This window comes from Ictalurus punctatus, chromosome 21 (genome assembly GCF_001660625.3).
Source record: "Ictalurus punctatus breed USDA103 chromosome 21, Coco_2.0, whole genome shotgun sequence".
NCBI classification, from domain to species: domain Eukaryota; kingdom Metazoa; phylum Chordata; class Actinopteri; order Siluriformes; family Ictaluridae; genus Ictalurus; species Ictalurus punctatus.
The window spans coordinates 276413-380971 of NC_030436.2; the positions used below are offsets into that span (position 1 = coordinate 276413).

Genomic DNA, 104559 nt, shown 5'->3' on the forward strand with positions numbered 1-104559 from the left:
GATGCATAATTCATAGTTAAATCAATGAATGCAAGCTGTCCAGTCCCTGAGGCAGCAAAGTAACCCCAAATCATAACATTTCCACCACTGTGCTTCACAGCTGGTATGAGGTGCTTCTCCTGAAAAACTGTCTTTGGTCAGCGCCAAACATGTCTGCTGTTTGATTCATCTGTCCAGAGAACATTCCAAAAGGCCTGGTCTTTGCCTATATGCTCATTGGCGAACTTTGACACAAACACTTGCAAGACTTACTAGCAGATCCTATGATGAAATTTTGGGGCTTTGGAGACTTCTTTTTGCATCAGACATTCAGCTCTTGGACTGAATTTGCTGAGACTGAAAGTCCTGGACAAATTGGCAGTTGTTTGAAATCTGTGCCATTTGTAGATTATTTTCCTTACAGTGGAATGATGTATTTCAAACAATTTGGAGAGCTTTTTAAATCTCTTGCCAGACTCATAGGCATCCAGAACCTTTTTTTCCTGAAGGTCTTGCACAACTCTTTAGTGTTTGTCATGACGACACCACACACCTCAATAACAAAGGGAACACCAGACACTAGATATGAGAGAGGTTTAAATAAGACCGGCTCCACCTGCACTCCCCTAAGCAGGTTCTAAATCACTGGCATCCAATCTTGTACACGTGATTCCAATTTTATGGATTTGAAGGTGTGATAAATGTAGGGGGTGTACTTACATTTTAAGTGAGTGACTGATTTGTTTTTTGTTCATTTAAATTGTGAAAAATTCTACAAAATGTCAATTTTATGTGTCATTTGATAGCATGTATCAACTATATTCATAGGCAAAAAGTTTCAAAGAGTATAAAATGTTTGCTTGTCCACTTATGTATTATTAAAAAAGGCAAACAATTTCTATGGGGTATACTTATTTTTCTCATGACTGTACCTATTATACACATACCATACAGTACAAAAGTCATAGGCACCCTACATTTTTTATACAAACTTTTGTTATAGATGTTTCTCTTATAACTTCTGCACTGCCGAAGAAGTTTAAAAAAAAAAAAAAATACATACACCTCCAATCATTGCTTTTCCATCAAAAAAATAAATGCTACAGAAAAATGTTTGTACATCAATAAAGACAGAAACATATTACCTAACAGAGCACTTTTCTGAGAAAAAACATAATGGAGTCTGTTGAGGTTTATCTGCAAACACAGGCGCAAGTGCGACAGAATCTCCAGAAGTACTGTGGCAGATTCTCCAAGATGCTCAGAAAAACACTGTACAATTTTATACAGAAATTGTCTGTATAAGAGACTGAGACTACTCGGTCGACTAAGTGAGACTACTAAGGGTACTAAGAGACTATTGGTGCCTTTTAAAAGGAAAAGTGTCACATCACACAAATATTCACTTTGTTTAGTTTATTACTGTTCACTGCTCTTTAAAGCAGATTATTTTGTGCAGAAAGTTTAATTTCATTGTTTTTGAAGGCATCTTTGCTTTAAAGCATTTCTTTACATGTGCCCAAGACTTTTGCACAGTACTGTATATTAATATTTTATTCTATCCACATTTTATTTTGAGTATCCTTTGAACATATACTGGTCAATTATCTTACCTGCTTTTCTGCAAATACAGCCATACCCGGGCAGAGCACTTTGGATCCACAACGCTGGCACACCACTGATTTCATATTTTTTCCATCTTCTGAGACAAGGTTGGATGGGTCACTACATCCCTCACTGCAAAAGCTCTCATTACTCCTCTCCATTATTACAAAAACAACTCCAACAACTAGGCTACAAGAAAAGAAACATTCAATTAATACAGAAATATCACAATGTAATACTCAGTTAAATTATCTCAATAAATCAGCAATATAATCTATCTTCACTAGTGGGCGGAGCTATCTAACCATAGATAACATTTAGCCTGATATACAGGCTTCTTTCATACCATGAAAAAGTTATAAGTATTTGCAAAACGAAAATACGTATTATGAATCCCCTCATACCTACCGTACACAAGACTGAAAAAGATTGATTGTGTTAAATTCCTAAAACCTGGATGAAAACTTCATAGTTTTTTGTTTTTTTGTTTGTTTTTTCCTGGTTGTTTTTCCCCCTCCCTTGCTAAAACACCTGCCCGCCGGTGACAGTCCGTCAGTAAATCATATCGGCTGGAAAACAAAACACAAACGCAAGGGTCCTACTGCTTCTTCTGTCACTTAACAGTGGCTGAAAATCCACCGAGATGGTGCAATACCGCCACCAACTGTGCTGGAGCAAGAAGAAAAACATTCCTAACTCCTCCCTATATTCCTACGGAGCCCCGGTTGCGATAACCCTGCTTAAAAAATAAATAAATAAAGCTTGGCCACAACTTGTTAACACACGCAGTCACGACTTAATAACGCGATGCAACGAGAAAATTAAGCGCGGTCACGTATTAATAGAGCGATCAACGTGTTGTACCCCATACTGATGTGCGCGTATATACTGGGTTTTACGGAAAACACCAGATGCTTGGTGAAAGCCGTGTATAATTCGTTCTTTTGATATTCAATTAAGAACCAAGTATCAGAAAATGGAAGAAAAAAAAAGCTTGCTATTTTATTCATTTACAAATCCAAAACAAAACATAGGCTATAACAAATCGTTTTCATGCTCAAGTTAAAAATAAGACATTAGAAAATGGGTTTCGGGTTTCGTTTTAACATTCTTTCTTCGGTTTGCTATGACCCGGAAGTAACTTTTGTCTTCACGTGATGTGCTAGATAACGGTTTTTTTTTTTTTTTTTTTTTGCTGAAGAGCATTGAGACATTCGGGCTATTTAATGGAACCAGACGTGTAACCCTCAAAGAGGACTTCAGAAAAATAACTGCAGTTAAGCCAGCCGCCCTTCCTGAAAGCACGGTTAATTTAACTGCCCGTACATTTTTAGAGGCGCGGCTTTTACAAACTTAGTGGTAATAGCGCCGAAAGAGGACCGCGAGGGTCCGCGAGCTCATACACAGCTGAAGAAACTTAAAGGGATAGTTCACCCAAAAATTTAAATTCTGTCATCAATTACTCATCCTCCCGTCGTTCCAAACCCATAAGAGTTTCATCTTCGGAACTCAAATTAAGATATTTTGATACAAATGCTTTGTGTGCAACCCCCCCCCCCCTAAAATTAAGTCTTTATTAACAAAAAATCTTCACTTCCGCATCGATCTCCGACGCGTGTTCACGAGAGAACCACGACGCATGCGTGTTGTGTTGATGCGAGCAAACAATTATTATTATTTTTTTTTTTTTTGCAAAAGCAGACAAAAAATTGCAAGTCCTCTATATTGAAACCTGCAGACATCTTTGTTACGAGGATTGTTCGAAGTTCTATTTTTACTTTTATGGCATTTGCAGATACCCTTATCCAGAGTGACTTACCTTTATCTTATTTATACAACTGAGCAGTTGAGGGTTAAAAGGATAGTTCACCCAAAATGGAAAATTCTGTCATCAATTACTCATCCTCATGTCGTTCCAAACCCATAAGACTGTCGTTCATGCTCGGAACATAAATGAAGACATTTTTAATGAAAATTGGGAAATTTCTGTTCCTCCAGTTATAGTCCAGTAACTAAAATTTTCAATCTCCAAAAAGTTCATAAAAGCATCATAAAAAAGTGCCAATGCTTTGTGTGCACAAAAAAAAACCCAACTAAAATAAAGTCTTTATTCATAAAATATCTAAACTTCCACATAGATCTCCGACTCACGGGGGAGAACGGGACCCTGAAGCGGAAGCTGCACTGTTTACAGTAGAGGAACAGGGATGCTGCACACAAACTAAGTCATATCGAACAATCTTTGTAACAAAGACGTCTGCATATTCTGATATAGAGGACTTGCAATTTTTTGTCCCCTCTTGCAAACATTTTTTTGTCTGCTCTCACATCAACAGAACACGCATGCGTCATGGTTCTCTCTTGAACACGCTTCGGAGATCTATGCGGAAGTTAAGTTTTTTTGTGGATAAAGACTTAATTTCAGGGTTGTTGTTGTTGTTGTTGTTGTTGTTGTTGTTGTTGTTGTTGTTTTTGCATACTAAGCATTTGTATCAATGTGTATCAAAATGTTTTCATTTGTGTTCCAAAGATGGATGAAAGTCGTATGGATTTGGGTGAGGGTGAGTAATTGATGACAGAATTTTCATTTTGAGGTGAACTATCCCTTTAACTTTTTACAAAATTTCTACAAAAGAGGCTATAAAGCATTAAACCAAATAAAAAATAAATGTACTAAAACATATTTTAAGAAACTTAAGAAGGTAATTGATTTTCAAACTCACAAGATCTGTCATTATAACTGAACCAGTAGGATATTTGGATGCATTATAAAAGGGACATTTCAAATTGGTAGACGATTAAACTCTCTTGTGTCAGTTCACAGTGAGCTACACTATACTCACAATAAAGATTAATTAATTTCACTGTAGAATTTTAAAGCAATTCCTCTTCAAAGTCACTATAACTGAACCAGTAGGAAATTTAAAATTGGTAAATGATCAACTCCGTGCAGTTTAGTTCACAGTGAGCCCAGAATAAAAATGAATAAAATGTACTTTAGAAATTTGTAGTAATTGCCATTCAAAATCACAAGATCTGTCCATTTCAATAGAGCCAGGAAGCTATCCATCCATCCATCTTCTATCGCTTACTCCTTCTTCAGGGTCGCAGGGGAACCTGGAGCCTATCCCAGGGAGCATCAGGCACAAGGCGGGGTACATCCTGGACAGGGAACTCACATACACATTCACACACTACAGACACTTTAGACACACCAGTCAGCCTACCATGCATGTCTTTGGACTGGTGGAGGAAACCGGAGTACATGCAGTACACGCAAATTCTGTATTTAATTTTTTTTTCTCTGCTGTTACACCAAACAGTAATGCACACACGGCCCGGCGGGAATCGAACCCTGGAGGCTATGCACAATCACATCTGTGTTTTGTCTCAGCCAGCTGAGTTACAACTAGTGCCGTGACAGAAGCCGTTTTCACTATTGGCGATAACTGTGGTGGTGCAGGAGAATATGACATATTACACTCGCTGTTTAGAGCTTCCCCAGATTACCATGATGGTAATTGTATTGTGGGGCAGTCAGCTGTTACACCCAACAGTAAGAAGAAGGACTTAAAATTATATATTTCAAGTTACATCGACAACTTTGAGAGTGAGTATTCTCATGTTATATTCGACTAGCAAATCTAACTATGTCTCCGTTTGACAGTTCATGCCTCTCTTTGCATTATTTGTATTTATTTATCAAATGAATTTTTTTTTACATATATCATTTTCCTACGCCTATATAATAAATAAAATATTAAATACAGTGAATATGATTTCAGTTGAAGTTTATTAGGTTAGTTGTAACGAGTATGGATGAGAGACACTGCTCTTTAGGATACATAATTTTTCTAGATGTGCAGTCAGTAATGCCGAATTTCCATGGACAGTGGACATTATTCATAAATATTTGACTGTTGAATCGTTCTCTTTATGGAGATATTCAATCCAATCCAGTGCATTATCAACTGCCACAGGTTCTGGAAATGAACAATAATTATGTTCCAGATGCTGGGTATCCAATGGCACAGGATCCTCATCCACTCGAATGGACACCTCCCTTCCTCTCCCATACCCCGTTGTGCCTTGTTCCTGCAACAGAGTAGCTGTTCCTTTGGAATAAGGTGGGTACATCCCCCTTAATAGTATCAGTATCGTCATCATACAGTAGCTTGGTTTGAGCAGTGTTAGTAAGGGGTTAACACTAAAGTTTTAGGTATAATAGACATTATAAGAAAAATAAGTTGTGAACCTGAGGAAACAACTTTTATCTTAGGATCACAAGAAAAACAAACTGGCTTTTCAGGACTTCCATAGAGAACAGAAATTGTTCTGTACATTGTAGATAGGTGTCACACAACACAATAGAATGGCTTGTAATGACAGAGACAAGATTAACTGAGCATTTATGTCGCAAAGGTCTAGTGAATGGACAGTCTCTTTAAAAGTGTGGTCTGATTGGGAACAGATGTGTATGATTAGTCTTCCGGGGAAGGTAAACGTGACTGTATGTCGTTTAGGAGTTGTAGTCATCGTCAGCCATGTTTGTAGTTTACAGTGCATTCTGGGAAATGGAGTCGCTAGTTTGCCATTACATGACAATAAGTCTACACTATGTACATTTAAAATTTCCATTCGCCATAGCATATGTTTGTAGAAACTGGTTTGATGTAATTGCTTAACAAAAAGACCTTGGGTGTGGACTGTTTTTATATCATCCCAAAAGTGCCACCAGCATTTTATAAGGTGAACCTTGTCCCAAAACAGTATGGTGTAAACCTGGCAAGTGCTGTTTTCCCATGACACACTCTTCAAGAGGGTGGGGTCAATTAGCATATAAATTAAACATTTAAGTTCTACTTTTATATTTAACACACATATTTACATTTTTCCTCATATATTTTAAACATTTACTATTAATATTTAACCCAAAACTTAAAACAATTATTTGACATGAGTAGCTAGCTAAATGTATCAGAATGACCTCAAATGTCAATATCAGCGAGAAAAGAATATTAAACTTTTGACATTTGGCATCCCATATTTTATGACTCATCTAGGTATCTGTGTACCTGTATACCTGGTTCTGCTCTACAAGATAGATTTTCTGGCACCTACGTAATTGCATCCATGCTCAGTATAACAGACTACAGTGGCAAGAAAAAGTGTGTGAACCTTTTGGAATTTCATGGTTTTCTGAATAAATTTGTCATAAAATGTGATATGATGTTCATCTAAGTCAAGGGTATTGACAAATATGTGTCTAAAATAACAAAACAAAATAAATTCTGATCCCTCATGTCTTTATTGAACAAACTCATTGAACATTCAAATGGCAGTGGAAAAAGTAAGTGAACCCTTAGAATTAATAACTGGTTGATCCCCCCGCCCCGCCCCCCGGGCTGTGACTAGGCCACTCCAAAAGGCGGATTTTGTTTTTCTGAAGCCTTATGTTGTGGACTTGCTCCGGTGTTTTGGTTCGTTGTCCTGTTGCATCACCAAACTGCTACACAATGTCAGCAGACATTCTCACATTATCCTGAAGAATTGTCTGATATACAGTGAGGGAAAAAAGTATTTGATCCCCTTCTGATTTTGTATGTTTGCCCACTGACAAAGAAATGATCAGTCTATAATTTATAATTTTAATGGTAGATTTATTTGAACAGTGAGAGACAGAATAACAACAAAAAAATCCAGAAAAACGCATGTCAAAAATTTTATAAATTAATTTGCATTTTAATGAGGGAAAAAAGTATTTGACCCCCTCTCAATCAGAAAGATTTCTGTCTCCCAGGTGTCTTTTATACAGGTAACGAGCTGAGATTAGGAGCACACTCTTAAAGGGAGTGCTCCTAATATCAGTTTGTTACCTGTATAAAAGACACCTGTCCACAGAAGCAATCAATCAATCAGATTCCAAACTCTCCACCATGGCCAAGACCAAAGAGCTCTCCAAGGATGTCAGGGACAAGACTGTAGACCTACACAAGTCTGGAATGGGCTACAAGACCATTGCCAAGCAGCTTGGTGAGAAGGGGACAACAGTTGGTGCGATTATTCGCAAATGGAAGAAACACAAAAGAACTGTCAATCTCCCTCGGCCTGGGGCTCCATGCAAGATCTCACCTCGTGGAGTTGCAATGATCATGAGAACAGTGAGGAATCAGCCCAGAACTACACGGGAGGATCTTGTCAATGATCTCAAGGCAGCTGGGACCATAGTCACCAAGAAAACAATTGGTAACACACTACGCCATGAAGGACTGAAATCCTGCAGCGCGCAAGGTCCCCCTGCTCAAGAAAGCACATATACATGCCCGTCTGAAGTTTGCCAATGAACATCTGAATGATTCAGAGGACAACTGGGTGAAAGTGTTGAGGTCAGATGAGACCAAAATGGAGTTCTTTGGCATCAACTCAACTCGCCGTGTTTGGAGGAGGAGGAATGCTGCCTATGACCCCTGGAACATCATCCCCACCGTCAAACATGGAGGTGGAAACATTATGCTTTGGGGGTGTTTTTCTGCTAAGGGGACAGGACAACTTCACCACATCAAAGGGACGATGGACAGGGCCATGTACCGTCAAATCTTGGGTGAGAACCTCCTTCCCTCAGACAGGGCATTGAAAATGGGTCGTGGATGGGTATTCCAGCATGACAATGACCCAAAACACACGGCCAAGGCAACAAAGGAGTGGCTCAAGAAGAAGCACATTAAGGTCCTGGAGTGACCTAGGCAGTCTCCAGACCTAAATCCCATAGAAAATCTGTGGAGAGAGCTGAAGGTTCGAGTTGCCAAACGTCAGCCTCGAAACCTTAATGACTTGGAGATGATCTGCAAAGAGGAGTGGGACAAAATCGCTCCTGAGATGTGTGCAAACCTGGTGGCCAACTACAAGAAACGTCTGACCTCTGTGATTGCCAACAAGGGTTTTTAAACCAAGTACTAAGTCATGTTTTGCAGAGGGGTCAAATACTTATTTCCCTCATTAAAATGCAAATCAATTTATAACATTTTTGACGTGCGTTTTTCTGGATTTTTTTGTTGTTATTCTGTCTCTCACTGTTCAAATAAATCTACCATTAAAATTATAGAATGATCATTTCTTTGTCAGTGGGCAAACGTACAAAATCAGCAGGGGATCAAATACTTTTTTCCCTCACTGTACTTGGGAATTCATCTTCCTCTCAATGACTGCATGCTGGCCAGACCCTGATGCAGCAAAGCAGGCCCAAATCATGATGGTCCCTCCACCATACTTTACGGTTGGGGTTTTCATGTTGATATGCCGTGCCCTTTCTACACCAGATGTAGTGCTGTATGGTTTTTCCAAATAGTTCAATCTTAGTTTCATCAGTCCACAAAACATTTTGCCAGTACTTCTGTGGAGTGTCAGCGTGCTCGTTTGCAAACTTCAGGCATGCAGCAATGCTCTTTTTAGTAAGCAGTGGCTTCCTTCGTGGTGTCCTGCCGTAGATATCCTGCTTGTTCAATGTTTACATGTTGTAGACTCATGAACAGAGATGTTTGCCAGTTCCAATGACGGCTTCAAATCTTCTGCTGTTATTCGGGGTTGTTTCTTTACCTCATTGATGAGTCTTCGTTGTGCTCTTGGTGTCATTTTGACTGGGCGTCCACTTCTTGGTAGAGTAGCAACAGTCCCATAGTGTATCCATTTGTTGAATGTTTGCCTAACTGTAGACTGGTGAATTTCTTGTCTTTGAAATCACTTTGTGACCATTGCCAGCTTTATATAAATCAACAAATCTTGATCGTAGATCCTCTGAAAGCTCTTTTTGGTGAGGCATGGCTCACAGAAGCATGTGCTTCTTGTGCAGAGCAAACTACAAAAGTTTGAGGGGCTTTCATCAGTCAAAGTAATTTATTCAGAAAACCATGAAATTCCAAAAGGTTCACATACGTTTTCTTGCCACTTTCTGTGGTTAAAACCCCTGACCATAAATTAAAAACTTGTCTGTGCCATGTTACAGTAGCATGTTGAAACCATATGTGGCACATGATCAAAATCTAAAACTACTCTGCCTAGTGTCCAGTCCCTGACTCCTATAGCGATAGCAATGTCCCCTTCTATGTATGGCCCAGGGGACAATGGGTTTATTATATGTGGTGCCCCTGTCCTAGTTCTAACTTTAATCTAACTCTGAACTTTAAATTTATATTTGTCATAATAAGCTGGTAATATGTGTGATGATATTAAAAGTTAATTGAGAATCACTTGTGTTTATTTTCAGATATTCCAACTCAAACTTCTGTTCTGCATCATGACATTGATTTTAGTAATCACCCGCCATTCAAGCAACATGCATATCTCATTAACCCAGCAAAAAGTGCCATGACACAGAAGTTAGTTAGAACATTGTCTTGACATTCCCAATACCAGCCTGTGGAGCTCACCCTGTGTATTAGTGCCAAAGCCTGATAATTAATATTAATTCAGATTGTTTTTGCACTGATTACAGGAGAATGAACACTATTACAAAGCCTGCATCATTTCCCCTCCCTTAGATGGAAGACGGTATTGATAGTCCACTAAATTTGTCACCAAGCTTGACTTGCTTAAAGGATACTGGCAAGTTCTGCTAACTAACGCATTTCAGAAATTTCTGCATTTAATGCCAAGTAAACATCCTATAGTACAAAATTCTTTCATTCAGCATGCATAACATCTTAGTTGAAGTAAAAATTGCAAGTTTTATTTGAATGATGTTTTTTTTTTTATCCTGATATGTGGACAGATAATTTAATATTCCATTTCTGAAATTTTTAATTGTTTATAGATTGCTTCTCTCAACTTAAACATACTCAAATGTGAATTCAGTAAAGCTGTGGTCACGCGCTTAGGCAAAGCGGTAGGTCATAAGCAGATGCATCCTCTACAGGCTAAAGTCTCTGCTCTTCCTGAAACCAGATGCATGCTGAAATTGTTTTTGGGCATGGTAGGTGGTTATCAAGCATTTTGCAAAAATTTCTCAAGTGTTTTGTGTCCTCTTACAGACTTATTAAGTGTCAGTTGTGACTTTTTGTATACAGAGTGCCAGGCTGCTTTTCAATCTGTCAAAATTCTGCTTGCCATTTAAATCAGCCACTGGAGGTGGATTGCTAGTATGGCGTTGTTGCAATAAGTTAGTGGTTAGTTAAGTGTTCAAGGAAGAGGTGGGTCTTTAGTCATTAGTTAGCCAGATTGTGAAGGATTCTGCTATCCAGACTGAGGTAATTCATTCTACCTCTGAGGGACAGCCATTGTAAAGGTTCTGGAAAGGGACCTCATGCCTCACCAAGTAGGCACTACAAGATGTCGGTGGTTAATTGATTGCAGGTTGCATGAGGGAACATAAATGTCAAGGAGAGTGTTGAGGTAGGGACGTGCTGGTCCAATGGATGATCTTGAGGTTGATCTTGTTAATTGTGAGGCTTCAGTGATGGAAAGCAGAGCAGTCTCCTTGGAGTGACTGCTTTTAAAACTAGACTGCTTGGTGTGCTTTTTTTTTTTTAAAATAAATTTGCAAAGATTTCAAACAAACTTCTTTCACGTTGTCATTATGGGGTATTGTTTGTAGACTATTGAGGAAAATAATGAATTGAATCCATTTTGGAATAAGGCTGTAACAACACAATGTGGAAAAAGTGAAGAGCTGTGAATACTTTCCGGATGCACTGTAATTATAGTAATGTTATTTCTAGCCAGAGGGCATGCCCACTAAACTCTACAGAGATAGACCAATAATATCTGTGTAAAATTAGTTTTATATAATCATGAAATAGTTTCCTATGTATACATTAACTGGAAGAATATTACAATAACCAGAGGTTTAGACTTTCACTCTATTTAGACTTGGTCGGTCACCTTTATGTCGTCCTAAATGGAAATTTCCTATCGAGCCTGTACACTCGTAAGTAAGTATATTTAACTTAATGTTAAGTTGTTAGCCTGGACTCTAAAATCTCATTTGGCGTGCCCCAATACTCCACCTAAACCTAGATTTTTAGCCTGTACTAACCTGGTCGCAGATTTGCGGTAACAAGGACTTAACGTAATCTACTAGAGACAATAATTTCAGAATAAATCAGAATATAATCAAGTCTAATAATTTATTTAACCAGGTATGAATACATCCAAATACAATACTATTATTAATAATAAGACAGAATTACATTCCAATCAAATTCAAAACATAATGATACAACATAAGAAAATCAAAACTTGCATACCTGGTAGAGAAAAACTACACACAGTGATCATGCGGGAGATCTGTTTACAGATTCCCCCGAACCTTTGGCCAGCTCTCCCCTAAATGGCCAGATGCTCTGTGGGTCCACCAAATGGTGTTGTTTGTGATGACCATTTGATGTCTGTGGAAGGATGTACCTTATTTACATACAGGAGGTAAGAGTGAGGGGCCCTGGGAGGATATGCCTTTAACGGCATGCAATATTTTTATTTGAACTTCTGTTGAGGGAATGAGGTCATATTTTCCAGTCGCACTGAGACCTTTTATATAATATAGCAAACATGTATAGTCAACATCTTATTCACATTAAAACGTGTTAATGCATATAGACCTTGGGTGTGTTTAAGGTGATCTTGACACAGAGAGAGAAGGTGTGAGGAGAGAGGAGGAAGGAAACAATGTAGTGAGGATCTCCTAGTCTCCAGTCAGCATGATGTGCTAATTCAGATGGAGATCCTAATTCTGCGAGAGAGAGCTCGAGTGTTTGTTCTTGTAGTAGTCCTTTGTCCTCAGAGAGTAGTTCTCTCCAGGTTCAGAAATCTCATCACCAACCTTACACAATGAAGCAGCAGATATGTCGCAGGCATGGTGTAAACAGTCATGAAATGATCTCACAATCTCGCACATAAGATTTTACTGTAGGTTCTTCAGAACTCAAATTCTCCTGGAACAACTTGAGTGGTCCTTGAACAGTGTGCCCAAACATCAATTCAGCAGGAATAAACCCAAGTGGTTTCTGAACCATTTCATGGATAGCAAACAAAAGGCAAGTAATACCTTCATCCAACTTATGACCAGTGTCAAGACAGTAGGTGTGCAACATTGATTTTAATGTCTGGTGAAACTGTTCCAAAGCACCTTGACCCTCTGGATGATACGCACTACACTCGTTGCTTTACGGCCAACTCATGCAACACCTGGGAAAAGACCTTAGTAGAAAGGCAGTGCCTTGATCAGATTGGTTAAGATTTAGAAAGCTGAAAGTTGAGCAAAACAATAGCTATGCTTTTACCATGGCTTATGCATCAATGGTGCACAAGAGCACCCTTTCAGGGTACAGAGTAGCAGCACACTTCAAGTTCAACAAATACTTGTGTCTGGATTTGGTTGAAAAAAATTGAGATCTCACTTTTAGGAATAATCTTAGTGAAACCGGCGATGAACAGGAGAATATGACTTTATGACATTGGAGCTCAATAAGTTTCTGGGGGCATACAGGTACTTCGACTAACCCAGAGACCAAATCAGATTTTAAATGTACATTCGTACAAATGATTTATGAATACATATATTCATAACCTAAACTTTGGTTTTAATGCAGCATATACATTCCCCTCTGAAACTATTGGAAGAGCAAGACCAATTCATTGTTTGTACGATACACCAAAGACATTTGGATTTGAGATCAAAAGATGGATATGAGATGAGAGTTCAGGATTTCAGCGTTTATTTCATGGTATCTACATCTACATTTGTTAAACATCATAAAACATAGAGCCTTTTGTATAAGACCACCCCATTTTTAGGTGAGCAAAAGTTTTAGGTGAACAGATAAGTCTAGAAGTAAATTAAAGTAACACTTAATATATGGTTGAATTTGGTTGGGGGCAGTGGTGGCTTGGCGGTTAATTCTCTGGGTTACTGATCGGAAGGTCGGGGGTTCAAGCCCCAGCACTGCAATCTGCCACTTTTGGGCTCTTGAGAAAGGCCCTTAACCCTCTCTGCTCCAGGGGTGCCGTATCATGGCTGACCCTGTGCTCTGACCCCAGCTTCCTGACATGCTGGGGTATGCGAAGAAAACAATTTCATTATGCTGTAATGTATTTGTGATTAATAAATACTCATTATCATTATATACCTTGCTTGCAATAACTGCATCAAGCCTGTAATACATTGATAACACCAAATTGCTGGTTTCTTCTATTGTGATGGTTTTCCAGGCTTTTACTGCAGCCGCTTTCAGTTGTTTTTTTCGGGGGTTTCTCCGTTCAGTCATCTCTTCAGGAGGTGAAATGCAAGCTCAATTAGGTTAGGGTCTGGTGATTGACTTGGCCATTCTAAAATCTTCCACTTTTCCCCCGATTAAGTCCTTTCTTGAGTTGGCAGTGCATTTTGGATCATTGGAGGATTAGGAACTTGGAGGACCCAATTAATTTGGATGCATTTCTCTGTAAAGCGGCAGACAAAATCTTTTTGTAAACTTCTAAATTCATTCTGCTGCTACCATAATGAGTTACATCATCCACAAAGGTCAGTGAGCTTGTTCCAGAAGCAGCCATGTAAACCCAAGCCATAACACTACCTCTACCATGTTTTATAGATGAGCTTGTATCATGAGCAGATCCTTTCTTTCTCCACACTTGGCCTTTCCATCACTTTGATAGAGGTTAATCTTGGTTCCAGAACTTTTGTGGCTCATCTCTGTATTTCTTTGCAAATCCCAATCTGGCTTTGATACTTACTGCTGATGAGTGGTTTGCATCTTGTGGTATGACCTCTATATTTCTGTTCTTGAAGTCTTCTTTGAATGGTGGATTGTAATATCACCCCTGCCCTGTGGAGGTTGTTGGTGAGGTCACTGACTGTTGTTTTGGGGTTTTTCTTCACAGCTCTCATAATGTTTCGGTCATCAGCTGCCGTTCTCTTTGCCTTACCTATTCGGTGTCTGTTGCTCAGCACACCAGTGGTTTCATCCCCCCCCCCCCCCCCAAGATATTGTTGCATTGGCTATGCCCAATATTTGTGCAATGCCTCTGATTGATTTTTCTCTTTTCTTTTCTCAGCTTCAAAATGGCATACTTTTCTCCCATAGACAGGTGAAACTGAAGGAAGAGTAGATGTTCAAAGCTATTTATTGTTTAAACAATCAATCTAACAGGACACACCTGGGTAACAAGTAACATTTGCCAGTCACATGTTCCAATATTTTTGCTCACCTACAAATTGGGTGGTCTGATACAAAATGTGCTATGTTCTATGTTGTTTAACACATCTACATATAAACACCAGGAAATAAAAGCTGGTATTCCAAACTCTCTTCTCATATTCATCTTTTGATCTCAAACCTAAAGATCTTCAGTCTATGGCAAAAAATGTATTGGCCATTTCCATTCCAGTAGTTTCTGAGGGGACTGTACCTCTTAAACTTTGTCCTCCATCTTGCACTGGAGCAATAAAGCACCTACATCTTTTGACCAATTCAAAGCAATAGCCATGCACTCAAATGCTGTAAAATGGGAATCAACTTATGCTTCCCTAATCTTCCCGAAATTGACCGACATTGGAGGAGACTTGACAAGCAACAGAAAAGGTAGGCATAACCCCCAGCTTAACTGCCTCAGGCTCCAAGGATTTCACTCTGAGCAACTGTGTCTACTGTATGTGTGTGTATACCCATGATTTTTCTCCAAATCCAACTATTTAAGACACAACTATAATCCATGCTGAGTGGTGCAGTGTGGATTTCAGGCTCCGATATCTCCAGAGGCACCAGTGCCATCTGCTGTAACCTCCTTGCCTTCATCTTCAACTCCAGACAGTACCTGCTTTCTGTGAAAGCAGAACAGATTTTATTTAGTCTTTTTCCCCACTGGCACTGCTATATTATATGCACTGAAAATTTGCAATAAATCACATTTATTTATTTATTTATTTATTTATTTATTTATTATACATGTAGATGATATAAGAAAGCTACTCACCTCCATGGCCCAGTTAAACCCACTTCCACCTCCACTCAAAAAGTGTTAACTGCCATAAACCAGCAAGGCTGCATTTATTTCCAGAGGAGTGTAGTCATGAGACACAATCGAACCCCCACTTTATGTTACAACCCATCTACCTAGGTCACAACATAAACAAGGCTGTCTCCCCCAACATACTAGTTTCAGGCCCAAAACAATGAAATCAAACAGTATTAACCAGTAGTTAATTTTAAAGAAGTAATTGCTTTAGGGACCATCATAGCCAAAACATTTATTAACAAAAGAGGAAATCTAACTTACCTATCAGAAAAGAAGAAAATAAGGTCCAAAAATATTTGGACATTGATGGAGTTATTGTTATTTAGCTGTCTACCACAGTATATTGGAGTGGAAATTAAATCATGTGGATGACCCAAAGCAATTTGGTGGGGTGGGGGTGGAGGATGGGGATGTATTTTTGCCTGTTTTTTCTTTATATGCTATGGGTAAGACCAAACTCAGCAGCATTTAGCCAGTCACAGTCATCATGAAGATGAAGTGAAAAGACATGGAGTAGACTTAAGTCAAAATGGAAAATATGAACCATCAGGAGGCAGCTAATAGCTAAACTCCTATTAAAACTAGCTATCTGAGTCAAACATATTTTTTTGTTTAAATGGTTTGATCAACCTGAAAGCACCTCATTTCCCCTGGAAATCTGCACCTTCAGGCTGGCTGTCTCTTCACACCAAGCCTTCAAAAGCAGCTAGCCAATGAATTTGATAGCCACTTATACAGCCTTGTAATCCAGGGAGCTTTTAGGTTGAGCGGTATTCATGAGTCCACCTTAGTGACACCAGCTGTTACTTACAAGGGCACCAAATACCAGAAATCTATGGCTGTCATTGTGGTGGAGTGACATGGGAGACACCTTTGGAAAAATTGCACTGATATTGACAAATTCATCAGATGTTCATTTTGTCATTGAAAAATACCAATCAGTGCCCTTAGTTGACCTTGTGTACACCGTCGACTTGACTCAGGTATTTCTTATGTTTGTGTCAGTGTTGAGGACTTGGTTGACTACTACCCACTCTCTTTGTACAAACAATTTGATGTTAACCTTGTGCCTTTGCATCATTCTGTCTGTCTAAGGTAAATTAAAAGATATGGACTCAATGAAGGAGGTAATCAAGAAGGTGCTACCATGATCATAACAATAACAATCTCATGGCACATTTGGCTTCTTCACAAACCTGTGAGATGTATAGCAAGGCATTCAAATATTCCTGTGTTCGGTATAGTAGCAGATTTTATGAAGATATGCAGTGGGATACTGAGAGATTGGGTTTCTAAAGATTACATGTTGTGGCTGTCTAAAAAGTACAATTCATGCAATTATACAATAAAGATGTTTCAATTCCTCACACAGGCTATGAAGCCCTTACATCTTGCCAGCCAGGCAACTCTCCAGCAAGCTCTACATCTTCAGGCCTACCAACCCATGTCCCTATGCAAATCTCTGACTGTGTCTCATCGTTTGAAGTCCCGTGGGAGAAAATGGCATCAAATTTCTGACAATGCATTGCAAAAGGCCAGAGACCCAGGAAGCAGGAAGATTTAGCTATGGTGAGAACTATTCGAATCAATGTGTAGTAGTCTCAATTCAAGAAATATGCGTGAACCCTACTAGAAGCGAATGTTCAGAAATCGCAAGAAGAATAACTGAAAAGTACCCAAAAAGCTTTGCGGATGTAATGATAGAAGCAGGCTAATTGGCTGTGGTCAATCATTGACATTTTCAAAGAACAGTGGCCATTTCCTACTATATATAGTAACTATATTATAAAAAAGTATTTTTGTTATCAAGGTGTCACAAGAAAGATCTCATGATAGATAAAAGCAAAGAACTCTCCCAAGACCTTCACAACCTTATTGCTGCGAAACAAATTGATGGAATCAGATACAGACATATTTCAAAGGAATACAAAATAGCAATACACAACATAAAATTTGTCTTTATGCAGACAACTTATTACTATGTTTGCAGGACCCATACAATTCACTACAGGAAACCTTCAAAATTATTAATATTTTCTCAAAAATTTCAGTTTACACAATAAACTGGAATAAATCGACCATACTACCGCTTTCTGAAGATTCCTGGGGGTCTACAGCTCATAACTCTACTCTCCCACTTCACACTGGCAACATTAGTTATTTAGGTATCAACATTTCCTCCAGAGAGTCAAGAGTTGTTTAACCTCAATTATACCCCTCTTTAAAAAAATATAGATGATGATTTCAAACTCTGGACTAACCTTCCACTCTCACTCATTGGTCGCATTGCTACAGTTAAAATGAAATCTTTACGACAAATGAACTATCTGCTCTCAATGCTTCCAACAACAGATAAATGGTTTAAATGACTGGTCTCATTAACCTCTCCTTTCTATTGGAAATACAAAACACCTAAAATATCTCTGGCAAAATTAGAAAAGACAAAATCACAAGGTGGCCTAGATGCACCAAACTTTCAACATTACTTTTTAGCAAACCAGCTCCAATATTTAGTGAAATGGATTCAGAAAAACAATAATAATAACTCATGGATAGAAGAAAATCAGTGCAAAAATTGCTCAGTCGCAGACCTTGCCTTCCTAAGAAACTCAATTAAGAAAATTAACTACATTAAAAATATCACAATCGCTTCAACTCTGACAGCCTGGTGGAAAGTAAACAGAATGAATAAATCACCACTAACTCCATGCAGATACACCCCAATCTGGCACAACCCCGATTTTCAACTGTACAATAATCCTGTCCACTTCCATTATGGCAGCAAAAAGGCATCACTCACCTCCATCATTTATTCAAAAAATAACCAGTTTCACCAATCATTTAATACACTAGTCCAGAAATACAGTCTAGGGAGGGGACAGTTTCTCCAGTATCAACAAATAAAGTCCATAATTAAATCAAAGATTAATATAACCAATAAACCATTATAACCTTCTCTTATGGAAGAGATCATGAAAGTAACTCATTAATACACACACACACACATATACATACATATATACATATATATACACATTATATATATATATATATATATATATATATATATATATATATATATAAAAAATACTGATGTAACTATAACACTAACAATAATCAAATGGGGAAATTATTTGTCTGTCTCCTCCAACCCCGAATTCTGGAAAGAAATCTGTAACAATACTTTCTCTATGACTAGCAATACAAAAATTTACAACTCATACAGTACAAGATTATTCATAGGACCCACATCACCCTTAAAAAAAAAAAAAAGAGTTTAAAATGGGTTTAAGTGACACAGTTCATGATGCACTTTGGGTAGCACTGACGATAACTTCCATGCCACATGGATTTGTCAGCCAGTTTACTCCTATTGGATAGCAGTGACCGATACACCTTCACTATCATGGAGCTGTAGAATCCCTCCATCGCCATCACTTTGTTTTCTTGGTAACGCCGAGAGTCGATAATCTTCCAACCGAATATAAAAATCCACTCCTCCTCCTTTTCAACTGGAAATCAAAAATATCTATACATATCAATCATTGGATCAACCTTCTTATAGAATACATCACATTAGAAAAAATAACATTCATCCACAAGAACAATATATTTACATTTAATGACATCTGGAACCCATTTTTAATTTATATTAATCTAAATCAAACACCTGGAACCGGACCCATGCACTCTCCCAATCATACCTCTATAAACTTATAAGAAAGAAGGGGAAAGGATAAAAATATTCGAAAATATTTACTCATTTGTGTTTTTATCCGTATATATGCAGATGCATGTTATTATATATTGTTCATATTATTAACTGCAGCACTAGTGTCATTATTGCCATCTCTGTTATTACCATTATGATTATTATTAATACTATTTCAATATCATCAATATTATCACTATAACCAGTATTGTCATCACTGTCATTATTATTGACACAATTATGGAAATACCTTTATATATAGTTTATTTAACACATGTTTTCTGATTGCTATGACTATATTATCATAATTATATTTATAACCTATTAATATATAATAATAGATCATTTTTATTTCCTATTACTACATTTATTATATCTGTGTATCATTTGTGTATCATCCCTTCAGATCTGAGTTGTCACCACCTCTCAAAAGCCATGCCGATATTTATTTTCATTTTAGCACGGCTCTGTCGCTTTCCCTTTTTGACTGCAGGCTCTCCGCAGTTCGAGATTTCTTGGTGTTGACAACAAGTGATTCCCCAGATGTCAAGACCCAACAGCTCAAATTAGAAATCCTTATTTTAAGCTTATTGTTGTAAATCGGTGTAAGGTGAAGAGACAGTTTTGAACACTGCTTTTTTATGTACTTGCTCAATAACTGATTTTTGTTAATTATTAACCAAAAACGTTAGATACTGCAGCTTTAAATAAAACAATAAAAAAATCAATTACACTGAGATCTCCAATACCTCATAGGAAACTCCTCTCAATTTTATTTGCTTCAATAGCAACACAGACTGACAGGGGAAAATATAACTCATAGAGTAGTTTTCCTTTTAGTAACAAATGACAGTTTATGTAGAAATAAAATCTATTTTATTAATAACATTGTAGGGTTGCACAGTATATTGGTATCGACTTCAAATTATCACCTATGCCACTGTAAACGGTAGAATCGTGAAATCTGGTAGTACCATAAGTAATACTGTATGTGCGGCAGTAAATACTATCTTCGCTAAAACGACACATCTCACTGCTTTTGCAGGTTAGTGACACATTTAACCTAAATTCTTTACCTTAATTTGAAAGATTTCCTGATCACTACCACATGAGCTAACGTTGCGCTAACCACTGTGTGTAAATGATTAAATTAGCTGAGCTAACATTATACTAACCACTGTGTCTAAATACTAAAATCAGGGTTTGTACAAGGTGCCATTTTATATCTAGTGGTGTTTAAATAGTGCTTGAATTATACTACCCCAATTCCAAAAATGGTGGGATGCTGTGTAAAATGTAAATAAAATGTAAATAAAAACAGAATGCAATGATTTGCACATCTCATACACCCACGTTATTCGCAATAGAACATATAAAACATGTCAAATATTTAAACTAAGGAAATGTAACATTTTAAGGAAAAAAATAACGTAATGTTTAAATTTGTTTGCAGCAACACGTCTCAAAAAAGTTTGGACAGGAGCAACAACTGACTGGAAAAGTAAGTGTTAGTAAAAAGAAACAGATGGAAGATTTTGAAACTAATTAGGTTAATTGGCAACAGGTCTAAATATGAAATCGATAAATAATTTATTGAGAGGAAAATCTGGTTTGTCTCTTTTCATTTATATCTACAGTATCTCACAAAAGTTAGTACACCCCTCACATTTTTGTAAATATTTGATTGTAACTTTTCATGTGACAGCACTGAAGAAATGACACTTTGCTACAATGTAAAGTAGTGAGTGTACAGCTTGTGTAACAGTGTAAATTTGTCGTCCCCTCAAAATAACTCAACACACAGCCATTAATGTCTAAACCACTGGCAACAAAAGTGAGTGCACCCCTAAGTGAAAATGTCCAAATTGGCCATAATTAGCCATTTTCCCTCCCTGGTGTGACTTGTTAGTGTTACAAGGTCTCAGGTGTGAATGGGGAGCAGGTGTGTTAAATTTGGTGTCATCGCTCTCATACTCCCTCATACTGGTCACTGGAAGTTCAACATGGCACCTCATGGCAAAGAACTCTCTGAGGATCTGAAAAAAAGAATTGTTGCTCTACATAAAGGTGGCCTAGGCTATAAGAAGATTGCCAAGACCCTGACACTGAGCTGCAGCACGGTGGCCAAGACATACAGCGGTTTAACAGGACAGGTTCCACTCAGAACAGGCCTCGCCATGGTCCACCAAAGAAGTTGAGTGCACGTGCTCAGCGTCATATCCAGAGGTTGTCTTTGGGAAATGGACGTATGAGTGCTGCCAGCATTGCTGCAGAGGTTGAAGGGGTGGAGGGTCAGCCTATCAGAGCTCAGACCATACACCGCACACTGCATCAAACTGGTCTGCATGGCTGTCGTCCCAGAAGGAAGCCTCTTCTAAAGATGATGCACAAGAAAGCCCACAAACAGTTTGCTGAAGACAAGCAGACTAAGGACATGGATTACTGGAACCATGTCCTGTGGTCTGATGAGACCAAGATAAACTTATTTGGTTCAGATGGTGTCAAGCGTGTGTGGCGGCAACCAGCTGAGGAGTACAAAAACAAGCGTGTCTTACCAACAGTCAAGTATGGTGGTAGGAGTGTCATGGTCTGGGGCTGCATGAGTGCTGCCGGCACTGGGGAGCTACAATTCATTGAGGGAACCATACATGCCAACATGTACTGTGGCGTACTGTAGCAGAGCATGATCCCCTCCCTTCGGAGACTGGCCCGCAAGGCAAGATGACCACTTACACAAGCTGTACACTCACTACTTTACATTGTTGCAAAGTGTCATTTCTTCAGTGTTGTCACATGAAAAGATATAATCAAATATTTACAAAAATATGAGGGGTGTACTCACTTTTGTGAGATACTGTGTGTATTTCTGCAAATTTGGTTCATTTTGTAGATTTGAATTATGAATTAACATAATATTGCATGGTATCGTGATACTACATGGTATCGTGATACTTCAGCTAGTATGGTATCGTGACAACCCTACAACATTGTTTCCCACAGAATTTCAAAAAGAAAAAGAAGTAAAAAATGACTATAGTGTCTTTTATATAAAAATGTTTTTGAAAATATAAAAGCTCAGACAAACTACAGATACAAGCACTGATATTTTCATCTAATTAGTCAATAAATTAAAACATAAATAGGACTTTTGTCAGTGAAGGTCCTTTTGCTACACCTGGCTTACAATCTCTTGGTCTTCTTCTTCATACCAGTTCACTGGTGTTCTGTCTGCAGTCCTTTGGGGGATCTGGAACAGAACAAACAAAAAGAAATTTGCAAACTGCTGAGAAAGTGAGAAAGTGAGAGAGAGAGAGAGAGAGAGAGAGAGAGAGAGAAAGAGAGAGAGAGGAGAGAGAGAGAGAGAGAGAGAGAGAGAGAGAGAGAGAGAGAGAGAGAGAGAGAGAGAGAGAGAGAGAGAGAGAACCATGATCCTGTATGGTGTTTCACCAATGAAACACTGAGGGAATGCCTTCACACAGAGTGACTATGTGGCCAATATTGTCTCAGATTCACTGAAATGTTATTCCCTTTTTGGTTTCTTATTTTATTGTTATGGTATTTACACTTATCGGCCACTTTAACAGGAACATCTGTTCCCCTGCTTATTCATGCAATTGTCCAATCAGTCGATCAAGTGGCAACAGTGGATAAAGTCATGCAGATACACGATTTTACATAGTTTATTGAGGAACTTCCTGATCTCGTGATGCTCACATACAACAGTCTCTACAGATTACCCAGAATCTATAGAAAGAAAAAAAAAACATCCAGGCAGTGGCAGTTCTGCCTTGTTGATGAGAGAGGTCAGAGGAGAATGGCCAGACTGGTTTGAACTGACAGGAAACTTCGGTAGCTCAAATAACCATTCTTTACAACCATGTTGAACACCATGGTGAAAAGCTTTTCAGAATGCAAAACACGTCAAACTTTGATATAAATGGGCTATAACAGCAGATTTCATCAGGTTCAGGCAAGAACAGGAATCTGAGGCTACAGAGCCCACACTGAACGTAGAGCAGCTGAAGAGTGAAAACACTTCCTGATTCTCACCTGTGTCTCATTACCAGTAGTCTACTTATTTGTCTCTTTGTGCTTACAGTGATTCCCGTAACCGGTGAGAGAGAGAAGACACACACAGCATGAACTTGACTGAGTGAAAGGACAGACCAGTTTCCGTTGTGTTTTGATTTTGGTGAGTTTGTTTAAAGCACACATTGGCCCGGAGTTAAAATTTAGCCTGTCGCCCAAGTCTTCCTCTACACTCTCCCACACCGGGGTTCTACAGTGGTTTAGAAGATTAATGTGTGTCAAAATATCACTTTGCTTCAGATCAATTCAGGAGAATCAATTATGGCTCGTTTACTACTTATTGAGCTAAACGGTCAAAAGGAACACTGTGGCAGGTTATAAATACTGAAAAGTAAGTTAAATGAGTAAAATCATCATTCTTTTTTATTTGGACATCTGTGCTGCACATTACCCCAATAGCTGTCTTTAGAACACTCAACCATCTAGATCATTAGTAATGGCTGAAATGTGATAGTGGAATACAGCATCTATGTGTGCCAAGCGGCATCAGAGTTCCCACATCTTGTCCCCTAAATAAACTCTGAAAACAGAGGGTTTGCATCAAAGGCTTTTCCTGAAGACTGAAGCACACAAACTTCGACTCAATGAAACCTTAAATCTGCAGTGCAGTGCAGAATCTGAAAACAACCAAATCATGTGTAATTTTAACTAAGAGGCAATTTTCTTAGGTTGGCTGCTACAAAATTATGAATCAGATGTCAACGTAGGTATTTAAAAAATTTTAAAAAGCCAAGCATTTCCTTTTAGAGCTGGAAGTAATCTTACTTGGGTATGTGCAACAAATCTTTGGTTTACAATTGTTTTCCTTGGTACTAAATAATCTTGCAGAAATCATACTGGATTTTTAACACGCGAGTTTTTCTTCAGACGTGGCTTCACAGACAGGCCCAGACAGTGCCAAAATCCCCTGATGTGCATTTTCAGTAAATTCCTTCCACCTCCAACAGATAGAAACATGATAAGCTGAGCTTGAGGAAGCTGAGCTTGAGGAATTCTGTTTCATGACCCTCTCAGCTATGAGAGAAAATGAGGGATGTTTGTATGTAGCACTTAATTAATGAATCCATTAATTAATTGACAAATCTATAAATGTCTTAAAGTCGAGCGGAGATGGAAGCATGATTGTTTAACTGTGTCCTTTCAGAATTTTAAAGATTGTCTGCTTAAGTTTCAGAACGCAACAAAGTCAGCTAGGTCTAGGTATTTCTCTGATTTAATCACTACATACTGTCATAGCCCTAAGATTTTACTCACCATGATAAATTCAATAATTAATCCGAGTTGCCAATTCCATGGGGAATCCTCGGCTAAACTGTGAGAGATTTTTTATGTTTTTTGCTGATAAAGTAATTACCAATTAGAGATTCTGAGAAATTAGAGAACCACTGAGATTCTGTACCACTGTGTGAAATGACTCACATCAGGTTCAATACCTCCTCATGGCAAAGTGGTTTAAAAATAAACAAGTAAAAAAAAAAAACAGTAAATTAGATAAAGAAATGTAAGTATTATGTTTAACATGTAATTATTTATGAAAATCAAATCTTCAGCTTTATTTTTATTACATGATTCATTTGCTATTGTTGTCAATTGATTTAATTTAAATTCACTCATTTTCATATTAGAATTTAACTATTTAACAACTGACAAACATTTTCATTATTAATTTATTTCTTTTATTATTTATATTTTTATTAATGTTGTATTAGGTTTTTGAATTGTTAGGTCTTTAGTATGTAAACCACATTGGTCAACATGTGTTGTTTTAAAATGTGCTATATAAATAGATGTGTTGTTGTTGTAATTGATTGGTCAAGAAATAATAATATAGCTGCTTCCTTCAAAAAGAGGCACAATTGTTGTTGTCCTTAGAGTGTCTAAGTTATTCTATCTACCCATCAACCATAAGTATCAGAATGAGATATTTTACCTGATCATAGAAGTCATGCTGATGAGAGAATGGCAACTCATGTAAGGGCCGGTTCCGAATGTGCACAGCACCCTGTCTGTCTAGAGACTGTGGCCGCAGATGGCAGCGCTGATGCCATGACTTCAGCTCGTCAGAAACCACCTGTCGTGGGAGAGCTCTGCTTGGGTGCTGGGGGTATTCTTTGAATGATGGGGCCCGCGATAGCTTCAGGTGGTGAGGGATCAGTCTGCCCCCTTGCTGGTATAGTGGCATCTCTTCGTGCCAGTATGAGTAGTGACCATTGGTGCAAGGAGAAGGCTGGCGCCTGATACGTGTTCTACTCAAGTCCATATCATGATCTCTTCCCTCATCTATATATCCTCTGTAGAGCCTGGGGGAAAGCTGGGCTGAGGAGATTTTGTGGTAGCTGTGAGTTACATAGGACAATGAGATGTGATTAGAGCAGTTGTGTCTGTGCTGTGCATGGCATAGCTGCTCTGGCTCAGCCAAAAGCACCTGGCATGGTGAGCTGGTGTAGGAAGGTGCCAACAACTGCTCAGAGTTCCTGTCCTCTAAACTGGAGTGGTGTAGTGGGTTTCCCTTAGCCAGCGTAATAGGGGAGTGCTCCGGCGTCATTGAAATAACATCAGTCAGTCGTCTTCTGGGACCGTGTGACCGGCCTCTGTCTCGCTCTGCATTATTTGGTGGTTCACTACTGGGAACTCTGTCAAAGTGCAGAGAGACGCATCCATTAATATGAAAATCATCAAAATCAGGAAGTCAAGGAAATAAAGAAATATGTGAGGTTGCTTTTACACATACAGCTAAATGCGTTTGATTCGAAACTTGGTGCATACAGCAATTGCACTGGAATATGAACCAATACTGTTACAAACTGATACATGACTGGCTGAAAAGCATTTTTTCACACAAGTAATTTTTGAAGCCATTTCTGACCTGAGGGACAGTACTCTCCGAAGATGCATCTCTGGAGTAGAGGGGGTACTGTGGGACTGTGAGTGTCTCAGGGTTGTATGTTTGGGTATCTGCACCTGTAGGTCTACCTCTTGTAAACATGTTTCCAATGGGGGCAATGTAGATGTAACAGCAGGACTGCAAGTTAAACAATTACAGTGATTATGTGATATAAAATATTTTCAACCACTTTTCCACTGTAGGGCCAAATAGTTAACCGCTACAATGGAATTTCCATCTGGACATAGTTTGGAGTGGAATGCTTACAAATGTCCATGCTCGGTTCAACAGAACCATTCTGGTATGATAACTTAATACATTAAGGTCACTGTTCTGATGACCCATCTATTGTTTTTTACTTCCTCATCAGTGCATGTTGAATTTGTGAGACAGTGTAGTTGTGCAGTATAGTAAATACTTGCACTAATTGTGCTAAACATTCCACAACACTTTCCTGTCTTATTTACATATTTACATTTCTTATTTACTGCACCAGTAAATGACAGCATAAAATGGCTATGATAGTCATTCAGTCCTACAGTGTAAAAGAGGATTCATTTCTTACCACCTCTATAATTTGTTTAAGAGGCTATTTAAGTGGAGGTGTAAAAAAAATTACTAGGTGTTTTATAATGATCAAAAAGCACATGAGAGTCTTATTCAATTGCTGAGGGCAGGGTCTGAAAATTCAGTTTATAAACAAAAGTTGCAGGCTCCCATTAACAAATCTCTTATGTTGACATACCTGGAGCTAGTGCTACTGGAGTGAGACGACTTCTGTTTCTGGTAAGGCTGATCAAGGCTGGACTCCTTCCAAGGGGAATTCTGGATGGGGGCAGGATCATACTCTAGCAAAGGGCTGTGACAACGGTGCAAATGCTTGAGAGGTGGCTGATGGGGGCTGGGGCTTGGCTCAGGGGGATGAAGCAGGGGATCAGATGAATTTAGAGAAAGATGTTTTAGAGAATGAAACTCTGTAATAGAGGGGGGCTCAGAGGAAGCCTGGGATGAATGGCTCATCAGCTCTTCTGAAACAAGGACAAGAAAGAAGATACTGTCAATAAAAATTAAATGTATCTTAGCCACCCACAGAAAATCGAATAATATATATTACCTGAATGAAATGTTCTATTTGTTTTATCATTATTATTTAATAAAAACTAAAAGTTTTTGGAATTCAGCTTGGTAGTGGACTTTTGCATCCTACTGTATATAGTATAAGGGCAGCATAAGCTTTACATATTTGTTCGTACACTTACCAGGGATGTAACCAAATACACATATATTACTCAGCTTGAGCAGAAAATGCGTCCTAAATGAATACGAATACAAACAATATTTTTCAGAACGATTGCCAGCTTTAGGGATTGGGATTCCACAAAACAAAAAAGTCAAGTTTCTTTCATGTAGAGTATTAAAGAACAGTTTGTCAACGCTCAGAGGAAGGATTCCCGAGTTTCAGCAAATTTCCCATCCCCACTACAACTCAAAAACCACACAAAAGGATTGAAACTAATGTTTGGGCATAGGAAAAGGCTGACACATTTTTTTCTTTTTCTCAGGGGGTAATACGTTGACAATAGTGCGCATTTCTGATTTGCAGTATATATCTTGCCTTTATATGTGCAACCTGACAACCCTGTTTGCAGAAATTAAAAAGAGCAAGTTCTTAACATCACACTAATGGGAGATCAATTTGTTTTTAGCCAAATCGAAACGTCGGGGTTACGCATGTAACCCTATTCCCTGAGAAGGGAAGGAGACGTTGCATTTAGCATAACAGTATGGGAACACCTTGTGCGTGTGACCGGTATCTGAAGCTTGTGTAAAATCATGCCTCTACTTATAGGCCTGCCATGGTCAGGTGACGTGGCAGTTAAGCACGTCGCATGAGACATACATAGACATATATATTATATATATATATATATATATATATATATATATATATATATATATATATATATATATATATGGCACCTGTGAACCACGCCGCCAGCCTCTATTATCTGAAGCGAAGACGCAATTCACAGGCCTGCCCTGGTATGACAGTGCTATGCAACGTCTTGTTCCCTTCTCAGGGAACAGGGTTACATTCGTAACCCCGCTGTTCCCTTTCAAAGGGAACTTCGACGTTGCATTTAGCATAACAGTATGGGAACGGGAATACCCACTCCGTCATACCGAGGGTACGGCCTGTTCAAAAACACCCAAGCCCGAGGGTCACTGCAAGACACTCGGGCCCGGGGTGGAATGGATATCCAGGCTGTAATAACGAATGACTGTGTGTGGCGTAGACCACCCTGCAGCCGCACACACATCCTGCAAGGATACCCCTTTGGACAAAGCCTTCGAGGAGGCAACCACCCTAGTGGAATGAGCTCTTATGCCCAGAGGCGTGGCGAGACCTCGTGTCGTAAGCCCTAGAGATTGCTTCCACTATCCAGGTAGAGATGCGCTGCTTTGACACAGCATCATTTTTCCTGTCGCTGCCAAGGCAGGAAAGGGCAACAGAGAGAGCTTGTAGACCTCCCACTCACTAGAGAGATTTCATTCCAGTAAAAGAGCTAACTTTAGAGTCAGAAGCTTCTCAGAGGCTGACCCTAAGGGCTCAAATGGGGCCCCTGACAGACCTTCCAAGACCACAGCAAGGTCCCAGGAAGGTATGCATGGCCTGCAGATGGGCCTCAGCCGTCTGACACCACGCATGAACCTCGAAGTTAGAGGATGTTGCCCCGCAGAGGCTCCATCAACAGGGGCATGGCTGGCCAAAACGACGGCCACGTAACCCTGATTGTAGAAGGAGCCACCCTGCTGAGAAACGTTCTTGCAAGAACTCCAGGACTGTAGCTATTGCGCAGTTCACTGGGTCTAGCTGACGTTCCTCACACCACAAGACAAAAAGCCGCCACTTGAGCGCATACAATTTCCTTGTGGATGGTGCTCTAGTGTTTAACATGGTCTCTACCACCTCAGTTGTGCGACCAGAATCTATGAGCTGATGCCCCTCAGGGGCCAGCCCAGTTTCCATAGTTCTGGCCGAGGGTGATTAATCAGCCCTCCGGCTTTTTGAGACAGTAGATCCACCCTAAGGGCTCAAATGGGGCACCCGACAGACCTTTCAGGACCACAGAAGGTCCCAGGAAGGTATGCGCGGCCTGCAGATGGGCCTCAGGCGTCTGACACCATGCATGAACCTCGAAGTTAGAGGATGTTGCCCCACAAAGGCTCCATCAACAGGGGCATGGCTGGCTGAAACGGCGGCCAAGTAACCCTGATTGTAGAAGGAGCCCAGCCCGCTGAGAAAGGTTCTTGTAAGAACTCCAGGACTGTAGCTATTGCGCAGTTCACTGGGTCTAGCTGACATTCTTCACACCACAAGACGAAGCTGCCACTTGAGTGCATACAATTTCCTTGTGGATGGGATCCACTCTAGGGGCTCGAATGGGGCACCCAACAGACCTTCCAGGACCACAGAAGGTCCCACGAACCTGAGACGGCTGGCTGCCTTGGCAGCGGCTGGCCCAGATCCACGAGGCTCTGAAACCCGACTCGCTTCGGCTTCCGTTTTTTTTTTTTTTTGAGAAGTCGCGAGCCAAGCTGCTTAATGTAGGCGTTACCTTGCACGTTACCAGCCTCTCGAGGCTGCCATAGCATACTACACCGCTAACACTTCACCCAGAAAGTGTGCACTTTTCCCCGTGATGAAACGGGAGCAAGCCGTAACACACTTCTTGAATTCTTTCTCACTCATTACTTACCTCTCTTTTCCTCTAAAAAAGAGATTCTGAGAAAATATAGAGTAGAAACGAAGCGTTTTTGTCACACAAACAACAGACATGCAGTCTCGCTGAAGATAATAAGGCTGCCGATGTGGTTCACAAGTGCCATATATATATATATATATATATATATATATATATATATATATATATATATATATATATATATATATATATATATCATGCGACGTGCTTAATTGCCACATCACCTGCTCATGGCAGGCCTATAAGTAGAGGCATGATTTTACACAAGCTTCAGATACCGGTCACGCGCACAAGGCATTCCCCATACTGTTATGCTAAATGCAACGTCGAAGTTCCCTTTGAAAGGGAACACTGCTCTACTGAGCTCTAAGCTAAAAAAAAAAAAATTCTCTTCACACAAAACAACTATATTTTCATATATTGATATGAATATAGCCCACGCAGACTTGACAGAGTTGTGCACAGGGCAGAACATCTCTGATGGGTCTTTAAAACTAATTATTTAATTACTTTAAAAAACAAGCAAAACTTGTATGTTCATTGCATGTGTTTGATGTTCTTAAATAATCATTCTTAATCAGTATCAAAAGTTTTTCAGAAATTTATATGGGGAATTGTAATAGAATGCCCAGCATTTCTCAGCATTCCTAGCATTAAAAACCCCAGCATTGTAGTAGATCGGGTCTTCTGTAAACTCTACTGATCTTTCTTGAACGTAACAAACACAAAAACTTCAAGTAGGGTAAATACATTAAATATAATTAAATATTACATGGCTTTTGTTGTCAACAATAGCCTAAATAAGAGTTTATTGATCAGAGAAAGACTACTTTGAAACCTATTGTAGTGTGCTTACTCATTCACATTAGATTGAAGATAGAAAGTTTGCCAGAAATTTCCGCAGGCCATCTGGTTGAGGAGTTGAATGAAGTTATGTTTTGCATATTTATGTCCTGCAAATGCTATTTGTTAAAATTTGTGAAAGAAAAATTTGAATTAACTTTGTTTTCCTGGGTATAGTAGAAGGGTTAACTTTAAAAAAAAAAAAAGTAACTTCTGGTATAAACCATGCACACTTCCAGTTTAAATACAAATACGGATACAGATAATGGCACTGTCTTACACCGCTAACATTTACCTTCATCCAACACTGCAGAATCTGACAATGAACTGTTATCCGAAGTGCCATGATCTGGAAACACAAGCAATGACATTGGCATTAAATGTGATGCATTGCAGATTGGAGATCAGAGACACAAGAGACCAGTACCAGTGAGCATTAAGGAGAGGAAGCCAGATATACTAGGCCCACTGACAGAAAGGGTCCTCACGTTTTTGTGTGATTATACTAGACTGTGGTGAGGAGCGGCCGTGTTCAAGATGTAGTTGGAATACGGAATCTTGGAGCTCCTTAAGTTTCTGCTCCTCACGCTTGCACTGCTGCATTCTGCTTTTCTTTACTGCCTTGTTCAGGTGCTCCTCACGGCACAGCCTATGTGCTGCTGCGTAGATCTGTTGCTGCAGGGCCAGCTTAGCTTCCACTGAGCATAGCTCTGAGTCCTGAAGGATGATTAGTAGAGTTAAATACATTTAAATTAAATAAAGCTAATTTCATTAATTATTACCATAAACCATGTTTCTCCCAGAAAAAAATACAAGGTTTCGCTTTGCAATATGGCTTTACCCCTAAAAGAATATACATTTAATTCTTTTAATGCAGGTCTTAGTTTTTATTAAGATAACTTGTGTATTTTATCTTATTTTTATTAAGATATGGCCTTTGGTTTCATTTTGTACCTCGTGTCTGTGCAGAATGCTTTGTTCATCCAACTTAAAAGCAGCCCCAATGCGTTTGCGAATCTGTGGAGGTTTCTCTCCAGGCAACAGAGGGTAGTCGGAGCACAAATGTCCAGTGAGCTCCTGTATGAAGTGGAAAAGCTATTCATTTATTATAAATAGTGAGTAAATTAAAAGAGTTCCAAACAGGACACATTTCAGGGCATGCTGATACTTGTAATTTCATACTTTATGTAATTTCATACTTCACACCCACAGGAGCATAGTTGAAATGTAACCGAAACTTTTTCAGAGGTATTTAAACTAACGAGTTATTGGAAATGTGGCTTTAACGGTGGATCCTTCTTATCCTGTATGAATCATTTCAACCAGTCCAGTCAAGTCCGGACAAGTTTGTGTTCTCAACCACTTTAAGCTTGCACAATGTGCTAATATGAAGATTTTCTTTTTCATCCTGCTTCCTAAGGTAATCCTACTGTCCCTCCTAAGATCAGCTCTGTTCGAGGCATACAGAGTAATGCTTGTGTTGATATCTCTTTAACCGAGGAAGTAACATTCACATGGCTAGCTTGGGTGAACCACATCAATGGTGTGTCTGTTCAAGTACAAACAATAGACACACAGTCACTAGAGAATGACTTCAGTCCTTATTGTGACAGAGGGCTGAGGTGTCATCAGAGACATGCCCATGCAGGTGCAAAGGTATTCTTACAAGAAGCAAAGTTTACTGAGTGGTCAGGAAGTGACTGTAACTGTGACTGTGTAAGGAAAGTATTTCTCATTGTTGAATAAAAAATCTGCACTACCTCCAAATAAGATATGATACAGTCATAAAATCTAGAAAAATTGAATTTTTTATCTAATGTTATCTAAATATATTTACAGATCAGTTAATAATGATCTTGAAGTTTAAGGAAACATTTTGCATTTTTAAATGTAAAAATGTAAGTTTAAATTAAACTTTAGATGACCACTTTTGTTTGGTCATTCGCACAAATCCAAGGTAAATAGAGATTTTAGTTGGCTTGTTTTGATCACAAACTAGACCATGTCTGTTTGAAGCATGTGCAGGTGTGTATTTTGAACATTACTCACAGCCTCTCTAATACAGAGTTTCTTCAGCTCCAGAATGCACAGCTCAAGCCTGTCCTGTAATGACTGCCGTTTTAGCTTTACAGCCCGAGTGTGTGTATTCACATCCTTGGTTACAATAATAGGACTGTCCAGTCCTACAACATGAACAGAAATAGTCCAATGTCAGGTCAAATTTAACATAACTATACAATATAATTTCTTTCTCAACCATCCACAATTTTCTCTTTACTTTATTGCTTTTGTAGTGTCTATGTAACAAGGTATACATAATAATGAGTAGTAAATTGATGTCTGATTCCATAAAAAAAACAAGGATTTTATGGAATATAAATTTTTATAAAAAGTTTATATATATATATATATATATATATATATATATATATATATATATATATATATATATATATATATATGTGTGTGTGTGTGTGTGTGTGTGTGTGTGTGTATATGTGTGTACACACACACACACACACACACACACACACACTCTGTAGAGCAAAGATGTAGAGCAAAGATGTAGAGCAAAGACGCCTTCAAAATAATGAAATTAAATGTTTCTACAGTTAAAAAAAAACCCATAAAGAGCAGTAAACAGTAGAGTAAACATTCTCCCAAAAGGTTTGAGAATCATCAAGGTGTGTTTTGGCAAAATTCAGTCGAGCCTTAATGTTCCTCTGGGTTAGTAGTGGTTTTCACATTGCCATTTTTACAGTGAACTTTACTGATGTAAGAGAGACCTGTAGGTCCTTTGATGTTGTCTTTGGCTCTTTTGTAACTTGCTGGATGAGTTGTTGCTGTGATCTTGGAGGAATTTTGGAAGGTCGGACACTTCTGGGAAGGTTCACTACTGTGCTGGATTTTTCCATTTGGAGATAACGGCTCTCACTGTGGTTCTTTAGAGTCCCAGAGCCTTTGAAATAGCTTTATAACCCTTCCCAGACTGAAGTATTTCAATCACCTTCTTCCTCATCATTTCTGGAATTACTTTTAATTTTGACATAGTGTGTTACTGGGTAAGAATTTTTAACCAACTTCATTTTATCAATATAATCAATGTTATTCACTTCACCTGTCAGGAGTTTGAATGTTATGGCTGATCAGTATATAATTAGTATGATTTTTTTTTTCCGTTTGAATCTTGTCCTCTAACAACACCTTGTCAAGAATCATTAAACCATGGTAACTGGGAGTAAGGATTATGAACAGCTATTACAAAATTATGCAAGCAATTACTTGTGGAAAATAATGGGTGTGCCTACCAGAATGCAGAATAATCCCACTGTCTGTGTCACTGATCTCCTCTTTGGCCTCCATGTCTGCAAGACTGGTACTCTTCAAGTCTAAACACTGATTTCAATGTAAAAACAAAAAAACAAAAACATATATACATACATATACATACACACACACACACACACACACACACACACACACACACATACATACATATATATATATATATATATATATATATATATATATAATTAATTAATTAATTAGTACAGAATTATTTTTTAATGCATGGTCACAAAGAATTAAATTTGTAGCTTTTTGCCTAAGTGACTGTAGTCCTGTGGATCCACTTAAGCCTTCAATCATGACAGGGAGCTCCTGACCCTGAGCCACAGAGTTCAAAGCAGATTTCATGGAACTAAAGTCCCTTTTCCACTTCACGGTACAGCTCAACTCGACTTGCTTTACTTTTCTGAGCTTGCTTTACCTCTGCAGTTTAGTGCGGCCTGAACGTGGGCGCCATCTTCCACTCGTCTTCACGCAGGAATAATGTATTATCGAAGCCCTGTACAAATACACGGTCCAAATGCCTTTCCTGTTCACTGAACATGCACCCTATAAAGGATGCAAAATAACGGCGTTCTAGAACCTACATAGTGCTCGATGTGACTAAGTTAGATTAAGCCGTGACACGAGAGACTTCAATAAACACCTGTTTGGAAATCGGTAACAAGTGAGATGTAAAAATCTAAGACAGAAACCTTTGTTGTAATTTTGTCTGTAATGAGAAACGATACATAATTTTCAATTAATAGAACATTACCATACGCAAAGTATGTATTAAATGACAAATTTTTTCAGGCAAAATACAGAACCGCTCATTGAGGAGAATTCCCTACTCTCTCAGTGCGTGGCTCACATTTATCATCGGCTCGGCCCACTTGGAACCTCAACCGAGGCGGTACTAAAAAAAAAAAACGTACCAGGTACTATCCACAGTGGAAAGCCGCCAAAAAGCGAGCAGAGTCGAGTCCAGTCGAGTCATAGTGTGCAGTGTAAAAGTGTCAAAAGTCAGGCAAACAATGGCTTAGTGGGGCTGCTTGAAATCTATCTATCTATGCCTGGCAGTCATACTTTCTCAGTAGCTTAGACCATGATTTAACCAAGAGGGTATTCAAGTTTCTGGACTTTTTCTATTTGACCACTGAGCTGAGTGACTTCTTGGTATATAACATATTGATATTACAGAAAGATGCACAAGAGAATGTAAGACTTTGATTAACTAACGGTATGTTGCACTGAGAAAGTCAACAAAAATGAGAAGTTGCTGGAAAGGACTTTTTTTATTTATCTATTCTGTTATGGTTACTTTCTGGGTCTTTTAAATCCAAGGAACCAATGGTGTCACAGACATCTTTGTACAGAAACTTGATCAAAGTGCCTCACCATGAACATGATGCTGCATTTCTCATTTAGATTTCAAAGACCTGGCACATTTTTTTATTCTTCTTCTGAGACCCAAAAAATTTAATTGCTACTACTCCCAGAGCTTTCAAGCTACACGCACCAAACACGGCACAGACCTTCAGCCTGTTCTGACTCGAGTTGCTAAGACTTTTCTAAGTGATCAGAATTACAGAATTCCCATTATGGAAGCTCAAAATGGCCAAAATTCCCATTAACTTGCATACAAAATTTCTGACTGTTTTAACTACTTGAGCTTTCAAACTACTTCCACCAAACTCAGCACAGTCCTTCAGGCTAATCAGATTGGTAATGTCTATTTTTCCAAACTGATCGGCCTCCTGGTATTCTCATTGCGGACGATGAAAAATCCCCAAAACTCCCATTCACTTACATTGAAGGAACGTTCAGAGCCTGGCTCCAACTGTCAAAACTCAACACACGGCCTGAAGCCCCTCCTCTCTCATTCTCACTCTGTCAATGTACCTGTAACAGAGACTATCACTTCATCTCTCTCTCGTGCTCTCTCTCTCTCTTTCTGTTGCTACAAATATTGGTACCCTATCTGTCCAACTATCAAACTCTAGACGTATTGGCTGCACATTAGCTTCAGATTTCAGACTGATAACTATTTTAAAGTTTCAGATTTGCCTTCTCAAGCCAATATGAAAGTTTGTTGTGATGAACTTTACCTATCTAGTTATAAAATACCAACTTTCTCATTCCATCACAGTCACATGCAGCTACACATAAACACAGAGTGGCACAGATGTACCAGCATTTGGACTACAGACCTGTGGAAATGTCTGCTTAGCTTCCTGCCTATGGGACAATGTGTACCAGTCAGTGTTAAAATGATAGTGCCTTGAGTAAGCAGTTATATCCACAGCTGGGAGAATGATTAACAAGTAAGTGCTCTTTATCAGTGATACATCACTACGCATATTACAGAAGTTACTATTGTGAAATCGTTTCTTCCTGTGACTGTCTTAAATGTTGAACAGATTCTTAGGTTACAGATTTTTAAAAATCTGTTTAATGAACTAAACTGAATGTATACGTGAATCAAAAAATGCTTGTACTTTTAATATGTGTGTATGTGTGTAGTGTAGCAGAAGTTCATTGTAGTTTACAAAACTTGAGAACCTAAATATTACAGTCCTGTCATAGATATTATAAAAGCAACTAACTGGTACTTACATGTCCAAGTATCGTAAGTGAAAGAAGAACCAAAAAACATCACCTATTCACTTCCATAGCTGAAGTTATGGAAATAAGAGCAGGTCTCTCCACTCAATCCTCTGCAGGTATGACTCACATTGACTCCGTGAGCTGGGTTGCCAGCTCTGCATGACAAATTCAGCCCAAAGGCTATTTAAAGCAGCTAAAAAAAATAGCCTAATATTTAATAGGACACCAATGGAGAGGCAGCATTAAAACATGCAAGTTTCTTCATCAGTTCTTTCAGAAAATACACAAATTGGATAGTGCCACTCACTGCATACATTAATTAATACTGGCTAACCTACATAGCTTTTGTCGAGAATAGTACCAAGAGGAGCTCATTGAAAAGGCTAACTCCATGTAAACAACCTAATTTTATGTCAAGCAACCAACTCCATCCAGATGACAAAAAATATCAGGGAACCTCTGACAAAAGTTTAAAAGTAGCTCAATTCCTAGGTGGAGGCATGAACCTGGCAACATTTCCCTTGAGCCTTGATTAGGGAGTGTTGCGTACATACCTGTGTGAACAGTGGCACACATGCATGCCTAAAGCAAACTGGTAATGACTCTGTTCGTTTTAGTTCTGTTTTTTTCTGACGCACAGGTATGACAGCCAAAGGCTGTCATCTGTGAGAAGATACAAAGATTTTGCAACAACACATGCCAGGCTTAGTCTACAGTATACTAGGCCTATTATAATTATGTTGGCTTGACAAAGCCAACGTACTGTTCTGCTCTATAAGCTTATTACTGGTTTTCATTAGTGTTCTTTATTCTTCTCCTTCCGCTTCTTCGTTTTCTTCTTCTGCTTTTGAGTCTATGGCAGCCCATAGAACCATTTGTGAGAAAGTTATGAAATTTGGCACACAGATAGAGGACAGTCACAACATTAACCACAGCAATTTTGGAGTCTCTATCTCAAACCCTCTAGCGCCACCAATAGCTCAAATTTGCACTCACGTTTATGCTAATAACTTTTGAACCGTAAGAGCTAGAAATGAAATTTTTCCCCTGCAGATTCCGTGGCTCATGCAGAGTCCTGCAGATCCCATGGTTTTAATTTCCGCCCAACTAGATTTCCCACCATTTTTTATTTTCTGAAAAACCTACTATTTCACACTCCTCCTAGACTGTTCATCCGATTTTCACAAAATTTGAAAGCTTTCTGATAGACCAAACCGTTCTTGAACAACAAATGAATCCAAAGGCGAGCACTCCAAAATGGACTTGAGGTTGTATCTCTGAACCGCTTTAGTGTATTCAAACCAAACTTAGTATATGCCATAGCCATCATGACTTGAGGGTACCAGTACAGTTTCACAACCTAGTGGTCACGAGACATGAAAAAAGCAGCTTTTTGTTAATAACTTCAGAATGGGTCATCCTAAAATCATGAAACTGTTCTCTAAAGATTCAGTGGGGCATGCCAAGTCATTTGTTATTACATTTTCATGTCAGTCATTTTGTGTGTCATTGTTTTGGAACAGAACCACCCTGTGGTCAAAAATCATGCCATTTCAAAAATACTAATTACTTGTGATTACGTTTGCCCATTGTCGTGTGACTGGTCTTCCTAGATTCCTTGGCTCAGGCCAAGAACAATATCAATTAGGCCAAACTTGCTATCTGCCATTTTGAATTTAGTAAAAAAAAAAAATGTAAAAAAAAACTTTTTTGAACTCCTCCTAGACCATTCATCTAATTTTCACCAAAATTGAAATAGATCATCTTTGGACCATGCCGACAAAAAATTATGGAACTCAAGTTGATTGGTCAAACCGCTCACGGCCAAAATGGACGTGATGCTGTAATCTCTGTAATGCTTGTGTATATTCAGACCAAACTTAGTATATGTCATGGGCATCATAGCATGAGGGTACCTGCACAGTTTCTGAACATTGCCACCTAGTGTTCATGAAATATGAAAAAAGCACATTTTTGCTTAGAACTTTTTTTGTTGGTTTATCATAAAATTATGACTAATCTTGCTTATCTCCTTACTTCACTTCTGTAGTGCTTAGCCCCGTAACTGCCGCTTGCAGCTATATTTAGGGGCCACGCACCAAAGGTGTATAGGCACCTATTGTTTTCATTAGTGTTATTCTTCTTATTCCGCTCGAGTCTATGGCAGCCCACAGAACTGCTTGCAGGAAAGTCATGAAATTTGGCAAACAGATAGAGGACAGTCTCATCCTTAACCAGAGCAATTTTGGTGTCTCTAACTCAAATCCTCTAGAACCACCAACAGCTCAAAATTGCACTCATTTTTATACTAATAACCTTCGAACTGTAAGGGCTAGAAACAAAAAAAATTTCCAGACTTTTCTTTGCAAAAAAAAAAAAGAGTGCCTAACATCAAATCTAGCAACTTTTTGGAGAAACCTTAGAAACTTTCCAAATGTCACCAGTGCTGTCCTACAAGCACAAGGCATTGCTTTCCCACTGCACTTAAGTCTGGTTTATACTCGACGTGTCCGCAATAGCACGAGGGAGTGTGCACTTCAGGCCTCATTTCATGTGGCAGTGTGCACGGCATTTTTCATAACTTGCCGCGTGGCAAAGCATCCGAAAATGAATGACTTCGAGGCGACTCTTGCCAAAGGTACTATTGTACAGGCATTTCTATGATCCATCAATGCGGGACCACAGAGATAGCCAAATGGCACAAAATTCATGGAAAGGTTTTGAAAAAATATTTTGATTTGCTTTGTACAGTATCTCACAAAAGTGAGTACACCCCTCACATTTTTGTAAATATTTGATTAGATCTATTCATGTGGCAACACTGAAGAAATGACACTTTGCTACAATGTAAAGTAGTGAGTGTACAGCTTGTGTAACAGTGTAAATTTGCTGTCCCCTCAAAATAACTCAACACACAGCCATTAATGTCTAAACCGCTGGCAACAAAAGTGAGTACACCCCTAAGTGAAAATGTCCAAATTGGACCTAAAGTGTCAATATTTTGTGTGGCGCCATTATTTTCCAGCACTGCCTGCACCCTCTTGGGCATGGAGTTCACCAGAGCTTCACAGGTTTCCACTGGAGTCCTCTTCCACTCCTCTATGACGACATCACGGAGCTGGTGGATGTTAGAGACATTGTGCTCCTCCACCTTCCGTTTGAGGATGCCCCACAGATGCTCAATAGGGTTTAGTCCATCACCTTCACCTGCAGCTTCTTTAGCAAGGCAGTGGAGGTGTGTTTTGGGGTCGTTATCATGCTGGAATACTTCAGAAGGCTTCCTTCTGGGACGGCAGCCATGCAGACCAATTTGATGCAGTGTGCGGTGTATGGTCTGAGCACTGACAGGCTGAACCCCCACCCCTTCAACCTCTGTAGCAATGCTGGCAGCACTCATACGTCTATTTCCCAAAGACAACCTCTGGATATGACGCTGAGCACGTGCACTCAACTTCTTTGGTGGACCATGGCGAGGCCTGTTCTGAGTGGAACCTGTCCTGTTAAACCGCTGTATGGTCTTGGCCACCGTGCTGCAGCTCAGTGTCAGGGTCTTGGCAATCTTCTTATAGCCTAGGCCACCTTTATGTAGAGCAACAATTCTTTTTTTCAGATCCTCAGAGTTCTTTGCCATGAGGTGCCATGTTGAACTTCCAGTGACCAGTATGAGGGAGTGTGAGAGCGATGACACCAAATTTAACACACCTGCTCCCCATTCACACCTGAGACCTTGTAACACTAACAAGTCACATGACACCGGGGAGGGAAAATGACTAATTGGGCCCAATTTGGACATTTTCACTTAGGGGTGTACTCACTTTTGTTGCCAGCGGTTTAGACATTAATGGCTGTGTGTTGAGTTATTTTGAGGGGACGGCAAATTTACACTGTTACACAAGCTGTACACTCACTACTTTACATTGTAGCAAAGTTTCATTTCTTCAGTGTTGCCACATGAAAAGGTATAATCAAATATTTACAAAAATGTGAGGGGTGTACTCACTTTTGAGAGACTGTATATACTGCTGAAAAAATAAAGCAAGCTGAAAGTTTTTTGGGGTGCACCATGTTTTCATTCATCAGTATCTTCACAAATAAACACAGTCACTACACTACACCGTCAGACAGAGTGATTAAACCTCATTCTGCTGTCTTTATACATAGAGACATTTACATTGATGGGCAGGCATACAGCGTGATCATTCTGTAATAACTTTATTTGGTCTCTGTATATAAAGAGACATTTACACTGATGGGTGAACATAATCACCTGATTTTCTAAATGTGAGAAATGACATTTGCAGGAAGCTCCCACTTTTTGCTTATGTCTACATAATTGCTAACATTTACAAAATGAACCTCTATTTAATGAAAGTAAACATCCATGTTTAATAAAAATCTTAATGAAATGAATAAAATAAAAAAAATTTGAATGTTCAGTTTAGTTTTATACATGCTCTCATATTCATAGCTGTATTTTGTTGTAATGTGACAAGTGATAATCTCAAGGTTTACTGGGTTTTATATGATTCTTCTTTTCGTACTGTGTGTTTTAGTGAAGTGTATTGAAAACAAACATCGTCAACAACAAACACAACAATATAGGAGGGGGGGTTCATGTCACATGATGGGGAGGCTTGGGGGGGCTTTAGTTACAAAAGATTGAGAACCTTTGGTCTAGTGTATGAATTTTAGAAGGGTAGTATCATCTCAAATGGAACACTAGCAGTTTTTTACTAACTGAAAAAATAAGCCATTTCACAGTGAATAGCACATGACATCAAACGCACTTAACGCAAGGCCGCTGGCTTTAGCAGAATACCAACGACAATGGATTTCTTCATTTTACTGTTTATTTCAGCTGTTTCTGTATTTATTATTACCATTTATGCTCAACATGACCTCAGTCACCATCAGACAGAGGTGTAATCGTCAAGTGACAGCAGAAAAATGTGTGTGACCTCCAGGTCCTCTAGGTCTAAGAGTGCTGTAACCTGCAAACTTTATAAAGCGGAGCTTGTGTAGCACGGAAGCATGGCAGTGATGCACAAGTGCAAACATGTTAATATCCAAAATGTTACACTGTGTGCAAGGGGTTGGGGAAATTGGTGCGAGCTGCTTAAAAGGTTCAGTTTAAATCAAGTTTATTGTCACCATACGGTGTATTTGCGCACTTGCAATGTAACTTCTGTTGTTTATCATAATGGGAGTGATCTATTAGTATTACTACTCACTCACAATGTAGACAGTGATAAACAGTATAGCACAAGTAAGATCTGTAATGTCAAATTAAAACACTATGATCAAAGTAAACATAAGTGAAACAATATGCCTAAAGACTGGGTAAGAGAAACTAAGGTGCAGTGAAAGTGAGATTTTATTATTAATTATTCATTTAGGACTGTAGTTTAATTATCAATGCTGTTTTGTACATCCATAAAAATAATGCGTTCATACTTACAATATAATATAAATTAATAATAAATTCAATCATGTAAAAATGAAAGAATCATCATACATGTTATGTTTGTTGTCATTAAATAGTTAATGAGGGACACATAAGTAGTAGGTAGATGCATGGTGCCCTCCACTAATATTGGCACCCTTGGTAAATTTGAGCAAAGAAGGCTGTGAAAATGTTCTTTATTGTTTAACTTTTTGATCTTTTGTTAAAATAAATTCACAAAAATACTCTTCTCTCATTGATATCAAACAATTGCAAACAAACCAAAGTTTTATTTAAAAAATAAACTTTGTTAAATATAGGTGTGCAACAATTAATGGCACCCTTTTAGTCAATACTTGTGCTACCTCCCTTTGCCAAGATAACAGCTGAGACCTCTATCAGCTAGTGGACTCTCCTCTTCAGTTCACCCCACAGGTTTTCTATGGGTTTCAAGTCAGGGGACTGGGATGGCTATGGCAGGACCTTGATTTTGTGGTCAGTAAAAAAGTAATGCATAAATACTATATAATATGAACTTATATATAATATAAACTAATAAGTATTTACGCATTACTTTTTATAGATGCACAAAAAGCACAGAATTAAACTACAGTCCTAAATTAATAATATGGTGTGTGTGTGTGTGTGTATTGGGTTCTTTTCAGACTTATATAATTGTACAAACTGTTGTGTAAAGTTTTAGTCTGAAGTTTATATTTGTAACACTCAGTTTGTGGATTTTATTTTAAATAAACGAAGTAAAAAAAAAAAAAATGGTACTGAAAGTTTGCCTCGGCCCATCCGATTAATCGAAAAAAAATAATCGGCCAACTAATCGATTATGAAAATAATCATTGGTTGCAGCCCTACTCATTTTATAATTACATTTGAGCATACATAACTTTGATGACTAGGGGCCAATGTAGTGTTTGGTTATTGCGGTATTCATATGCTTTCAGTACAGTATAGTAGGAATTATTTTAAGGATTATCTAGCCACAGCCAAATGTTCCACAGAGTTCTGCTGATCTGTTATCTCTCCTCCTGGTGACTACGTAGAATATATAAGCCTACCGTCCCTGTCCTTTCAGACTGGGAACTCAAGTGCATTGAGGCCAGAAGTGAACAGCCTTTCAATAATCTCCACCTAGGCACCGTCTTCACAAAAGGAAGTCGGGTACATTCATGTGACAAAAACTACTGTGTTATATCAATGGAGAAATGATACTCACACAAAAATAAATAAAGGCAGGTAAGGACTAGACCAATCAGTGCTCAGCACACAATCTTTTGTGACTTGTTGTTACATAGAGGATGGACATCGGCTTGATAATAAAATAACTATTGGCTTCCACAAGTTTATAAAAATAACATTCCTTAACAGCATAAGCAAATCTCACACAGTGCCACATTTGAACCTCAGAGCAATATGCTTAAGTAGCTAAGTTAAAGGTAGTGACCATCAAATCAGGTCTCCAATAGCTGATTACATCCAGAACTGATTTCAGCATAAGTAATAAATTATTTGTAATTCCTTTAAGCTATAATTTAAAATAAATTATGCTTTGGATGCAGAGCCTCAATGGGAAGGAGACAAGAGTATTCCCCACACCCTTGAATTCCAGACTTGCAAGGCTTTGGGGCAACTTTTTAGGGAAATAAAGATTAAAAATGTGCTCTGGTATTAATCAAATATCCCAAAGGTTCAGAATTTTTTTTTGTCCTTTTGTAACGTATAAGGATGTCTAACATTTCTGTGAAAATAGTACACAATATTAGTATAGTATAGTATAGTTTTCACTGGTTCCTGTTTGATAAGATAATACTTTATTAATCCCCAGATGGAGAAATTAGGGTGTCACAGCAGCACATCAAACGTTTTATAAATTGAAGAACCAGACCAAGACAACAATAATAACAAGATGTAAAATATTCATAGAAATGCAGAATGAGCACTAATATCATAGGCTTTAGTGTTTTCAAAGCACTTCCATTAAGTGTCAGAGATGGGCAGATTCTACAGCCATTACAGTCATTCTACCATAAAAAAAAATCTCCCCCACAAGGATAATCTGATGAAATACAAAAGAGTAACTAACTATAACAAATTATTTTATAGTGTCCAAATAATTGCTGATAATCATATGCCTAAGAAAGTTTTTATTGTGCAGGCTTACATTTTATGTTCTTGTATAGGACCACCAAGATTAGTTTCTTTAAACTACTTTAACTACTGTAATGCATGCAGAGCACAGTGAAAATTATTATTAGCTTAAAACATGGAAATCAGCCCTTGCATAATAGTGTTTGTTTATTTATTTAGGATTATTTTCTTTCTTTTTTTTTTTTTTTTTACAGAAATCTAACTGATTAGGCTCCATTCTGAGGTGATAATGGGCCATGGCTGTGACCCAAAAAGTCCTGAATTCCAGAGCCATTCATGTACACTTGTCTGCACACCTCTTTTGGATTACTTCCCATTTAAATCTCTCTTTCTTGATATAAACAATCATTCAGTCTTTTCTCACAAAATACTCCGAATGACAATGTTATACTGTACACCAGGGCTCTACGGTAACAATTTAAGGAGCACTTGTGTTCATAATTACAAAAATTTAGGAACACTCAAAAATTGAGCACAGGTGAAATTCAGTTTTTGTTTTTTGTTTTTTTTTGTTTGTTTTTTTAGAGATGGTAACATTAATGTGCCATAATATACACTGCCATAATATACACATGTAGCATGAGAAAACTTGAGCTGGTCAATTAGGACAGAATTTAGGAACATAGTGTGAGCCACGACACATTAATTTACCTTCTGATAAACTAAATGTAATATTTATAACTTGTTTCCGGGTTTTGGCATTACAAAATGATGTCATCACTCTATGGTGACTGGCTGTAAGTTTAGGACGGATGCAAGTGCAGATAAGAGCTTTATTGAAGAGAGGCAGACAAATCCAAAACCTGAGACAACAGCGTGGTTGAAAACCAGCAAAAGGTCAGGGGTTCGGCAAACAGGCGTAAACGAGGCTAAACTAGAATCAAACAACGAGGTCAAGGACAGGACCAAAACTATGAGACCTGAAACTATGAACAAACGCTTGGTACACGAAAAACTTGCGCAACACTTTGCGTCAAGCAATGACACACGAGGGGTTTAAATGACAAACGTAATTAAGGGTGAACACAAAACAGCTGAGACTAATGATGAAACAGAAGGGAACCAACCAATGACAATACAGGGGCGGAGACAGGACAGAAATCATAACAAATGCACATGTAGAAAATAAACAAAGTCAACGTCACTAAAAAAGCGCGCTGCAAGCTCCAGTGCTTACACGAGGGGAAATCACGACATCAATATGTTGCTAAATGGGACTACAGACGTTGTCAGGGACATTAAACGTCATCACGCTGAACAGGAAAAAACTTTGCAGATAAACTGTTTTAGGTGTGCTGTGCACAATTACCAAAAATAAATAAATAAATAAATAAATAAAGTTAGGAGAAGTTGTGGGAAGCTCGGTGATGGTGATGTTGAAGTCGAGCGACCGTGGTGTAGAGCGTGTATACAGTACAGTTAGCTGTTTATTTCTGGAGATTGTATTTAGGCTTCAAACTTCATAAAAAAGTTTGTTCATTTGGGAAAATGATCTTGATGGACAGAACGTGTTCGTGTTGTAAACTTTTGTTGATCACAGAGATTATTTTTTGCAGTAATCCAAAAGCCTATGTGAAAATCCTATTGGGTTTTTGTGGAGGGAACCGGTGTGATGAAAAATTCCGCGTTCCGGTACAAAATGACGCCGTCCCTGCACCGCTCTATTGGGTGATTTGTCTGCGTCTCTCCTCCTGTAAACACTGTTACTGACTTCTCTGCATTCGCCTGAACTGTTTTCATTTGGTTGAATATTGTTATATTTGATGCATATTTTCATTTGGTTGATGGTATTTTTATTTTTACTTATCCTATATTTTGGGTACAATTTTATTTATATTTTGCTTCTACGAGATGATACACTAAGAGATGATGCACATTTTATATTAGTTTATATTTTATAATAGTATTTATGCATTATTTTTCATGGACGCACAAAAAAGCACCGGTAATTAAACTACAGTCCTAAATTAATAATCTCACTTTCACTACACCTTATGCTTTCTGTTACTCACTGCCTTTAGACATATTATTTTACTTTGATCATACTGCTTTAATTAGATTTTACAGATCTTACTCGTTCAACACTGTTTATCACTGCGTCTACACTGTGAGTGAGGAGCAACACAGCCTTGTTACTAATAGATCACTTACAGATCGCTCCCGTTATAATAATCAATAGAATTTACACTGCATCAAGCAGATACAGCATATAATGACAATAAACTTGATTTAAACTGAACCTCTTAAGCAACTCGCACCAGTTTCTGCTACCCCTTGCACATAGTGGAGCATTTTAGATATAAACATAAGTTTGTGCTCGTGCACCACTTTCGTGCTTCCAGGCTACACAAGCTCCATTTTGTAAAGTTTACAGGTTACAGTCGTCTTCATGGCATTTAATATAAAATGCATCCCTGCAGCTTTAGAGGACTTGGGTCATACACTTTTTCCGCTGTCACATGATTATTACGCCTCCGTCTGATGGTGACTGAGGTCACATTATGCATAAAAGGTAACGCTGCCTTTGGGTATTCTGCTAAAACTAGCAGAGTCGCATTACGTGTGTTTGACGTCATATGACATCTTCTGGCTTATACTTCCAGTTAGTAAAAAAAATTGCTCGTGTTCCATTTGAGACAATACTACCCTTCTAAAACTCAGATGCTAGACGGCACAGTGCATAGTGTAAGTTTATAGTATGTTATTTGGGACAAACTTTGGTCTGTACTCTGCGACGCGTGTTTTCGGAAGAGAAGTAACGCAATGAGTAAACATGCCGCTCGAAGACCAATTAATCGATAATGAGAGTAGTTGACAACAATTTTCATAATCGCTTATTATCGATTTTATTGATTAGTTGTTGCAGCGCTACTGATTTCTTTTGTGTGTGTATATCACATACTAATTTGTTTCAGAAATTTTAATCAAAAACATAATCTAAGCTTTATCTAATTTTTAAATGATTGTTATTTATTGAAGCAAAAAAGTTATCCAATACTAACTGGGCCTGTGTGAAAATGTATTTGTCCCCATAGTTAATAATTTCATAATGCAGTTCCACTGGACTAGCTGAGACCAGGCCTGATTACTGGAAGCTCTGCTCAATCAAATCTACACTTAAATAGAACTGCTTCAACAGCATGAAGTTGGTTAAAGGTCTTACCCAGTAACACACTATTCCAGATACAATGAGATTAAAAGTTTAAGGGGGCAATTAGTTTTTCTTATTGGTGATAGGTGTTGGATAACTTTTTTTTTTTTGCTTCAATAAAAATGAAATAAAATAAAAACTATTGTGTGTTGACTCATTTTGCCTTTTTGTTTTATTTTAGATTTCCTTTGAAGATCTAAAACTATTAGTATGAGATAAACACAAAAACAGAAGTACTCAAATACTTTTTCACAGCACTGTACAAGAGTTTTAGTTCTGGTGGTTCTGAATGCCCAAACTGTTCCAGTAACACATCTGTGAAATAACTGCCAGACTATTTACTGACTCATATCCACGTAGATCTTACTCATGGAACAGATGAGCAGATTAGGACTGATTTTATGTATATAATACCATGTAAAACAAGAGTCGTGCATTTGTAGAAATTGTTATTGTTAATTAAAGCACTGTAACAAGTTCCTAGTTACATTTCTTCGAGTTAACTAATGTAACATCGAGGAACGAGGAACCCTACCTAAAGAACTGAATCTTTTTGAAAAGTTACTGATTAGAAAAAAGTTCCCGACTTGACCATTGCTTGGCTATTCTATAAAGAAGCTGCATCCTTCCAATATTAAAAGTTTATGATTTATACTCTACCTAATGTGAAAGAATATAGGCTAAGAATGATCAAGTCATTTTATAGGCCTACTGTAAAAAAAAAAAAAAAAAAAAAAAAAACAAAATTAACAACAAAACCCAAAAACAAAACAAACAAAAACCCCAGAGATTACTGCCTATACATCTCAATGTATCTGCTGCGCGTCGTGTTCATTTAAAATGCTCTTATTATCAACAAAGAGAAACGCTGACTTACCACCTGAAGTCATAACAAACGCAGATACACACTCAACCTTTAGAAAGTTTCACAATGGAATACGCAGTCAGTTATATATAGTTATATATAGTTATATTTCATCCACGTTTTCCACTCCAACGCATTCCAGATTTGTGGTAAGACTCTGAAAAAAGACCGTACCATACCATGCACACTGCAGGGAGGATGTTCCTGAAGTTTCATTCTCGGACACCTATTTTACGCAGTTTGATAGTTGAAGCCAAAAAACTATGTTGAGATGACTAATTTTACGGTATTCAAAAACTATGGACTTAAGTTATATTCCAAGGTTTTGTAAAACGTGCAATATGTGGAAGAGTGTCCCCCATACACTTCCAAAATGGTATTATCCTTACTGTTCACTAAAAGTTTTCCCATCATTAAGAAATCCTTCTGGTTCGTAGGAACATCAAGAGTGCTGAGGGGTGTCACTAGGTTTAAAATGTACGTCTAACAACTGTAATGAACTTGTAACGTCTCAAAAAAAGTCACAGAAACCAGACACACAATGGTCTAAATCGGCCTGTGTTAGTTTACCCACCGCCGAATTGAGCTGAAAAGTATGCGACTTCACTTTTTACCGTAAGCGATTACCGTAAAAATAATCATTTGAAAGCGCTTGTTAAACACGACCGTTTCGAAGCAACCCGCCTCTCACTGTTAAACAAAAAGAGCCTACACCTTATATCCTGTCATTTTCTGTTTAATAAGAAAAATAAATACAAAGTAAAAATGAAATATTGGCAGATGAAGGGCTATACAGACCTTTGTAGGTGCTGATGCTAAAGTCTGATGATAGGCCTATCATAAAGTTGTACACTCAGCTGTACTGTGTTTTTTCACATTGTCTAAGCTTTCCTGTCAGTAATTAACTAAATGAGTCAGCACGTGATGCATTTCACAAGTCTTCAAAGTTGTTGACTCTATATGTGAAACAAAAATATTTACATCCTATTCTAAAGAAGTATCTCTCTCTCTCTCTCTCTCTCTCTCTCTCTCTCTCTCACACACACACACATTTTTACTGACATGTTTGGTAAATTGAGACTGCATGTTTTGGAACCTGGAACACATACACCCACCTAACACTTTATTAGGAAAACCTGTACACCTACTCATTCATGCAATTATCTAATCAGCGAATCATTTGGCAGCAGTTCAATGCATAAAATCATGCAGATATAGGGCCAGCAGCTTTGGGGAATGTTCACATCAACCATCAGAATGGGGAAAATGTGATCTCAATGATTTTGACCATGACATCATTGTTGGTGCCAGACGGGCTAGTTTGAGTATTTCTATAACTGCGGATCTCCTGGAATTTTCACACACAGCAGTCTCTAGAGTTTACTGAGAATGGTGCCATAAAGAAAAAACATCCATTGAGCGGCAGTTCTGCAGACGGAAACTCCTTGTTGATGAGAGAAGTTAATGTAGAATAGCCAGACTGGTTTGAGATGACAGGCTACAGTACAGTTAACAGTACAGTTGAAATAAAGGCTAAAGTAATTCAGATAGCCACTCCGTAAAATTATGGTGAGCAGAAAAGTATCTTGGAATGCACAACACTTCAAAACGTGATGCAGATGGGCTACAAAAGCAGAAGACCGCATCAGATTCTGTCAACTAGCAGGTGCATTGCCTATAGGGCAGTCACAGGATGAACGATTGACTCGAGAGCTGAATTAATCATTTCTGTTTCCTTTACATAATCTATGAAGATGTTGCGGCGCATGTGTGGTAAAAAACGAACGGATCACTCTCTGAGACAACTCATTGTTCCCGAGTCATATCGAAGATTCGTTAAAAATGAATGAATCGTTCATGAATGACACATCACATCACTAGTTCACACACTTTTTGCAAACTCACTAAAGCACGTATGCACTTTTGTGAAATGTAAGGTATTTGGTGATTTGGCCACTGCAACAAAAAAGTCTTTAAAGCTAAATCTTAAAATAAATTTTTAAAAATAAGTAATCATTTGAATTAATTCAAAGTCACAGCAATAGCATTCACATACTCATGGGGAGACCTAGATCATTTTATTTATTTTAATACATTTTGTTTGGGAGGGGGTGGGTATACTATTGTTGTGCTCAAAAATATTAATGTTCCTGCAAATTGATGAAATGCTGACTATGAATAGTCTTTTTTGTGGTCAATATTTTAACACAATGAAGCAATAATGGGACACTTAGATATTTGAATACGAGGTCAAGAATACTTATATGGATATATATGCGAGGTGCAAAATAAATACAATGGATTATCAATCCGTGTATTATCATTTTCAGGAAAGGGACAAGGAAATAAACAATGCTATGTAGTGTAGAAAACAACACCGAAAGACTTAAATGGAGCACTTAGAATATATGCTTGCATTTCAGTGTCATTAAAAATAGCCACAACATAATAAATACACTTGTAAATAGTATTTAGTGTGTATATTTGAAAGTATTTTGTTTATGTGTAGGCAGAAGGATTTATTAGCAGTGAGCATTTAATTTCGGGCATGTCACTTAAGCACTCTAACTAAAATGGTGGGTGCTGGCATCTTCTTCATATTCTTTTTTGGCTTCTTCTTCGTAAACCAGTTTTGTACTTGAGCTTCATCAAGTCATACTTTTATGTAAGTTTAACGGCTCCGGGCATGTGAACAAAAGAAAAAATCTCATTGGTCGGCCAGTTTTTGACGCAGCGTGTCAAAAAAACAACAAACCCTTTGACGTAAAAAAAAAAAAAATTGACGCTTTGATGCCACGCGTTTTACGCATGGGTGTCAATGGGAGCAATCCCATAGACAGCCACTGGGGCGTTAAATGGACCGGTGTGAACGGGCCTTTGGTGAAAGTTGAATGGTAAAGGCCCATTCACCCCGGGACGTTTTTCACAATGGAAGTCAATGGTTTTCGTCAGTTTTTCGTCAATGGAAGTGTTCACACCCATGCGTAAAACGCATGGTGTCAAAGCAGCAAATTTTTTTAATGTCAAGGTTTTTTTTTGATGCACTGTGTCAAAAACTGGCCGATCAATAAGATTTGTCCATGTGCCCGGAGCCGCTGAAGGTACATAAAAGTACAACTTGATGGCGCTCAAGTACAACAGTGTCTTGCAGAAGAAGAAGAAGAAGAAGCAGAAGTGATTGCTAACGGCCGGACTGAGAGTGGAGTGCGCATGGCAGGAAGCATTGTAGACTCCGGAAGCGGTCTAAAAGTGGAGGAAGTGGTTGGAGCGGAAATTGGAGGGAGTAGAAGTAATGAATGGAGTATAGTGAAAAATTGGAAAAGAAAGAAAAAATTGGGGTCAGGTTTTGGATTCTGATAGCGAAAGGGAAAGAAATCAGATAAGGAGAAGGAAGGAAGAATATAAGGTATTGTTGAAATTTGTATCTGTATCTACAATAAATCCATTAAAATGAACTAAAGCGATTAAAGATGAGATAGGGTAGATTGAAAGTGCAAAGACATTGAGGGATGTGAAACTGCTATTATTTTGTAAAGATAATAGGCAACAGAAAATTGTGCTGGGGTTGAAGATGATCCTGGGGGAAAAAGTGATATGTTAAATTCCAGAATATAAGAAATGGGTAAGAGACTCAAAAGGAATATTTCCAGAGCAGAAGTAAAGGAGGTAAAATGACTTGTATGATTGACAGTATTGACACTATGTCAAAGATAAAGAAAGGAAGGATAGCCTTTCTGTGATGATTCATTTTGATGAGAACAAATTGCCTGATAGGATATATCTAGGTTACATGAGCTATGTGGCCAAACTGTATGTATCACCACCGTTAAGATGTTATAAATGTCAAAGATATGGCCATGTGGAAGGCAGTGTGTAGGGTAAACAAAGATGTGGAGGAGAACACGAATATGGAAAATGTGAGCAAGGTGTAAGTCCCAAAGGCTGTAACTGTGGGAGCATGAGAGCTATGAGAGCATAGTGCATGGTATGGAGGATGTCAGGCAAGACAAAATGTCATGAAAGTGCAGAATGTCAGAGTGGAAGAAGGATTAACATATGCTGAGGCCCTGAAAAAAGTCAATCAGACAACAAGAGCAAAAGAAAATAGAGGAGTACCACCCCTGAAAATGAATGATTGCCAAGAAATATCTAAGGAGAATTCACTGGAGGCTGATAAAGTGCCATTCATTACATTTACAGCAGAGCTGGTGAATTGCTCTGCACAAACAGAAAGTCGGATGGAGATAATCAAAATCATAATTAAAGCAACAGAAATGTATTTGGAGTTAGGCGGAATTAATGTGGAGATGATGAATGAAAAACTAAAAGTACAGGTAGCAAACACTCAGGTAACATGTGGTGGTTCTTAATGGTTTTAACAATATTGCAATGGAACGCACGACGCTTGATCGTTAACAGACAAGAATTTAAGAAATTTATACTAAACCAAGAAAGGTGCCCAGATATCATATGTATTCAAGAATCATGGCTTAAACCATGCTTAAATTATACATTACATTTAAATCTTGCAGTACATAGAGATCATGGTGGAGTATCAATTTTCATAAAACAAGGTATTGGATACAGAATCATAGAGATAAATAAGGAACTAGAAGTAGTAATAGTTGAAATATGGGAAGGGTCACAAAGTATTAAAATTGTAAACCTTTATAACCAATGTGGAAAACTTAATAAATAAAATTTGGAAAAGATAGATGGGGAAGGTAATCATAAGATGGTGTGGTGTGGATATTTTAAGTCACACAGTACATTATGGGGGCATGAAAATGCAGATCAAAATGGGTTGGTAGTGTAGGAACTGCTAGATTTGAGATGGTTAGTGCGTATAAATGATGGGTCAGAAACATGAATAGATATAAGTTGTGGAAAGGTCTCTTACCGTTGGTATCAGAAAATTTAGCAAGGAAGAGTACATGGAAAGTATTGACTCAAGTTTGAGCTTAAGGTTGTGTTCCATCATCCAGACCGAGATGTCCGACATGCAAGCAGAGATATGTGCATAGAGGGATGGATCATCAGGCTGGAAGGACAAATAGAGCTGGGTGTCATCAGCATAGCAATAATATGAGAAGCCATGAGACTCAATCACCTGCCCCAGAGATGTAGTGTAGATAGAAAAGAGGAGTGGACCCAGAACTGACCCCTGTGGAACGACAGTTGTGAGTTGCTGAGTTTCAGAAATACCTCCCCTCCATGATACCTTGAAGGATCTGTCTGAGAGATTGGATTCCACACAGCGCAGAACCGTTCCGGTGATGCCCAGGCTGGAGAGATTTGACAGGAGAATCTGATGATTCACAGTGTCAAAAGCAGCAGAGAGGTCAAGTGGGATGAGGACAGATGATCTAGAGGTTGCTCTTGCTAGTTGTAAGGCTTCAGTGATGGAAAGCAGAGCAGTCTCTGTGGAGTGATTGCTCTTGAAGCCAGACTGCTTGGTGTTCAGGAGGTTGTTCTATGTGAGAAAATTAGAGAGTTGATTAAAAATGGCTCTTTCAAGAGTTTTGGAAAGAAAAGGGAGGAGGGAAACAGGTCTGTAGTTGTCAACTACAGCAGGAGTAAGTGATTTTTTTTTAAACAATGGGGTAACCTGGGCCTACTTAAATGAAGTAGGGTATGTGCCAGTAGAGAGGGATGTGTTAAAGATGTGTGTGGGTGCAGGTAATAGTGTGGGAGAGATGGACTGAAGAAGGTGAGAAGGGATAGGGCCAAGAGGACAGGTTGTGGGACGGCTAGAGAGGAGGAGTTTAGAGACATCAGTCTCTGAGAGAGGAGAGAAGGAAGTCAGTTGGGAGTTACATGGAGGAGGAGCTGGTCTATGCATGTCTGGGGTTGAGAACTGGTTCCTGATTGATCTAACCTTGTTGGAAAAGAAAGTGGCAAAGTCATCTGCAGTGAGAGAGGTAGGGGAAGGGGGAGGAGGGGGACAGAGAAGAGAGGAAAAGGTTTTGAAGAGAGTGCGGGTGTTGGGAGAACTGCCAGTCTTCTCTTGGCAGTATGTGACTTTAGCAGTGGAGATGCTATTGGAAAAGAGGAGAGAAGTGTTTGGTAATTGGTTAGGTCAGTTGGATTGTTAGATTTATGCCGTTTCCTTTCAGATGCTGTTAGTTTGGAGGCGGCAATAAGAAAGGCTCAAGGGAATAAAGAGGTAATAGAGTATTTGTTGATATAGAAAAAGCATACAGTATGTTGTGAAAGGAGGAGAAAGGAAAGAATCATACAAAAAGATGTATGATTGGATCATTGGATTTTCTATTTTATAGGTCCATACAAGTAAGAGTTGGGACTTCATATTCACAAGTATATTTTACAGAAAATGGTACTCCCCAAGGTAGCATATGCAGTCCAATATTGTTTAATATAATGATTAATGATATTTATTCAGAAATAGACATGGGAATAGGAAGATCACTCATATAACAACATGACTTAAATATATACAGATGGACCAAAAGACCCAAAATCAGGTAGATAGCAGCAGCAGTATATATTCCTCAGCAATGTTAAAATATCAAAAAGAGTGACTGACCATATATCTGTAATTACGACAGAACTGACAGCTTTATCCCTGGCATTACAGTGGAAGATAAACAGCCTGAAAGTTATGTGATATGTATAGATTTACAATCAGCGCTAGTAGGTTTAGGGAGTGGAGTATCTTCAGCAAGACATTTTATATAAAATTCTACAGAGTCTATATAATATTAAGAAATTGAGAATTAGGGTTAGTTTTTTGTGGGTCCCAACGCATGTTGGAGTAAAAGGAAACGAGGAACCAGATACATTGTCCAAGGAGGCATTGAAAGAGCCTGATAGTAATATCACGGTAAAAATGAGTAAAGCAGAAACTAAGGGACTGATTTCAACAATAGTAAAGAAGAATTGGCAGAGAATATGGGAAAACGAAGTAAGAGGAAGGCATATGTCTAGTATTCAAGGAAATGTAGGGGTGGAAAGAAGAACAATTAATAACAGGAAAAAGGATGTGACAATGACTAGATTGTGAATTGGGCATACAACACTAAATCAAAGTTTATATACAATATGGAAACATGAAACGAGCAAATGTGATAATTGTAGACTCCCAGAAACAGTAAAACATGTATTGCTAGAATGTACAGCATACAATAGAGAAAGATTACAATTATTACAAGCACTAAAAGAATGGGGTGTAAGAATTTATTCACTCATGGACATATTAGGGGATGAAACAGATTATAGAATTCATAGGGAATTATTCAGATTTTTAAATGCTAGAGGATTGGTAAATAGGATTTAATAGATTTTTTTCTCTCTCTCTCTTCAACCAAGTTCTGCTCCATACTCCAGTCCAGTAGGTGGTGGAAACACACATTCTAGTTGGTTTTCCAACTTCTGTATAAAGAACAGAAGAAAAAGAAGAAAAACAACAACAACATATGCGGATCTGAAGCGATGGAAGGGTTGTAGTGTGTCGGCGGAAGGCAGCACTGAGCTGTGACTGAAGCAGAGAAATTAAAACGAGTAAGTCTTCACCTGAAGACATGGCAACTAAACACTTGCCTTTCCTTGATATTTATACATTTTTTGAGTGTGGTCCTGTGCGCTAGGGTCCAGGCTAGCGCACAAAACCACCATGCCTTCTTTAAGGTCACAGAATGGGGTTACATGTTCTAGCTTTGAAGTTACCTGTAGAGAAACATGATGCATGCCCTTATTTGGGCTTAACAGAGAGACACAATGGACAGGAGATTGTGGTATAGAGCTGTAACTTTGAAGCTGTGTGCGGAAAACAGGATGTATGCTTTTACTTGGTCCGTTTCAGTTTTATTTCTAGGCGCCCTAGCGCCTTTTCTAATTCATCTACGTGTTTAGTAAAGGCAGAGGGTCTGGGTTATTTATTACAATCACGAGCAGCTCTTTTTATTTCTTCTGTGTACCTTTGCCCATATCTCTGATTTAGTTGGCTAATGCCCTCGGCTCTCCTGTATTTAGCACGATCCTTCAATCTCTCAGCTTCAGCTCTCATTTGATTCAAAACACCTAATATGCTATCACATTCTTTCTCTAAATGTTCATGTTTTAATATCAGCTTTTCATTTCTCTTCACATCCAGCGTGTCGAGTTGTAATTCTCGCAGGTCTTACTGGAGGAGCAGAACATCAAGAACAGCTTTCTTAGTGGCCCCCGAACCAGGAGATTTTCCAATCTGTAGATTTTCCATAGTTTAATCATAACTCAGTTTAATCATAATCACATTTCATAATACATCAGCTTGTATTTTACACTTAAGCAAGAAATAATGGTAGGGCTGAGGCTACATAATACTGAGATCTAAATCTCCTACAACAAAACTCATGGAAAGAATAATAGTAAATAGGTTAATGTATTATTTTGAAAATAGAGGGCTTTTTTCTCCACACCAAAGTGGTTTTCAGAGTGGTTTCTCTACAATGGATGCAGTGCTTTGCCTAAAATCAGACACAAGAAAGGCTCAGATCTGTAAAGAAACTGTCATAGCTGTGATTTTCGATATAGAAAAACATGATATGCTGTGGATATATGGTCTTTTAATAAAAATTAAATCCTTGAGTATCGGAGGTAGTTTATAATTAGGTATTGGACTTTTTATTCAATCAAACAATTCAAGTTAGGGTGGGAACATCTTACTCTAGAACATATCAAATTGAAAATGAAACACCACAGGGAAGTGTATGTAGTCCACTCTTATTTAACATCATGATAAATTATATCTTTAGCCAGGTAGAATCTAGTATGGGGAAATCATTGTATGCGGTTGATGGAGCATTGTGGAAGTACAGATAGCAATAAACCAAGTTGAAAAGTGGGCTATGAGATGGGGATTCCGGTTATCTATAGCGAAGACCCAAGTTATATGCTTCTCAAAGAAAAAGAAATATATTCCAGCTGGTTTAACATAATATGGTCATGCACTTGAGCAAGTGTCAATAATTCAGTTCTTGGGAGTATGGCTGGACACAAAAGTAACATTTGGTATCAATATAGAAAAATTGGTGGCAAAATGCAAGAAAGCCTTGAATGTCATGAGATGCTTGGCAGGATGGGGTGCCAGCCGCAACTCACTCAGAAACCTCTGTCGTGCCATTGTTAGATCTGCAATAGATTATGGTTGCATGGCTTATGGTACAGCGTGCAAGACACTTTTAATGAAAATGGAGGTAATGCAGAATAGTCAATAGCAGCTTTGCAAGTGGAGATGGGTGAGATGCTGCTTAAACTGAGACGACAACAGCTATCCATGGTATATTGGGTATCATTAAAGGGGCATAAGGATGGACATCCAGCCAAGTCTGTGTTCAATGAATGCTTGGAACATACTTGGGATAACAGCCAAAGTCTTGGATGGACAGGGGCTAGATTAGCCCAGTCAATGGAACTGGACCACAGTAACTATAGCAAAACTGTGCCATTGCCCACAATTCCACCTTGGATTTTTCCAATGCCTTGTAGAGACATTAATTTACTCTAAGAAATTAAGAAAAATTAGATATTATCAGAAGAATACATGGTAAAGCAATACATGTAAAATAAGTAAAGTCACATGATGTATATATTTACAGATGGATCAAATCCATCAAATCATGATGATCAAATCATCCTAATAGATGACTGATCAGCGTTATACTTACTTGAATTATCAATGTTTTAACACATTAAAATGGAACAACAGTGAAAAATAAACACTCTTTTAACTCTCTTTTTTAAACATTTGACTATTTAACTTGTTACATAGGAGTGGAGGGTAATGAGATGGCAGATAAACTTGCAAAGAACTCACTTAAATGCTGTAATGTAGAGATTACCATCAATACCAGTAAAACTGAAGCCAATACTTGTTTTCATAAATCGATAAATAACATATGGCAAAATCTATGAGAAGGAAAGGAAAAGGTGAGACATCTGCTTAAAATTCAGAAAAAAGTGGGAACAGGAGTTTTGACTTCTGTATTTCAAAGAAAGCATGAGTCAATAGTTACCAGACCTCGTATAGGACACACAGGGTCGAATGCCAATTTACATAAAATCGGTAAGCATCCCACAGGAATATGCAGTAAGTGCAATGAACAAGAAACAGTTGAACACTAATGCAGACAAAGTTGCAGGAAATGGAAAATAATATTATGTCTCGAAAATCTGCTGGCAAAAAAGCATGGGAGAATACGAATGAAAAATGCAGTTTTAGGCTTTTTAAAAGCAACAGGAAATGAGGCAAGAATATAATTTTTCCCCCTCTATAATTTATATATTAATTTATTATTTAGAGTAATAATATAATATCCCATCGATGCTCCACACTCCAGTTCAGTTGGTGGTGGTAATGCACCAAAAGCTGCTCTGCCAATCGCCAATAAACACAAAAGAGGAAGAAAAAACAGCCACAAAAGAAGCCAAAGAAGAAGATGCAAGCAAGTAGCAAGATGAATGTTGAGCTGCTGGTGTCCTTGGTGTCTGAATGCTGAGAGCTTTACGATAAATGCCACAGCGATTACACGAATGTTGATAAGAGTTGTTGTGGCAGGGAATATTATATATAATTGCATGTAACTTTAATGAATGAGTAGCAGATGAAAACTTCACGACTCATTTATGATGTTTTGGCTATTTTTGATTATACTGAAATGCAAGCATATATTCTAAGTGATCTTACACTAGACTACACTTTCTACACTAAATATCATGGTTTGTTTCTTTGTCTCTTCCTTGCAAATATGCAAATGATAATCTGCGGATTGATAGTCCATTGTATTTATTTTGGACCTGGCATTTTGCACCTGGCATACCTGGGACAGCAAATTTACACTGTTGTGTAAGCTGTACACTCACTACTTTACATTGTAGCAAAGTGTCATTTCTTCAGTGTTGTCACATTAAAAGATGTAATCAAATATTTACAAAAATGTGAGGGGTGTACTCACTTTTGTGAGATACTGTGTGTATATATATATATATATAAGTACTCCATTATTGAGTGGTTATATTATCATATTGACCACAAAAAAAGACTATTCGTAGTCAGCACTTCAACAATTTGCAGGAATAGTTTTTGGGCACAACAATAGATGCCTTATACCCACCCCCTCCCGCAAAAAAATCTGGGTCTTCCCATAAGTATGTGAATGCTATTGCTGTGACTTTGACTTAATTAAAATAATTACTTATTCAAAAAGAGCGTGTCTAAAGTGTCCGTAGTGTATGAATGGGTGTGTGAGTGTGTATGTGATTGTGCCCTGTGATGGACTGGCACCCTGTCCAGGGTGTACCCCGCCTTGTGCCCCATGCTCCCTGGGATTGGCTCCAGGTTCCCCCACGACCCTGAAGAAGGAGTAAGCGGTAGAAGATGTATGGATGGATGGATATTAAAAAGAGTATATTGTATAAAATTTAAATCTTTAAGGATTTAGCTTTAAAGAAGTATTTGTTGCAGTGGCCAAATCACCAAATACCTTACATTTCGATAGAAGATGTCGAACTTGAATTTGCCTAGACTTGTTTTGCTGCCAGAGCTGGAGTACCACAAGGAGCGGGAGAAATGGGAGAACCGCGTGCTTGCAATTTCACTTAAGGCTATTGGTGAGTAACTATTTTTGCTTTGTTTTAATCGCAGCAGCTATCAAGTGTATCTGCACACAGTGCAAGAAATCATTGTCCGACGACACTAAAACTGAAATTACAGCTTGCCCTAAGTTAATTCAGCGATTCTAATGTTAATAGACTTTTAGCTAGCCAGTGTCTTCAAAATAGACTTTTTTATGTTTTGTTTTACAGTGGCAACTGAATGACGTTAATTGACACTGAACGTGTTTAGCGTCGTCCGAATTTAAAGTTTGCACTGGATTGATTAAGACTTAGCTCGGCAAACAGCTGTATGTGTTGTGGGCAATTTGACATTCATAGCTAAACCTGTAAGAAATGTAGGTCACTAAATATATTTTGTTTAAATCGATGCATGTTGATGGAATAGAGTTGTTTTTGTGTGAGATTAAAAGTTAATTGTGCCACAGCTAAAGAACATTCTGTGTCCAAGTTTGTAAACATGGGCTGCAAAAGCCATGTTGTAGAAATGCCATAGGAAAAGGCATAGTTAAATAATAAGCTAGTTAATTTAATCAATTTGTATCTGCTGTGCTGATGCTTATGTTTGCATAATTGACCCTGGGCCAGCTTATCCAATGGGCATTATGTGAACGGACCCAGGGGCCCAAGTGAGGGGAAGAAAAAAAATTGTTTTCATTTCTTTCTTTCTTTTTTTTTTTTACATTGCCTAAAACAGAGGACAATGTCTGGTTGGGCCACATGAGATTTACAAAATTCGTGCACCAGTTAACGTCTACAGTGGCATAGGCCACTGCGGTCAGGCCAGCCTCCACTTTGAAAAGCATGGTCAATCTAGCTGCCATGTTATTTCAGGTTTGCACATATACTGGCCATTACGGTAATTACGTCTGAGAACTGATCCGCAAACAAGTGATCTGGCGAAAGCGGATTCACATTCATATATTCAGTCAGCCTGTCTGTCAAATTTATCTATCTATCTATCTATCTATCTATCTATCTATCTATCTATCTATCTATCGTTCTATCTATCATTCTATCTATGATTCTATTGTTCTATCTATCTATCTATCTATCTATCTATCTATCGTTCTATCTATCATTCTATCTATCATTCTATTGTTCTATCTATCTATCTGTCTGTCTATCTATCTATCATTCTATTGTTCTATCTATCTATCTATCTATCTATCTATCTATCGATCTATCTATCTATCTATCTATTTATCGTTGTATCTATCTATCTATCGTTATATCTATCTATCGTTCTACCTGTTTATGAAGTTTTGTCTATGAATTCAGATTGATATTCACATTTATACTAAAAGGAAACTCCAAATTACTTCTTTCCACAGACTAGTTTAATTTCATCTCAGAATAATATTACACTTTCTTGTTTATTGTACTGGATATGGTATTGTGTCTTTTATACACATGAACCTGTTTAAGCATATATACAAAAAATGATAGATACACAACATGTTAGTTGTGTATATTTTCATATGCATATTATTGTTCTATACTTGAGATTGTAAATTGATATTGTTAAATAAAATATAAATAAATAAATAAATAAAAGATGAATAAAGAGCCCTTAAAAACTTGTATATGTGTTGTTTTCTGTGTCCCTGTAATAAAAAATAGTTTTTGTCCTTTCAGTTTTCAGTACTATCATTTTGAAGTGAGATTGGTCAATGGAATCAAGGAGTTTTTGGAATCAATTCTTTTTATGGTTGTCTAAATGTATGGACAAACCAGCATATATGTTTTGGAGGGCTTTTATTTTGTAATTCAACATCAGATAGTCCTGAAATGATGTGAGTGTTAATGACTATGTTTACAAGGACAGCAGTAATCTAATTATTGACCTTATTCTGAATAAGATAATATTGTGATTAAGGTGTTTACATGAGTCGCTTTTAGAATATTCCTGTCATGTTCCCGTTTTACATGTTATAGAACATAGAATGATTAACACCACATGTCACTACGTCACCGCGACATGCCGTCTGACGTCCCTCCAGGATTTCACATATCGACATACAGTTGGTCTTCGTTATGGTACCGTATACAGTTCTGAGTGTTGAATTTTTAATTTTACGAAAGCTTCAAGTGCAGTTAATTATTTGTCATGCTATACATGCAAATAGACGACTGCTTGAAGCCATGGGCTGCGTTTTAAACCACGTACTTACCGTCTATATAGTAGCTCAGATACATGCATCATTAAAACTACATCTTTACTCGTGGTTAGATGAGACTTAAATCAAACTGATTGACCATGCAGATCATTGGGAGGTTTGGAGAAAAAAAGAAGACTGCGAACAAGAAAAATAAACACCTAATACCCATTTTATAAAATGTAGTGGTGGATCTTTGGTGAACACAATATTTTTTGCAATGGCCATCACAGTCCCCAGTTTTAATCCTTTTAAAAAATTAAAGAGAGTAGGCCATTTGTGCAAGGTTGTTTAATGAATATAAAAGTTCTCATAATGTTCTGCATGGAGGAAAGACCTGCATAGTCTTCCATGATGGCGTACTGCTGGCAGTTGGAGCATTTCAGGTTTATTTAGCTTTATTTATCTGGAAACAATAATGCAACTGAGTGCTGTTTACCTTTAGAAAAGGCATTGGAAATTGGGATCTTTCTATGAAGCTTTCTCTCGGCAGCAAAAATACTTTGAACTGTCTTTCATGTTTTTTAATGCTATGTGCTATACTAATCATTAAAAAAAAGAGTCATTTCTATAAGAAGTGTTAGCTTTGAACTTGATAATTACAGAAAAGGAGAGTCAAGTAGAGTTAAGTAAAGAAAAGCTGTGGCAGTTCCAGATGTTTCAGGCTCCTCCTATTTGGCTTTTCAAAACATTCCAGATGAAGTGAACACTCAGTGTAAGGACTTTCTCCCTCTCCTTGCACTTATACGACACACACTCACAGGCAGTGGACTAGAACTTTCCCTTGTTGGATCATGATGAGAGTCCTTCAGTTCCTTGTTGTTTTATTTGGTGGACTGGCTACAGCACAGCAACAGGCCTTAATGGACTACTTAGAGAGGAGACTGCTTGCGATTGAGGTAAGGCTGAAGTAGCCATACCAGCACACCCAGAACTCCTTTTTAACTGGAATCATATGCACATTCAGAGTCATTTCCATTTAGATGGGCATGCATGAGCCTTTGTGACTGCAAACTGAACTTTTGACCACTTCTTTTTATTATTTCACTTATTAAGAGTGTCTTGCAGCGATAACACAAGTATACTTTCCCTGACTGTTGCTCCTCGCAATTAATGGACATTATATTATTGCTCTTTCTTTGCATCTACCTGATTTCATATTCCTCCTCTTCCTTTCTCTGCTCTTCCCCAAGTTACCATGTCTTTCCATTCTGACTCACCATTTCCTTCTGTCTCTTGGATGTTCTAAAATAGGTTGTCTTTATACTCACCCCCTTTTTACAGCGGTGCTTGAAAGTTTGTGAACCCTTTAGAATTTTCTATATATCTGCATAAATATGACCTAAAACATCATCAGATTTTCACACGAGTCCTAAAAGGAGATACAGAGAACCCGATTATACTAATGAGACAAAAATATTATACTTGGTCATTTATTTTTTGAAGAAAATGAACCAAAATTACATATCTGTGAGTGGCAATAGTATATGAACCTTTGTTTTCAGTATTTGGTGTGACCGCCTTGTGCCACAATAACTGCAGCTAAATTTTTCCAGTAACTGTTGATAAGTCCTGTATATTGGCTTGGAGGAATTTTAGCCAGTTCCTCAGTACAGAATGGCTTCAACACTGGGATGTTGGTGCATTTACTCACATGAACTGCTTGCTTTGGGTCCTTCCACAACATTTCTATTGGATAAAGGTCAGGACTTTGACTTGGCCATTCTTTGATAGAACGACTTATGTGCATGTCTTGCTGCGTGACCCACTTTCTCTTGAGATTCAGTTCATGGACAGATGTCCTGACATTTTTGTTTATAATTCACTGGTATAAATCAGAATTCATTGTTCCATCAGTGATGGTAAGCCGTCTCGGCTCTGATACAGCAAAACAGTCCCAAAGCATGATACTACTACCATCATGTTTCACAGATGGGATAATGTTCTTATGCTGGAATGCAGTATTTTCCTTTCTCCAAACATAACGCTTCTCATTTAAACCAAAAATTCTATTTTGGTCTCATCTATCCACAAAACATTTTTCCAATAGCCTTCTGGCTCGTCCACATGATTGTTAGCAAACTGCAGATGAGCAGGAATGTTCTTTTTGGAGAACAGTGGCTTTCTCCTAGCAACCCTGTCATGCACACCATTGTTGTTCGGTGTTCTCCTGATGGTAGACTCATGAATATTAACATTAGCCAATGTGAGAGTGGCCTTAGCTGCTTAGAAGTTACCATAGGGTCCTTTGTGACATTGTGGACTATTTACACGTCTTGCTGTTGGAGTGATCTTTGTTAGTCGATCACTCCTGGGGAGGGTAACAATGGTCTGTGATTTCCTCTATTTCTACACACGTCTGTCTGACTATGGATTGGTGGAGCCCAAATGCTATAGAGATGATTTTGTAACCTTTTCCAGCCTGATGAGCTTCAACAGCTTCTTTTCCGAGGTCCTCAGAAATCTCCTTTGTTTGTACCAAGATATACTTCCACAAACGTGTTGTGAAAATCAGACTTTGATAGATCCCTATTATCTAAATAACACAAGGTGCTCACTCACACTTGGTTTCACTGATTGAAAACACCCAACTCTAATTTCACCTTCAAATAAACTGCTAATCACATACTTGGTTCATACTTTTGCCACTCACAGATATGTAATATGCAATCTTTTTCCTTAATGAATAAATGACCAAGTATAATATATTTGTCTCATTCTTTAAATTTGGTTCTCTTCATCTACTTTTGGGATTTGTGTGAAAATCTGATAATATTTTAGTTCATATTTATGCAGATATATAGAAATTTCTAAAGGGTTCACAAACTTTCAATGTTTGCTCACTCTGTATTTATGCTCCAGAAATTCTAATAAAATTTTTCCCCCAGTGACTCAGATTAAATAAATAGCTTGTTTAGCAAAAGGATATGATGAGGTGAAAAAAGCTAATCTTAAAGGTATGAAGCAGTATGAGTATCTACAGATGTCATGAGAATATCTGCAGATGCTATAAGCATAATGTACAAAATCAATAAGCAAATATAAAAGTCCACATTCTGCTCTAAGTACTGAATACTATCTATTACTATAGCAGAAGCTGTATCATGGCTTGTTCTCAAAAGGCAGTTGATTTTGATTATTTGAGCTTACTTAGAAAGCAGGTAAAATATCTCTAAGCTAAGTTAAAATTTGTGACTCCTCACCCTTTTTTTACTGCAAGGATCGTATCTCCTTGTGGCATGAGCAGACAAGCCGCTACACTTCAGAGCTGCGGGAGCTCAAGCAGCAGATTGTGGCTCAGCTTGAGGGCCTAGACAAAAACAAGGAGGCACTGCGTAGTGAACTGGATGCGGTGGGTGTCCGTGTTGACCGGGTGGAACGTGAGATGGATTATCTTGAGACACAGAATGGAGCACAACCCTGCGTAGATGTGGATGACAAGCTGGTGGAGCAGCAGGTGACTGTGGCCAGGGAGAAGAACAAGTCCAAATATGCCAAGCTTACAGGTATAGCTCCCATGTTCCATGAAAACATTTATTTTAATTACACTTGGGCATACAGCTGAAAAACTAGGAGTATGCTATACAAAATACAATATGGACTGTAGTAGCTTGGAAGAATTGTGTTGGTTAGAGGAAAATTGATATGGGGTGGGCGATATGGCCTTCTAATAAAATCATGTTTTCTCAAATGATATTGTGATAGATATTTACTAATGATATAAACAGGCTCTCAAAATAGTTAAGTTCATTTGAAAACAGTTTATTAGGGCCCAACCAATAATGGTACAAGGCCCTATTGGATCTGCTCCATTTATTATTAGGGCCCAAGCACTGAAGGTGCGAGGCCCTATTAGATCTGCTCCACTTATTAGGGCCTGCAGCGGAGGTGGTTAAGCCCTATTATTTTTGGAATGTTTTTTCACAATTATTAGGGCCCGAACACCGATGGTGTGAGGCCCTATTGAATCTGCTCTGTTCATTCTTCTTCTTCTTCTTTTACCATTTTTGAAGGCCTAACTATACCAAAATATACTTATGAAACTTTGCACACATGTCAGAACTGGTCAAAATTTGCATTTGATAAGAGTTCCAGAAGTGAGTGTGGCAAAATGGCATGATAGCGCCACCTACCAATTTCAACAATGTGGGCCTCCCGCTACATTTCACCTGCATGTACAAAATTGGGTACACATGTGTAACATGCCAATAAATACAAAAAAGTCTCTTGAACCCATGCCCTAAACTCAACAGGACATTTGCCATGAAGCAGGAAGTTGTTATAAATCAAAAATGTCCAATCTTCTCCAAACTATACATGTTTGATGAAAGTCCCAGCCTAAAGACATCTACATGCCAAAATTCTGTTATAGTCCAAGCACGACCTACTGGCAACAGCCATTTCCAGGTCTTGTATTTTAACAAACTCCTCCTAGAGATTTAATCAGATCAACATCATATTTGGTGAGTCTAACCAAAAGGCATTAGCGATGTTAAATTGTGAAGCTTTTGAGTTTTCGTTGAAGGGTGTATCTGTGGAAGCCTGACAAATATCAATATGAAACAAATGATATTTTTGAGGGTAAACATGCTCGAAAACGCATGAAACTTTGCATACACCTCAAAAGTGTCAACCTTTTACAGCTGATACAGGTTTTAGAATTAAGAGTGGAAAAATTGCTCAATAGCGTAATCTACAATATTTCAACAAAGCAGCCCTCGCACTGTGTGTGAAACACACATATAAAAAACTGATACGTATATGTAACATGTTAGTCTCTTAGAGCCTTATCCTTAACCCAACAGGAAGTCAGCCATTTTGATATTTCTCTGCAATTCTTGCTCAGATTTTGCCATTTCCAGGCCTTCTACTTTAACGAACTCCTCCTAGAGATTTCATCCGATCAACATAATATTCAGTCAGTCTAATCTAAAGGCCTTGTGTATGCTAAATTACAAAGCTTTTGAGTTTTCTCTGCATGGGCATGGCAGTCTGACAAAGTTCGATGTTTTGCCATGAAACAGGAAGTTGTTTTAACTCATACATACAGTGTTCAAGCTCTACCAAACTTCACATGTTTGATAGGAATCCTGACCTGAATACTTTCCAATATTCAGTTACAGTCATAGTGCCACCTACTGCTAACAGGAAATTACATGTTTTACATCGTGATACACTCCTAACAACATATAAGTGCTAAAAAGTATGGAATGGTATTCCCCTGGCAGAGCACCAAGGTGTGAGGGCTCGTTCATCGCTGCTTGCAACTTTAATGATTACTATTATTTTTAGGGCCTGAGCACTAGAGTTGCTAAAGCCCTAATGTTTTTACAATGTAGTTTCACAATTATTATTATTATATTATTAGGGCCCAAGCACCGACACACTAAAACATATGACAAATTTTACATATTGTAAATATTAAAACCCTATTGTAATTGTAAGTATTATTATTATTATTATTATTATTATTATTATTATTATTATTATTATTATTATTATTAGGGGTTCAAGCCCGAATGGCTGAAACCCTACTGTAATTGTAAGGATCTTTATAATTTTATTTATTTATTTATTTTTTATTATTATTCTGCCCTAAAACTGATCTTGAAGACCAAACTGTATGGCATAGAGAGCTGAAACTTTGAGGGAAGGTAGTACCACACAGTACTACAGCGTCGTAAAGGTTCGGCCCGATCAGCCAGATGGTGGCGCAATAGTGAGCATGTTTAGAAAAATGGCCATAACTTTTGAAACTTTTGTCATTCAACTGTCTTATATCTATGGGATATTTGGGACCAGACAAACAAAATGTATATCTCCAATTTCATTTCCGCCTATAAAAAGCTTCTGCCATCTTGGATTCTTTGTAAAACCTACTTTCGCAACTAGTCCTAGGTTTTTTTTCTGATCGAGACCAAACCAGTGCCAAATGATTCTACAAGACTCATTATCAAAAATGATCAAAAAAGTTTGAACTTTCAACTTGAGGTAGCTACTGTATGCGAAAACAGGAAGTAGGTGTTGCCACATTAATGTAAATGGCTATAACGCTTGAACGAAATGAGATATCTTCACCAAATTTGGCATGCTTATGTGTGAGGACAATCTATGGTAGGCCAGAAAAGTTGGCACAGTTTTGCCACATGGTGGCACTATAATACCAAAGTTTTTTAAAATTGGCTGTAACTATGAAACTGTTGATCCGATTCACTTTAAAATTTGCATACAGTGTCTTTGCCTCAGTTGCCATCAATGTCTATGAGCACATTCAAGTATGTTGAAAAACATGGCCGCTATTGGCCAATCAAATTTCAGTAGCTATTAAACAAGGTTACCAATGGCCGATCAGAACGAAACTTGGTGGACCTATTTGACTCTTGGTCTAAGAGGTTTCTCCAAAGTGTTTTAAAAATTGGCTACTAGATGGTGCTATCACAATGTTTGTCGATGTTAACATTTGTATATAATGCAGTGTTTTAAACAAACAGAACTACAGTATATCAAATTATAAGTCTTTGAATTCTAAAAATATTTGCCTCAAGAATCATTGGTGTCTGTCAAACCGTTCAGTAAATATTTCAGATAATGTTAAAAACCGACTTTTGCGAACTAGTCATAGGTTTTTCGTTCAAGTGAAATAAAACTATATACAGGACAATACTTTGGACTTCTTGGATCAATAGTTATCAAAAAATGTTGAACTTTTGATTTACCCTTGCATGCCCACTTCAAATTTGGACATTTTCACTTAGGGGTGTACTCACTTTTGTTGCCAGCGGTTTAGACATTAATGGCTGTGTGTTGAGTTATTTTGAGGGGACAGCAAATTTACACTGTTACACAAGCTGTACACTCACTACTTTACATTGTAGCAAAGTGTCATTTCTTCAGTGTTGTCACATGAAAAGGTATAATCAAATATTTACAAAAATGTGAGGGGTGTACTCACTTTTGTGAGATACTATATATATATATATATATATATATATATATATATATATATATATATATATATATATATATATATATATATATATATATATATATATCACTCCTTTAGCCTATTTTCATGAGACTGTTCTTACTAGATTTCTTGGTTCATGCCAAGAATAATTGTCTTAATTCAGCCATAATCGATCAAACTTCCTGTCCACCATATTGACATGTTTTGAAAATCTACTTTTTTGAACTCCTCCTAGACCGTTTGTCTGATTTTCACCAAAATGGAAACAGTTAATCTTCACACCATTCTGATCAGAAGTTATGGAATGCAAGTTGATTAGTCAAACTGTTCTCAAATAACATGGAAACAAATTTGATCGAGAGCACACCAAAATGGACATGTGGCTATATCTCTGTAAGGCTTTGGTAGATTTAGTACATGTCATAGCCATCATGACTTGAGTGCAACTACACAGTTTCAGAACAGCACCACCTAGTGTTTACCAGATATAAAAATGCACATTTTTGCTTATAACCTCTGATTGCTTTTTGTCATAAAATCTTGAATCTGGTCTCATTAGATTCTCTGCGGCATACTGAGTTGAATGATTTGACATTTTCTTAGGTCAGCCATTTTGTGTCTGCAATTTTGAATTAGACTTGGATTAATTAGTTAGAATTAAACTGCTGTATTTTACGAATACCTTGGTGTATCATTACAAAAATTGGTATGTCATCTGCACCATACCCTGAATGTACTCACAAAGTTTCAGTACAACCCCACCTTGTGGTCAAAAATTATAATGTAATATCAATAAATGATAATAGCTTTTGATTACTTTTGCCTATAGCCATGCTACTGGTCTTGACAGAATCCTTGGGTAATGCCAACAACAATCTTACAAATTATGTTATCTACAGGCGAAATTACTGTCCGCCACTTTGAAATTTCTAAAAAAACAAAAACAAAAAAAAAAACAAAAAAAACCCTTCTTTTTCTAACCCCTTCTATACCCTTTGTCCGATTGTCACCAACATCGAATGAGATCATCGTCAGACTATTCCAACCAAAACTTAACTTGGAAATCAAGTTGATTGGTCAAATTGTTCTCGAATATCTCACAACTGAATTATATGACAAGCATGCCAAAATGGGCGGAAGGCTATATCTCTGCAATTCTTGGGAGTATTGAGACAAAACATGGTAGTTGTGATCAACATTATGACCTGAGGGTACTTGTACAGTTTTGGTCCACCTACTGGTCCTACTTTTTGAAACTCTTCATAGACCATACATCTGATTTTCACCACATTTGGCTTAGATCATCATTACACCATGCTGGCAAAAATTTAAGGAATTCATGATGATAAATCAATCAGTTCTCATTTAACACTTTTTTTAAACACAAATTTGACTGTGAGCATAGCCATCATGTTATGAGCCAACCAGATTAGTTTCGCCACAGTGTCACCTAGTGGTGCTGAATACTGGAAAATTGTTATTTTTGCTCATGACTCCTCTATAGTTTGGATTTTTTGGGACATACAGAATACAATGATGTAAAAATTTTCTGGGGTTGACAATTTTGGGTGTTTACCATTGTGAATTTGTAAAATGCATCATTTTACAAAAGTACTGGCTTATCGTTATGAAAATGGTCATTAGCATCATGTCCTGAAGGTACCCGAGAACTTTGGGGCCGGTGCAACCTAGTAGTCAAAAGATATGACAAAATTCACAAATATGGTTTGAGTCATGTCAAACACCTACTTTTTCAAACTCCTCCTAAACCTCCTAGACAGAATTTTCAACAAATTCACTAACAGTCATTGTGTGATGATTCAACAAATTTTATGGTGAGCTAATTCACCAGCCACTCATTATTAACCCTTTTGATACAACAATTTGATGGGGTAGTGGTTAGAAATATCCAAAAAACAAACAAAGAAAAACATACTGGGGGTGGTGTGATCAAAGGACCATGCTCTGAAGGTACCCTAAGAGTTTGGTGACAGCCCTATCCACTGTATGTGGGGCGGCTGTGGCTCAGGTGGTAGAGCGGGTTTTGTTATTATTGATATGATTTTTACTTCTCCTATCAGCATCAAATTGAAATCTGCACATTATTTGCAGACTATGTCTGAAAAAAATAAGCAAACAGATTTTTGCTATTCAAAAATGTTTTACAGTACTTCACAAACACATTTGAATGTGGGAAAACCAAAGAGGAAGTAAGGTTGTTGGATTTGCTTAGTAAAAATGAAATATTGTGATCTTAGGACCTTGCCCTAATGGTTCTTGTTAATTTTTTATACTCCCTAGCTATAAACAATTACTATGTGTATAGTTGCATTAAATATTTCACCATTTAATATGTCAAATATAACAATCTACAATGACATAGATTTTTTGCTATAAGTGCTCAGACATATAGTGTCACAAATATTCAGTGCCTATGTTAATACTATAGTAAATATACTGTCAGTGGATGTTTTCACCTACAATTATGAACATATCATGAACATGTAGACATATTTAGACATGTGTTGCACATATTTGGATATATTTGAACATTTAGACAAGTTAAGATACATACTGTACATATTTAGACAAATTAAATATGTCTGATTAATTTAAACATATTTAGACACGTATTGCACATTTTTAGATATTTATCAGTGTACTCATACAAAGCTATTAAAGTTTAATGTTGCTCATTGTTACACCTGTGAAACAATAATTGCATTATGAAAACTATATGTTTGCACAACTACAAGAGTAGTTGTGTTTGCACAACTACAACTACAATCTTCTACATCTTTTATGTAAACATGATCTATCAATGGGGCGCACAGTGGCTTAGTGGTTAGCACGTTCGCCGCACGGTCGGGGGTCCAAAGACATGCATGGTAGGCTGATTGGCATGTCCAAAGTGTCCGTAGTGTATGAATGGGTGTGTGAGTGTGTATGTGATTGTGCCCTGCGATGGATTGGCACCCTGTCCAGGGTGTACCCCGCCTTGTGCCCCATGCTCCCTGGGATAGACTCCAGGTTTCCCCGTGACCCTGAAAAGGATAAAGCAGTATAGAAGATGGATGGATTGATGGATGGATGGATGGTCTATCAGTGTACCTTTTTCAGTTGTTGGATTTTTCACATGTTGAATGTAACCATATTGTTCCATTAATTTCACAATGGTACACGAAGTCAAGGTGTCTTCATTAAAATTCTCCTATGATGATTTTCTTTCCTGGATGCTTGTCTAGCTCTTCAATTACATGTAATAGCTTCTCTTGAAATGAATGAATTGGGCCTGCACAAGCAGTGTGCAGCAGTCAAATTGACATGTAGAATTTCAAAGTATAAAAACTATAAATTATAGAGTTTTGGAATGAAGATATTGGACTCACTTTTCTTAGAACAATATATTCCAACTTCACCTCCTCTCTGGTGTTTGAATTTAGTAAAAAGTGGATTGTTCTTTTTATAACAGTGAGCTCTTGGGTTGTGTTTGAACACAAATCCTAGTATTTGTGGATCTTTGTCGTCAACAGTTAGCCATGTTTCCGCATTCATTAGAACTCTGGGCCAGAACATCTTCAAAGTGAGCTTTTTGACTTTGTGCATTATGAAGTGCAATTGTCAATGTTCCAGGAAATGTAGGGAAAGTGCACTTTTCAAAGTGTATTTTGACACATCTTTCATAGCCAACTCAATTTTGTCATTACAAAATATAAGTCCTTAAAGTCCTCAATTTTTAATCCATCAATAGATCTCACATGGCTTAATGCAACATATGCTTGCTCTGCTGTGAAGATTTTCTTAAGTGATACAACAGCTTTATCTACTGTGAGTCCTTGCACTTTGTGAACTGTGCATGTTCATGCCAATCTCAGTGGAAACTGACGTCTTATGCCACTGTCATTTGTAACTTGGTCTTCTTGTTCTTCAATTACTCTTGAATATTGGGAAAATCTCTTACGTGTTCTTGAACTCTGAACTTTACCAACATTTGGATTATCAAACTCCACACGTATAGCTAAGGGTTAATTATCCTAATTTTTTAACCTTCATTTATTTGGACAACTGTATGAAACTCTGCATTGACAAGAACGTCAACAACATCATCTTTTACAGAACCCTTGCTCCAATACCCACAGAAACACATTTAGATAAACATGAGTTGAACACTTTAGTATGAAATCCAACATTACGATGCATTCTTGCAGTTTTTGTATTTCTTACATAATCTTGAGCATGTATACGTATACTGATGCACTCATGTAGACTGTCAATGTTGTATTTGTAGGAAATATTTGAAGGTCATTACAATTCTCCCATATTTCACATTTTTTCAACATGACAATATCAGTAGTGGTATGACATTTTTCTTACATACTCTAAGACAGTTTAATATTTCTGCAAATGTTGGATGTTGTTGTCTAACAACTCTACTTAATTTAGCAAGTTCAAAGTTATTCTCCCATTGGTTCACTCCTTTTGTATCAGCATAAAGTGCAGTTCCTTTCACAGGTGGTAACTGATCGAAATCACCCACTGCAACTATGCTCACTTTTCCAAAGAGAGAGTAATCACCAGTTTGTTTTATTTGTCAAATTGTAAATGTATTATGAATAGTTGCAGCACCAATGTTATATGCGGCCACTCCTGTTGAAGCTGTCAAAAGCACCGTAATGTCATCAGGACTCTCACACAGCTGAGATAATAGTCTGGAGGATTCATAGTATATTGCTTGGATTATATGAATTTTTCCTGTGACTGCTCCACCAGTAACAAATGATCAAAATGGTTCAGGGTTTTGTCCATGTACTTTCTGTAGACTCCACTCCAGGATTTTATAGAACACTGCAGTTCCTCATTTAATGACCTTATTAAATTCAATGCATCATCTCTAGGCATTGCCATATGTTTTGTTTCAATAGTACAAGTAGTTTGAGAGTTTCCTGTAAGATCTGGAATAAGCCCTTGATTGTCATCTTCATCAGGCAATACTTTATCCTTCATCAGTTCTATACATTCATGAAGTTGTCTTTCTGTTTCAGGACATATTAGACCCCAGGCCTCTTCTAAATCAATATCCTGCTCCAAAAGCTGTTTAGCTCGATCTATTGTATGACTTTCCTTTTCAAACTGCGCTCTGTTGCCAGCAACAATTGATTTCCCTTTTTGCACTTCCTGACCACATTTTATGAGACCACTGTTGTAGAACTCCTCATGTGTCATAATTGCTAGGCTTCAGCTGACATTCATTATAATGTGGTAAAAAAAAAAAAAAATCTGCAGTAATGAATGTTAATATTTTTCTGGATCTTTTGTGGGCGAAAATCTCGGATACCTCACTACTGCAGGTTCAGTTTGTGTGCTTTGTTTTACATAGTCACAGTTGTTATTGAGTTTATTTACTTTTTCTGCTGATTTTGATGTTTCTGCTGAAGAAATCTCTGATTTTCTCAGAATTCAGTACTCAAAAAAACTGGTCTGTTCTTGTACCTGTCAACAATACTTGTCATCCAAAAGCTGCTTTCATCATCTGACCTTTTCCAGTTTGTTTTGGAGCACATGCAAGGCAAACTCATCTTTACAGGATTTTGTCCTATTGGAATAAATGATACTTTATGGGAACATTCCTTCAAATGCATTCCTGTTTAGCTGGAGACATAATTACATCTTTCAGAAACAATGCCATCTTTCAGACCACACTTTTCAGGCCAGTCAGTGTCATCAACATTTATTTGTTTCCCCTCTTGCTTAATATTGGTGTTTATCATTTAAGGCCATCTGAGATCAGCAGAATTAAAAGATGCAACGAAAGTTGGTCTTTGTTGTCTAATCAGGGCAAACAGATCTTTTAGTGTAGATAATCAGTAGGGATGAGTTCCTCTCACTGCTCTTAAGAACTTATATCCATCATAATTCAATATTCTTTACAGTGAAACAGAGTTTGTTAGCATATCTGGTGTTACCACTGATAAGACTTTTTTTTTTCTCAGAACCTTTGAGCAACGCAGCTGAGACATTACACAATTTGATCAACTATATTGTGCATACAAAATGAAGTCTGTGCTCTGTGCAAAAAGACCCTCTGCATTTAGTATTCATGCATATAGGTATCGTGACAATGTGATTTTTTCATGAAATGTTGGGCCACCGGTAGGATAGAGAACAGGGAAGCACTTTGCCTCATGGTTTTATCTGATAACAACCTAACAGGTCTGTTACCTTCACCTGGTGCTACATTTACTACATCATGAAAATGTTGATCAATTATTGATGAAGATCAACAGGTTGTAGTGACATGTCTGAAAAAAGACCACTTTTCTCTTTAATAAATGATGTGTCTTCATCTGGGTGATCTTCAGTTCCTTCCTCATCTTCACTCTTATCTGCTTCATCATGTTCCTCCATTTCATAATCACCAACATCATTCTCTACATCATCAGTTGCATTCAACTCATTGAACTGCACATCATTATACCACTTATTGTGTCAGTGCATTTCTGTTATAAGACAGTGCATTTCTGACATGATCAGTATGGACATATTTATATTCATAATGGCCTTTATATGTTAATGTCCATTTCAGTTTTATTCTTATCATGTGGTCATCACATTCATTACATGGAAGAATATTTCAGACAACTGTGGTATTAATAGGAGCACACACTATAGGTCCATGGCAGCCTTTATGTTTATCATGTGGAGGACAAAGCAACTTCATGAAAGGAATATTATGGGCAATAAGATGTTGTTCCAGTGAGTTCAGGCATTTTAGTTCTTTTGGAATGTCCTCCAAATGCATATTGTTGGCAATACTCTCTTCAGGTCATTTTCCACCAAGCATTTTTCGATGGCATGTATAGCAAATCCACAATTTACAAGCTGGATTGCTCCATTACCAGATACATGGCAACTATCCTCACATTCAATTCAATTCAATTCAATTCAATTTTATTTGTATAGCGTTTTTTACAATAGACATTATCTCAAAGCAGCTTTACAGAAATATCAACATGGTATACAGATATTAAAGGTGCGAATTTATCCCAACTGAGCAAGCCACTGAGTGGCGACGGTGGCGAGGAAAAACTCCCTAAGATGTTTTAAGAGGAAGAAACCTTGAGAGGAACCTGACTCAGAAGGGAACCCATCCTCATCTGGGTAACAACAGATATTGTGAAAAAGTTCATTATGGATTTATATGAAGTCTGTATGGCGTTAAGAGCAGCCGTAGTCCCAGCAGTCTGGAATTAGAGAAGATTTGAGCTCCATCCAGAGGCAGAAAGGATCTGGATCTCTAGTATCTCCATAAATTCGTGTGGGGCTCGGCGAAAGGAGAGAGGGAGAAAAAAGATAATTATGACTGCAAAGTAGTAGAACAGAATCTAGTCAAGGTAGGCTTGACTAAACAAAAACGTTTTAAGCCTAGACTTAAACACTGAGACTGTGTCTGAGTCCCGAACACTAATAGGAAGACTGTTCCATAACTGTGGGGCTCTATAAGAGAAAGCTCTTCACCCTGCTGTAGCCTTCACATTCAGTGATACATACATGTAAATACTTTAGTGTGATGCATCTTTCAGCGAAATCAGCAATTTGTTGACCTCTGATTTTATAGCAGCCTTTTTTACATTCAATAACCTGTTTTCTGAGCAATAAATGAAGACACACACAGCAAACAAATTCTGGACCTCTACTCACTTCTTGATGAAACTGACTTATAGTGTCAATGTCTTTGTCTTTCCTGCTGCTTTGCATAAGTTGCAGATCCTTTTTGTATTTTACTCATAAGAAAGTTTTCATGGTATTTCCTTTGAGTATTTACATACACTTGCTTTAAATGTTGGGTTTCTGTGATATTTATCCTTAGAATATTCACTTAATTTAATCTCTATATTGCTTTTATATTTGATCTGAGAATACTGCTGAACACATTTCGGAAAATGAACACTGCTTGAATACTTCATCTTTGAATGTTTGTTTTACTGCTGAACATTAACATCTTTCTGATATTTACCTTTAAGCTCTTGAAGTTTATCATCATTGTAATTACTGTCTTCACAATATTTCATTTTAGAATTCTCAATCTTTTTCTGCCTGTAATCATCTGTCACATTCTCTTTTACATTTGGAGTTCTTGGTCATTTAACTTTCTTTTTCTCAGACAATGCTTTATGGTGTCATCACCCACTTCATTTTTACATGCTCCTGTACAAAACTTTTCTTGATTATGATGTTTAACACATGTAACAACGTCATAGTGATTGCCATTACAGTGCTTCAAATAGATTGCATTATCTGTCAATAACTGTTCACTTGGGATATGTGAATTCCATCTGTCATCATTAAAGGTCATCACATTTATTGGAAAAAAGTCTCCTGCAACAAAAAGTTCTACTTCTGTACAATAATCCATTTGGACTGTGTCAAATAATCTTTCTCCGGTATGTACTGTTCTCTTAAGTATTTCACAAATTTAGAACTGCTAACTTCAAGGTGTTTCACAACTGAGTGTTTATATTGTCAGATGTTTCTCTTCATTGTCTCATGTTGCATGTGCAATTGACCTAAAAAAAAAAAAAAAAAAAAAAAGTTTGATGCACTTTGTTTTACAGGGTTTTCATAAAGAACACATTGTTTTGTACACCACTGTTTTCATGAATCACTTGTAAACGTGCGCACAACATATCCTGATCCACAGGTGCAAAAGGTTTGAAACTGAAGTAATTAATTATGGTATCTCCAATAATGGCGTCCTCCATTATCAAATGATCATGTCACTGGCTCACCAGTGTTAGTTTTGACTTGTTTTGCTCTTGTCTCCTTTCACTTGAATCCACACATTTCTCATCTGATTTGCAGAGTCGCTATTCTGCCCACACTTTTGTTTACTACTGTCACCAATACAACACTTATTCAGCTCATCTGTCCTCTTGGGTGAAACATGTGTGACACTGCCTTGTTGATCAAACTTACAAGGTGTCTCAATAGTTGTGGCCTTACCGATTGCTCTTGCTCTCACGCCAGTCACTTCAAATGGTATTCCTTGAGCATTCAGTGACAAAGCGAGCTTAACAACATGTGTATGTCCTTACAGTAAGTTACTGTGCTTGTGCCTTTAGCATATTCATCCATACCTTTATCATTATGTGAATAAGAACATAAACATCCACACCAATACATCCAGTGTAGGAATCACCATAATTTATCGAAACTTGTTACAGAGTGTGTGCATTGTTGGCAATTCAGCAATCACGACAGAACCACGCTGTGTTGGGTCACCAATCTTGCCCTTTAATTGCACTGATGTGTACAGCTCATCACCATGCAAGAGAACAGCATCCAAGTCATTTGTTGTCCATGTCAGCACATCCTTCAGCTGGCTCATCATTACTGCTGTCACACTGTTCATTGCACACTGTCTGTTTCTGTTAAAACCAAATCGCTCATCACCCTGATGGAAAGAGCCTTGTATGACTTTCTGTGGATAAGCAGCAGAATTAGAGACGTGTTCAATTTCAGAGTTTTAGCCAACTTCTTTTGCCATATACTTCTGTAAACACTTGGTAACTTTTGTGCAAGGGGAGGTATAATGCCCATCAGTCAGACCCTTTTTTTGATGAGGAGGCATAACCTCATCAGTCAAGTCAATGTGCACAGCGATTAGGCTCAGCATTCCACCTCTTCACAGCCTAGGGCCGTCAGAAACCCTTTCCACACGGCATCTGCAATTACATAAATACACACAGAGAAATCAACTTAGTACAGTGCTTACTACAGTTATTTTATCCATGTTCTCCAACAATGGATAACACAGGAAAACACACTAGCCTGTACTGGTATATATATGGAGAGTCAGTTTTCAACCTACAGCAAAAAAAGTGCAAAAATATATATTTAATGGCCCAAATCGATACAGCTGACTTAAAAAGACATGAAAATAATAGCACATACATATTACTACTAAGAGAATTGGACATCATACAAGCAAGAACTTTTACAAATAAACCTGATTATTTCTGTCAGGGCTTAACAATTTGTGCATGACGTTTTAGCACAGACCATGTGCTGAACATCTTAAAAGAGTGTTTATATATATATATATATATATATATATATATATATATATATATATATATATATATATATATATATATATATATATAATTAAAAAAAATACACTGATAACTAAATCTTTTATATAAGGGATGCTTAATCCTACTCCTGGTGAGCTACCCTCCAGCACAGTGTAGCTCTAACCCTAATCAAACATACCAGAAGTAAATGAACCCAAACTGTTTTTTTCTTTCTTAATAAGTTACAAAAATATTCCATTTTACATAGATTTAAACGTATCATCCACTTAAATATATATATATATATATATATATATATATATATATATATATATATATATATATATATATATATTTAAAAAGCCTATCTTAACTAATAAAATACTGTACCGAAAACTGAAATAAATACAGAAAATAATAAAATGAATACAGAAATAAATGTTGGGAAAACAAGGAAATGACAATTTTATATATGAAACTATAACAGCCAGTAGGTTGTGACAAGTCACTGTATTAACAAGTGATTCATTGAATCATCCATTCATTCAACAGATTCGTTCAAAAACGCTGAATCATTCGAGAATGAAGCACCACTGTGTTGCTGGGAGATGAAATTGTTCTGCTTTGTTTGGAACCATTTTCATTTCCGAAATGAAGCAAAAACAGTGTCTAGAAATTGTCACTTAACCTATTGTTTACTGAACTGTTGTATAAAATGAATCACATTTGCAATTCTTACAAAAATTGATATTCAGGAAAACATGACTCTTGCTCGTGTGATATTGCTTAACTATATTATGACATATCGTTTACATTTACATTGATTCATTTAGTAGACTTACGAATGAGGAAATACAAGCAAAATGTTTGATTGTAAAAAATTATAAATATTTAAAACAATAACTCATACAAGGTCAATTCATATCTTGAATATTGGGTGCAATATTTTATTCATTTAAACCAACACCAGACTAGCTTGCTTGTTGGTAAGCTTACTTGAGGACTATTGACTAATTTAGGCTGACTGTATTGGGATGTTCTAATAGTGGTTTAATTTCACTGTGATGACTGACTAGGGAAGTCGAAAAGGGAGAGTCTGGGGCTCGTGCGGTCTCGCAATATTAGAACTTAAAGTGTTATGAAACATTAAACTACATTTTCTGAGATTTTAATTGTATCCCTCATCATAATAGACAATCTTAGCATCCATTAATTTTAATTATAGGAGAAAACTGGTTAATTCTGAGCTTTTTTCCTCTATTCTTGTCTTCCTGGTTTAAAATCTCAGTCACAGGCAGTGACGTGACAATGTACTATAGTACTTCGATGGTGTGTTGGTGTTTCATAATTATTCATTAGCCTGTGTGTTCTTATGCTATGAGAAATGCTCATTAAAAATGTCATGAAATTAATTGTTCATGACAGCACATGGTGCTTTCCTACAGATGTAGTAGATGAGAGGCGTTCAACTGTGTCGGAGGTGTTTGTTTCAGTGGTGTAAGAGTTCGAGTGTGTTTTCTCAGGAGAGCTATGAGATAAGGAGAAAGGTAGACTTTGGACTTGTTCATGAAAGCAGTTTGTGTCTACACAATGATGTGGACTTTTCTATCCCTTCAAATGAGTTATGTGTCTAATTTCTAACTTTAACAATTTTACTTCCCTGTGATGGATTGGCACTCTGTCCAGGGTGTACCCCGCCTTGTGCCCGATGCTCCCTGGGATAGGCTCCAGGTTCCGCGTGACCCTGAAAAGAATATGCGGTATAGAAGATGGATGGAACAATTTTATTTGCCATTTGATCTAATTAAACCACTTAAAGCTCCACAGGCTGGCACGTGCAAAACTATGCAATGAGAGTCCGCATCGAAGGGAAGAGTGCACACTATCGTTTCAATTTCGGCCCGATTAGATTTTCCACGATTTTGAATATTCTGAAAAACATACTTTTTCAAACTCCCCCTCAGACCGTTTGTCCAATTTCCACGAAAATTGGCCTGCAACATCTACATGCACTCAGGACAAAAATTTATTTACAGAATTTTGACAAACCATACTGTTTTTGAATGGCGCTTCAACTAATTTGAAGAACGCACATAATTGAACTTGTGGCTGTTACTCTGCAACACTTTGAGGGATTGTGACGAAACTTGGTAGGTGTCATCATCATTAGGCCCTGAGCTGACCTGCAGAGATTCGGCACAATGCCCCCTACTCGTCAGGAGATAGAAAAAATGCCTTTTTTGGCTTATAACTCTTGAATGCTTTCCTGCATGATAACCATCATGCCCAGAGGCTACCTGAGCAGTATCGGAACAGCACCACACACTGGACAAAATTTCAAAGAAGTAGCTATTTTTAGTTATTTTTAAAATAAATGTTTTTTAACATTGAAAGTTTACTTTTCTAACTCCTCGTACACTGTTCATCTGAGTCTAATGAGAAACATATCACAAAGTTTCTTTTGCTGCTCATGGTGTTGATTATTCGCTTGAGCACGGTATTGCTGCTTGCAGCTATATTCAGGGGTTCAAGCCAGAAGGGCTGAAACCCTATTGTAATTGTAAGGATTTTTATTATTCTTTAAAGTGTCATGAAATACTAAAGTACATACAGGCCGTCTCGTGCAAAACTATGCAACGAGAGTCCGCGTTGAAGGGAAGAGCATTCCCCCTTTTATTCGTGAAAAACTTGAGCCTATTAGCTATCTGCCATTCTGACACTTCTCCGATCCACGCTGCCTCCGGCTTGAGGAAAACAATATAATAAAATATATTATAAAAACTGTACATACAATATATAATATAATATCATATATATAATATTAAAGCTCTGCGGGCCATCACGTGCAAAACTATACAACGAGAGTCTGCTTTGAAGGGCCTTCACCTTTTTATTCATGAAAAGCTCGAGCCTATTAGCTAACTACCATTCTGACTCTGCCTCCATCTAACTGATTTCTCGTTTTCAACCCGTAAAGACACCGTTACAGTAGTCGAGTTGACTGAAGATAAATGCATGGACAAGTTTTTCTAAGTTTTACTGAGACATTAGTTCTCTAACCCTTCAAATATTTTTCAGGTGGGAGTAGGCTGACTTTGTAACTGTCTTAATATGGCTATTGAAAGTCAAATCCGAGTTCATGACTACACCAGGATTTCTGGCTTGGTCTGTTGTCTTCAACATTACAGACTAAAGCTGAGCGCTGACCTCTAATCGCTCCTCCTTAGTTCCAAAAACAATAACTTCAGTTTTCTCTTTGTTTAATTGGAGAAAATTTTGGCACATCCGATCATTGATTTGTTCAATGCAGCTCCTTAGAGCCTGTATGGGATAATATTTCCCTGGCGAAATGGTTATGTCAATCTGTGTGTCATCTGCATAACTATGGTAACATTTTTTTGTTTTTCATAATCTGAGCATGGAAGCATGTAGATGCTTCCAAAAGAGGCCCCAAAATGAAGCCTTGGGGAACTCCACAGGTTATTTTTGTCATGTCAGATGTGTAATTGCCTATAGACACGAAGTAGTCCCTGTCCTTGAAGTAGGATTCGACACATGTTTTGTACAAGACCTGGTCTGAGGCTATAGACATGCCAGTATTCAGTTATAGTCATAGCGCCACCTGCTGGCAACAGGAAGTGTCATATTTTACACTAACTCAGACATACAATGTTCAGTCTGCACCAAACTTCACATATTTGATACAAATCCTGCCCTGAAGACATCTACATACCAATATTCATTCATCATTATACCGCCACCTGCTGGTAACAGGAAGTTACATGTTTTACAGTAATGTATTCCTAGCAACATATAAAAAAAATATGCAAGCAAATTCTAAACATGGTAGCAACAAGCTTGGAACATGTTAGAACATGTTAGCAACACTTAGCCAAGTGCTAAAGTGTGTTATTACTGCTATTGAACAGGAAGTTGTTACAACTCAAGCATACAATGCCTAATCTTCCCAAAACTTCACGTTTGATAAGAATCCTGGCCTCAAGACACCTACATACGAGTATTCAGTTAGAGTCATAGCACCACGTACTGCCAAAAGGAAATTATATTTTTTACATCGTGATACAGTCCTAACAACATATGAGTGCTAAGAAGTGCTAAAAAAAATGCACCCGAGTGCGAGGCCCGTTCATCGCTGCTTGCAGCTTTAATTATTCCTCTTCCTCTTCCACCTCTTCCATTCTCAAATGAATCGCATTTTAGATTGCCTAAACATATCCGAAAACTCGCGAAACTTTGCAGACGTGTCAGAACCGGTCAAAATTTACATCTGATAGGGGTCCAGAATTGAGTGTGGCAAAATGGCTCGATAGCACCACCTACAAAATTTCACCAATGTGCGTCTCGCACTACGTTTCACCTACATGTACGAAATTCAGTACGCATGTGTAACCTGTCAATATATATTGACTTCAACAGGAAGTCAGCCATTTTGATTTTTCTCTTAAATTTTTGCTAATTTTTTTTGCCATTTCCAGGTCTCGTACTTTAACGAATCCACCAAGAGATTTCATCAGATCTGCATCATATTTGGTCAGTCTCATCTAAAGGCATTGACGATGCTAAATTGCGAAGATTTTGAGTTTTTGCTGCATGGCATGGCCGTGGCGGTGTCACAAATTCAATGTTTCACCATCAAACTTCACAAGTTTGATAAACGTCCCTGCCTGTATACATCTACATACCAAGATTAGTTATAGTCATAGCATCACCTGCTGGCAACATGAACTGACATATTTTACATTAACTCAGACATACAATGTTCAATCTGCACCAGACTTCAAATATTTGATATGAAGACCTGAAGACATCTACATGCCAATATTCAGTTATAGTCAGAGCACCACCTATGATGCCCTTCTGTCAACATTTTAAAATATGCCAGCAAGTGGTAAATATGCTATTAACATACTAGAAACATACTAGCTACACTTACCTATGTAATAAAGCATGCAATTAATGCCACAAAACAGACATTGTTAATTGTTATAATGCAAACATAATCCAATGTTCAGTCTGTTCCAAATTTCACAAATTGATACGAATCTGGGCCTGAGCCTATCTACATGCCAGTGTTCAGTTATAGCCATACCGCCACCTGCTGACAGCATGAATTGACGTTTTACACTAACTCAGACATACAATGTTCAATCTGCACCAAATTTCACATGTTTTGTACAAAACTTGGCCTGACGCTATATACCTAAAACTCACAAAGCTTTGCACACATGTCAGAACTGCTGAAAATTTACATCTGATTCCAGATGGGGTTCCAGAATTGAGTGTGGCAAAATGGCTTGATACCACCACCTACAAATCTTCAACCATGTGTGCCACGTTTCACCTACATATATACGAAATTCGGTAATTATGTGTTGCATGCCAATACGTACAAAAAATTATTTGAACCCATGCCCTAAACTCAACAGGAAGTCAGCCATTTTGATTTTTCTCTTCAATTGTTGCCGTGTTTTTGCCATTTCCAAGCCTCGTACTTTAACAAACTCCTCCTGGAGATTTCATCAGACTGACATCATATTTGGTCAGTCTTATCTAAAGGCCTTGAAGATGCTAAATTGAGCTTTTGAGTTTTTGCTGCACGGCATGGGCGTGGTGGCCTCACAAATAATTTTTATGTTTTGCTGTGAAAAAGGAAGTTGTTTTAACTCAAACATACAATGTCCAATCTGTGAAAAAAAAATGGTTATTTAAGAAACACTAAACTGAGCTGGGCTTCAAATCCCAGTTACTGGCATACTAAACCAGCATGTTACCACTACACTATACTAAATAGTTCTGTAAATTTAAATACATGTTACACTATCGTTATACTTTAGTACTTAAATGTTGTAATTAGAAACTTGTCTACTTTATGTTTATCATAAGTTTTGATGAAAAACGTAATATTTTTATGTGAACCATTCAACCACACCTTCCATTTTTTTAATTGTACTGTGTTCAGTACGCGCATTCTTATACAAAGGCTACATCTGTATACAGCCAGTATTGATGTTCTTACATCTGTAGCAAATTATCCTGTGTTAATTGTCCCACAATGTGGGGTTTTACTCTCAGGTCAAGTATTGGATTTCATTTTTGCTCTTAGAAGGCCCTTCCTCTCAGCCTTCTCTAACGATGTCTAAGACGTTGCAATAACTCAAATGGGGAAAACCCTGTGGAGGCTTGCAGGACCTCTCATACTGCCCCCATGAAGGTTTGCAGGACCTCTCATACTGCAAATAACAGGAGCTCAAGCCACTTATCCCTATTTCATGCATCAAAAAGAAAAGAGGGAGGCTCACCTGCTCCAGATGATGATGAATTGCTCCAACACTACTAGGTTGACCACATCCTCAGCGCTGTGTTCCTTCACCAGCAGCCATCTTCGGCAGGTGTCTGGGAAGTTGTTGAGCTATGAACTGGGCTTCCCCGACAGTAGTGGCAACAGGCGGGCCACCCACTGTGACTCTAGCCAGCCCCACGCTTCCGCAGTATACTCAAAGAGCTCGGCAAATGCCTACTGGTCATCCTGCAGCCTCATCTGCATGCTCCTGCTCCGTACGCAGCTTGAGGAGGGCCTGGTGTTGATCTCAGGGAGTGGCGAGGGCTACATGATGATGAATCTTCCTCACTTCCTGAGTTTCGGCACCAGTGTAACACTTCTCCTTGGGTGGGTCAGAAATGAGGAACAGGAGACAGGCTTGCAATAACACAAAAGACGTTTTCTTCATCTTTTATTTTGGCTTTTCAGCGGCTTTACTTTCTAAACACACACATACAGCTCTGTGCTGGTTTGCTCTCTCTGCCACTCACACAGAGACAAAAAAACTACTCCCATTGATTACACACAGAATCCTCACACGTTACCTACTGGTCAGAGGTGAACCTAGATTATGTGGGGGACACTGGCAAAATAAATGTGTGGGGCCCTTCTGACAGATTTATGTTTTTATTATATCTTCCTGTTACCCTGAGATATTGTTCTAACCCTTCACTTCGGTGGAGGAATCGCAGTAGATTCCATGTTTCAAAGATTTTATTTCTATATTAAAAAGTATTATAAGAACATAGAAAAACAAATAAAGAAAGTGACTACCCTACAATTGCTGGACACAGTCTCAAAATGGTGTCCCTTCCCCTTGTGAAATATAAACATTTTAACAAAATATTTCATAGGCTATTTTGTAGATGATTTAAGTATACAATGTACATTTAAAAGTAGTGAAAACATATCTAACTGAACATGAAGTGTTTCTTTTTTTTTACAACTTCATGGTCTGTTTTACAAATAGGAAATTAAACCTCAGTGAGGGAACAAAATGTTCATCTTCAACTAATATTAACTAACATATTAACCAGGGGCGTTAACTGGGCTATTAATCACGTGGGGCTGAGCCCAGTATCTTTTCCATCAAAAAATATACTTTTAAATAGACTGTTTCCATACATTTTTATTGCAAATTGGACAAAAAGTTGGATATGTCATAAAACTTGCCTCGGGTGTTATCACTGTTTGCAGGACTAAAAGCTCGATAAAATATAAAACCTTTTGGCTATCTAACATGAGACTAGGCTAGTTTGGTGAAGCTAGACAAGAGGAGGCACAACTAAGCTATCACTGTATGGGTTTAGCTGCTACAGTGCCATGCAGAGTATGTCAGTTGTACTTATGCTCTGCTCATTTCATGTTGACGTAACATGACACTCATGTAGATAGTTACACCTTGTTTTCCTGCTTAGCATAAGAAGATGTTAGTGTTTCAGTTTCAATCTCTTTACAGGTAAATTTTTATTTTTAAAAAATCAGTGTATAATCATTTTTCTTCACACTGACTGACTGATTATGTGAGCTAGTGTAAGAAAAAAATTATGAGAATGTCGAAGATCTCAATGAAGAATAATTGTATTGCAGTGTGGCAGTGACACAGTACATGAAGCACTTCAGGCTCAAAGTAATCCCCAAACAATATCAGTACAGACATTTTATATTGTGTTTCAAACCAGGTTTTCTGCACATAAGGTAAATTAAGTTTCACTGAATGTAAATTAAGGATAGCATTTGATGTGATCATTTTCTGTTCTCACAGTACAGAAAATTACAGGTGTGTGATAGGTCCCCACAAAGGGGCCCCATTTAAGGGGGTTGCTGAGATGTTGCTGTGGATTATTTCTGATTATTTAAATGATCAGCCCTCAGGGGCCCTCTCAGTATGCGGCAACTGCCTGCCCCATAGGTACGCCTCTGCTGCCAGTTCGACCTGGCTCCTCTCTGTCCATAGCCAACACTCAACCCCGCACCAGCTGCCATAGCATCCTTGTCTAAAATATTTCTGTTAACGTGTAAAGATTAACTTGCAGTCTGTACTGGCAGTATCTGAGGACCCCTCTGTAGAGAGGGTCAATCAGATTACTTGCCAATCAGATTACTTATCAGGTAGGGCAAAACCACACTGTAAACTTTGCACATGTGAATAGCACTGAAACACCAAATTTTACTGGAAAATAGGAATTTCCAGTTATCACTTCCCACAGAGTAGCTGTACCTATAAATATATTTTCTTATTTTTCTCTCTAAATGTGTATTCTAACCAAAAAATATTGCTATATGTCTGAAAAAACTAATAAAATTAGTTGAAATAATAGCATGAAGAGGAATCCAAGATGGAGTAATGCATGCATATAGCCACCAATACAACTGGCCTATTTTCCTGGCCTATTACAAGCCTATTTTACCCACACTGGCCCTGTCTGTGGGCAGCTCACACTTTGGCATGCCCACATGAATCCCATTTGGGACCACTGTGAGCTAGCTAGCATTGGGCCAATACCTATTTTGCCCACATTGGCCAAACGTGTGGTTTTTTTGGGGGCAGCCAAAGCTTTGGATGAATCCTATGCTGGACTACTATGGGTGTGCACACATTGGGTCAATACTTATTTTACCAGCACTTGGCCAAATGCCGGTTTTTCTCTGGGCAAATGCACTTTATTCTTTTAGGATTCACTCAACGTAGAAAAATACGCAGCCTCAACACAAACTTCACAATATTACTGAAGAAAATACACATGACTAACATAACTTTAATACCAATTAATGACTCCACTAACAGCACACTAGAAGTGAAATATGGATAACAGAAAAGGTGCCTGTTTTTACCTTCTTTCATTTAAGATTAAGGGCCAGTTACTGTGGGGTATTATAATTTAATTATTTAGCATCAGTACGCAACTGTTACTTATGTAAGGAAATGTAGACCATTATCACCTCAAGTAATATAACAATTAGTTTGCTTTCAGATTACTGTGTTCAGAACATGTAGATTATCAATAAGTAATGTACACAGTTTGAAACTGTCATAATATAAAGTGGACTGTAATCAAAATTGTCACTGTGGTCCTGTTAGTGTGGCCTGAGGGAGAGTTAGCATTGTGCTAAATTAATAAACTGATTTGCTAGTAGTAGCTGTAGCATGAGTGCCTCCTCTTTCATATGAACACAGCTCCTCTTGAAATAAAAAAGTCTAGGCATAACTGAACAGTTTTCTAGGCAATACATATACGAATACCACAGACTCGAATACATTTTGTCTTGTATCATTTTAACTTTATTTTACAGCTATCAATTTGTTTTTGTAAGGTCTTTAAAAAATTAAAAGTCAATACTTGCAGAGAATAAGCCCTCTGCATTTTTTGAACATAATCAAGAGTAATAAGCAAAATCAGTCCATTTGGCCACTTCAGTCCAGTATTACGGACTTTTATTGTCAACTGAAGTTACGTTTATGTTCAGCAAATTGCAACAAATCTTGTGTTTTTTTACAGACTTCCTGCAGATAGTCTGAAATTACTCTCTTCATAACTAATCTTATGCAGGTCTCCTTTCCCTATAATGCCTCTACACCTTTCCTCTTGCTGTAAATGACTTCCTGTCCACACCATATTTTCTTCATTTTTTTTTTTTTTTTTGGAAAGACAGATATTTTTTCATTATGCCCAATGTTAAAGATACCATGCTTGAATCATTTTTGGACAGCTACTACAATTTACAATTTGTTTTCTTATTATCTCTTTCACTGGAATGAAAGGACGTTTATTTTTTAACACGCAGGCTTATTCAGTCATTTTATATGTAGCCAGTAATGCATACAAACTTTGCTTCTATAACACTGGAACCACAAACAGAGTTGGGTGTACTGTATACTGTATTCTTATGACTCTTTCTGATAACACTAATGTAACACATTACATTTTAAATGTATATAATTTGACTACAATTACTGATCTCAATAAAATTATGGTACTTTATTACAAATTAAAAATATATTGCTAAGAAAAAATATTAAGTAAAATGCTGTTACGGAATGAGACTTGGACAGGAAGTAAGCACAGGAGGGAAGTCTTTATTTGATACTTAAGCAAAGGACATGGAATGGAAACACTAATTGAACTAAGGCCTGAACACTGCTTAAACTAAGACATTAACGTTCCTTAAATTAAGACATGAACATTCCTTGAGCTAAGTCATAAACACTCCTTAAACTATGGTAGGAAACACTCAACTTGTTTGGCTTGGTGTTGTTTTGCTGCAACCCTTTAACTCTTTTTTAGTCTCTCTTAGTCCAGTCCCGATTCGTGTGGGTAGATTCAGTTTCGTTCAGGTTAATGTCGCGCGACGTGCGCAGCAACACGAGGGGTTTAAATAACTAGTCACCTTTCTCTTAATTGCCGACAGCAACACTTGACACAGTGGTATTATCCATGCGCATCTCAAGCACTTGCACGTGCGTGCCCTGAAGCCGCTCGTGCACGTTGTCGCCTCAGCGCCCTCTGCTGGCGCTATCGTGACAAATGCATTTTTTTTAAAAAAAAATCACGTTTTGCATGGGGCGTAACCTGGCCTGGGGATTCGGGGCTGTAAACCCGAAGATTTTTTTCTTTAGCCCCGAATAATTATCCACTTGCAGTGGTTTGTCACTACGTAACTGAACGTCAGTAAAAGCAGACGGCGGTGTTATCATTTTATATTTCAGCAAGACCAATCAGAAAGGGTTTACAGGAAAATATGTGGAAACACTCGTGTCTTATTGGCTGACAGCTCTCAATTCTGCCAAACACTAGCTCACACAGTCAGTGTGAGGAAAAATGGATATACGAATAAAGGGGTTGAAGGGGTTGAATAAAGGGGTTGATATCCTCGCATGCTGAACAAGGTGCATAAATGTCTATATGAGTTTCAGTTTACATGAACATATGAGCAAAGCATAACGATATATATATATATATATATTAGTATGTGTCATTAAATGAAACATCCATTGTAAAGTTTCTTACTAATACTATCAACATGGTAACCTGCTTGAAAAATCTGCAGTCTTGGCTACTTTGTAATGCTGTCAACTATTCTGATGTTTTTTATATCCTCAAATAAATTAAATGACCAATAATCCATTATGTAATCTTTATTGTCTTCAAAGACTGCAGTGTCATGGTCTCAAGCATTAAGGGCATGAAGATTCTCAAACGGGTTGGTGGCGCTAAAGGCATGTGGACTAAAGACATGGGTGTCTCCACTGGGAAGGTCTACATCTTTAACGGTACAGGGGAGGACACACTCTATGAGTTCAGTTCTGTGAGGGACTTCAGCTCTTCTCTAGGCTTCGCAGCAAGCAAAGCGGTCCAACTTCCCTCCTCCTGGCAAGGTATGGGTCATGCTGTGTACAACAATCATCTGTATTATGTAAAGGGCAGTGAGGAGATAAGGCTGGTGAAGTTTGACCTACAGAAAGCTTCTGTGGTGGACAGTGCTGTCTTCCCTGCCAAGGACCTGCTCCCAGTCTACAGTCTTAACTCTGAGACCTACATCGACTTGGCTATAGACGAAGAAGGTTTGTGGGCCATTTACGCTACAAAGAATAATGAGAAACATGTCTCATTAGCCAAGGTGAATGCTAAAACTCTGGCCATTGAGCAGATGTGGGATACGCCTTGCCCAAGGGAGAATGCAGAGGCAGCTTTTGTAGTGTGCGGCACAGTCTATGTAGTCTACAACTCCAAGCTTCCCAGCCGCTCCCGAATCCAATGTGTTTTTGATGTGAGTGATATGATAACCAATGATGATGCTCCTACAGTGTATTTTCCAAAGCGTTATGGCACTCATTCAAGCTTCAAATACAGTCCCATTGAACAGCTAGTCTATGCTTGGGATGATGGCTACCAGATTCTTTACAAGTTACAAATGAAGAAAAAATTGGAGGTTTAGACTGTATTGAAATGGCTTGTAACTAATGTAAACAAAATCTGCTTGAAACCCTGGTTTGATGTGGATTTATGTTGGATAGGTTGCTGAGGTTTTTATGACTGAACATTAATCATGTACCTAAAGGTACCATTTATTTTTTAATTTTCTACCATAAAACCTTCGCAGTAGCACAATTCCCCCATTTCTAACTATTATGTAATGGTTTGCCTTTATATGGGACTAAGTATGTTTATATCTAAAGCCTTGTACTGCTGTACCACCTACTGTACTGGCTACCAATGATAACCAGAGCTTCAAAATGAATTATCTATACAATAATTTGCAAATGTTTATGCCTGGAATATATCCTTATATTATGTCTAACTGTTTTCCTACACATGTCTGGAATATATCCTTATATTATGTTTAACTATTTTGTACACAACTGAATATTAAATTGAACAACTAGAACTAAATCATGGTTATTCAGTCACATTTTTATATAAGACATTTATATAAAGACAGCAGGCATTTAAAATGTTAAGGGATTCAATTAGAAAACTTATTTGGTACCCAAGTGAACAAATGTTTGCCAAACTATTTTTCACCATATTAAAAAAAACAAAAAAAACAAAAAACAAATACTGGAAAAAAGACCAATTAGAATCAATAAACTTAATAATCACACATAATAAATACAAGGGGTGCTCTGTAACAAGTCCGGGTTCAAGCACTTTACGACCCTTTAAGGAAATGTGTAAAACATGTGCGATATTATGATGTATTGTGCAAGCCTGTAAGCACCCATATCATAGAAAAAGCAAGATCATGTTAATAAATATATTGTAATTTGACATAAAGAAATAGCTTTTTAAAATGTTTAAACTGTTGTAGCTCCATGTATTGTCTGATCTCATATATTTTGCATGCTTCTTAAGAATCATAAATGTTGCATGTGTTTATTTAATTTTACACAGTGTTGACATTGACTTTAGGTGTTTTTGACTTTCAGTAAACTGAACCACACTTAATTTTGTAAATAAACTTGTCATGACTATCTAAATAAAAAAAAGTTCAGCATAATTTTTTTAAAAATTAATTATTGACCTAGAGAGTCCAGAGATTTGTACTAGACAACGCTTGTTGTGACTGAGAAAAAAACTTAGGACTATTTCACAATAGTTTTTTTTTTCTTTCTTTTTTTTAAATAATCACAAATATTTAATGATTTGATTGCCACCAGGGGTTCTTGAGGCAAAATGGTTAAGTATTATGAGGTCTAATATGTTATATGAGTAAGGTGTGTGTGAAATATTGCATAATATACAATAATTTATAGATATGTAACATGTGGTAGCGCCTCCCAGTGGCCAATTTAAAATACAGCATACACAATTCAAAATGTCCAATGTCCAAAATGATTGACATAGTAAAATTGGGTATAATTCAACTCGATATGCTTCCAGGAGTTTAGTGGTGCTGTTCCGAAGGTCATGGATGTTATAAGATACACCAAACTAGCTGTCAATAGACTAAAGCGTTGCAGAGATATAACATCATGGTCATTTTGGTCTATCAAAAATCTTTGAAATTAAATAGGAAATATATGTTTTGCTCAGGATTGCCAAGGATTCCAATGATATAAGACACTTGAATCTGTGACAAATGGTTCAAAAGTCATGACCGTTTTTGTAATTTATTTTGTTTTGATCACTGTAGTGCCATCGTGTGGCTGATCAGGGTTGTTATAGACTGGTGGAGTATTACCATCCCTCAAAGTTTCAAGTCTCTAGGCCTTACAGTTTGGTCTAAAACATTCTAATTTAAAATAATTGTTGTGTATAGGGCATGAAATTACTTCTTGGGAAAAACTTGGCATATAGAAGAGGCTACAATGAATAGGTTTATTAAAAGGATATGTCGGTTTTATTTAGTTTAGATTTTTTTTCTGATCAACAATCAGAATCATTATATTAATTATATATGAGAATAGTCAGGGAAGACACCTGCACAGGCTGTTGTTATGAACCCAAGTTCTGATAGCCTGATTATTGCTATTGATAATAGCAGATGCAGGTGAGAAGTAGCAAAAGTGGATGATAACAACAGGATATTAGAGCAATATATGATAGTAACAATTGTAGAGAATTAATGAGTACAAACACAGGTAAGTATACCAAACTGGAGGAGACGAAGATGAGGAAGGACAGTTACGGAAGGGCAGTGCAGTCTGAGCACAGAGGTAAGTGTGAGGTGATTATTTTTGGAGTCCTTGATGAACAGAATAATTGATGGGAGGTGTGTATGATTAGTAGTCCAGAGAGAGGGAGTGGAAAGTGGGAGGAGGCTGTCTGATGGAGGCTTGACAAGATTTACGTGGGTTATACGAGAATGGTCTCTCTGTACGAACACTTTTATGCTTGTACCTCAGCACATAAGTGTTCATTTTTATTACTGCTATTGACACAATAAATAAGTATGTCTACACAAATATGAATCTATATATTTTATATTGAAAATACAATAACATTGTATTTTTCATTATATTTACTGTCTTGTATTGTCTTCATTATATTTACTCATGTCTGCTAATTTGACAGATGTTTTCAAAATTATGACATAAAAATAAAGATAATCAGCTTTAATTTAATTTAATCATCTTTGACTATTTCACAGATTTGTTTGCAAACTAATTTTTTTTATAAAACTCATTTTTTGTTTAAAAATCGAAAAACAAAATACAAATAAAGACACGTTCATTAATTTTTTGTTTCAACATTGACAATTGTACTACTAATGAACTATGTTTAAACCCATTTTTGCTCAAAAATGCAAAATATTTCAAATATGCCTCATTTATAGTTTCTTGAGTTCTTATTCTTTGAATTGGAAATATTTCGATTTAAGGCACGTGTGCAAAATGTTCTGACGTGGTATTACAGCGCAAGTTGCATAAGGGACTGTCTGGCAATTCTACCCACTAAGTTAAAACGTCAAAGTTAACACGCATTAGTTAAAATGACATACGTTGTAACATACAAAAGTCATTTAAAAACACACATTTTTACATTCTAAAGGCTGTAGCAATATCACAATGAGATTCACCTCACCTAAATGTTTTAGAGATATAATTCACATAAATGTTTTTTTCACATTCCAAAAGTTGTAGGAGTTTCCTAGTGGCCAGAATGTACTACAGTAGCGATATTTCCAATACCTCCTATATACAAATACAATATTCAATTATTTTAATAGGTCAGGCATCTCATTGTGAGTCTGCTACAGCCTTTAGAATGTAAAACGTGTTTTAAATGACTTTTGTATGTTAATAGTTATAAGTCATTTTACTTAATGCGTGGACAATGTCGACATTTGGGGTTGGATCTAGGCATGGGCAGGGGTGGTCTGAGCCCACCCAAACGTCTGTCTTTTGGACAGAACATAGGCAAGGACAACATTAATCTTTTTTATGATTTGTATAGGCCTATTGATTAAAAGTAATCTGAGGTGGGCTGTGTGTTGAGAAGTTTCAGGAAGGGCAGTAGGCTACCACAACCAATCACAAAATAACGCAAGCAAATTGCAGTATTTTTCTATGTTTTTATTGGCTGAAAGCAACTGCGTGTTCTACACTCACGAGACAGCTTCAGTCTGCCCGCCTTCTTTAGCTGGCAAGAACTGGGCCTGTCGACGTTTTAACTCTGTGGGTGGAATTGCCAGGTCCCTTGTGCTGTGATACCAGGTCAGAACATTCTCAGGTCTAAATATGCAGCTCTAATAAGTGCTGGCATTTTTGACTAGATGTTTTATGTCTGTATATAATAATTGAATATTATTCAAACTAATGGTGGTATTGATATCTGTGTAAGACTTTTGCCTCTATGGAACAAGGGCAGGGGAAAGTGAATATCCAGCGAAAATCAAACCTCAAACTAACTTTATTGCTGTGAAAAATCCGGCTAATTTTCCCGGTGGACGTCATCCTCCCTTATAGTAACCCTCTTACATTGCGGTCCCTCTTACTGCCTTTGAAAAGCATGTTTAAACATGTTTGACGAAGCCACTGATGGATTCTGCATGTTTTTCAGTTAGTTACATCACTAAAAAAGGGTGGAAACACTTACTGAGATGCAGGAGGACTCCGGACAGGAGGCACCCCACGATACAGGAGACCTCTTAGCATTTGTCCCACCCCGAGGCCACAGAAGGGATTGTACTGTTGCTACAGGGCTGGCTGTGGCTTAGGTTGGTAGAGCAGGCTGTCCACTAATCATAGGTTGGCGGTTCAATTCCTGGCCCAAATGACTTGGTCAAGACACTGAACCCCAAGTTGCTCCCAATGGCAAGCTAGCGCCTTGCATGGCAGCTCTACCATTGGTGTGTGAGTGTGTGTGTGAGTGAATGGGTGAATGAGAATCAGTGTAAAGTGCTTTGTAGAACCATTAAGGTTAAAAAAGCACTATATAAGTGCAGACCATTACCTTAGATACCCAACCTGCAGTGAAATGATCCTCTGCAAATGGTAAGACACAATGGACCCAGCTAGACTAGGACCTAGATAGAGTTCTAGTAGGAACCGCTGAGCAGAAAATTGATAGTATGACAAAAATCCTTTTCAGTGTGGCCAGAGAATGCTTTGGCACAGAGGAGAGAAAGGGAAATATTAATTCTGTGGAGGCATTAAGCTGCCTTTCGCCAGAGAGTGTGAACAGAGGGCATTGATAAATATTATGGCATGCTGTCTTACTTTAGCTCATGAGTTTATGTGACTTCTCTCTCTTGAGAGAACACTGTGCCTTTTTCTTATCAATTTCATAATTTATATTTCCTACATCAAGATTTTCTAACAGTGCCATGTTGTGAGGATCCTGCTGCCTTTCTGTTAGTGAGTTTGAGGCAAGAGTTTAGATTTTCTGTCATTATTCTGAAAAACCAGAACCATGGTAGGTCATCCCTGCTCCAACAAGAATTACCATAGAAAATCACACCATCATTCAGGGAGAAAACTGGACAATGGAAAAAAACATGAAGGAAAGCTGGCTGAGGAGGTGACGAAAAAATTATCAGCATTGTATACAACAAATACAAAATATTGTCCAAAAATGCCAATCAATATGGATTCTTAGACAAAGTTGTTACAGTTTGCTGTGCTCTGACAAACATGTGTCCAAGTGTTGTGCAGTGATTACTAAAAATTGTGCTGCAGCCCTGTGGATTTGTTGTGATTTTACATTGGTCGATTTTCCCAATTTAACTCAATTTCAGTTTTGGAATTCTTGTTCAGTTCCTGTTATCCAGACACTACAAGCCAGTAAAGCCACGCTACATTACAGGAATCTAAATAAATTTATTTTGAGTGGTTTCAATGAACAGCTGTTGTTCAAGTTTGTACATGCGTTGTTTCTATGGTTCTATTCTATTATGTACGAACATAAAAGACTTTAAACAACTTTCCTCTGATTCCACAAAGATCCTTTGTTAGAAGGCATTACTTGATAATTATAAATAAGCTTGTAGTTCACACAAATAAATATAACTCAGGCCTGTGTCACGTTTCAAGGTTGGAATTCGGAAGCAATCGCAGAATTTCAAGTAGTTTATTAAACTAACAACAAAACAAAAGACACTAAGACAACTTGGCATGATACTGTGGCAAAACTAAACAAACAAGATCAAGAAACATGGTAACATGGTCTAAGACAAACGAAAGACAGGGAAACAGTGCAGACAATGGACACACACACAAACAAATGTGAATCAGGTGCAGGTGATAACGTAACATGCAGTGCAGTGGCTGATGGGAACTGAAGTCCAGCGTTTCCTTGATATGACAGAACCCCCCCCCCGGCGCTTCTCCACCCAAAAATACACACCCTCCCATCTGGTGGTCCTGGCCCCCTGGGCAAAATGTCCCCAGCAAAACCAGGAGGCTGAGCAGCATCCACGGCGGGACAGGAAAGCAGAGCAACATCCTTGGCGGGGCAGGACAGCGGGACAACTTCCTCCGTAGAAAAGGAGAGCAGGAAAGCTTCCTCAGCAGAACAGGATAGCTTCCTCAGCAGGATAGGGCAGCCAGACAGCTTCCTCAGTGGGACAGGAGAGGGGATCAATGTTCTCCACGAGGCCCGAGGGAAGCTCAAAGATTTCCGTGAGGCCATAGGCCATAGCAGGAAGGCAGAGAGAGATCCTCAGCCATGCAGGGAGGCAGAGCGACCTCCTCAGCCGAGCGGCATACTCAGCGGTGCAGGCAAACAGAGCGGCATACTCAGCGGTGCAGGAAGGCAGAGCAACGTCCTCAGCTGAACTGGCAAGCACAGTGGCATTGAGTGCGGGGTTGTTGAACAGAGGGGAGTACTTGGGTATGTCAGGACACGGAGCAGGAGACTGAACTGAAAAGCTGAGCAGCACACTCAGACAAGCAGGGAGGCTGACTTTCATCCTCCGCTTACTCCGTTTGCCGAACTAGATCCATTATAGGGGAGGGAGGGTGGGAGATGGTACTAGCCCCAACCACAGACTACCCCTTGTACCCGGACTCCTCCTCCTGGTGCGTGATCCTCTGTGAACATAGCAGGCAAGTTGAAGCCCAGATAATTCCTGGTGACCTGCTGCTTTTGAAATGCTGCTTGGTACTCCTCTGCCTGTTGGCATAGCGTAGCAAAGTATTCCACGATCATCAGTGGTGTCCTGATGCCCCAGTCCATCCTGGTGATCTGCTGCTTCCGATTGTAGGTCTTTCATTCTGTTACATTTCAAGGTTAGGTTCAGAATTCCAAATAGTTTATTAAACAAACAACAAAACTAAGACAACTTGGTGTAATACTGTGGCAAAACTAAACATAAACTAACAAGCTCAAGAAACATGGTAACATGGAACACCATGATCTAAACAAATGAAAGACAGGGAAACAGTGCAGACAATGGCTATATATACACAAGTGTGCTCAATTAACAAACGTGAATCAGGTGCAGGTGGTGGAACTCCTCCCAGCCCGCCTTGCTGCCGCCTTGCTCGCCTTGCTCCCGCCTCCCATGATGACGTCACTGAATAGCGACCATATTTAAAGAGGAATAGTAGAAGTCAGAATGAGGATGTTGGAGGTGGTTATGGGTGATTTGGTGTTAGGAGATTCTGTTTGGTTCATGTTGCTTGTGGCTATAAGTATTCTGTGTTCTGACTGCTGTTCTGGTTTTGACTTTTGCCTGGTTCTGACTGTGAGTTTGGTTGTCCCTGTACCTGTTTATGTGTATTATAATCACCACTGTATATATGTTTCACTAGATTACCAGCAGTAGGGGTGGGGCTGCCATTTACTTTGGGAGAGGGGTCCTTTTGTCTCTGTTTTTGGCTTAGGGAGTTAGGGAAGTACATTTGTATTTTTATTATTTTTCTTCTAGGTAAACTAGCTCTCTAACAAAGAATTCTTGTTTATTATTTTGCCGTTGGCCCATGTAGCAAGCCTAGACCGTGGTGAGCTGAGCACAGACACACAGGAGGCTGTTTAAGTGACAAACGTGGAGAGTTTTATTCACTGTTGTGAGCATGTGGGTGGAAAAGAGGTGCAGTGGGGTGAAGTGCTCAGGGCTGTAGAGGGCATGTTGGGGTCTTCCAGTGCAGCTGAGATCCCGTTTGGTGGTCAGGGCGCTCTCTGGGTGCAGCCAGGGAGTGAAGTGCTCTGTTGTGTCTGAATCTTCTAGAAGAAACACAAAACATAGCATTAGTCATGTTTTGGGAGCCCTCTCTCTCCTTGCTAGTGGAGGTTGGCCCTTTTATATGCTCCCACCGGCTGCTAGATGGTGGAGGGCAGCTGCGCTGATAATTAGCCGCCATCCGTGTGTGTGTGTCTGTCCGGCTGTCCAAAACATTGGTGGCGCTGAAGCGGAGATGTCCTTTCAGCACACTAGAAGCAGTCGCGGGAGGAACGCTGTTTCTCTTTGTGCGCCGGCCGCTGGCCTGTCGTCACACCCACCCTGAAGATACACCTGGTGTCGTGTTCTATGTATAGTTGTGTATATACACTTGGGATTTGTACAATATACCACAACTTTGTAGAAACCTGTTGGTGTTTGTTGTTCCTGCCTGGCTTCTGTTATTTAGAGATCATTTCCTTTGAATCATGAGCTGGTTACTCTGTGGGGCCTAACCTAGACTGGGTCGTAACAAGTTTAATGGAATATGGCTGTGTACCAACTTCCCCTGCCTTAAATCTTTCATGTTTACACTTCTCTTTGGTTTTACTTCATTAATTTATTGTTTTGTATTTCTTTTTCTTTTGCTTTGTCTCTTTAAACTGGCTTCCTGATATGCAATGCTTTCATCCTACATTCCTCTGTCCACATCCTCCTAATATTCCAGCAGTTATTTGTTCCTGGCCATTTAAACCAGTTAAATATTTGCCTTTTTGCACAGTGGCATATGAGGAATATGGAATAAAATGTTCTTATTTATCTGCAGCGGGATGCAGATTTTTCTGGTGATGGCCCTGTCACCTGTTTGTAAGTGAGGTGGGTTCACTGAAGCGGCAGAGAGAATCAAGAATCATGATCTTCTTGCAGGACTTCATTCAATGCATTGAAGACAAGGGTAACCTGATTACCATGAATTCTCAAATACATTAAAAACCAGTTATATTTGACACTTATCTTTTATTATAGTTTACACAGCCACTGGCATGATGTTTCTAATTTTTAAAACAATAATTACATGTGTTTATGCAGGCACAGTATTTTTTATTATTATTATTATTATTATTATTATTATTATTATTATTATTATTATTATTATTATTTTAATGTTTCAGAAGAAGCGGTCTCAGGAGATAAAGTTAGAGAATAAAGGAGAGAATAGCTGAAGATGAAGACAATGACCAAAAGAGGGGAAAAAACAAAGGAGGGGAAAAAACAAAGAAGGGGACAGATGGAGAGACAAGACAAGATCACTGTCAGTAGCATCATGCAATGGATTACTGGTCAGGCAGCAGAGCAAGAGAAATTTAAAATCTATGTAGAATTTGATCATGAGTGTCGGCTATACTATGGTGAACACTGCATATGCTATCCTCTTCTCACTGCATGCTCTTGTTCTGTGACCTTTACTGCACAGCACCTGGGGACTTACACAGAATTCCTTTGCATAATGAGGTAGGCTATAAACAACAGCAGGGAATTTGGTCGTTCATGAGTCCTTCTATACTGTAGTTGTTACTGTTGGTGTACTATGGAAACATACTAACTCTACAGTTGTGTTGCAACTGGAACAATTTGGCAGCAGCATTGGCTTCATCAAAGTTCTAAAATTAAGATGTATTGTTAAAAATACAGCAAGCTGCACTGCTACAAAATAAAATACAAGCTACAAAATAAAATTCCATACTGGCTACACGCTTGATTTAAAAACAAATAAAAATAAATAAATAAATAAATCTTTCCAAAAACAAATTCCTGACAGAGCAAGTACAATTCTTTGATATTGGGACCAGTTGAATCCAACAGGTTTTTAGTGAACTCTCGCTAGAACTTGAGGGAGTAGAGCGTTCGGGGAGGAAAGCATACAGATGTGACCTCGGCCACATGTGCACTTTGACTGAAGTAGATCCAATAGGGCTTCGCACCAGCGGTGCTCAGGCCATAATAATAATAATAATAATAATAATAATAATAATAATAATAATCTTCTTCTCATGTCGAGGTTCCACTTCATAGTGGAACCATTGTGGTGGAAGGATTAGCTGCTCAGCAGTATGATACTGAACGTTGCCCAGGGCACGCCAGGGGAGGCTCCTTCCATGCACACGCGTTCACACACCCATTCATACACTACGGACACTTTGGACATGCCAATCCAACTACCATACATGTCTTTGGACAGGGGGAGGAAACCAGAGTACCCGGTACACCAAAGATTCTCCTCCAACATAAGCATGCCAAATTTGGTGAGGATATCTAATTTTTTTTCATGAGTTATAGCCATTTATATAAAAGTGGCCACGCCTAATTCCTGTGTTTTTGCATACCATAGCTACCTCAAATGGAAAGTTCAAACTTTGTTTTTGATAACTTTTTATATTGAGACTCCAGAGAATCATTTGCCAGTGATTAGGTCCCAATCAGATGAGTTTTAGGGCAGAATAATAATAATACATTTAAATAATTAAATTTTTAAAATCTTTACAATTACAATAGGGTTTTAGGCCTTCAGGCTTGAACCCCTAATAATAAATAAGACAATTAACGATTACAATAGGTGCCTACACACCTTCGGTGCTTGGCCTTTAATAATAATAATATTATTATTATTATTATTATTATTATTATTATTATTATTATTATTAAGTAGAAGAAGAAGAAGAAGACGACTTTCAATGTTGGCAGAACACTGTGCTGTGCACACTACACGACAGGCTGTTTTGTAATCGTGAGTCATGAAGATGGTGGGGTGTTCACACTACGTGATTGCTTGGCACCAGGGGGTCACACACTACACGATCTGACAACGACAGTCATGCGATGATGCTATCTGGTGTCCAAACTACGTTTTGTCATGAAAACACACGTAAGAATTTCATGGATATATGATGTGAAAACCACACGCGAAACAGGAATTGTTTATTTGAAGATGGACGTAGGACAGAATCAAGTGGTGCGAGCTGTTTGCACGATAATTTGTGCTGAAGAAACCCCAAAAAAGAAAAGACAAAGAAAGCATTTTAAAGAATGGATTAACACACGCAGCCAGATTGTTTGTGCTACAGAGAGAATTGGAGGTGAGTAAAAAGGTTTTGTGGGTTCAGGGCTTGGCCCCTAACAAGAAAACTAACAAAAACAATTGGGGACGTCACCCCTTCAGGCCTAATAATTGGATGCCAATCTGTTAATATGTCTTACTTTAAAAATGGCTAGACGAGTCAGTTGATGAAGAAAACCTTGTTTAGGTTAAAGCATGAACATTTAAGCATGTGATCTACACATGTACAGTGGTGCTTGAAAGTTTGTGAACCATTTAAAATGTTCTATATATCTGAATAAATAGGACCAAAGACAATCAGATTTTCACACAAGTCGTAAAAGTAGACCAAGAGACCCCAATTTAAGAAATGAGACAAAAATATTATACTTGGTCATTTATTTATTGAGGAAAATGATCCAATGTTACATATCTGAGAGTGGCAAAAGTATGTGAACGTCTAGGATTAACAGTCAATTTGAACGTGAAATTAGAGTCAGGTGTTTTCAAAAAATGGGATGATAATCAGGGGTGAGTGAGTGACGTCCTGTTTTATTTAAAGAACAGAGATCTATCGGAGTCTGATCTTCACAACACATGTTTGTGGAAGTGCATCATGGCATGAACAAGGAGATTTTTGAGGACCTCTGAAAGTTGTTGATGCTCATCAGGCTGGAAAAGGTTACAAAAGCATCTCTAAAGAGTTTGGACTCCACCAATCCACATTCAGATGGACTGTGTACAAACGGAAGAAATTGAAGACCATTGTAACCCTCCCCAGGAGTGGAGACCAACAAAGATCTCTCAAAAAGCAAGATGTGTAATAGTCTGTGAGGTCATAAAGGAAGCCGGGGTAACTTCTAAGCAAGGCCTCTCTCACATTGGCTAATGTTAATGTTCATGAGTCCATGATCAGGAGAACACTGAACAACAATGGTGTGGTTGCAAGGAGTAAACCACCGCTCTCCAAAAAGAACATTGCTGCCCTTCTGCAGTTTGCTAAAGATCACATGGACAAGCCAGAACGCTACTGGAAAAATGTTCTGTGGATAGATGAGACTAAAATAGAATTTTTGTTTTAAACGAGCAGCGTTATATTTGTAGAAAGTAAAATACCTCATTCCATCCGTGAAACATGGTGGTGGTAGTATTATGGTTTTGGCCTGTTTTGACCTGTTCTGGGCCAGGACGACTCGCAATCATTGATGGAACAATGAATTCTGAATTATACCAGCAAATTCTAAAAGAAAATATGAGGACATCTGTCCATGAACTGAATCTCAAGAGAAAGTCGGTCATGCAGCAAGATGATGAAAAGTCACACAAAACACGTTATTCTACCAAAGAATGCTTAAAGAATAATAAAGTTAATGTTTTGGAACGGCCAAGTCAAAATCCTGACCTTTTATCCAACAGAAATGTTGTGGAAGAACCTGAAGCAAGCAGTTCATGTGAGAAAGCCCACCAACATCCCAGAGTTGAAGGTGTTCTGTACTGAGGAACGGGCTAAAACTCCTCCAAGCCGATGTGCAGGACTGATCAACAGTTACTGGGTACGTTTAGTTGCTGCACAAGAGGGTCACACTGGATACTGAACGCAAAGGTTCACATACTTTTGCCACTCACGTATGTAATATTCAATCATTTTCTGCAATAAATAAATGACCACGTATAATATTTTTGTCTCATTTGTTTATTTGGATTCTCTTTATCTACTTTTAGGACTTGAATTGAAAATCAGAATATTTGAAGTCATATTTATGCAGAAATATAGAAAACTACAAATCCACTGTCTGTTTTCAGTTTTTTAACAAAGGTGAAATGGCTAAAAGAAAAAATGATGACTAGTATCTTTCTTCCAGTCCGAATGCCGCAAACTTTTTTTTTTAGTACCTAGAACAATGAAGTCTAAATTGGAACTATCTGCTAGTTTGTTGGGGGACTCAGACACAGATTCAAGTCTAGTTTGGAAATCTCTTTGTTTACTAATGATTTTTGATAATAGCTTTTCTCTTACGTAAAGACAGATCTTGAGGGTAGTTGGCACAAAGTTCTAATAAACCAAGATCTTGTGATGCTGTTGCTCCACTTGTGCCTTACATTTTTGTGAAAAATGTAACCTTAAACAAAATATTTAGTGTAACAGATTCTTACTTGATACAGATATATACTCGCATGAGAATTGCTTAGCGAAGGAATGTTATCAGATTTTTTTTAAACATTAAATTTCTTACAATATGATTTATTAAATAATAACTTGGTTACATGTTCAAATTACTTCTGCACAAAGCTTAAAAAAGATGAACATTACTAAAAAAAAAAAAAATCT

At 37.9% G+C, this 104559-nt stretch overlaps 3 protein-coding genes across 8 annotated transcripts in view; 1 reads left to right on the plus strand and 2 right to left on the minus strand.

Annotated features, from left to right (window-relative positions):
• The window catches only part of rabif (RAB interacting factor), a 3415-nt gene extending 1213 nt beyond the window's left edge, over positions 1–2202 (minus strand). Inside the window, 2 exon segments of the mRNA NM_001200674.1 lie at positions 1593–1773; positions 1993–2202. Coding sequence (NP_001187603.1) covers positions 1593–1745 — 153 coding nt within the window. The 5' untranslated portion in view covers positions 1746–1773; positions 1993–2202.
• Positions 2203–18678: 16476 nt separating this feature from the next.
• inavab (innate immunity activator b) lies at positions 18679–49019 on the minus strand. 6 transcript variants are annotated; one of them, XM_017450069.3, is made up of 11 exons: positions 48829–49019; positions 34189–34276; positions 32930–33063; positions 31835–31957; positions 31369–31597; positions 31176–31229; positions 27016–27298; positions 26253–26408; positions 25317–26019; positions 22482–22544; positions 18679–19097 (listed from the first exon to the last, which is right to left on the minus strand). In XM_017450069.3, the coding sequence occupies exons 2-11, from the start codon at positions 34241–34243 to the stop codon at positions 19020–19022; spliced, it is 1878 nt and encodes a 625-aa protein (XP_017305558.2). In that variant the 5' UTR covers positions 34244–34276; positions 48829–49019; the 3' UTR covers positions 18679–19019. The 6 variants fall into 6 exon arrangements, with proteins under 6 accessions (XP_017305558.2, XP_017305556.2, XP_017305557.2 ...); XM_017450067.3 differs by lacking the exon at positions 48829–49019 and adding an exon at positions 48452–48775; XM_017450068.3 differs by lacking the exon at positions 48829–49019 and adding an exon at positions 36870–39608.
• Positions 49020–62908: 13889 nt separating this feature from the next.
• On the plus strand, positions 62909–92590 carry olfml3b (olfactomedin-like 3b). Its single transcript, XM_017450074.3, has 3 exons — positions 62909–63110; positions 65432–65717; positions 90744–92590. The coding sequence occupies exons 1-3, from the start codon at positions 63006–63008 to the stop codon at positions 91526–91528; spliced, it is 1176 nt and encodes a 391-aa protein (XP_017305563.1). The 5' UTR covers positions 62909–63005; the 3' UTR covers positions 91529–92590.
• The last annotated feature ends 11969 nt before the right edge of the window (positions 92591–104559 follow it).

Bases quoted from the DNA above. Each gene is read 5' to 3' on its own strand.
- inavab (XM_017450069.3), bottom strand. From the start codon at position 34,243: ATGGAGGCCAAAGAGGAGATCAGTGACACAGACAGTGGGATTATTCTG. The intron at 31,958-32,929 runs GTGAGTAATGTT...CACTTCATACAG, and splicing joins AACTCTGTATTAGAGAGGCT to GAGCTCACTGGACATTTGTG. The intron at 31,598-31,834 runs GTACAAAATGAA...ATCATCCTTCAG, and splicing joins GCATTCTGCACAGACACGAG to GACTCAGAGCTATGCTCAGT.
- olfml3b (XM_017450074.3), top strand. From the start codon at position 63,006: ATGATGAGAGTCCTTCAGTTCCTTGTTGTTTTATTTGGTGGACTGGCT. The intron at 63,111-65,431 runs GTAAGGCTGAAG...TTTTACTGCAAG, and splicing joins GGAGACTGCTTGCGATTGAG to GATCGTATCTCCTTGTGGCA. The intron at 65,718-90,743 runs GTATAGCTCCCA...TTGTCTTCAAAG, and splicing joins CAAATATGCCAAGCTTACAG to ACTGCAGTGTCATGGTCTCA.